The following is a 144,179-nucleotide window of genomic DNA, read 5'->3' as shown; positions in this document are numbered from 1 at the left end:
TAGTAAAAATTCCTGGGTGCAGGTGTGCAGCAATAAAGTAAAAGGGCAAAGCCTATTTTCCACCACTGCTTTTCCACTACGGCAAACCAACCGTCACTTTCACCAGTAACCATGACTCACACAACACTCTCAGACAACACTGTAACTTTTCAGTGTTGAGCCACAGAAACAGGTGTCACAGTAGCCGATGACAAATGCCGTATGTCATTCCGATCAGTAACCACAACCTCCTTGATTTGACAATATAATAGTAGTTCATGGCAAGATATCCAGGCCGTATGCCCACCAAACCCTTGATTGTCATTTATGAAGAAAAACATTTTTTCCACACAGAAAAACTGTTGCTAACACGCCCAACTGGTTTCATAGACTTCATGGTTTATAGAGAAGCTTAAAATGAACTAAACAAATCAAATTGCTTTTTGAACTAAATTAACTTAAACTGTTGGTGTTGCATTTAGCCTGGGTAGGAATTGGCAAGTACTGCCATAGAGCGCCAGTAGCCATGTTTTGATTACGGAAACGTTGATAGTTGTTGTAGGCACGCTGTTTGGAGCAACAGGCGCCAAGTAATTGTAACATGCATTTTCAATAAAAGCTGCTTTTGTGCTTCTGATTTCTCACAATCTATATTTGTATAAGCGTTTTTAGCTCTCTAAGACAACCCGATAAGACAACCGCTGGATTTCCCAGCACTGATAAAGCATTACAGGCCTAATCGTGACTCTTAGTAGCTTGCTAATGAAGGAATTTCAAAGCTCATTGCTGGTGTTGTAATTACAATCACCCTCTTGTTGAAAACCCTTGTGTATACACATTTCATTGTGACGCCTTGAGCTTTTTGTAAGCACTCTTTGATGGATACCAAAAGTCTTCCTCACTCTCTACTTCCGAACAAAAACATTTGTGGTGCCATTTGATGAAAAGACGTGCTAATTTGGTCAACAAAGTGCACGGAAGTAGGCTAATGTCATGTACAAAATCACTGTTACCAAAAACTGCACCTAAAGGGTGCGTATTAGTACCTTAAGGATAAATATTAGTACATAGGGTGCATATTACTATCTCAAGGATACATATTAGTACCTTATAAGTACCTTTAAGGTACTAGCATGCACTTTTAGGGGTAGATAATGTACACTGCCCCAGTGACATGATTGTGTTCCACATTAGGTTACAATTTGTGCACATATTTTCAAACAGTATACAAGTAGTTGTCATCTACATCTTTTACTTGGGCTTTAGAGAAGACTGTCAAAAAAAAGGGGCACCCTTTTATACCTTATCTACTCCTAAAGGGTGCATATTAGTACCTTAACAATACATATTAGTACCTAACATGTACAACTAAGGTATTAATATACACCTCTTAGGGGTACAATGATGTCATTTTGGGGGTACTGCCCCAGTGACATTATGGTCTTTCTCGTACAGGTAAATTTTTTTCAGATTGTGTACTAGTAGTTATCCTCTGCATTTTTTAATTGAGAGCTCAAGGAAGGGGGAAAAAAAGTAAATATGTTTTCCTGATTGGGGCAGTACCCTCAGAAGTACCCTTGCATACCTTATCTACTCCTAAAGTGTGCATATTAGTGCCTAGGTTGCATATTAGTACCTTAAAGATATACTGTATATTAGTATCTTATATGTACCATTAAGGTAATAACATGCACATTTTAGGGGTAGATAAGGTACAGTTATGCCGTTTTGAGGGTATTGCCCTAGTGACATTATAGTATTTCCCACACAAGTACATTTTTTTTTGTAAAAATATTTGGATGGTATACTAGTAGTTACGCTTTTTGCTTAGGGGTTCGAAAGAAGACCAGATTTAGCAAGCAAGTCATGAGCAATGAAAGGTCTTGTGCAACACTAACCCTGACTGATTTGTCATTTGTAAGCCTTTAAAAAATCCCTTCGCATTACTCAGTTCCCAGTTTACCAGGAAACTTCTACCAACTATCTCATCCGAGCTCTGCCGCATTGACGCTAAGCAAGTCTGCTTATATAGTCTCTCCCAAAATATCCGCGCCCTCATTGGTGGAAAAAAAGGTTCTCACTGAATCACTTTGGGCCAATTAGAGAGTAGCACTTCCTGTTCTGCAAAAGATGTTTCCTGTTGATAGCCAGGCGCCGAGGGACAAGACATTGCAAAGCTGGCCATGTTTTGCCGACCTTTGTGCGGTCTGTAGAAACACTGCTGGTGATAGCAGTGTGCCGTGTGCAGGAACACATGGCCCCGTCAGCTGCGTGAGAGCCAATGTTTTGGTCCGAATGTAAACACACGCGCTGATGAGGTGCCTTGACTGTAAGCACATGTGTCTACGCTGGCTTCCCGGTGACTCGCTATGACACTAATGATACATCAAGGTCTTTTCTATTTGAGCTAGTAATGCATTAGCAAAGGATTACAAGGACTAAACAGCGTGTGGTTGTATACAATGGAGAGTTTGATTGAATTATTTGTTTTCAACAGCGTTGGATCTTGATTCTAAAACTTGCTCAATATTTCCAAAGAGTCTCCCATTAAGGTTTGCCAATGCAAGGCTATAACCATAAATGCTGATGCTTTCATTCGTGATGTTTATGTAAAGTTGGTGCGTTAACATCCTCCATTTATTACCAAGAAATTAAAAAGTGTTTAAAAGCTTAGGGTTGATGATCACAAGGGTCTTCAAAAAGCATCGACTTAGAAATGGGTTCTCCATTCTGAGAGCACCTTTGGGTAGCGATCTACACTCAGCTGTTTTGTTTAAAGTTTAAATCCGAGAGCTGTTCAAAGTCACCCAGAGCCAAGCACAAGACGTCCAGGATTCAGGAAACAGCGTTGTATCCTGAGACCAATCTCTCGGGCAAAGGCCTGAGCTGTCCGTTATGAAAACATTGCATTTCCTTGTTCTTAAAACAGACAAAATGAATGGCTAAAGCAACAATGCAACTTTCACAGCACTTTTAAGGGGAACTGCCACTTACAAAGTGCACTTCACACATACTTAAATGCACAGTGAATTGTGTAGTGCTGTTCTCTGGATGTATTACATAAGTTAGTGGATTTATAGGCCTGCGTTGAACTGGTTATTAATATTGGTAAACATTACAATGGTAAATGTCAACAAGCTGTTGATTTCATTTTCATATTTTTTTTTTTAAAGAAACGTTTAAATAGCATTTTTGTTTTCAGGGGAAAACATGTCAATTTCAGCATCTGTTAACTGTTAAAAGATGATTATTTTTGGTATTTTGGCATTGCATATACCGAAATGTACACTACGTCCTAATACTTGGAATTGAATACCTGTGTTTATACCATGACATTGTTTAGTTCTTGATCTTGACTGACTGAGAAACACTGAAAGTTCACATTATTGTTCCATTTTTTTTCTAAAGTGGACTTTATTAGGATGGACCACACACATAATTCATTTTCAATGATTCATCGGTATGTCATCAGTTATTCCTTACAGAGAAGTTATAGAAACAACCACATTTGTTTATCCTGGCTACAATGGCAACAAAAATGACTTTATTAATGTTAGTAATTCATTTATTTGTGGGGCATTTCAGGTTTGAGAGTTTTTTTCTGTTTCCAAAAGTTCACACTGACACACATATACAGTACGTACCTAGTTGTGCACACAACCATCACTTATATCCTAAGCATGCGTGCAATGTGCTTGCGGCTTCAACTATGACTACATGAATGCATAATAATTATGTAGCATTTTGTGTGTTGCAAAATTAAAACTATGTTGAGTTTTTATTCTTCATACGCGATTGTTATTTTTGTATTTTTTTTATACATTTTAGATTGTGACTATAATGTCTTTTTTCTTTTAAATTTTAAAATGTTTAATCACTTTTTTGCAGTAGAGTATTTGATGCATGCATAGGACAATGAACTTGTTCCATGCTACTTTATGGTTAGTTTACCTGCAAATGGGGCGAATATGAATTAAATGGTCTCCTTTTTATTTCCACGCCGCAGGTTAACATGGGATTGCGTGAAGCGATGACGTCCTTTCTTTGTGTGCCAAGAACTGTTCTGATATGAAGCCAAACTAGCGTTAGTCATTGAAGAAGGCAGAGTATTCACGAAAATGTTACAGTAAGCACAATGGGCCTTCCTTTTTTTTATCATGTTCACAGGAATCACACACAGAGGCATTTTCTTTTTTCCACAAACAATGGCTGATTACTACCAGGGCCTTGGCTTGACGTTCTCGCATTGTGTCGATGTTTGAGTGTGTATTGAACTCTGGCGGTGAGGTAATATCCTCAGCACAGCAGCACGTTTGATGTTTGTTGCACTGAAACCGAGACTGAACATTGACATCATGGCTAACTTTGGCTTGTGGTACAATACTTCTTGGTTTTCTAGAGAGCTTACGTGGTGGAATATCAGATAACTGGCAGCAACAGTGGCATCCCTGTGCAAATTAACCTTTGATGGCACTAGTAACTGACTGTACATAAACCCACACCGCTACTAAACGTGACAGATGGTAAGTGAAGTATCAAATAGGCTTTTGAGAGGGAAGGATTGCTATATTGTAAACATAGCTGTACTGTTGACTCACACTACATAAAGGCTCTTTGGGCGAGTATAGGTGCCATAAAAGAGTCCTTTGTGTCGAAAACAAAAGCTTCAGAGCTTTTCTTGCACCTTTACCTAGCTTTACAGTTATTTGTTAACATTAATCACAGTAGAAGTAAAGGTTTGTCTTTACCCTAGTTGTGTCCTGCTAAATGGCTAAAAAAAGTTTGGGGTAGGGGGTTAGTGAGGTTTTTTTTTTATTGTTTCTAAAAGAAGTCTCTTATGCTTACCAAGGCTACATTTATTTGATCAAACATAATATTGTAAAATATTATTACCATTTAAAATAACTGTATTTTGATATATTTTGAATCCTTCCAAAATCATTCTAATGTGCTTATTTGGTGCTCAAGAAAAATGTTGTACTATTTTCAATGTTGGAAACAGTTGTGCTGCTTAATATTTTTGTGGAAACCATGACACATTTGTGATGAAATAGAAAGAAAGGGGAAAAAAACATTTATATGAAATAGAAATCTTTTGTAACACAAATGTCTTTGCTGTCCCTAATGCATCCTTGCTCAATAAAAGTAATAATTTCTTTAAAAAAAAGAAAAAAAAATTTTTTTTGCAGCATTTTGCAGCAGTGTCAGTCCACTTATCCTGTATATCATCTGTCTTGCATCTTTAGACCTCAAATAACCTAACCTAAATAAGACATACTGTACATTAAGACCGGTTTGGTGAATGCAGTTCCAGGCATTCCAGGTAATCACAGAGTACAGGATCACAATGTATCAGTTATTTTGTGTATGTATATTCTCAAATGGAATTTTGGAGCATTCCATTTGGGAGCTGTCCCAAACTCTTACCATTGGTTTCTCCACTTTCTCTATTATGCTGAGAAAAAACATGCATCTTTCAACCTTAAATAACCTGAAGACATACTGTACTGCACACACTGCACATTACAACATGTTTGAAGAATGCATTTTTAGGGATTCCAGGTAATCACAGAGTACAGAATCACAATGTATCTGTGTCTTGGCCAATCTAGGTTACACTAAGCTAAGACCATCTTGTAGGACACTTATTTTGCAGACATTTTTTCTTAAAATGTTGATGTTTTTGGAGCATTGTCAGTCCAACAGATTGTACTGTCCCAAACTCATGCCATTGGTTTTTCCACTTCCATCAGTCTTTTTCCATTGTGCAGTAAAATCCAGCTTAAAATTAATATGGTTTTCTGGTCTTAGCTTTTGCCTAAAACGCCTTCTAAAACTAGCAAAAGAGACCAGAATGCAACCATAGGTTTTAAGATACTTTTTAAAGGTCCCGTTTTTCGTGGTTTTTTGAAGCTTTGATTGTGTTTATAGTGTGCAATATAACATGTGTTCATGTTTCGTGTGTAAAAAAACACAGTATTTTTCACATAATTTACTTATCTATATACCGCAGTTTCCACTGTCATAAAAACGGGCTGATGACTTCCTTGTTCTATGAAGTCCCTCCTTCAGAAATACGTAACGAGTTCTGATTGTGCCAGCGGTTTCTGTGTTGTGATTCGACAGCAGCTTAGCGAACCTTGCCCGGAAAGGTCACGCCTCTTACCATAACGTGGAGATGCACGCGCTCAGTGTTACTGTAAACATGTCTTTAATTTTACCCTATCAATTTGAGCCGGAATCAGACCCGGTGATTGGACTGCGGGATGAAAATAACAGCGTTTCGACGACATGGCGACAAACACACTCTACAAACGCAACTCTTGTGTATTCCTGTGGGCGGAGGTTAGTCAAAAAACTGTTTTAGTGACGTCATTAAAGAAGGAAGTAGAGGGATGTAGTCCAAACTGGCCGTTCGATGTAGGCGACTTCTGTTAAATAAAATATCTCGCTTGGCATTGAACTTTGAGCTTTAAAATTTTACAGATTTTATTTATACTCTAACAACAACAATACACACTAACTAAAGTTTGAAACATGGGATCACAAAGAACGGGAACTTTTAAACTTTATTCATAAAAAAACACTTTGCAATTTGCAATGTTGTTAGTATATTTAGCCTGTGAACATCTTGCGTCTTTAGACCTCAGATAACCTAACCTGATTAACATACTGCATTCTACATTAGGGCCAGTTTAGTGAATGCAGTTCCAGGCATTCCAGGTAATCACAGAGTACAGGATAAGAAGGTATCAATTATTTTGTGACTGTTTGTTTTTAGAATTTTTACATTTTTGATGCATTGTAATTCCAACAGATTGTCCCAAACCCTTGCCACTGGTTTCTCCACTTCCTCCAATGTCTGTCCATTATCGTGAAAAAAAAAAAAAAAAAAAAGGCTTAAACCAGTCTAAGATGGCTTTCTGGCTTTTTACAACCAGCAACCTAGACCAGATAGCAAGATCAACTAGACCAGAAAACTGATCTTAGGTGGTTTTAAGATACCTTTTGGATCTTTATTTTCAAAAACGTTGACATTTTGCAGCATTGTCATTCCGTTTTGCTCAACGTTGTGTGATTTATCCTCCGTCTTTCAACCTTAAATAACCTGAAGACATACTGTACTGCACACACTGCACATTACGACATGTTTGAAGAATGCATTTTTAGGGATTCCAGGTAATCACAGAGTACAGAATCACAATGTATCTGAGCCTTGGCCAATCTAGGTTACGCTAAGCTAAGACCATCTTGTAGGACACTTATTTTGCAGACATTTATTCTTAAAATGTTGATGTTTTTGGAGCATTGTCAGTCCAACAGGTTGTACTGTCCCAAACTCATGCCATTGGTTTTTCCACTTCCATCAGTCTTTTTCCATTGTTCAGTAAAATCCAGCTTAAAATTAATATGGTTTTCTGGTCTTAGCTTTTGCCTAAAACGCCTTCTAAAACTAGCAAAAGAGACCAGAATGCAACCATAGGTTTTAAGCTACTTTTTAAACTTTATTCATAAAAAAACACGGACAATTTGCAATGTTGTCAGTATATTTAGCCTGTGAACATCTTGCGTCTTTAGACCTCAGATAACCTAACCTGATTAACATACTGCATTCTACATTAGGGCCAGTTTAGTGAATGCAGTTCCGGGCATTCCAGGTAATCACAGAGTACAGGATAAGAAGGTATCAATTATTTTGTGACTGTTTGTTTTTAGAATTTTTACATTTTTGAAGCATTGTAATTCCAACAGATTGTCCCAAACCATTGCCGCTGGTTTCTCCACTTCCTCCAATGTTTGTCCATTATGGTGAAAAAAAAAGGCTTAAAGGATTAGTCCACTTTTAAATACACTTTTCCTGATAAATTTACTCACCCCCATGTCATCCAAGATGTTCATGTCTTTCTTTCGTCAGTCGAAAAGAAATGAAGGTTTTTGAGGAAAACATTCCAGGATTATTCTCCTTACAGTGGATTTCAATGGCTACCAACAGGTTGAAGGTCAAAATTACAGTTTCAGTGCAGCTTCAAGGGCTTTAAACGATACCAGTTGAGGAATAAGGGTCTTATCTAGCGAATCGATCGGTCATTTTCGAAAAAAATACAACCGTTTATGCTTTATAAACAAAATATCGCATTGAACGTACTTTCCGCTTCCGCATTCTTCACAATGCTTACGCTGAATGTCCTACGCCTTCCCTGTTCAAGTTACGGAAAAAAACGAAACTGGCGCCACGTTCGTTCCGTAAGTAGAATACGGAAGGCGTTGAACATTCAGCGTAAGTGTTATGAAGAATGCGGAAGCGGAAAGTACGTTCAATGCGATATTTTGTTTATAAAGCATAAATGGTTGTATTTTTTTCGAAAATGACCGATCGATTCGCTACATAAGACCCTTATTCCTCATCTGGTATCGTTTAAAGCCCTTGAAGCTGCACTGAAACTGTAATTTTGACCTTCAATCTGTTGGTAGCCATTGAAATCCACTGTAAGGAGAAAAATCCTGGAATGTTTTCCTCAAAAACCTTCATTTCTTTTCAACTGACGAAAGAAAGACATGAACATCTTGGATGACATGGGGGTGAGTAAATTTATCAGGAAAAGTGTATTTAAAAGTGGACTAATCCTTTAAACCAGTCTAAGATGGCTTTCTGGCTTTTTACAACCAGCAACCTAGACCAGATAGCAAGATCAACTAGACCAGAAAACTGATCTTAGGTGGTTTTAAGATACCTTTTGGATCTTTATTTTCAAAAACGTTGACATTTTGCAGCATTGTCATTCCGTTTTGCTCAACGTTGTGTGATTTATCCTCCGTCTTTCAACCTTAAATAACCTGAAGACATACTGTACTGCACACACTGCACATTACGACATGTATGAAGAATGCATTTTTAGGGATTCCAGGTAATCACAGAGTACAGAATCACAATGTATCTGAGCCTTGGCCAATCTAGGTTACACTAAGCTAAGACCATCTTGTAGGACACTTATTTTGCAGACATTTATTCTTAAAATGTTGATGTTTTTGGAGCATTGTCAGTCCAACAGATTGTACTGTCCCAAACTCATGCCATTGGTTTTTCCACTTCCATCAGTCTTTTTCCATTGTGCAGTAAAATCCAGCTTAAAATTAATATGGTTTTCTGGTCTTAGCTTTTGCCTAAAACGCCTTCTAAAACTAGCAAAAGAGACTAGAATGCAACCATAGGTTTTAAGCTACTTTTTAATCTTTATTCATAAAAAAACACTTTGCAATTTGCAATGTTGTCAGTATATTTAGCCTGTGAACATCTTGCGTCTTTAGACCTCAGATAACCTAACCTAATTAAGACATACTGCATTCTACATTAGGGCCAGTTTAGTGAATGCAGTTCCGGGCATTCCAGGTAATCACAGAGTACAGGATAAGAAGGTATCAATTATTTTGTGACTGTTTGTTTTTAGAATTTTTAAATTTTTGAAGCATTGTAATTCCAACAGATTGTCCCAAACCCTTGCCACTGGTTTCTCCACTTCCTCCAATGTTTGTCCATTATGGTGAAAAAAAAAGAAGGCTTAAATCAGTCTACGATGGCTTTCTGGCTTTTTACAACCAGCAACCTAGACCAGATAGCAAGATCAACTAGACCAGAAAACTGATCTTAGGTGGTTTTAAGATACCTTTTGGATCTTTATTTTCAAAAACGTTGACATTTTGCAGCATTGTCATTCCGTTTTGCTCAACGTTGTGTGATTTATCCTCCGTCTCTCAACCTTAAATAACCTGAAGACATACTGTACTGCACACACTGCACATTACGACATGTTTGAAGAATGCATTTTTAGGGATTCCAGGTCATCACAGAGTACAGGATCACAATGTATCTGAGCCTTGGCCAATATATGTTATTCCATGCTAAGAAGACCATCTTGTAGGACAATTATTTTGTGGATGTTTATTCTTAAAAATGTCCTCCAATATTTGTCCATTATGTTGAGAAGTAAACCAAACCAGAACAAACTGCAAGATCAACTAAGACCAGAAATCCTTTGTACACTCTTAAGGTTCTGAAAGGGGATACAATAGAATAACCTTTTATGTCAAAAATATTGACATTTTGCAGGATTGCCAGTCTGTTTAGCCTGAGCACTTTGGGTAATAACCTAATTAAGACTCACTCTACTGTACATTGGGACCAGTTTGGTGAATGCAGTTCCAGCCTAAGATGGTATTCTGGTGTTAGATTTTGCCAAAACCCCATCTAAAACCAGCAAACTAGACCAGACTGCAAGATCAACTAAGACCAGAAATTCATCTTTAGTGGTTTTTTGGACCTTTATTTTCAAAAACATTGACATTTCGCAGCATTGTCAGTCTGTCTAGCTTGTGCACATTGTCTATCTTGCGTCTTTAGATCTCAAATAACCTAACCTAGATAAGACATACTGTACTGTACATTATGACAGGTTTGGTGAATGCAGTTCCAAGAAATCTAGGCCATGTCTGCGTTAACAGAATGTATCCGTGCTTTGAACTGTTTGTTCTAACAACGTGTAATTGGCTGATCTGTATTGTGCGCCTGGGGCGCTTGCTGCTGCTTCTGCATGTGAAGATACTTCGAGTTCCTTGACGAAAGAATGATGAAGTAAACATTATACCATTCACAACAGAGGCATTTGAGTTAACCTGAACTTGAATGAGTTTGTAAAATGTTATGGTCATGTATTAGTCCTGCGCGACTACAGTATGACCTGAACATGATTAAAGACCACGTCAGTCAATAAAACGATCAAAACTCAATCAATGCTGCCAAAGCCATATCAGGTTTTTAATATCTAACTTGTTGCATGGCAACCATGTGTTTGTTTGGGTTTTGATCTGAAGCACAATCAATAAGGAAAAAAAGGAGCGATGGACTGTGAGCTTGGAAATGTATTTCACCATCCCTGCTGCATTCCTTCAGATCGTTTGATGAGAACCACTCACTGGGAGAAAAAAAGGGCTCTTACTTGCAAGTGTTTGCTGAATGAGTCATTTGCGGTGTGGGTACATATTTGTAAAAGGTCTCATAATGACAAAAGCGCGAGTGACAGGCTGAACAGGAAGCCCAGCAGGAACCTTTGCACATAGGGAGTTCTGGCACAAACAGAGCAGCAGTTTATTATATGCTGACCTGATGGTGGGAGGAAGTAAACAGTTTTTGAAAAATGTTCATTTTTAAGTTATGATGTAACTTAAAATGCATATGAAATATTCAAGAATTTGCTCTATTTTTTAGGTCACTTTGAAATTTGCGATTAGATGTAAATTATATATTTTTGTTAATTGATCCACTTCATTTAAATGTTCCAAATGTATAAATTGGAATTAGAAATACTTTTAAGTTGCATTGCTTTGTGGTACAGCTTTGTAATATGGCATTTCTCAATGTTCTGTAAATGGATATAATTTGTGGATATAAATGCATGAATAAAATAATATTTCTTTAATTAACTGAAAGATAAAATTAGCATTTTTGTTCAATTGTCCATAGAGGTACAGAACTGCCATATGACAATGTTTGCCTAAATTTTAATTCATTCATTCATTCATTTAAAAATCTACGCTCTTAAAAATAAAGGTTCTTTATTGGCATTGATGGTTTCATAAAGAACCTTTACTCTCCATAGAACCTTTCCATTGTACACAAGGTTCTTTATAATGAAAAACGTTTTTTAGATTTTTAAAATGATGTTCATACTAAGAAAAAATGGTTGTTTTAAGAGCTGTTCACTGAAGGTTCTTTAGGGAACCTAAAATGGTTCTTCTATGGCATTGCTGCAAAGTGAAAAACAACATTCCTTGCTGTCAGATATCCTGGGATTCATTTTCACAAGTTATGTGCTTTGGAAATGGGGTTTGGGGTCTTTTGTGTTTAACAGAGAGTGTCTTTGGTTCCGTTCAAACAGGTCTAAGGAGCCGGCGGATGCGTTAAGGTCACTATGAGGGTAGGAGCCTGATGGGCTGCACGTGTTTACCTACTCATCAACAACAAAAGGCAACCATTGCAAGCTTAACCGTGCATGCTAGTTTAATGGAGTATGCAAAGGATACACTTTTGTCTGGCTACAGCCGTCATCAACTGTAAACGCTGTTTTTGCCTTAAATTACAGTGTTATCCCTGTGCCAAGTCAACAATTTTCGAGACCGTCGCTACGCAAAGCCTTTGAGGTATAGTTATAGGCCATAAAACGTAAGACGCAGCTAGGTTTATTGTGTTGGAGCCGAAACACTTATTCCTTTTGCACATAAACATGGACCGAGGGTGTGTTCCGACTGAATTTTTTCCTCTAGTGAAAGATTTGTCTTTGTTTATCTGATTTTTTTCACCCCCATCTCACGACTGTTTTCGTAGGTGGTTATATTTATAAGCACCCGGGGAAAGCCTTCTAAAAGCACTAATGGAATGATCGTGTTTACGTTGTCATAATACATCAGTAAATGGGCCATTCATGTCTGCAGTGCCCACATGTCAAGTGTGAGTTACCTGTTTTGACTCAAGTTGGGCACAGATAAAGTGATAGTAGATCAACTGAATGGATGACGTAGGAGGTCTTATCACCTAGACTAACGTCTGGAGCACATAGTAGTTGAATATTTATGGAAGAAGCCTCCTCGACCTGTCTTTGAGTGTCTCCGGAGTGCAACCCCACAGTTAATCTTTGTTTAAATCCCTCCCCCCCAAATGAGTTTCAACCATCTACTTATAAAAACCAACTTTTGCCCACAGTTTATTAGTGCTTTTGGGAGCTGTGGAAAATCTGTGATGTACCTGTAAATTTGATAGCCCACAGGATGAAAAGAAATTATTGGAAATTAGCCTAAAGTTACAGTTAATTTTACCATAAAAAACTACTGTTAAGCATTTTATGGGTTTGCGCTGTAAAATATGGCTCTCGGTTCGTCCAGGAGTTTGAATTCAAAGAACGTTGTTCACTTGTATTTGCTGTGTAAATAATTTAATGCTCTGTGAAACATTTTTAGATCCCCGAATGAGTGATTGAGCTGGAAGTGGATTACGGTGTTGATATACGATACGACGATGCAGTTGCAATGGCGTCTAACAAGGTTTGCATGGTGTGTAAGTCCAAAAGGAAAGTCTAAATGTTCATGTAATGCTTCACGTTGAAACCCATTTGATTTCGAGTTCCTCGCGCCAATGCTTTCAGATACTTTAGACCACCAGGACTTTACTAGATTCCCCCCTCAGACGCATATGACAAGTCTTCAAATTCTGGTAAACCCCTTTGCTTTAATCATCCTACTACGCTTAACCGCACTTAAGGGTTTAACGTTCTGTAGAAAATCTCAAGTGTAGCCTTGGATGTTGCATTTGGTGTTTTGATCTCAAGTATTGCTTCATAAGAGGAAACGCAGAAACTTGTGAAACTCTTGATCTGCTTGTTCTGACAATCTCATAGAGTTTCGTTAATAGCACCTTTTTCACACTCTGTCCATCGAGCGGCCAAGGTAGAGTAAATGTATAAATGTGTCAGAGGCCGTGTGTGTAAATAAGATCATTCAAATGTCAAAAAGAGATCCAACACCCTGTTAGATAGTGAGCTCTGTTTGTTTACCCTCCTTTGTTTGCCTTGGTCATTTAAGAAAGATATTGCATCGGGCAAACACGGCTCACCTAATTACAGTTTCACGACCACTTGATGAAAACTGTGTCAAGAAAAGTTCACTGCATTGCATGACTTTTAGTGCTTAGCAAAACATGAAAACTCATTTCATTCCAAACCTGTATGACTTACTTTCTTGTGTGGAGCAGAAAAGAAGATATTGTGAAGAATGTTCTGACTGCTCTTTTCCATGCAATTACAATGAATGGAGGCCGAGGCTTTAAAGCTCCAAGCATGCAAAAACATCATAAAAGTACTATAAAATTGTCCACAATTATGGTACTTTTATACATACAATAAAGTACTAAAGCCAAACAATTACTTTGCGTAAAAAACAGACTGAAATTTAAGATGTTGTCACTGAAAATCTGTATGACCAATTCTTAAACGAATCATTCATGATTTGTTTATCTTTCAAACTAATCTGGTTCTCAAGTTCAGCTCACTGAATCAATGATCTGTTGTGGTGTAAAATAGCGACTCACAAATGAATCGTTCTTTTGGTCTTGAGTCTTTTGAATCTTTTCAATGTGTCAGTTTGATAGATTCAGTTCACAAAATGAACTAAATGATTCAGTTGATTTAGTTGCAGCAATTTAGTGGAGGAAAGATTATCAGAGAATAATGACTAAAATTGGGTCTGTTTCTCACACAAATCTATTCTATGACTTCAGAAGATTTGCAATATGGATCACTTTTATGCTGCTTTTTCATCATTTTTGATGCTTTTTGAAACTTTTTTAGTTTTTATTTAATTCCATTAAAAAGAGCAACTAGTACAATTCTTAATAGTATCTTCGTTTTTTTCACAAAAGTAAGTCATGCAGGTTTGGTACGACATGAGAGTGAGTAAATGATGACAGAATTTTAATTTTGGGTGAACTATCCTTTTAAAATGAACTAAAACAACAATCAACCCAAGTCAAAAGAAGTGCGAAGTGAGCTATAGGTATTTGTTGACTTTTCATTTTCTCATCAGAGGTAATGCTTGTCATTCTGTTGTTTTCAGACCTTCCTTTTCACATTGTTGAACCTCTAATTTGTGAAGGTAAAGTTCAAAAGATCACCTAGTGCATAATTACGACTGTTATGTCTAACTCGAAGATGTTTTGTTCTCCAAACTGAGCGCTGAGCAAACATTTCCATTCAATTGATCTGTTGCGGTAAATTCTGTCAGTTCAACTTGTTGCTTTCAGCCACAACTTTGGTGGGCTCTTGAAGCACACGCACGCATGCAAACACACACACACACACACGCACACACACCGTCCACCGTTTCTCTTTCAAGTCAGGTGTAGACACATAATTATGTGCTTCATTCAGGCCTTTAATACAGGCCCAATTTTCAGAGTTGAAATGGACATTCAGAAGCTGTTAGTGCTTTTACCGTTTGCATCTGCAAGTGGGTTGAAAAAGCGACTTGACCCGGGGTAAAACAGACTGTGAAATGACAGTCATCTGACACGAACAAAGAGCAAGTAGACAATATGCCATGATTGGATGACTTCTGACAAATATTGCAGCCTACATGAATAGTGTGCAATCTTTCATCAAATTTAGTGTGCAATCTTTCATCAAACCACAAAAAGATGCAGAAATTCAGAAAAGTACAGGTGCAAATCCATCAGTCATCGTTGTCTTTAGATAACATGTCTCTCATGGAGCGCTCTTAAAGGGATAGTTCACCCAAAAATGAAAACTACCCCATAATTTACTTACCCTCAATGTGTATATGACTTTCTTCTTACAGACGAATACAATCAGAGTTATATTAAATAATGTCCTGGCTCTCCAAAGAATTATAATGGCAGTGAATAGAGGATGAGATTTTGAAGCCCAATAAAGTGCAACCATCCATCATAAAAGATATCCACATGACTCCAAAGGGTTAATAAAGGCCTTCTGAAGTGAAGCTATGCATTTGTATAAGAAAAATATCCATATTTAAAACTATAAAAAACTTAAATAACTGGCTTCCGGCAGACAGCTGTATATACGTCGACTTGCGGCAGAAGAGTAACCCCTGACGCGATGTAGGAGTATCGTAAGCTTTGACGCCTCTCGCTATTCAAACAAAAGGCTGGGTAACAATCTCAAGCTCCTCTTCTCTTATATCAAAATGATATTACAAATTCTTGTTTTAGACTTCTAATTTGTGATCAGTGTTTTGTTTTGCTCTCTTCTCTGTGCCTCTGCGTTCGTCATTGCGTCATGCGTCAGGTCAGACTTCACTCTTTCGCCGTAAATCGATGCGTACGGCCGTCTGTCAGAAGCTAGTTATGTTAGTTTTTAAAGTTTTAAAGTTTCTTACACAAAAACATTGCTTCACTTCAGAAGGCCTTTATTAAGCCCTAGAGCCATATGGATATCTTTTATGATGGATGGTTGCACTTTTTTGGGCTTCAAAATCTCATCCTACTTTCATTATAAAGCTTGGAAGATCCAGGACATTATTTAATATAACTCTGATTGTATTCATCTGAAAGAATAAAGTCATGTACACATAGGATGGCTTGAGGGTAAATCATGGTGTAATTTTCATTTTTGGGTGAACTAACCCAAAAAATTTTACACAATATTAATGATATTATTTTAATACAGGTTGGATTTCATGAAGATAATGTATTCAGTCATACATATGGTATGTGCCTTAACTGAAAGCATTTGTCGTATTTCTCAGCATTTGAAACTATTCTGTCTTATAATGTAGTTTCTAAATCTCCTGCTAATAATATGCTTTCAAACTTTGGTATTCATTCATGAACCTGGTATTTTGATGATTTGGGTGAATAAATGTCAGTCTTCAATATTTTCTGACAAACATACTGTGAAAAAAAGCATGTACTTCAAAAAACTGCACTTTAAAGGATTGCTAAGAAACATGAAAAACACATTGTTTTTCCTTGAATCAACCTGCCTTGATTTTATTTGTTTCTCAGCCATTCTTCCTTAAGAGTGCAAGACCTATGACTAATAAGTTTTTTGTTAGGGAGTTTTTCTGCTCATGTAGCAGTAAAAGAAAACTCCAGTATTATGAATATGACAGAAACACCACTGAAAGGAGTTGAGTTTCATGGGAATGAGGACAACTAAGGTTCCTGACCCAGTGCACAATATCTATGCAACATCTTAGTCATTTTGTTTTAATAGTTTGGTTTAACCAGATTATTGTGGGTTTATAAAAATGACATGCCTTTAAATGCATGCTCCCAACGTCAGGATCTGTCAACATTCTTCTAATAATCCTGCATTTAAAACGAAAGTAAAAAAAAAAAAAGATAATATATGACAGCCTGTTATGTTGCTAATAACTTGTTCTTTCACTGTGTTGAACGCCTGCCCAGATGCAGAGATCCTGTAATAATCATATTGACTGAAAGTTGACCCTGAGGGGAAGTTTAGTTGCATGGGAACACAGTGATCCCATGCACAATGTCTCTGGTTTTGTCTCAAATGAACTTCGAAAGAAAGTACACCGGAGTTGTTAAGAATAAAAAACAAACACAAGGTGTACTAGGTTAAAGCAATTAGCAATTACCATTGGGGAAACGGGCACCAAAAGTACATGCAGAGGCACCAAAGACGTCTCAGGAATAGTGCAAAGTTCAAACACCTGTCTTCGAGCATTTGTGCAAGGGTGTACATGTAGTAAAATATCGTAATTATGACTATTATCATTTGTAATTGCACATAAAAGAGCATTGGTTTTGAGATATTAGTAGAGCAGGGCAGAAGGTGCTAAAACTACAAGTCAGAGTTTCCTTTTCATGTGGTCAGTCGTGGTTGTTTTACCTTTCGAGAGCCTTGCTAACTGTGGGAACAGGTTTCAAGAGAGAAAATGATGTTAGCTAGCGTCTGAGAACCTCCTTTCCTTGCCAGCCCCCAAAATCTGTGCCAATTATATTTGCATATACATGAGCAACTTCATTTAGCATAGCATCCGGGTCTCATGATCGATCATACAGCCACCCCATTTGCTCCGCAATGTGGTTATTATTACAAGATCAGCGACAGCACCTGGGGGTCGGTATCTACCTTGGAGTCTCTCCTGATGCCCACCTGCACTCACAAGGCAATGTTTTGCTGATGGGGAAGAAAAATTCCCCAAGCTTCTCCATTTCTGCCCCTGTAGATCTTGGCCCGTCGGCGGCTAGGGTGAGCAGGATTTGAATGCTAATGCTAAGGCCTGGGGAGAACAGAGAGGGAGATGGGTTATTGTTGCATGTTCAGGTTAAGACAATAAACTGAAGAAAGACGAGAGAGCAGGCAGCGCATTCCTGCTGCTGTAAGCTCCGGCAGTTTCCCACAGGCTCCCACTGAAAACCTGCGGAGGGGAAAATATTTAGCTTGGAGGTTCACACGGCAGCGAAGGCAGGCCAAGCTAAACCGCACGTATGATGACTACGGTTGGGAAGGTGGAGGCGGAGACGCCGACAGACGGTTGCTACGGTACGCGAGAGGGTCTGGAGCCTGACCTGGCATTCCGGCCGCACTGTCAGCATGCCGACTGGAGTAACTTAATAAGGCACGGTGAAATTCTAGTAAGCCGGTTTTCCACACAAAAATGGCCAGAAAGTTGACCAGAACTGAGTTGTTACAGGAATATGAAGGCCAGGAGGGTGATCAGGAGTTTTGGTATTCCCACACAATTTCCCTGTACACTTTGACAGCTGTTTCACAAGGTTTAGCTACTGTACAAAAAATGTGCAAACATTGTACCTTTTTAGGGTACAGCAGCTTGTCACTGGGGCAGTACGCTTAAAAACATATCTTTGTATCTTATTTACCCCTAAAGAATTCATAGTAGTACCCTGAGTATTCATATTTGTACTCTAAGGTAAAACTCTTTTAGGGCCCAACAGTTTGTCACTGGGGCAGTAAAGAAACATCTTTTTTACTTTTTTTTACCACTAGAAGTGTCATAGTAGTACCTTAAAGGTACATATGATTACTCTAAGGTACTAATATAGTATAGTATATGTAATAATAAGGTACAACAGCTTTTCACTGGGGCAGTAACCTTAAAAGGGTACCTTATTTAGCCCAAAGAGATATATTGTACCTTAAGGGTATACGTATTACTACTCTAAGGTACTGATATGCACTATATAGGGGTAGATAAGGTATAAAGGTATCCTTTTAAAGGGTGCTGCCTCATAGACAAGCTGTTGTACTCCTAAAGGCATAATTTTTGTTGAGAGTGTAAGGGCCAAAAGTAGGTCAATTGGATGTTCTTTTATAGAGTCAACCGGTTCAGTTCTCGAGCATCGTATTTCAAGAACACCAGCTACTGGTTTGTCTTCTAGTACATGGAGCAACCGTTTCTCATCAGTCCTCCTGAGATTTGGAGAAGAAAAGGTTTGCAAGTGAGCTGGAAAACATTGTGAAAGCTTGTTGACGGTCAGGTGCGGGGTCACCGGAGTCTACGATCCATGACTCCCCCTTAACCTCGGCACATAAATTAGGTTTATGTGGATCCAGGGTTCTTCAAAGAATCCTAATGGAGATTAGCAAGCAAGAGTTTGACCTGGTTAATTACCCCTGTGACTACTGCAGGTACAAATGCAACCCCCCTTTCCTTTTTGTCCACCCCCGACACATTGATAACATCTCCCTCCACCATGGACCCTCAGACTGCCTCAGAGCTTTAACATTGTGCTGCTTCCCTGAAGAAGGCATTCAGACATGCTGGAGACAGCGCTCACTAAAAATGCCTCTGTTGAGCTGAAGCCTTCTTTTATTAAGCTAATTAGACCTTGTGGAATAAGGAGGCTGGTGGAAAGTGCACCCAGCTGCTAATAAAATCAGCGCCCTGACATCTTTAAACACCCAAATGCTATGTGTTTATCCCTTTTCTTTAATTAATATGCTACAAGAAGTGATACAAAAAGGAGTTAGCATTAAAAAATAAGCCAAAAAGTGTGTTGATATCAAAATGTTGCTCTGTTTGGTTGTCGCGACCAGTCTAAAAGAGCAACACTACACTTCTAAAAATAAAGGTTCCAAAAGAGGGTTTTTGAAGTGATGTCATAGAAGAGCCATTTTTGGTTCCCCAAAGAACCTTTTACTTAACGGTTCTTTAAAGAACCAGTGTGAAGAACATTTTTATAATCTAAAGAACCTTTTGTCAAATGGAAAGGTTATATGGATGTAAAAGGTTCTTCATGGAACCATTGATGCCAATAAAGAAGCATTATTTTTAAGAGTGTAGGTTTGTCCAACCAAAGGCAGAAATGAAAAAAAATCCCCCTAATTTCGAAAACCTATTGTTTTTGATGATCCCAGTAGTGCAATAATGACACACTTATTTATTTAAATGTGTATTGATGTGTAGTAGACTGATATATTGGTCAGAAAACTACATTTGTACAGTATTCAGGTATGTTGAGGTTGATCATATTTTCAATTACTCAGTATTAACACAATATTTGGCCATTTTGAGATTGCATTGGTCAAACGCTAACATCCACTGATGAATTATTTCAAATAAGGCCAGGAATGTGTTTTGAGAAAGTAAATGGAGACCAATTTGATTTCACTTAATGTTGGTAATCCAGATTATCAGCACTAAAAGATAACAATTCTTTTTGATATCCCCTCCAGCTTATATATTTCACTGACCATTCTCTGCTTTCCCAACCCCCGTTCCATTCTTTAGATTCACTCTTCCAAGCAGAAGAATTGCTGAGAGTGCAAGGTCTTTATTCTTTATCATCCTTCTTATTTTCCCCTCTCAAAATTAAGGAAAAACATTTGGGAATGTTTGAGACTGTCCGTTTAAGAGTGTAACTGAGGACTCTTCTTAAATCTGTCAGCGTCTAATTTCAGCCATGAGACCCCAATTAAACTGTGTGCCAAAACATTTACTGCATACGGTACAAGCACCTGCTGATTATTAATATGTCCAGTTGTATATCAGAGGAAGAGTGTCTGAGGAATTCTTTCCCTGTGGACCTCAGGAGCAGACAGGTGCTTCACAGCTGCAACAATGGAATTCCAACGGCTCTGACAAAAGAACTTATTTAGATCACAGACGAATGGAATCGCTTCTTTTAGTTCTGACCTACTCAGCTTAAAATTTACACCCCATGATTCCCATGTTTCCCATGTAGCTCTAAAGGAATCCCATTGTTTTCTGCCGTAAGTGATTTGAATAGACCTTTCTTTGGGACCAAGCTCTTGGCTGTTTTCCAAACCCATTGTTGTGTGTTTTATATTTAATGTTTGTTCATGTCATCTTGGATTTCAATTTGAAGAAGTCACGTTGAAGAAAAAAATCATAGCATTTGACTTTGAAATAAATTAAATATTCCATTAATTTCAATAAACCTCCAGTGATGGGACCTGAAACAGCATCCAGAGCTCAAGTGTGGCTGAACGGTGACGGGTGTGAGGCCCGAATCCATTACGACAACTTTCCTGCTGTTGACGCTTGTTTGCTGGCAGTCTACACTGAAGTGTTTTGGCAGTCTGATGGTCTCAGGTTGCACTTATTTTCTGTGTGAGGTCTACAGATGGTTTTGAAACGCTGCCCGAATCCTCCCCCATTGAATAGCAGCAATATTATTTTGGCAAAGGACAATTCATCTCATTCCTTACGTCTGGAGATGTTGCATCAGTGTGTCTTGGGGATTGACTATAGCTTTACAAACCTCGTTGCAAAAGATTTAATGAGGAAGATTTAGTTAACCTCAAGCGATGGAGTTGAATTTTCCTATATTGTTTATGGAAAACAATTTTCTTCACATGTTTGTGTCATCCATGTGATGTACACAGGATTGTATTATTGTTTCATGAGGTGTTACACAAGTAGAGTAATGTGATGAATTTATTTGAGCATAGTTGTGGTTTAAAAGTTTAATGTGTGAGTCATGCGAGATATTTGTCATATGTAAACAAGATTATGTTTTACTGAGTGCGGCTATTCTTTTAGTCCAAGTGCCTTTGTTAAACTGTATAGCATTTGATGCATCATGTATAGATCTTGTTGAAGTTTTCAACTCTATACCCCGCAGATGCTTTGCATGTATGCTAGTAATTATTTTCTTTGGAGATCAGGCAGGTAGCATTATAAGAGCAAAGATGATCTTGTTTTGATGTAACAGATGTTGTGTAAATAAAATATTAAATTATACAAATTAAATAAAACATTAAAATTAAATTTAATTATTATTATGGTATTATATTATTATTTTTAATTGAAAATTTATTTGTGAGCCAGATTTGAAGGATTAGTTCATTTCTGAATTAATATTTCCTGATAATTTACTCACCCCCATGTCATCCAAAATGTTTTTCTTTTTTTCTTCAGTTGAAAAGAAATTAAGGTTTTTGAGGAAAACATTCCAGGATTTTTCTCCATATAGTGGACTTCACTGGGGTGCAATGGGTTGAAGGTCCAAATTGCAGTTTCAGCGCAGCTTCAAAGGTCTCTACTCGATCCCAGCCGAGGAATAAGGGTCTTATCTAGAGAAATGATTGGTCATTTTCTAAAAAAAAAAAAAAAGTATATACTTTTTAACCATTGCTCTGCGATCCGCACACATGACGTAATCACGTTACAAAGGTCATGTGTGACGTAGGCGGAAGTACCAATCCAGTGTCTACAAAGCGAACTTGCAAAGACTAAGCCAAACGTCCTTTACCAAAAAAAAAAGAGGTAAAACAACGATATTGGACGATTTTGAAGTTGGAGGAGAAAATTAGATTAAAATTTTTCGCCCTACCGTGGTATTTCCACCTATGTCACGCATGACGTTTCAGTGTAATAAGTGGCACATCGCAGAGCAGTGCAAGACGAGCATTTGTGATTAAAAAGTATATCCATTTTTATTTTTTATTTTTTTTCTAAAAAAGACCAATAGTTTGCTAGATGCTCTTATTCCTCGGCTGGGTTCATGTAGAGCCCTTTGAAGCTGTACTGAAACTGCAATTTAAATCTGCCATTTAAGCTGTATTGTGTTGTATAATATGTATATTATGCCATCCTTAAAGGCAGGGTAGGCAAAAAAATGTATAAAAAACTTTTTTTCAAAATTTGTTTAAACTTTATTTATATATCAATACATAATTAAAATGTAAGTACTCTGAAAAAGAAAGTATAAAAATCGAGTGTCTGTAGACCTCTCACGACTGTTTTAAAGACAGCTCATTATTTCCATTCACTCCACCCCCTCCCTTCTGGGCTCCTTCCAAAGCCACGCCCCAAAACGCATGAACGTGTGACTCCGACCACTGAGCTGGAAGACGCATTATTTACCTGAGACGAGCGGAGAGGAAGGAGCACAGTGCATGTAGTGACATCATGTCAGAATCACATGTAATAAAAATAACTTTAAAATTATGAAGATAAACAAACAAGATGTATTTTAGTACTCACTATCAAGCTAGCATATTGATATTGGTAAAGTTTAAAATATATATTTTTTGATTCGCTAACGAGCTAGTTATCTATAAGGCAAAGCTAAAAACAGGTTGCATGATACACGTTTTTCCATTACCATCATTTACACTGTGATGAAGATGAATTTCGTGTAAGATTCATAACATATACGTTGTTCTACAGATCAACAGAGTAACATACACTCAAATATCAACTCACAACTGCATTGCAGACACAAAATAATAACACACACATACAACAAAGTGTGTACGACACACACAGATACAAGATAAAGACATCAGTAAACATAGGTAGAGAATATAAAAACAAAACAAAGGCGAAAAAAACGTGCAGGTAAACTTGCAGGTGAACATGGTAAAAGACTTAGACAGAGGGTAAAATTATGCACAATTCAACACTATAGCTATCATTATTTATCGTCTCTACTACGGCTCGCTAAGTAATGTTATGTTAGCTATATTACGCAGCTACGTGTGCTAATGACACATGCTTCATGAAAAAATAAACAAAAAATATGTATGATCAAAATACAAAAAGAAAGATTTACCTGTCCAGCAGAAATAAAGCCATCAAGGAGTCACTTTTCAGCCCCTTGAGTTCCCTCAGTTCTCGCCATCGCTGGAAAGCCACGCCGATATTAACTCGCGTTTTATTTCTTTGTTTATCCAAAGACTTTTTGTTCATTGCCTTTTCTTGTACTGTTACTGTCTTCCTTTTTTTGCCTGGTTTGCCTTCACTAACTGCATAGGCCGATACTGTGAATTTAGCTTGCTGTTTCTCTGCCATTGTTTTGGTATTCCTAGGATCCGTGCCTCTTGGATTCCCCAAATCAAACGTGCGCGCGCAAGTGGGCAGGTCATGTGTGGCAAAAGGGTGGTTGCCATGGTTGCGAGAGAGTGACAGCCGCCTAAGCCAATCCTATGTTTCGTCCCGGATGGAAATAATGAGCTGTGTTTAATACAGATTAAACGGTCTAGAGTCACTCGATTTTTATACTCTTTTTACCAGAGTTCTTACATTTTAATTATGCATGTATATATATAGAAAGTTTAAACAAATTTGGAACAAAATTTCTTACCTACCCTGCCTTTAACTTTATTGTTTATATTTCACACTGTGTATTCGAACAACGTTTTTAGCATAGAGTAATTCACCCTAACAAATTCCTTACATGGCTGATAAATTTCAATGTCAACTTCAAGTTCTTTACAGATTTCGTTTAGTTTCCCACAGCTGTAGGATGGTGTGTCTAGTCCTGAGTCATCTCTTGATGAGACTCTGATTTCCTGGCTATCATGGCCTACAGGAACTTTGGTCTCTGCTCAGTCCATAGTAAGTGGCTGCCATTTCCTCCCGTCTACTGCCTGGCCTCGGGTCTTGGAGAGCGACTGGGCCGTCAACACAGGATATGTGTAATCAGCTGATAGGGGAACCATCAGGTCTGGGCATGGAGGGTAGATGGCACTGTCTGTCCCTGGCAAGCTCAAACCCAAACAAATGTCACTGGAAATGAACACTGATGACTGTCAGTGAGTTGGATCATGCAAAGGGAAAATGAAAGCTTTACAGCAGCTCATCTAGCAGTAAGCTGAGTTATTTTTATCTACCTTTCCAAGTTAAAAAGCAATATTCTGGGTTAAGATTAAAGGTGCCGTAGAATGTGTTTTTAAAAGATGTAATATAAGTCTAAGGTGTCCCCTGAATGTGTCTGTGAAGTTTCAGCTCAAAATACCCCATAGATTTTTTTTAATTCATTTTTTTAACTGCCTATTTTGGGGCATCATTAAATATGCACCGATTCAGGCTGCGGCCCCTTTAATTCTCGTGCTCTCCGCCCCCGGAGCTCGCGCTTGCCTTAAACAGCATAAACAAAGTTCACACAGCTAATATAACCCTCAAAATGGATCTTTACAAAGTGTTCGTCATGCAGCATGTCTAATCGCGTAAGTATAGTATTTATTTGGATGTTTACATTTGATTCTGAATGAGTTTGATAGTGCTCCGTGGCTAAAGCTAACATTACACACTGTTGGAGAGATTTATAAAGAATGAAGTTGTGTTTATGAATTATACAGACTGCAAGTGTTAAAAGAGTCTTGTCTCCGTGAATACAGTAAGAAACGATGGTAACTTTAACCACATTTAACAGTACATTAGCAACATGCTAATGAAACATTTAGAAAGATAATTTACAAATATCACAAAAAATATCATGTTATCATGGATCATGTCAGTTATTATCGCTCCATCTGCCATTTTTCGCTGTTGTCCTTGCTTGCTTACCTAGTCTGTTGATTCAGCTGTGCACAGATCCAGACGTTAATACTGGCTGCCCTTGTCTAATGCCTTGAACATGAGCTGGCATATGCAAATATTGGGGGCGTACATATTAATGATGTTATGTTGAGATTTGCCTGTTCTTCAGAGGTCTTTTAAACAAATGAGATTTACACAAGGAGGAAACAATGGAGTTTGAGACTCACTGTATGTCATTTCCATGTACTGAACTCTTGTTATTCAACTATGCCAAGATAAATTCAATTTTTAATTCTAGGGCACCTTTAAAATAAAAAAAAATAAAATTAAACATTAAAATACTCACTGATTCAATAATTTAGTCACAAGATGTAAACAATATGAGTGTTAAAATTATTTTATTTTTAAAAAAATTACTTGTGATTTTTGAGTGAAAATTGTTTCAATGTAAGTCCTACCTACACCAATTTTTTTTCTGTGAACGTGCTATTAATTACTATCAGGAAACATATAGAACACATTTCCCTTTAGCTCCTCTCTTATAATCTCGGGTGCTTCAGTCGGATGGGAAAACAAGCTTGTTTCATGGTTGCCACGGAGAGAGGGGCCCAAACAGAGGAGATGTGATTCGATACACGTTTATTTTCTCCAGCTCGCATCTCCCTCCTCAACAGGGGCGCGCTTTCGAGCGGACGTCTTGCGAAGGACAGGCGTGTCCGTGACTCTCTTCCAGGGTATTTTCCAGCCGCCATGTTAACTTGGCCTGACGACAGCAGAGTCGACAGCAAATGAATTTAGAGCTTGTTATGGGCCAGCAATAATCACTGGCATGTTCGGATTTCTGTCTCCCGAACCGCAGAGAAAACACTCCGGCTGATCAAGAAAGAAAACAGGGAGAGGATTCCCGCCTGACGGACGTCAGCGATGGCGTAACCTTGGCACGCGTCTTTATGCATGTGGAGTGTCGTCAAGATGACTGAGGCTCATTTGGAGACACTCCAGGCCTGGCACAGAGCTCCAAACTGGTGTACAAGTTGGTGGAGAACGCGGGAATGTGTTTGGATGGCCACCACACTAGAGGGTTGCCAAAGTCCACCTGCAGGTTGCCCTTGTGGTCTTTAGGGCGCAGCGGGACTGTAGGCCACCCCCCGTTAGCAAGAAACCGCCGATCTAGTCCAATGGGGGTCACCACAGTCAGCCGAATGCTGTAATGAAGCCCATATGTGGACGCCACAAGCATCTTGATCAAATTGGCAGCTATCCCTATATTCTTTCTCTCTGGCTTTCTCTTCTTTCCCCTTTCTGTCAGGCTGCTGAGAGCAATTATCTTTACCTCACCTCTCTAATGCAGCAAGAGTCCTCTCAGAAAAGACATCACTTCCTGTCTCATCTCACAGAGGTCTTAGGGACCATTTACACAACTAAAAACGTTTACGTTTTGGCCATTCATTTACATGACTGTGGTGTTTTGGAGGCCTGAAAATGCAAACTTTTGAAATTGTGTTTCAAAGTGCAAGTTTTTGAAAACGAAACCATTATCATATCCATGTAAACTACAAAAATGTAATTTTTTCATCATGCGCATTCGTATACGTGTTCAGTCTATTGACGCGTAGTGTTTTTTTTTACAAAGGGACATCGGCGATTACTGGCCTGGCAGCATACTACAGCATTTTTAGTCATTCTTGCGGATCCTTGTGAAGGGGGATGGTTTTGACAATGGTGTCATCTGTACGCGAAAGACGCAAAGGAAAAACATTTTCATTTTTAGTACATCGATGTCCTGTAAACATACCCTTAAAGAGACAAGAGTCAAAGACAAATAAGTGTTCATGATAAAGAAAAGGAAAAGTCTAGTTTAAAAAGCATGTCACAGGTTTTTAAGTCATTTTAAGTCAAATTTCTAAGTCATTTTTCAGAAAAGTTTAATTTTAAAAATGTCATGTGGTGTAACCAAGTAAAAAGGAATACCATTTTCCATACACCTTGAATTCATTGTACATTGTTCAAGGTAAAAAGTATATATATATATATATATATATATATATATATATATATCATTAATTATTAATTAATGTTTGGGGAGGTGCACCACATGACATTTTACAACCGGAACTTTGTCATAAAAAAGGTCAAATTGAGACTTTTTGACATTGAAACACAGCCATGAGGGTCTGCAGGGGTCCTATGATGTCACATTTCGCTTTGTTTTTTTTCCTGTATGTTTCTGCACGCTGGTTGCATCACATGACTTTGATTTGCTGAACTTTGATCAGAGAGAGAGAGAAATTTGGACACAAATCTATTTTTAAAAAATAAAACATATATATAAAAATAGACTTAAAGAAGTAAAGTTGTCATGTTATTGCCCCACCATCCCGAAACGTACGATGGGAACTGCAATTGTATGTCATTATTTCTATCCTAACTTAGCAGATTTCCGCAGCCTTCCGTAGCCAATCCAAACTCAACTCAAGTCGTGAAGACTGAACTCTGTGAACAGAACCCATGTGCCTGTATAAAACTGTCCAAAAGTCAACAATGAAAATCATTGTGAATGTTTCTCCAACTCCACGTACAACCAACCTTGCAGAGTAAGTCGGCATAACAAGTTTGGTCTGTAATTGACGTTAACTAGCCTCGTCTCTTACCAGGCTCTCTTCCAGGAATACAATCATAAGTCCTGCCGGAGGAATCGCTCCTTTTCTTTCTCTGGAATGTATCGTTCCTGAATATGGGTCCTGGGGGAGTAATGGAAAAATATGGGCATATTTCAATAAACAATTGCAGCAGATGCCGAGCACTGGCCAATTTTATTCCAGCCCCTTGTTTCATGGATGACGTGAGACATTAATAAAAGACAGAAAGACTTGACGAGCCACCATTCAGAATTGTTTTCAGGTGGTCTGTTTGGGCACTTAACCTTTAAATGTTATTGTACTGTTCTGTCCGTTGCTCGGCAATTGCTATCGCTATACAAGACAGCAAAATCCCCTCACTAGATCCGTGGCAATAAAACTTCCTACGACTTAAGTGACGTGATGCGCTTGATATTGTTTTAGAGGCCATCGTTAAAATCCTGTCATTTTAGTGCGCGAGAGTATCATTTCAACCGGACTCCTAAAAGTAATTCATAACCTTTTTTTTTCCATGTCTAACAAGAGCTTTGCATCTTCGAAAAAGTGTGGCTTGCCAAAAATTGGAATATATTTCTTAATACCCCCTTTAATATAATCCCTGTTGGCTGCCTGTTTGCTTTAGTTGGATTACAGTAAATGAGCTTCAGGCTGCTATCAGGTAATAACAAGCTTTAACATCTAATAAGCACCTTATGGAGAGCCTTGGCTCACTGTTCATGCTGTTCTTGTGGGCCAATTATTAATGATTTCATATCACAACAACTATTATTACATTTCAGAGAGGTCATAATGCTAATGCCATGATCTAAGAGGTCATGCTAAAAATGCTCATTTTAAAATGGTTGGTTAAAGGATTAGTTCACTTTCAAATACAATTTTCCTGATAATTTACTCACCCCCATGTCATCCAAGATGTTCATGTCTTTCTTTCTTCAGTCGAAAAGAAATTAAGGTTTTTGATGAAAACATTCCAGGATTATTCTCCATATAGTGGACTTCAGTGGTCTCCAAACGGTTGAAGGTCAATATTACAGTTTCAGTGCAGCTTCAAAGGGCTTTAAACGATACCAGATGAGGAATAAGGGTCTTATCTAGCAAAACGATCGGTCATTTTCTAAAAAAATACAACTGTATATGCTTTATAAACACAAATGTTTGCACCTTGCATGTGCTTCCACTTTCTGTATTCTTCAAAACGCTTTTGCTGTATGTCCTACGCCTTCTCTATTCAACTTACAGAACGAACGCATTGCCAGTTCTGTTTTTTTACGTAATAAGAATACGGAAAGCAGAAGCACGTGCAAGGCGATCATTTGTGCTTATAAAGCATATATAGTTTTCGAAAATGGCTGATCGTTTCGCTAGATAAGACAGTGGAGTCCATTGAAGTCCATTATAAGGAGAATAATCCTGGAATGTTTTCATCAAAAACCTTAATTTCTTTTCGACTGAAGAAAGAAGGACATGGACATCTTGGATGACATGGGGGTGAGTCAATTATCAGGAAAATTTTATTTGAAAGTGGACTAATCCTTTAATGGGACACCATCTTTTTTTCATCTTTTTCATCTTTAAATTACTTCTTTATAAAAAATAATTATTTAAGAATGTATATTTCTTAAATATATTTCTGTTTATTTTTACTTTATTTTTTCACAAATATTAAAGGTGCTCTAAGTGATGTCACGCGTTTTTAGGCCAAAACATTTTTTGTCACAAACAGCAAACTGTCACGGGTGCACAAGAACAAGATGTAACAGATCCAAGTGCAGCATAAGTATTTATTGGGGAGTCCAGAAACGTAATCCAAGGCAGGCAAGAGGTCAAAATCCAGGTAATCAGTCCACAAAACAACAAGCCAGAGATATAAACAGTGCACGTAACAAATACAACGAACCACAACCAGGGACAGACACAACTGAGATTAAATAGACAAACACTAATTAACAAACACAAAACAGCTGGGTGCAATGATGAATGGTAATTAGTCCAGGGAGTGTATATGGGAAATGTAGTTCATGAAATGAGTGAAACAATGAGTCCGGGAAGGAGTGCCCTCTAGAGGCTGAAGGCACTCTCACAGGTGATCGTGACATTACCCCCTCAAAGGAGCGGCTACCAGACGCTCCACCAGACAAAAAACAAAAACACAAAAAAAAAAAAAAACTCAGGAGGGAGGGGGACAGGAGGAGGATCAGGGGGAGGGATGGTGGGCCAGATCCAGGGTCCCCAACTGATAGCCAGGGTGGTGCTGGAGGAACTGACCAGGCTGGTTCCAGCGGTTCTAGAGTCCTGGCTGGGTGCCAGGGTGGTGCTGGAGGAACTGACCAGGCTGGTGCCAGCGCCTCTGGAATCCTGGCTGAGTGCCAGGGCGGTGCTGGCGGAACTGACCAGGCGGGTTCCAACGGTTCCAACGGCCGGGGCAGTGGCAGCAGGGCAGGAAGCCTGGACGACGGTGGCAGGACAGACGGCTTGGTTGACGGCGGCAGGACAGAAGATCTGGGCGGTGGCGGCAGAGCAGAAGGCTTGGACGGCGGCAGGCAGTAGGCCAAGGGTGCTTCATGGCCATATCAGGGAGAGCGGACAGCTCGGTGACGGCCTCCGTGGCCGTATCAGAGAGAGCGGACAGCTCGGTGACGGCCTCCGTGGCCGTATCAAGGGGAGCGAACAGCTCGGTAACGGTCTCCGTGGCCGTATCAGGGAGAGCGGAGGACTCAGGGACGGCAGCGGGCTCAGACTGGGGCTGCTCTGGGACGGCAGCGTGCCCAGGCTGGGGCTGCTCTGGGACGGCAGCGTGCTCAGGCTGGGGCTGCTCTGGGACGGCAGCGTGCTCAAGCTGGGGCTGCTCTGGGACGGCAGCGTGCTCTGTAGTAGACTCACTGGCTGGAGCGGGCTCTGTAGTAGACTCACTGGCTGGAGCGGGCTCTGTAGTAGACTCACTGGCTGGAGCGGGCTCTGTAGTGGACTCACTGGCTGGAGCGGGCTCTGGAGTGGACTCACTGGCTGGAGCGGGCTCTGTAGTGGACTCACTGGCTGGAGCGGGCTCAGTAGTAGAGCCACTGGCTGGAGCGGGCTCAGTAGTAGAGCCACTGGCTGGAGCGGGCTCAGTAGTAGAGCCACTGGCTGGAGCGGACTCACTGGCTGGAGCGGACTCACTGGCTGGAGCGGACTCACTGGCTGGAGCGGGCTCTGGAGTGGACTCACTGACTGGAGCGGGCTCTGGAGTGGACTCACTGACTGGAGCGGGCTCTGGAGTGGACTCACTGGCTGGAGCGGACTCACTGGCTGGAGCGGGCTCTGGAGTGGACTCACTGGCTGGAGCGGACTCACTGACTGAAGCGGGCTCTGGAATGGACTCACTGACTGAAGCGGGCGCTGGAGTGGACTCACTGGCTGGAGTGGACTCACTGGCTGGAGTGGACTCACTGGCTGGAGTGGACTCACTGGCTGGAGTGGACTCACTGGCTGGAGTGGACTCACTGGCTGGAGTGGACTCACTGGCTGGAGTGGACTCACTGGCTGGAGTGGACTCACTGGCTGGAGTGGACTCACTGGCTGGAGTGGACTCACTGGCTGGAGTGGACTCACTGGCTGGAGTGGACTCACTGGCTGGAGTGGACTCACTGGCTGGAGTGGACTCACTGGCTGGAGTGGACTCACTGGCTGGAGTGGACTCACTGGCTGGAGTGGACTCACTGGCTGGAGTGGACTCACTGGCTGGAGTGGACTCACTGGCTGGAGTGGACTCACTGGCTGGAGTGGACTCACTGGCTGGAGTGGACTCACTGGCTGGAGTGGACTCACTGGCTGGAGTGGACTCACTGGCTGGAGTGGACTCACTGGCTGGAGTGGACTCACTGGCTGGAGTGGACTCACTGGCTGGAGTGGACTCACTGGCTGGAGTGGACTCACTGGCTGGAGTGGACTCACTGGCTGGAGTGGACTCACTGGCTGGAGTGGACTCACTGGCTGGAGTGGACTCACTGGCTGGAGTGGACTCACTGGCTGGAGTGGACTCACTGGCTGGAGTGGACTCACTGGCTGGAGTGGACTCACTGGCTGGAGTGGACTCACTGGCTGGAGTGGACTCACTGGCTGGAGTGGACTCACTGGCTGGAGTGGACTCACTGGCTGAAGCGGGCTCGGGCTGTTCTGAGTGCATCCTCCAGGCACGCAAGACAGCCAAAATATAAAAAGTGAAGACAGCCCTCCTGGCCATCACGGGACTGACAGGGAGAGCATGCGAGACTGGAGTGGACTCACTGGCTGGAGCGGGCTCTGGAGTGGACTCACTGGCTGGAGCGGGCTCTGGAGTGGACTCACTGGCTGGAGCGGGCTCTGGAGTGGACTCACTGGCTGGAGCGGGCTCTGGAGTGGACTCACTGGCTGGAGCGGGCTCTGGAGTGGACTCACTGGCTGGAGCGGGCTCTGGAGTGGACTCACTGGCTGGAGCGGGCTCTGGAGTGGACTCACTGGCTGGAGCGGGCTCTGGAGTGGACTCACTGGCTGGAGCGGGCTCTGGAGTGGACTCACTGGCTGGAGCGGGCTCTGGAGTGGACTCACTGGCTGGAGCGGGCTCTGGAGTGGACTCACTGGCTGGAACGGGCTCTGGAGTGGACTCACTGGCTGGAGCGGGCTCTGGAGTGGACTCACTGGCTGGAGCGGGCACACGGGCTGGAGCGGGTGCTGGAGGTAGTCGAAGCGGCCCATTCCCACGCAGATGCAGGTAATTGGAGAAATTCCAAAAGTTTAACCCCCTTACCAGCTCCATCTCCCACTGCGGCAGAGGTCTATCCAGACAGTTATTAATAGTGTCTTTGAGGACCGTATCAGAGAGACCATACCCCTCCGCCCGTGACCAGAACTTCTGGACGAATGCCCGCACTCCCATTCTCCTCTGGCGGAGAGTCGCCAAAAGGGCCTGAGCCTCCTCAGCCCCACTGATGACCGGAGTCTCCTGCTGCTGGATCCTTGCATAGTGGTGGTTCGTTCTGTCACGGGTGCACAAGAACAAGATGTAACAGATCCAAGTGCAGCATAAGTATTTATTGGGGAGTCCAGAAACGTAATCCAAGGCAGGCAAGAGGTCAAAATCCAGGTAATCAGTCCACAAAACAACAAGCCAGAGATATAAACAGTGCACGTAACAAATACAACGAACCACAACCAGGGACAGACACAACTGAGATTAAATAGACAAACACTAATTAACAAACACAAAACAGCTGGGTGCAATGATGAATGGTAATTAGTCCAGGGAGTGTATATGGGAAATGTAGTTCATGAAATGAGTGAAACAATGAGTCCGGGAAGGAGTGCCCTCTAGAGGCTGAAGGCACTCTCACAGGTGATCGTGACACAAACATCTCCTCACTATCCGCTAGCTGCATGTCCCCTGAACACACTGTAAAAAAACGCGGCCTCTGTAGTCGCCACAAGCTCCAAAAAAGGCAACAAAAACAAACTGGTGCAGCCTGGACCACGAATCATAATAAACATGCTCCAGCCAATAACCGACAAGAATGATTTTAAATGCGCGTTCATGACTGTTTCAGGAAGCACGGAGGGGAGGGGGAGGAGGAGGAGGAGGAGGGAGGGTCTAGCTAGCCTCTGTTTTGTTTGACAACACTTCGAACGTCAACAGGAAGTTACTCCGCCCAGGATCACTTAGAGCACCTTTAAGTTACGTATAAAATGTGATTTGAGAAATATATACACTACGGTTCAAAGGTTTGGCTTCTGTAAGATTTTTTTTTTTAATGGTTTTAAGTCTGAGGCTCACCAAGGCTACTTTTTTGGATCAAAAATAACGTAAAACAGCAGTATTGTAAAATATTCAGAGATGCAAATCTATCCATCCATCCTTTTATCTATCTATCCATCCATCTACCCATCAACCCGTTCGCCATCTATCCATCCATCCACATAGTCATTTGTCCATCCATCCATCCATCCATCCATCCATCCATCCATCCATCCACCAACTCATCCATCCATCCATCCATCCATCCACTCATCCATTTGTCCGTCCATCTATCCACATACTCATTCATCCATCCATTTACCTACTCATCCATATATCCATCCATCCATCCATCCATCCATCCACTCATCTATTTGTCCATCCATCCATCCATCCACTCATCCATTTGTCCGTCCATCTATCCACATACTCATTCATCCATCCATTTACCTACTCATCCATATATCCATCCATCCATCCATCCATCCATCCATCCATCCACTCATCTATTTGTCCGTCCATCCATCCATCCATCCATCCATCCATCCACTTACTCATCCATCCATCCATCCATCCACCTACTCATCTATTTGTCCGTCCATCCATCCATCCATCCATTCACCTACTCATCCATCCATCCATCCATCCATCTACTCATCCATCCATCCATCCATCCATCCATCCATCCACTCATCTATTTGTCCATCCATCCATCCATCCATCCATCCATCCATCCATCCATCCACATACTCATTCATCCATCCATTTACCTGCTCATCCATCCATCCATCCATCCATCCATTCACCTACTCATCCATCCATCCATCCATCTACTCATCCATCCATCCATCCACCCACTCATCCATCCATCCATCCATCCATCCACTCATCTATTTGTCCATCCATCCATCCATCCATCCATCCATCCATCCACATACTCATTCTTCCATCCATTTACCTGCTCATCCATCCATCCATCCATCCATCCATCCATCCATTTACCTACTCATCCATCCATCCATCCATCCATCCATCCATCCATCCAATTCTACATTTTTATCGGATAAGCCTAAAAGTCATAAAAAGCTAAATTAAACTGTACTAACTACAATATATTACAATAAACAGTTAAATTTAGTTGAATTAAACTTTAACTTATTAATATACATACACACACACACACACACACACATATATATATATATATATATATATATATATATATATATATATAAAAATGTGTATTCATAATGCACGTGTGTGATGTGATTTGCATCTGTGATGTGTGTTTTAGAAGCCACAAGATGCTAATAAGGTGTGGCAGTGGTTCAGGATGTGGGCTTACAACTCAAAGATCCTAGATTCAAACCCAGGTAGAAATGACTCATAAACAAGAGAACTACCGAGATTTAACAGGTTTTTTAGTTATTTATCTACATGTGCTCCGCTGAGACTCGCCTTGCTCATTCGCGTGGCGCTAAGCTAATGTAGTACTATGCAAGCATAAGAAACAAATATTGGGTAAAACGATCTGTCTTAAATACACTAGCTACTTTATCACTACCAATTCATTATAGAATAAAATACGTTTATTTACAGTCAACATTTCTCATCTTCCAGTTTGTTCCAGAGAGTGTTGTAGTGTAATCTGTGGGTTTTCTTCTCCACAAAGTATATATGTGAAGCTGCCTTGAAATTTGGCCAAAATCATGTAACTTTTAAGCATAATTAATTTGCCTTCAAGCATATAACTAGGTTTTACATTTGTTTGACTAGCTGTTTGTTATTTAACCGTCTTTAACTGCTACCACACTTTCTGCAATTAAGTCTTGATGTCCTGGCACACATACTGTATATCAGAATATTTCAAATGATGCAATAAACTCCATAATGATCTTTGGTAGCACTTTATTTTACAGTATCCTTGTTACACATGTTGCATAGTTACTAGAGTAATAACTATAAATTATGCATAATTACATGCAACTAACCCTAAACCAAACCCTTATCCTAACCCTATAGTAAGTAGATGCAGTTAATTAATATTACTCAGTACTTAAATATGTAATTACACTGTAACAATGACACCTTAAAATAAAGTGAAACCTGATTTAACCTGATACAGACCCAGCAACTTTCTTGTTGGATCCAAGGCTCCATATTTCAAAGTTAATCTAATTTCCATGGCAACATCACAAAGCATCTTAAAATGAGGTACAACAGGATAGGCATATGCACTCCATTTTAAAGTTTACCACAAAATAAACAGACAGCAATCTTCATTGTACAGGCTAGCAGGTGTGACGGCATTTGTTGTTAATGTGTCTCAATGCATGTAAGCCTGACGCTATATAGCGAATGCAGTGAGAACGTTTAGCGTGACAGCTGCCTGTTTCACTCTAACAGTTCAATATGTTAGCGGCTGTATGATCTTTAGCATGGTATTATGATGAATACATATCCTCTTTGTGCATTTTAGCAAACAGATGTGAGACAGGACCTGCTTGGAGGAGTGCAGTGCATTTACAGCTCTGAGAGAAGAATGTTGCCAAAATCTGCATTCGGCATGAGGTTCTTGTGAGTCTTTGCGTGCAAGTGCTTTGCATAGCTGAAGTTTATTCTGTTTTAGTCCTTTTTTAAGTCAGGCACGAATGTATCTCAAATGTACTTTGTTCTGACACACTGATTTGATTTTCATTGCCTGTAAGTTTTTGAGCATGCGAGCCATGCTGAAAATAAAATTCAACTGAGAAAGCAGATGGAAACAGAATTTCATCTAAGTTTAATCTATATTTAAAAAAAAAAAAAAATAGCGTGAAATCGAGGCAAAATCATTGTAATGCACAACGTGGAGTGGCTTGTTGCTTTTATAAAATAACGACAGGATAACAATAAAGCCAGGAAATATTTTCGAAAGTTTGCCCACCTTCATTTTTGGGCAGTAATTATATTTTAAGAGCTTTGTTTTGCTTTGTTGAAATTGACTAAATTGAAGTTTAATCAAAGTCCCTTTAAGACAAGTCATTTCACTCGGCGGCCATCTTTGAAACACCTCTCGGGCATCCAAGTGCAGCTCCTATCTCTTTGAATGGGGAAACATCAAATTCTCCAAAGCTGTGTGCCAAGCTTTCGATTAAATTTCATATTTGAAATCACTAATGAAATCTGACAACAACAATCTCATACATTTTGTTTCTAAATGCTCAAAAATGACAAAAAAAAAATTTACTTTCCAGGCTGGATCAAGCTAATGCTCATGTGCAGTCCTAAATTAGTCCCTTGTGTCTCATTTCTGAGGCAGGCGTCTGATTGTTTCTAGGAACCGGAGCTTCTAACGGCTGGTGCTGTGACACGATGACTTTAGTAATCGCCGATTGGCTCTTATTTAGAAGGCGGGACTTATTCCATGTGTGGCACTTTCTTCCATTCATAATAATCAGAGTGACACATCTTGTGTTATTCTATAGTCTTTGGTTTAATCCAAACAAATATAACTAGTAAGCATATTTTAATTAGTACAGTTTAATGTAGCATTTTATGGTTTTTAGGCTTACCCAATAAAAATGATGGATGGATGGATGGATGGATGGATGGATGGATGGATGGATGGATGGATGGATGGATGGATGGATGGATGGATGAATGAATGGATGGATGGATAGATGGATGGATAAACAGAAGATGGATGCATAAACGGATGGATGGATGCATAAACGGATGGATGGTAGATAAACGGATAGATGGATGGATAAATGGATGGATGGATAAACGTATGGATGGATAAACATATGTATGTATGGATGGATAAATGGATGTATGGATGGATGGATAAACAGATGGATGGATGGATGGATAAACGTACGGATGGATAGATAAACGGATGGATGGATGGATAAATTGGTGGATGGATGGATGGATGGATAAACAGATGATGGATGGATAAATGAATGGATGGATAAAAGTATGGATGGATGGATGGATGGATAAATAAACGGAAGATGGATGGATAAACGGATGGATGGATGGATGGATGGATGGATGGACGGACGGATAAACAGATGATGGATGGATAAACAAGGATGGATAAATGGATGGAGGAATGGATAAACAGATGGATAGATGGATAGATGGATGGATGGATGGATGGATGGATGGATGAATAAACGGAAGATGGATGGATAAACGTATGGATGGATGCATAAAGGGATAAACAGATGATGGATGGATAAACAGATGATGGATGGATAAACGTATGGATGGATGGATGGATGGATGGATGGATGGATAAACAGATGGATGATGGATGGATGGATGGATGGATGAATAAACGGAAGATGGATGGATAAACGGATGGATGGATGGATGGATGGATGGACGGACGGATAAACAGATGATGGATGGATAAACAAGGATGGATAAATGGATGGAGGAATGGATAAACAGATGGATGGATGGATGGATGAATAAACGGAAGATGGATGGATAAACGGATGGATGAATGGATGGATGGATAAACGTATGGATGGATGGATGGATGGATAAACAGATGATGGATGGATAAACGTATGGATGGATGGATGGGTGGATGGATGATAGATGGATAGATGGATAAACGGATGGATGATGGATGGATAACAAATGGATGGATGGATGGATAAACGGATGGATGGATGGATGGATAAACAGATGATGGATGGATAACAAATGGATGGATGGATGGATGGATGGATAAACGGATGGATGGATGGATAAACAGATGATGGATGGATAAACAGATGGATGGATGGATAAACAGATGATGGATGGATAAACAGATGGACGGATGGATGGATGGATGGATGGATGATGGATAGATGGATGGATAAACGGATGGATGGATGGATGGATGGATAAACAGATGATGGATGGATAAACAGATGGATGGATGGATAAACGGATGGATGATGGATGGATGGATAGATGATGGATGGATAAACAGATGATGGATGGATAAACAGATGGACGGATGGATGGATGGATGGATGATGGATAGATGGATGGATAAACAGATGGATGATGGATGGATAAACAGATGGATGGATGGATAGATAAATGGATGGATGGATGGACGGATAAACAGATGATGGATGGATAAATGGGTGGATAGATAGATAGATAGATAGATAGATAGATAGATAGATAGATAGATAGATAGATAGATAGATAGATAGATAGATAGATAGATAGATAGATAGATAGATAGATAGATAGATAGATAGATAGATAGATTAACAGATGATGGATGGATAAATGTATGGATGGATGGATGGATGGATGGATGGATGGGTGGATGGATGATAGATGGATAAATGGATAAACGGATGGATGATGGATGGATAACAAATGGATGGATGGATGGATAAACGGATGGATGGATGGATGGATGGATAAACAGATTATGGATGGATAAACAGATGGATGGATGGATAAACGGATGGATGGATGGATGGATGGATAAACAGATGATGGATGGATAAACAGATGATGGATGGATAAACAGATGGACGGATGGATGGATGGATGGATGATGGATAGATGGATGGATAAACGGATGGATGGATGGATGGATGGATGGATGGATAAACAGATGATGGATGGATAAACAGATGATGGATGGATAAACAGATGGATGGATGGATAAACGGATGGATGGATGGATGGATGGATAGATGATGGATGGATAAACAGATGATGGATGGATAAACAGATGGACGGATGGATGGATGGATGGATGGATGGATGGATGGATGGATGGATGATGGATAGATAGATGGATGGATGGATGGATGGATGATGGATGGATAAACAGATGGATGGATGGATAAACGGATGGATGGATGGACGGATAAACAGATGATGGATGGATAAATGGGTGGATGGATAAACGGATAGATAGATAGATAGATAGATAGATAGATAGATAGATACATGGATGGATGGATGGATGGACAGATAGATAGATAGATAGATAGATAGATAAACAGATGATGGATGGATAAACGGATGGATGGATAAATGTATGGATGGAAAAACGAATGGATGGATGGATAAAATGATGGATAGATAAGCAGACAGACAGATAGACAGACAGATAAATAGATAGATAGATGATGAATAGATGCCATCTGTCAGGGTGTGAAGATGTGATGTTGACAGGAGGTATTGTTATTTACACGCTCGAGTTGCATAAAAGCTCCGCAGGCGCTGTATTTTAAATATCACATTATTACCACTCAATTAAACCACTGACAAGAGATGCAAGAGATGATTCAAAGTCGTACAAATGAACACAAACCTTTCGATCCTACGCCAAACCACCAAAGAGATGAAAGATGAATGTTTATTTCTGAATTCATCCATCTAAGCACTTGCTGAAAGGTGAGCGCGTCTCTTCCAGCGATCTGTCACAGTTGTCACAGATTTTCTCACGGTAACCAAGCGGAGCGCTATTGTTGATGAAGAGCCAGCTTTTATTCCACTGAGTCACAGACAGATGGACCCACAGCTACTAATACAACAAACCTGTTGCTCTATTGATCCCTACACACACACACATCTCTGCTACTGCCAGCAACAGGGGGCCGCCAAGGTGTATTCAGGTGCGTCTGGGTCCTACTGAAGATAATACAAAGTAAAAGACATGTGGGACGAATGATTAGGACTCCCACAATCCCCCTGCAGAGCGCCTGTCTCAGGTGTGTGTTTGGGGATAAACAAACACACTCTTTGTTTCCCAGCAAATGTTTATCTGGCTAAATCAAAGTCTGTACTTGCATGACAATGCTAGTATTGGTAGAGCGCTCATATTCTTGGCTGCAACAAAAGCCAGACAAATCGAATAATAACATGACTTTTGAATAGATCTCAAAATGTTTTTCACTGCAATCAATTTAAATATCCTCATTGAAGTTTATTTGGGATCTTTGAATAGTCCACCTTAGTCATTTTTATTTTCATCCCATTTTCAATGTATTACTAAATTGTTTCCCCCCCTTTTTTAAATTAGGTTTGTACAATAACGCTGGAAACTAGAACAAATCTGCTGTTATTTTATTTATTTTTTAATTAGTTTGTTGTTGAAAAGTCTGAATAAATTTTTTTTCTTCATTTTTATTAACGTTTATTTATATGTATATATATTTGAATGTAAAGCCTCTGTTCTTAAAGTGCTGTCTGAATTTATTTCATTTATTAAATTAAAGGGTTAGTTCACCCAAAAATGAAAATTGTCATTTATTACTCACCCTCATGTCGTTCTACAACCATAAGACCTTCGTTCATCTTCAGAACACAAATTAAGATATTTTTGATGAAATACAATACTTTTCAACAATATGGGCGATTTCAAAACACTGCTTCATGAAGCTTCGAAGCTTTACAAATCTTTTGTTTCGAATCAGTGGTTCAGAGCGCCAAAGTCACGTGATTTCAGTTTGATACGCGATCCGAACCACTGATTCATAACAAAAGATTCGTAAAGCTCTGAAGCAGTGTTTTGAAATCGCCCATCACTAGATATTGTTGAATAAAGTCATTATTTTGTTTTTTTGGTGCACAAAAAGTATTCACGTTGCTTAATCACATGAACTGATTTAAATACGTCTTTAGTACCTTTCTGGGCATCTGAAAGTGTTCATTATTTTGCTGTCAATGCAGGCCTCACTGGGCCATCGGATTTCATCAAAAATATCTTAATTTGTGTTCTGAAGATGAGTGAAGGTCTTACGGGGGTGGAACGACATGGGGGTGAATTTTCATTTTTGGGTGAACTAAACAGACTGTCCTCCAAAAAAAAAAACCGACCCTATAAGTCATTTTTCAAGCACCTTGTTATGACCTATATTAACATTTTAAAGTCATGCGCCCTCTAGCTGGCATAAAAATAATGACAGTATCGTGTTACGTCTGTCATCATGAAATGACGTATGACTGTCATTACCAATTAAAATGCGTGTTCTTTTAAATGCCAGGTGTGGACTTTTTACACCATTTGTCCTATTTCCATTTAGCAAAACTCATTTTTTTTATTTACGACTACACCAATCCCACCCCTAAACCTACCCTTAGTGATTTATAGTGCATATACACTTAATGAGCACATGCGTTCCCTGGGATCGAACCCATGATCGCATGATCACATGATTTCATATTGTTATATATTGCAATGCTCTGCCAACTGAGCTAGGCGAAACCCGAAATAGGACACAGTTAAAAGGGAACAATGCATTAAAATGAAAGCGTCCTGTTGTCGATAGGGGCGCAACTTTAGCAAAAGCTCCTATGGGTCGTATTTCAGGGAAGTGACAAACGACCTATATAGGCCTATTGGTTGGAGAACATGTTGGAACTAACCCTGTAAAGTTATTTTATGTTGAAAAGTATATTGCATTATTTTTTTTTTTTTTATAAAGTCCCCCTGTAGTCAATAATGTTATCCCTTAAAACTCATCTTTGATCACAAAAATGACATATTTAAACATTTTTTCCTGTGAAAAAAACTTATTCATGCCTTATAATAGCTTGACTGTAACTCTACACCCTTGCCTCGTTCAGTATACGCGGATCAATTAATATGCAAGTTAGCCCCGCCTCCGCTCGCTCCCGCCAGCTCAGAGATCCACTCGGTCAACTTACTGAGGTAAACGCTGCACAATGGTATCACTCTTTAAAACACTGGACACATTACAGTATTTAATATGATTAGCCTTTTGCTGGACTCTGTTATTAAACAGCTAATAATGTGATGCTAATGTTACACAAACCATGTTCCAGTTCGCCATGTCAGAGTCAGACAGCTGCCTTCTAACAATATAAACGCTTTATTATCTTAGTGGAGAAAGGCATATAGTTCACCATAACATCGTAATATACATCATACACCGACCATATTGCTAAATCTCACATTTCAACAGAAAAATATACAGAGATAACCTGGCTTCTCTTGAGATTCCTCTGCTAGTTCGCTGTTAATGATATGCTAAAGACCACCATGATTGGTTACAAGGTTTGTGACGTCAAAGACACCAGCGATTTCAAACCGCGGGTTCGAGACTGTCTTTTTTCACTGCAGAAAATACTCAGCAAGCGTGTTGACATGAATTTGCACATGGTTTGTCTTAAAGTGTATTAAAAACACCACATAGACATATTTCACCACAGGGGGACTTTAAGATTTTTGTTGTGATTGACAACCCTCTTTTATAAGTTTTAAATGCTGAAAAGTCTCAATTATTTTTTATTAATATTTTTTATCTTTTAGTGTAATCCAGAAATCTTTTTCTCTAAAGCAGTCACTCAATCTGTTATTTTGTTTATTCATTTTGTTTTGTTTTTTCTGTTTCTAACATTTATTCAATGTTTTATTTGTGTGTGTAACCGAGAAGCTTCTTACTCCAAAAGCAATTGCTGAATCTCTGCGATGACTGAAAATAACCCAAGACACCTTTGATTAAATCGTTTGGACCACCATCGTTTCAGATTTATCTCCAGAGTCATCCGCTGGCCTATAAATCTCCCCGAACCCCTTCATATGTTCCCGATGTATTAAGCAGTTACTGTTAACCTTTGCGAAATGGATGGTTTTACTGTTTCATTGTGATTTACTCCTTTGTGATGCAATGTTTTGCAATTGTGAAAGGTTAAAAACTTCGCAAATCATGTACAAGGTAACTGCTCATCAGGGACCGGCTCGTCCTAATAAAATACTGGTGTGATAAAGATGGTTGGCAAGGCAAGGTGAGTTATATCGGCATTTATCCTGCACAAATGTTGCGCAAAGCTCACGTTTAGAAGGAACGGCGTGCTGTTTCTTGGCTCTGAGGGGTTTAAAGTACTGCTCGATCTCCAAATAAGATCGAAAGACTTCACCTAACATTTGTAAAACGGACACATGAAGAATTACCCTAAGTTAAACAGCCAGCCTTTTCATCTCCGCTCCTGACCTGCTTTAAACCCATCTTTTTTAAGAGCATTTTTTCAAAGCCCCAACGCAGGCCAAGCTTTTCATTTCTTGCCTCACGACGGCCCTCAACTCGCGCCTGTGACGTCAGCTAGCCTTTTCATTTTAGCCTAGCGCAGCACAGCCTAAATGCACCGACAGCAGCGATCGTATGTGATTTTCCTTCAAATTGCAGACTCCGTCAACTCTTCAATGGCGAGTTACTAACCTAAAATGACATGCTTGTCTCAAATAGTGTAATTAGATGATTGGGGGGTTTGCGTGTGTTGTTTAATGTGTGGCCTATGAGTGTGACAGGATAGAGGGGGATGCTAGGGGGTTGTGGTCGGCTGATGTTGACATGTGGCGCTCCAGCGTAGAGAGCGACCATCTGCCGTGGCCTGCCGGAGCGAGAGCGCTCGTGTCAAAGCTCTGATTCACTCCCACGTGTCTTGCTCAACAGTGACCTTAAGCCGGCTGGGATGAGTCACTCTGGAAGGAATGCAGGTACGGCACCTTCGTCTAGACGCTAGGTTCTGCTGATCCCACGTCTGCTGCTTTCCCAGATCTCCTGCAAGGCTTCCATTCCCGGGTCAGCTCTATCCTCCGAGGGCTCACAGACAGGTGTAGCTTATTACAGCCTATAGCTAAGATTGGGACCCACTAGCAGGCCTCAAGTGGGGCGCAAAATATCTTTAAAATAATTTAAAAGAATGTTAAACTGAATTTCTTCATTTTTTATTGTTTAGTATTGAATATATTTTATATTCATTTATTTTAAATTTAAATGTACTGATTAAAACTTGCATTGTATTTCTTACACTAGAACTTTACTAATAGGCCACAATGGCTTTAAAATTATATAGCCTTAAGCCCAAAGTATAGTTCACTTTTTACGTGTACGCGTAAAAAGGGTCAACATACAGTGCATGTGACGCAAATTTCATCATCAGAAGAGTATGTGCGTACTGTACACTCAATACCGGATTTTTGTAACTGAGCGTACTTGTACAGGTACATTTTTTTTTTTGCAGTAATTAGTTTATCCACGAAGTGGCAACCGTGCCCTGGGGGTGTCGATTCACAAGGTAGTTGAAGAAAAACTGCATAAACAGAACAGACCGGAACGCATGCAAGCTACAGGGACAATGGGTACATAGACGAGAGATTGTGCTTAGAGGTTAGAAAGTACCCTCATTTGTACAACTCTAGCACGAAAGAATACAAAGGTGTTTACATGGGTTGTGACTTGTGGCGAGAGATTGCTCAAAACTGCACATGCGTCAAATGCCTGTGTACGCTCACAAGTCAAATGAAGTATACTTTCCAAGGTTGTGCATTCGACTGTGTGCGTACATGTAAAAAAAAAATGAAGTATACCCAGGGCTTTACTCTGGAACTTTACTAGGAGGCTGCAATAGCTTTAAAATTGTTAAAAATTCATTCATATTTAATTTCATTCATTTATATATTTATTTAAATTAAAATGTATTTTTAAATTATTTTACATTTTTAAATAATTAAAAAAAAAACTTAATTTAATAAATAAAAAGATTTATTTTATAGAGGGCTGCAAAGGCTTTAAAAATTATGTAAAAATTAATTTAATTATTTTATATTTATTTTAAATTAAAATTTTAACATGCGGCATATGTCGTACTCTGGAACTTTAATAGGGGCAACAAAATGCCTTTAAAATGATATGAAACAAAACTTATTTATTCATTATATATTATATGTTACAGTTGCTGGTTAGGAGCATAAACACGCACGACAAGGAGTATAGAAGTATAACTTTCTTTAATCCACAAGGAGAGTAATCCATGAACAGGTACAACGGGGAGACAACCAAACACCACATGAACGATACCGGACAATACTAAATAGGAAACACAGGGCTTATATACACAGGAACACAAGAGGGTGATTGGACACAGCTGAATGTGATGATTGAGGTGATCAGTAACCATGGTGATTGACTAGTGGCGGGAAATGGAACAACAAGTAGTCCAAAACGAGTCCAAAACAGAGTGCACATGTAACATATCGCCCCCTCCCAGAAAGGCGCGTCCTCGCGCCGTGAGATGGAAGGAGGAGATTAAGGAGGGCGAAATTCCGGGAGAGGATTGGAGTATGGTGAAGTCCAGGTGGTAGCCTTGAGCAGAGGAGTCCAGATGTTGCTCCAGGCCACAGCCAGGACGGCGACCCATGGCGGCGTTGCTGGAGGGAGGAGCCGAGGTGGTGAAACGCTCCAAACAACCTTGGGGAGGCATGGAAGCAGCGCAGCCGATGTAGATGGATCCTTGTGCGAAGACAGAGAGCCGAAGGAGCAGAGTGATGCCGATGGTCTCGGAGTCCGCGACGGCCCCCCGAGGCGGCAGCAGGGTACCGGATGGCTGAGGTGGAGCTGGAACGACTGAGGGCCGAGGCGGAACCTGAGGGAAGGCAGAGCCAATTGGAGCCATAGGGGTGGAGGGTCAGAGAATCTCGAACGACCCTTAGGTCCGTGGCGATGTCTGACCCAGGAGGAGTTGAAGGACCAAGGGAGTCCAGTGGAGCCGAACGCTCGATGGTCTCTGCTGTAGACGAGGGTGGAAGGAGCAGTGGCGGAGGAGTCAGGACGATGAGCCGAGGTGTTACGACGTGACCTGAGGCCGGAGGTGGAGCCGCAGGATCCTCATCGCCTGAAGCTGGCTCACAGCAGGCCCCAGGTGTAGCCACACCACTGACAGCAAGGGCTGGGTAGCAGGCAAGGTTAAGGGCTGGAGAACAGGCTGAATAGCAGAGGGACTGAAACAATCAAAGTCATTATCAGGGGTTTGGAGAGGAGGTGGGAGAGGGAGGCTGGGTAGGACCAGTTCATCTAGAATAGGGCAGACAGTCTTAGGAATTAACAGAGGTAGAGAATCCTCTCCAAACTCAAACGAACAGTCATTGGTGCTTGCCTGGAACTCACTCTCAGTGGCAGGAGTGTGGGCAGGGCTCCATTCCAAACCCTCGTCTTACTCACTGACTCCCTCGGCGATGGGAGTAGCAGCAAACTCAAACACCTGTTCAGACACGCTGGGCTTCGGCTCCGCGGCGATGTTATGCTCAGTCGTTTCACTCATCACTGGATCTTGCATCGCGGTGGAGGCGGGCTTTCTGTCTTCGGTGGCATTGCGCTGACTTTCCACGCCGTCTGGAGGTTCCTGGCTGGGCACTGGAGTGGGAGTGGGGCTGGCATCATTGTCGCAGAAATCCACGGTCATCGATGATCCACATGAACTGCGAACTGCGAGTCTGAACTGCGTAATACGGCGTCACACCGGACACGAGTGGCGCGACGCAACAAAAGACAATAGAACCCATTATAATCAGTGATGTTGTCTACATTGGATGCGACGCGGCACGACAAATCCCAACAGTAAACTGATGCCTTGTTCTATTTATGACGTACTCCAAGCACTCGCGATACTTAAATGGATTTGCAGTGTAGACAGCTTCTAGTGTCCGGTGTAGACACGGTGTAACACGGTTCACGCACACACCATGTCGTAATTACGAGATTTCAACTTGTCAAAAGCATTCACGTCCTTGTAAAACTCGTAATTACAACTTGTAAACTGGGAATTTTCAGAGTACCATGTGACCGCTGTACCACCTGACCATTACAGATTTGTTGAGTGTTGCCATGAAAACGCATAAATTCCAAGTCTGAAAACATGAACAGCTCTAAGTGGAACGTCACGTGTTGTCATCTCGAAATTATGGTAATTACTGCATGGCATGAACGCAGCAAAAATGGACACGTTAGCTGCTATCCAATGGGTTAGTACTATATTTAATTTTACGGTAGAACCACAAAGCACTGAAGTTTGGTACTTTCATGACGTAAATTCTGCATATAGTTTCATTTTCAAATTGGAAACTGGGTTCTGGGTTGTTGCACTTCACTGAAAGCTGATATCTGCTACACACTTGATTCAAGGCATTTGTGTAAAAATACTTTATGGATCATGTGATAATTTGTGATAAGCTAACATGCCTGGAGGAATTCCAGAGCAGGTGTCTGACGTACTGAGGTGTTCTGTAGGCTAATAGCGTGACAAAAGTCAACAGGATGATAAAACAAGCAAAATGGTATGAATATTTGTAAGTGTATGTTTTGGTCGGTGGCCCATGTGATTAATGTAGACTTTCACTGGAAGAACCAGAACAAGAACAAACAAACGTAACAGTTTCTCGTGGGAATCTTCAACACGGCGGCAGTAATTTCTGGTCTGTTCTCTCAGTTGAAAATTGTACTAATACAGTCATTGGTTTGTGCTGAGGGAATAATATTAGTTTTTTGGCTCAATAAAAATCAGTTTGTTATTTCAGTGATGTAAGGTGAGGTCTTTTCAGTAAGATTATGTCCCGTTCATCGTAGAGCGTTCCTTTGAAGCCTGAGGGAAAATCAAACGCACGGAATGCTCCTCGCCGGGCAGTGTTATTTTTTCGATCTTCTTAGCGAGAGCTCATGTGTAGATCAAACTGGAGCTAATTCACAGCTTCAGATCATAGCAGAATTTGAAAAAACAAACAGAACGTATTCAGGCCCCCTCATACCTACTGTTATATTCCTGGTAGCAGGTCAAATGCCCACTGAGAGCCGCTGGATGTTGAGGGCTTTGTGTTGTTGCTGTAACTGTAGAAGTAACAGGCCTCTGACATACAGGTGCAAGATGTGTCCATCTTCAACATCCATTTATTTTCGGCAGCTTGCACCCAGTCGCTCTGGTTTCTGGTGAGAAACAAAGGCAGATCGCAGCTATTACAGGAAAGACGGAAAACACGCTAACTGGATTACTCAATGTCAACATGATTTTATCTTTTTTGAAGTCTGAGATTGATTATGGTGCATAAAAAGAAGACGGCATTCCAAGTTGACGCGAAGACATCTGGTAAACAAAACATGCAAAACTAATCCGAGACAAAGCTCCACGGGAAACATCAATTTGCAATATTTGAGAGTTTGCCTTTCTCTGATTTTGCAAAGCCAGCTGTGTGTATGAACTTAATTATTAACCGAGTTACCAACCACAAAAACATGATTTTTCATATGGGCCTTCGTTCTTGCTCACGCTACTACTGATGTGTGGGGTTTTTTTTTTATATCATTGATATAGTTTTTAGTCATATTTTGAATTAGTTTTTAATTTTATATTTTCTGATTTCATTTTAATTTTAGTTAAAGTTTTAGTAATTTTGTTGTAGACATTTAGTAGTTTTGAATATATATAGTTTTAGTTATTTTTCATCAAGTTAAACTAAAATAAAATAAGAAATAGCCACTAGCTTTTTGTATTTTTCTATATTTTTATTTTATTGTATATTTTATTTTATTTCAGCTAATTTTATTTCAAGTAAAAATTTTATGGTTTTGCTTTTAGTTAACTATAAAAATATATATTATTTGTACTTAATAATTGACATTAATATTATATATTTTTACTAAATAATAATATTAATATTATTGATGAATATGAAATTAAATGTGTAAATGTATACACACATATATACTATATATATATTTATATATATACACACACACACACACACACACACACACACACACACACACGCACGCACACACACGTAGGCTATTATGCTTGTATCTTTATTTCTAATAGATTAAGTATTAAATATATTATTAATATACTTTAAATATTAAATATATAATTTAGAATGTTTATGTAAAACAAAGCATATTTAAAATATGTGTATGTGCATTTATTAATATTACATTTATATTATATAAATGTGTATATTTATGCAAAATATATATAATTTACTTTTTTTTCTGTTTTACTACACCGCAAAAAAACCTGAAAACATTAATGCACCACTTAAGATTTGTCAGAAACACTGTTAAAAAATTTTTGCATTTTCTGCTCATTTTTAAGATTCGTCATTCCCAGACAACAGTGAACCGTGAGAGTTTTGTCGTATGAATTCAGGCTGATATTGTTTTGTGCACCTTACAGCTTTGACAGCTGCTCGCCCAGAGGGAGGGAAAGACCTGCTTTCATCCATGGATGTTCACCTGACCCTTTTCGTAATGTAATAAAGCCCCGTAATGTTTACAGTATTGGTTTTGCTTCAGAGAATCCTAGAAATTTGTCTTCCAAGCAGGAGGTTGTACTTTTGACCTCATATAAGGTAATATGCCATGATTAGTTTCACATGTGCTCTTTTTTTCTTTCTCCCTTTCTTTTTGGGAACAGAATAATTGAAGAACTTTGGAGATTTTTAATCCAGAAACTATTAAAAACAGTCTGTTTGAGGCTGTATTTTCTAACAGGTGTTTTTTGTACCAATAAGTCTGATGCTATTTATAATGGTATAACTATCTGGTTTATTTGTCATTTCTGAGTTATACAGCACCAGAGGTTTTCCTAAATGCTGTGCAAGCAAAACATATGGACCACAAGGGCAAACTTAACAGTGAACACTGGTTTGGCTCTTAAACCCGTGGTGTGTGTTAAATAGCTGAGGAGACCCATTTCTCCCATTCTCATGATATTTTGGAACAGACGTTCCCTTAACGTTATCAGGATGTTTGACACAGCATGTTTGGATTAAAACAAGCCTTAGTTCTAATCTGTTTTGGTCGAGAGTCGGCCTACGTCACAGTTTATCACGTCCAATCTCAAACTCTTATTCAAATTGGGGCTTTAAATCAAATTGGGCCTGAGGGAAGATGCTCTTGTTCTCAACTGTCCCAGTTTAGTGGGAAAACAGTGTGAAAACGCAAGCCGTTAATCCTTGCCAAGGGCTTATTTGTAGCAGTTCCTGATCTAGTTGATATCTGGAATCCAGCTACAAACGAAATACAAACCTATTGAAGACTGTTTTCACCTTAAAGTAAAACATAAATAAGAAGAGATAACGTTTAAAATAAGATAAAAGGTCAAACTGTGTAAAATAAAGTTGAATTTTACGAGATATAAAGTCGCAAATATTACAAGTAAAAGTTTACATGTGTAAATATAAATTTACATAGGTAAATATGCCTTTACATCTCACGGTGAGAGATGTAAAGTTGCAATTACTAGATACAAAGTCAAAATGTAAGATTATGAATTAATCCTTTTGTCCATTTTGGACAAAAGCTGCTGGAACAACTTTAAAATATCTCCTTTTGTTTCCCACAGAATAAAGAATGTCATTAGGGGTTTGGAACCACATGAAGGTTAGTAAATAATGACACAATTTTAATTTTTGTGTGAACTAATCCTTTAACAGCCGAAGTCTGCTTTCAGCTACTATAAGGGAAGACGACTGTTTGTCCAAGCTGGACAATGTGTCCACTCTATTGTGGATCATTGAAAAGCTGCACCTTCAATGAACTGCACATTTTGTCTTTTGATTTTTCCCAGACTCTTAAAACTTGTTTGACGAGAGCCTGAGTTAAGATTAGAACAGGAATTGGCACACAGCCGCTGCGATTACCTGTCTCAGGTAAGAACTGTCTGTACACAAATTCCACAATGCCCTGCGGCATCCGTGGCACTGCCTCGCATGATCTCTGCTTAAAACATCAACCGCATGGAACAGGATGTGCCTGCCTTCTTTAGGCCAATTACATGAATGAACATGTCAGACGTTATGCGAACAAGTTCATCTAGTTTTGTCCTGATCTTTTGTAGTGTGCATATTTTGGAGTTTGTATGCCAAACGTCCAGTTCTACTTTGCTCCTTTATGCATTTGTACATTTTTAAAAGACAATATACTTATTAAATGTGTGTAGTGGTTTAACAAACAAACTTTCTGTGACTTGAAGATGCCGGAACATCATTCCGGATTATTCTGGCCAAATTTAACCCCTGGCCATATGTCAGTACACAACATTTTTGAGAGGTTATGTTTACACACCATTTGTTGAATGGTAATCACATTTATTGTAGTGCATCAGATGGGAAACAGTGTCTTCCCTTAGAATCCCATAAAGATTAATCTTTAGTAGTTAGGTAGAAGCCACTATCACTGTGTTGTCTTAAATATTATCTCTAAATCCCGTAGTTGGCGTATAGCTTAAAGATAAGGCATGTTCCCTCCTTAGTCCAAGGATATTGATTAAACACTTAGTTTCTTTATTTGAACACTGAGTCACCCATGGCCAAGATAAATGTTTAAAGCAACAATGTCTATATGCACTGCAACATTTGACTTGAACATGAGATAGCAGTGTTTTGAAAGATGAATCGATTAGCAATCCCTAATGGCATTTTATAGAATCCTATCATAATTGGTGCTTGCTAATGCGCTAATAGTGTTGTTGACACTTAGAGTGCTAAACTTTGTTGTGTGATTGTTGTGCAGTCAGACTTACGATTTTCATGTGGGGGATGATAAAACGGGTGAAAAAATCCCCTTGCACTGGAGTAAGCAATCACTTAGAACACTCTAGCAAATATAAAGAATGGCCTTAGTATAATATTGTGCTAAAACACTCAGAACTTATTAGAAACCACCTAGCAATCACCTTTGGTAAACTAGCAAACAACAGATGACACTTAGCATAGCAACATGCTAAAAACCACACAGAATATTCTAGAGCAATCACCCAGAACACTATATAGCAAATATCAAGAATGCCTTTGGCATAATAATGGGCTAAAAACAATCTGAATTTATCAACCACCCTCAGAACATGCTAGCAAAACTATATCAGAAATGTGTAAAAACACTCAGAACCCCTTAGCAATCACCTAGCAATTGCTCAGAACACGCTAACAACACTCTAGCACACCCTTAGCATAGCAACATGCTAAAAAACACTCAAGGTGCATCCCAATTTGCTAACTTATGCACTATCTTCTGCGTTTTAGTAGTATAAACAGCGCGACTGGAAATTCCAACCAGAAAAAGTGCACTTCATTAACCAAAAAACAAAGTGTGGAATGTTGGACACTTCATGCACGTTCTTTATGAGGGGCTATCATACTATTTTGTTGGATGACAAACTAGATACACTAGATGGTTGAGTACATAGTGCATAGTATATAGTGCGTCATTTGGGATACATACAACGCACTAGCATTCAGAACGCACTAGCATTTTGGTGGTGAATTTTGCACAGGCAAGCACCACTTATTTTTTTCTGAAAATGTAAATACATTTTTTTATATTTAGTGTGTGTGGGGGGGTGTATTTTAAAATTTTAATTATAGTTATATTCTATATTGTGTGTGATATTTATAGAGACGCAGAGAGGGTGCGTTTCAATTAGCATGTCATTTCAATCTTTTGACAGAAGTTAAACATATGTATGCCTTCCATCTGATGTGCTATACCATTGGTTTATATACACTATTTTGGGCTATCTTCATGTGGCATATGTTATATTTAACTTTTCTTTCATTGAAAAAAAAAAAAAAGCCTCTGCCCCCCCCCATTCACTCATCTCGGGCCCTTTCTTGTGTCGACCGTACCCTCTTATTTAAAGGGAATAATCTGTAAATTGCATGCTGGTTTAGACTTAATCATAACAACTCAAAGTAAATAGGTCACAATGAGTGCTTCTTTCTTTCTTTACCCCCCCCACCCCCCCTTTACCTCCTCCTTTGAGTCAAATGGAAAGCACATGTGTCTCCAGGGTTTATTTTTACTCCCCTTTAAAGCAGTTAGAAGGCCTAGAAACCACTTCATGGCTTTAAAGGAGAGTGGTCGCTACGCAGAGGGGACGAAATTATGGACGGCGCGCACATGTCACCCTGGCGGTTTTCCTGCATTCCACCGAGGGGAGTATTAAAGAAGGCAGATGGGGACGTGGAGCTGCATAAGCATGAGGGTTACCATTAGCATTAGCGACATCCTCCAGGTGTGCACCTGGACTGTGACCTTTTACCTGAGCCAAGCTATTTGAAATGCAGTCACAAAGAACACAGCTAGAAATCTTTGTGGCTGCTTGGGAATAGACAATAAAGATTGGCTTCACTAAACATTCCTAAAATGCAATGACATTCATCTATTTGTGCAAAATACTGCTTGCTGTCATACCTTTTCATGTCTCAAAATAAACCCATTTAGCTGTTAACAGAACAGCAGTTGCTGTAGGGCATTGTACATTTTCTGATTACACAACATCAAGTGATAATTGATATTCCTCATAATGATGCTGATCTCCCGCACATGAAACACATTTCCAAAACTTTAAGGCTCAATTGAATGTACCTTTGTTTAAAGGACACCATGTTTACCAGCTATTAAAAGCAGGCTGTACAAGCTGTAATTGCTTTTAACTTCTCGTTTGATAAAAATTATAGTATTTCTCAGACATAAACCTAGGAGACATACTTAATTCATATGTGCTATTACTTTGATCTGGTATAATAAACCTCGAAAAGTATTCAAGAAGCCAGTAGAATTAGTTTTTTGGCATGTTACAATTCTATGGGTGTTTGTGTTTGCTAGTGTGTAACTGCTAAGTGGTTGATGAGTTTTGAGTGTTTTTTAGCATGTTGTTGTCCTAAAGGGTGTTCTTGGTGTTTGCTAGTGTATTCTGGGTGATCGCTAGGTGGTTACTAGCATAGATATATACACATAGGTTCCTTATTAGCAGCTGTTTCTATAGGCCGCTACAAATAAGCTGTCCGCCATATTGGAACAGTCTGAACACTCGAGAGCAAGTTGACTCTGCATCTGCAACCATAGTTGGACCAAGTGTGTCACACGAGTCCTGATAAGTGAAGCTAAAGCATCTCGATCGCCCCCAGGTGGCTGGATGCAGTATAGGTCATTAACCCCGCCCTCTCCATGTAATGAAATGGGGCGTGAGACAAACTAAACAATCATATTACACCTCAGATTTTTCCATCAGGCTGATGTTAGTTCAAGTGTCCATTCTTTAAAAATGTTTGGTTTTAGTTAGTTATTTAATGCTATAAATACGCGGGTTTTGACGTCATGACTGACAGCTGAGATTGACAGCTTCTCTGAGTGAAGTAGTCACTGAGGCACCAATGGAATTTTTTTCTGGATCTTTAGGAGGAGATTGGAACTTTAATTTCTACATTTTCCAGAACTGTTTGTTTCACGCCGACAATGAGTTGTTCTGCAGTAAACTGTATTAACCGATTCTGCGGGAGTGTGGGCGGGACCTTGATATCGCGGCTCCACTTCGCGCTCACTCGAGACTCAAGATGTCAGCGCCATATTGGCACACTGGCGGCTTCACTTACTACAATGGAGGAGAGTGAATGTGCGTCGTACATCTTTTTTTACAGTCTATGCGTTAGAGGCATGTGAATATATATCTGCAATAGACTTCAGCAGATGATTTTCATAGGATTTAGTATATCATTACCACAATACAACAAGACGCAATCTTGGAAAACTCATTGATTTTTACTGTGAGAGACGACAGATCTGAAATGTTCCAAGATGGCGGATGTGTCAACGTGTCTGGAGTGGTCAAATGTGACATCTACTGTATATCTATGGTTGCTAGAGTAGCCTATTCCAAAGGACTATGCTAAGGGTGTTCTTGATGTTTGCTAGAACATTGCCTGAGCATTGTGGGTGATCAAGTGGTTTCTAGTGCTTTTTAGCATGTGGCTGTGCTAAAGGTGCTATATTTGCTTCAAGCTGTTGCCTTAATTTGTTGACTTAATCATGCCCCAAACACTGACAAGGCAGAGCATAAATTTGTCAATGACAGATAAAATCAAGCTTGTGTAGCTAGAAGCGTTTGTATTCACATATTTGCATACAAGACCTAAATTGCACTTTGGAGCACATGTTAAAATTAATTGTTTTAATATTTAAATAACATTATTTAATTCTATTTGTTTACTGATACTCTTCAAGTGTTTCCTTGTCACAGGTGCACATCTGTTGCAATCATCCGAGGTGAAAAGGTCAATGACTGATGGCATAACTTGACTGTGTCTGACAATGCGTCATTAGTCCTGCGACGCGTAGAATACAGGTTATGATCACATCATCTCACTGTCATGATACCTGCAAGTGAACGTGTAACAAACCCAAGGGCACAGCAAGCTTGGGACGTGCACAGATATTTCTCAGCAATGAGCTTGAGGCTAAAGTCCTACTTCAGACTGAATTATGAGCAAAGTCTCTAGCCTTTTCCTTTACAGTACATTGTAGAGTTACAAACACATGTCATGGATGAGGTATTCATATAGGATCTGTTTAAAATCTTTTCACCAACCCTACACTCCATAAACTAAAGCCTCTCTGCTTATTACTTATATATGTTTGTGGCTGGCATCCAACAGTCCCACATCACTCAATACCACTGTGCCGCTCTCGCCGAGGAATGACTGCCTGCTCACGTCACAAAACCAGGTGTGCTCACACACGCAAGGATTTCCCTAAAAAAAAACTGGTTGCTAGGCGACAACGTCAGAGAATAATAAACAACAGAACTCCCAAGCATGCAACACACCTATAGAGGGCCGAGAGGTACTCGATGTCCTGTGCAACTCAATACGTTAGTAATTATGTCACGTCAAAAGCAAATACAAGGACACGAGAAATACCAGCACATTCGTAATTGGTATTTTATTACTTTTTTGGGTTTCTAAAACAGACTGGTGTTTTCTATAGGGCAGGGTTACATCAGCTAGCCCAAATTATATGCTAACAAAAACAATGAAAGCTGATAACTGCAAAAATTGTTGCTTTTGTACGATTACCTCAAAGGTAAAGAAACAAAAAGGATACTGTAATAAAATGGACATAAAAACATTTTTATGGCGATTATAACCATCTCATTGTAAACAGCCAATCTAGCATCTAGCTCAAGGCCTAATGTAATGCTAACATGCTAGTAATATAATATTACAAATGTTATGCTTGGCTTACTAAGCTAAGTGTGCTGCAATGCAATATAAATTAAGAAATAAGCAGACTGCTTTAGCTTCTCCTTAGCTTTTGTGCTAATCTCATTTGTTTGGGCTACACTAGGAAAGCCGTGATTTAGGCCAGAGTGTTTAGTGTTTTCAGTCATTTCATTCACATAAACATTGTTCTTGGGGTCTAATGTGCCTTTTCTTAAAAGGCTAATCTTGCTGCTAGTTGCTTGTCTCTCAGCAACCAGAATTGGAGGGAGATTTCAAGTAGCGTGTGGGGAACAGTGACCTCTACAGGATAGTTTTGGCTATGGCATGTTATTCCAAAGACTTCTTTTGCAGTTTGTCTTCTCAGATATTGTACATAAAGTGCACAAACCCTAACCTTTCAATGCTAAAGTAAGGCTACCGCTTTGTTTACGACCCAAAACGACAAGACGCAATGCCATTGTCTTATGTGTGGGCAACTTGGAGTTGGGAAACTAAACGTGTCTCACAGTAATCCTCTCATTACTCCAAAGTATCAGACAAGGCGTTTACCGAAATCTCCTCATCCTGTCTTTCTTGTGAAGAAACACAGCTATCTGTGCATGTGCGCTACAGCTGCATCGACCACAAGCACCTAACATACCGAAGTGAGCCGCTGAGATTAGATAACCACACAATACTTGGGGGAAACGTCTGCTTGACAAAGTTCTACTCAAACAATCATAATACCAGTATCAGACAGGCAAACACTGGGTCCTGACTTCTGAGATTTCTTCAGTTCTGCTCCTTGGGGAATATTTTCACAAGTTCAAAGCGTCAAGCGCAACTTCGGCTGCTAGTTCAGCCAAAAATGGATTATGGATTTTAGTTTATCAGTAACTCTCAATATTGATCGATTATGTAATTGCATAATAATTTCCTGTTTTCACATTTAAATTGGAGCTAATGCTAACTTAAGGTATACATCAAAATGAATATCCAATTTCATACTGTATGTTATAATGTTGTGATGGCTAATTCACTTGTAGCATGTAAAACGTGCAGCATTTGAAATCAAGTTGTTAGCGTTTCATTTTTATTTATTTAGGTTTTGGAATGAATACATAAAATTAATAAATAATATAAATAAATGTATATTTATATTGCATACATTTATATTATTAAACATTTTTAGAATTTATCAGTATCTGTCAATATTAAATATTTAATTGCATAATCATTTTCTATGTTTTACATTTAGATTAACTAAGCCATCATCTATTAAATAAATACATTTTGATGTTGAAATGTATCGGCTATTGACCAGAATATGCTATATTTGGTGTTTTCTCTCATTTTTGATGCTTCACAACTGTCATGGAAAATAGCTCTGTGCTATATCTATAGCTTTCTTTCTTTCTTTCTTTCTTTCTTTCTTTCTTTCTTTCTTTCTTTCACAGAAAACAGCATGTGTTTTGGAATGACATGAAGGTGGGTAAATTGTTAGTAAATCGTAAGTATAATGTCATTTTCAGTGTACTGTTCCTCTTGGAAATTGTCAAAAAATTATACAATATTATAGTAGAAGGAAGTTTCATTTGTTCGCAAATTCACACAGAAACCGGCTCATTTCAAGCCCTTTGTGTCTGGACAGTAGAACTGTCCATTCACTGTGTCCTGCATGTCCTTATTTTGTGTCCGAGAAGAGCCTGGTAGACAGTAGCTTTAAACCGCTTCCTCAACCACATTCCAGCGCTCTTAAATACACCACTTCAGAGCGCAGGAGGTGACATCAACTGAATGCGGCCTGCTGACCTCAGCTCCTGAAATAGCCTTCCATGGTTAGCTGGAAGGAAAGGCGCTTGTAGGCATTTTCCCCCAATTCATCCTTGCATATTTCAGTTTGGATTCTCTTACTTTGGACTAAAGCAAACCAACTTACGGATCCTTACCAGCTTACAGGTGCTATCCTTTAGCTGATTTGCCTATACAGAAAATATTTTTATTGGGGGAAAAAATGTGCTTAATCATAATCAACAGATTAACTCGCTTATGATTACTTTATGATCTTGGCGACATCTTGCATAGAACCTCCAAGGCTGGCTAGCTAATGCTTTTGGATGCAATGTAAATTGCAGTGGAAGGGTAGATTAGGGAGAATCAGAATGTTATTTTGGATCCAAAACATATGTAAATAAGAAATTAGCGTGTACAGCACCTCCTCAGAGCCCAAAGCAACAATCAATCTCTCAGCAATCAAGCCAAGATGAAACAAGGCCCAGATGGTGTTTAGCACAGGGTATTCATCATAGTTAAAATCCAAACTTGTCATTAACAGAGACAATAGCTGGAAGCATCAAAACAACTTGAACAGCTTTAAAATAATGCATTTTGTGTAAAATAAAACATTTTGTGGTGCATGGTAATTAGTTAGGATATGAAATTTATATGAATTTTGAATAGCTTTAAACAAAGGAAGTTAGAAGATCTTCTGCCAAGTTGGTCAGGCTTGTCTAGTTCAATGGTTGTAAAGGGATTTTTAGGCACTTTTTTTTTTATTATTGTTTACTTATTTTAGGCCAACCAACCTAACAGCAGCTAGCTAAACTAGCTAAGAACATTAAACTACCTTTGTCTACCTGAAGTCTTTTTTCAGGTTTTTTTTGTTTGTTTTGTTTTTTTTTGTTTTGTTTTTTATAGCAGAACCCCAATCCAAAACCTCTTTGCAAAATGTTGCTTACTTGGTTACCCATTTTAACCTTTAGGAAACATTTTAGGCAACATAGGCTGGTGCCTCTACCTATACATTTTTGCACAACTCAAAAAACGACCAACAACTTTTATTCCTTTTAAACCTTTTTATGAATAAATAGACTGATTTTCACGTTGTTTCTGGTCACTTTTACCATAATGCATGATTTGTAAATGATTACATTTTGATGTAGCATCACATTGGGCTGCATGATAACGGTTAAACTGATAATCACAATTATTTTGCTCAAAAATTATAATCTCAAAATTTGAGAAATTACAGAAGAGAATATAAGCATAATTATCAAATGGGATAATGTAATAGGCTGTTTCACATCTTGCGTGTTCATTACCTTGCAACCTCCACTTTACCTAATTGGCCTGTACAGTTGTGTCCTAATGGTTAGAGAGTCGGACTTGGCGGGTTCGAGTCTCAGTACCGGCAGGAAATGTAGGTGGGGGGAGTGAATGAACAGCTCTCTTCCACTCTCATTACCCACAACTGAGGTGCCCTTGAGCAAGGTACCAAACCCCCAATCACTCCCCGGGTGCCGCGGCAAAAAAAAATGGCATACCTGAGTTTGGGACATTATACTTGGTTACACATCACATCACTTTCGCTTTGGTTGCATATGGTGGAGATCCATGTTTGGATTTATTACTGTAGGTTTGATGGCAGATTTAGTCGCACAAACAGCACAAGCAGCTTGTGAAGAAACACATACTGTATGACACTTTCATTTGAGCAGAATTTCCCAGTGGAGATCACTAAACTCAAACATACACGTTTGTCTGTGTTTTCAGATCATGAGTGCTTTTTCCGCAGTGTAGAGAGCATGTGCGCATGGTTGCAGGATTCTCATGTTTGCTTTTGTTTTTTTGGCTTTTATATGAATATGTTAGCCTTACTGTTATCTATGAGCAAGTGTGCTTCAAAACAATGACAAAATTCATGTTTAGAAGATGTAAGCATTCAAAACTTCCAGTCTCTCGCTTCTGCCAATATATTTTGATGACATCACTGTGCACTTCTGTCCAATCAAACGCTTTATATAAATACAATATAGGTAGGTCTAAATCTGGGTGATCACTTATATCAATGTTATATATAGCATCCAGTCCTAAAACTTGTATCTTTTTTGTCAGTGTTTATTTAGGAACACCCAATTATGCAGAATACAAGATGGTAAGTTTTTAATTGATGAGTTGTAAATACAATATATAGGGTAGGATTTTACCCCAAAATTCAACATATTGAAAAAATGATAACTGCAAATCATTTCGCTGCCTGGAGTCCAATTGTATTGTTCTGTTAATTGCAGCGATCTATTTACTTATCTTTGATATGTCCCACCCTGTCTTCCTGTTTCAGTGGAAATTACTTCAACACATTGGCCCTGTCTCAAATGGCACACTTCATATGCACTTTCAGTCTTGTGGATTTACAGTGGCTGCCTCGTGTGTGTGTCCACTAAGTCCATGAGACTGTAGAGTGCCCCCTTTGTCATTTTAAAGGTGCTAAAGAGGATCTTTTCGTCGACTGAGAAACCAAAGACCGTTAGTGAGTTTGCACGAGTATTGGAACACGAGTGTTTACCACCGGCATTCGCTGTGTCGTGTTAGTGGATTCATTATGTCGGACTCACCGCAGGTAACTCATAATCTGCAGTTGTTACTCCTGTCTCCTGACAAAAACATTGCATGAGGCGCCTGTGGAGTGTGGAAAGTTACTGGAGCGCGCAGCCGCGCTCGTCTCTCACAAGGAACGTCATGGCAGTGATTGACAAGCCATGATCGATGATCGCGTAAACGATTGGCTGATGTTTTTAAGGCCCTACCTCGTGCACAGATGATGTATATTAATATTATTCCTTTCAGTGCACCTAATAAATAGTCTTTTATCAGTTAGTAAAGACAGTTTCAAGTAATATTGCAAAAATTTATAAAACAAAACATCCTCTTTAGCACCTTTAAGTTTCAGAAGGGTACTCATGAGTGCCCCCTTTCTGGTCGATATGCACCCTCGATGCACACTTTTGCCGAGCCCTTGCTGAAGCGAGCTCCACAGCAGATTTCTTCCTGACAGGTGCCATTTGGGACAGGGCCATTGAATAATGCTGCGGTTTCGAGGCACTTCAGTGGGCCTTTAATCTTTTAGTGCCACACTCACCAGACTTTCGCGACACATACAAGAACCAAGTGTCGCCAGATTCACGTTCATCTGTTTCGGATAAAACTGACATTTCACTCTGAAAGTATTGCGAAATATGAAAGAAGCAACATAATATCAATTTGCATAAAAGCGCCTGGGTAGGTTTTAGGATACATATTACTTTCCGTTTTTCAATGGTAGCGTATCCAGCTATCTGCATTCTCAATAATGTTCACTAGCAGGCCAATTAGTCTAGTTTGGCCTTGTTTACACTAGTGTGTTTTGGAACCTTGAAAACAGAGACTTTTGAAAACGCTGCAGACCCCGTTTTAATTTGAAATGCGAGGGTTGCATTTCAGTATAAACGGACCAAAGCGGAAACTTTTGAAAACGATTCCCTGGATGACTCTCGCTCTGCGTATCCTTGATGACCATGTAAACAATAACATGGAGACTGAACTGCAATCATTGCTGGCTTTGTTGTCATTTTTAGCATTTTTTTAAATACTGCAGCTACCTACATGAGCAAGAGGCAACTGTTTATACTTGTACGCACATGCCCAGTGTGCATGAATGGTCACGTGACATTCGGTCATGTAGTATAGACGGAGATAATTTCTGAAACGCTGTGGAAACGCCAGTGTAGGCGAGGATCTAGTGCACTAGTGTAAACGATGAACAGGAGTGTCCAAACTCGGTCCTGGAGGGCCACTGTCTTTCAGAGTTTAGCTCCAACTTGCCTCAACACACCTGCATGGAAGTTTCTAGTATGCCTAGCAAGACCTTGATTAGCTGGTTCAGGTGTGTTTAATTGGGCTTGGAGCTAAACTTTGCAGGACAGTGGCCTTCCAGCAGCAGGATTGGACACCCCTGCCATAGAAGAACCATTTTGTTTTCACAAAGAACCTTTCAGTGAACAGTTCTTAAAAGGAACCTTTTTTTTTCTTGCATGGTGAGAAGAACATTTTAATAATCCTAAGAACCTTGTTCCACTATAAAGAACCTTTTGTACAATGGAAAGGTGCCATGGATGTTAAAATGTTAAAGGAACCATCAATGCCAATAAAAAACCTTCATTTTTAAGAGCATAGGCTTACAGTATCCACATATTACGCTAAGTTTTCTTATCTAAACTTATCTGGCTAACAACATAAACCATGTCTGGAGATTTTTCAAAGACTGCTTTTGTTTTGTATCATCTTGTAATCATACTTGAGGACATGTTAGCAATATCTGCTCGTAAGAGCTTGGAAGGAACAGCTGTATTGAGTTTCAGGCTTTACGTTCGAGCCAAGTCGTTAGCTCTATCTGCACTGGGATCTGGAGACCAGCGGTGGAGGTGAACCTCATGTCCGGCCCAGGCTCAAACAATGGGCCGCGTGCGCGTGTTTCCAGTTGGATTTGTCACAGCGAGAACAAACCAGCTGTTGGAAGAGACCATATGTGGAAGGTTATACTTCAAGAATGTGACGATTTCTGTTTAACAATAACAACGAAAGGTTGCCATTAGGTTTTATTAGCGTTGTAGTGTGGAGGATTATGTGTTGACAGTTAGCCATTCCCTTATAGGCTCAAGGATAACCGGCTCTCGTTTGCTTTCAAAACGTGTTCCAGAACAATTAAGGGCATATGTGTATACTAATGCAATGGAGATTTTAAAAACAGCTTCATTTTATACTCATAAATTCATCAAGTTCGTAGATTTACATCAGTGATTGTGTACAAAAAGGATTGATTTTAAACTAGGCATTTCTCCTCATTTATGTCTAGACAATGGGTCTAAATTGCTGTTTCCTCTTTCCCAAAGGATCCTCTGAAATGACTGTCTGCTGAGCCATCAGACAATCCAGCTTCCTGGAGGGGTTGCGAGACAAGAACATTAAAAAGGCTGAAACAGGATGGTTTAGCGTTCAGGGGGTTTGTAGCTGTAATTGGTAGGTAGAGTTTAGCAGCCTCAACTAGATGATGGAGGAAGGTTTGTAATTTGGCCCAGGACCACAACCCTCCCCTCAACCTATTACAAAGCTTTTATGGGGAAAATGAGAGATGGGTCAGAAAATGCACATGCAGATGATGATATTTTGGTCCAGATCTATGCATGCTGCGTTTTTATTATACGTAAAATAATTTGGGAATTTATTAGGTGTTATAAAGTTGGGTATCATTGGCGTAAATACAATGTCTAAGGGGGTGGTTGCATAAAAATTTAAATTCTGTCATTATTTACTTATCCTCATGTCGTTCCACACTCATAAGACCTTCGTTCATCTTCAGAAGATAAATTAAGATATTTTTTATAAAATCCAATGTCTCAGTGAGGCCTGCATCGCCAGCAAGATAATTAACACTTTCAGATGCCCAGAAAGCTACTAAAGACGTATTTAAAACAGTTCATGTGAGTACAGTGATTCAACCTTAATGTCGGATGTCGTGCGCGCGCTCAAGGCAGTTGGACATAGCGGTGTATTCGAGGTAAAAAATGATATAAATACTGTTTGGTTTCTCGCACAAACCGATCGTTTTGTGTCTTAGGACATCAACGTGTCGTCACGAGCCGCAGGGTTTAATTTGGATTTGTCTGTGCATGTTTTTTTTACTCTCATAGATTTTGTTACCATTGCCGTGCATTATACGACTGACAGACTGCAACGGTTGGAGTTAAAAATCATCATTTGTGTTCTACAGAAGAAACAAAGTCATCTACATCTTGGATGCCCTGGGGGTGAGCAGATAAACATCAAATTTTCATTTTTGGGTGAACTATCCCTTTAAATCAAGTTCTGTCCTCCTCTAGCTCCTCTAGGTCTGCAAAAGATTTGAGAACATATGGCAGTTGTCCTCATTTTCATTTAGTGCTGATATAGTAAATTAAAAACAATTTGAGCCACAAGCTGTTGTTTGATTGTTGCATGTTGAAGTATTTGCCATAAATCGAAGAACGTTAACTTTAATAGCTTTGCTTTGCGTTTATGCCAGAACAGAACTTTTCAGTGAGTGTCTTGCTCATATGAGCATTATGATATCACAATTTCAGCAACCTCGAGGCATGAATCTGTAACAACAACATCTAGCCGTGTGTTTAGAGTCCCACAGGGCAGCGTAACGTTCGTCATCAATGACCCTTAAGTTGTAAAGTTCAGTACTATTGGCAGACAGCTCCGTCTGCGCGAGGGGCTGGCAATATCACGCCCTTATTCCCCCTGAGCTTTCTGTGTTTTCTCCCTATTGTTTTCTTCGCTTAATAGTTATTGCAAGAGATAACATCAACGTCTGCTTTTCTAGTGTTTTCGTTCTCTCCATTAATTTGGTCAGTTCAATACAGTCCTGACCCCTTGCTCGATGTCACAGGGTTAACGTCGACTCCGGTTATGAATTATGTCCGTAACTCACCGGGACTTCCCTCTCCGGTCACTTAAATCAACTTTTATCAAGGTTGGACATTGACAGGAATTCCATTGGGATTATTTTGTCAGGGGAAAAAAAGAGAAATAACAAGCTGCGCAGCAGTCTGTCTTATGTGCTGTTCATGTAGCATAATTGAAATAGAAGTTAAAATGTCTGTGTATTAAAGTTTTACATTTTTTATTTTATTATAAAAAAATTAATTTATAATAAAATGCACTTATTATTGTATGTATTGATATTTTAATAATTGATTATTTATCAGTAAATAATACATTTATAACTAAATGTATTTCATTAACAACATTTTACTATTTTTAATTATTTATTACTTTATTTTTTATAAGAAATAAAATAATTTATATTTATCATTAAGTAAACAATAAATGTAATCAAAATTATTTATACATTTTATCTTTAACAAAATAATTCATGCATTTTTAATTAATTTAGTTTCATAATAAATAAACATTGATTATTTATCAATAAATAATAAATTAATAAATAAATGTTTTTTATAATTTTTATATTTAAATAAACATTTATTTATCAATAAATAATACATTTTAAATGTATATAATATATATAAATAAATGTTTTTAAAATTTTTGTCTTTAACAAATAACACATTTTGAATAATTCTTTATTACTTTATTTTATAATACATTATATTATTAAATGCACTGATTTAATAAATAATAATAATAAATTTATAAATCAATGTATTTATACATTTCTTATTTATAACAAAATAGCAAGTATTATTTTTAATACATGTATATAACTTTATTTTTATTATAATAGATTTATTTACTTTTATTTCTGCTTTTATTTGTTAATGTTTTTTGTTTGTTTGAGTTGTCCTGCTGTGTACCACCATAAATCTTAGGTCACCCCAGTCAAAAAAAAAAAAAAAAAGTATAATCTACTACATACTACAATATTTATTTTCAGATTTGTTTAAACTTCTAGTATACAACTTTCACCAGTTGAGAATGCATCAAAATGGCTTTGCATACGGAGCACTCTGGGAGCAGTATATTGTTTAAACTATCCTAAAATCAGACTGCGGCACCCTGACTCAGATGTGGATCCTGCTCTGGAGCCCTTCTGTTTTTCATTGAGGCTCGTATCTCAGTTCCAGCACTTTCATTATGTCTGTGGGTTGCAGCTCTGCGTTTAGCCCATGTGGCCCGTGCAGGCAGTGCGCTCATGATTAGAGACCATCTCGGGTGATGAGTTTTGTGGGTTCATCAGGGGTTAAGATTAATCCTTGTATGGCAACAGTTGGACAGAACAAGTACTCCCTTCAACCCAAACAGAATAGTACACTAAAAATGTCAGCAATACTTAATGTATAACAGCATTTTTATTGGTTTTCACAGCAGTTGTGAAGGTAACAAACAGCTTGGGGTTGTACAAACATTTTTGCTTTAGAAAGCATATATATATATATATATATATATATATATACAGTACAGTCCAAAAGTTTGGAACCACTAAGATTTTTAATGTTTTTAAAAGAAGTTTTGTCTGCTCACCAAGGCTACATTTATTTAATTAAAAATACAGTAAAAAACAGTAATATTGTGAAATATTATTACAATTTAAAATAACTGTGTACTATTTAAATATATTTGACAAAGTAATTTATTCCTGTGATGCAAAGCTGAATTTTCAGCATCATTACTCCAGTCTTCAGTGTCACATGATCCTTCAGAAATCATTCTAATATGCTGATTTGCTGCTCAATAAACATTTATGATTATTTTCAATGTTGAAAACAGTTTTTTCAGGATTCCTTGATGAATAGAAAGTTCAAAAGAACAGCATTTATCTGAAATACAAAGCTTCTGTAGCATTATACACTACCGTTCAAAAGTTTGGGGTCAGTAAGAATTTTTATTTTTATTTTTTTGAAAAGAAATTAAAGGAATGAATACTTTTATTCAGCAAGGATGCATTAAATCAATCAAAAGTGGCAGTAAAGACATTTATAATGTTACAAAAGATTAGATTTCAGATAAACACTGTTCTTTTGAACTTTCTATTCATCAAATAAACCTGAAAAAAAATATTGTACACAAATATTTTGTACAATTGTACACATTAAATGTTTCTTGAGCAGCAGATCAGCATAATAGAATGATTTCTGAAGGATCATGTGACACTGAAGACTGGAGTAATGATGCTGAAAATTCAGCTTTGCATCACAGGAATAAATTACTTTGTCAAATATATTCAAATAGAAAACAGTTATTTTAAATTGTAATAATATTTCACAATATTACTGTTTTTTACTGTATTTTTAATTAAATAAATGTAGCCTTGGTGAGCAGACGAAACTTCTTTTAAAAACATTAAAAATCTTAGTGGTTCCAAACTTTTGGACTGTACTGTGTATATATATATATATATATATATATATATATATATATATATATATTCCCTTCTTCCCTCTATTTTTTAACTGCAGTCTCGCTAACTTGCTAAAATTAAAACTGCCAGTTTCAAATGGGAATTTCCATTTTGATGTAGACAATATGACTTGAGTAGATTGCATAATTTAGTAATAAGTGAAATAAGCCCTCCCAAGCTTCCTTCAGATCTTTGAAGTATTTAATTGAATTGAAAATTAAAACACCACAAATTGTACTAGCTAAAAGGTATTAAATCTTAAAGATAAGATGAGTATAGGACTACAGCATCAGCATACATCAGCATAGCAATTGAACCTTGTCAGATTCTAGATAACATCAAAATTTTACATTCTCATCAGAACCATATGTGACATCATTCCCGTGTCCCATACACAAAGAATCCTAAATTTATGACTAGCGTCTAATTAAGGTGCAGCGTCTGGGGTTTTGTGAATATTGGCTCAGGGGAAATTTAGTGCATGAAAAAGCTTAAATAAAACTCAAATAAAGCATCGCAAATTATGTAATTGATATATGTATATACAGTAATTTATGACAAGCATCTAATTAAGGTGTAGCGTCTGAGGTTTTGTATTGACTCAAGAAAGGGAAATGTAGTGTGTGTGTGTGTGTGTGTATGTGTACAGTGCTGCTTGAAAGTTTGTGAACCCTTTGCAGAATCTGCAAAATGTTAATTATTTTAACAAAATAAGAGATCATACAAAATGCATGTTAATTTTTATTTAGTACATTAAGATCCGGGGGTGTAGACTTTTTGAATTTGAAGATCAACGAAAAATGTACTTAATTTGTCTTCTGGGAGCATGTAAATATCTTCTGTTGCTTCCGAAGGGCAGTACTAAATGAAAAAATATGATATTTAAACAAGATAAAAATTTACACATCTTCATCCTGTTCAAAAGTTTACACCCCCTGGATCTTAATGCATCATGTTTCCTTCTGAAGCATCAGTGAACGTTTGAACCTTTTTTAATAGTTGTGTTTGAGTCCCTCAGTTATCCTCAGTGTGAAAAGATGAATCTCAAAATCATTCAGTCACTGCTGGAAAGGGTTCAAATATGCAAAAGATGCTGCAAAATCAAAGAATTTATGGGACCTGGAGGATTTTTCTGAGGAACATTGGGCAGTTTAACTGTTCAGAATAAACAAGCGACTCATGAACAACCATCACAAAACAAATAAACAGTTGTAGATCATCCAGGTAATGACACACAGTATTAAGAATCAAGGGTATGTAAACTTTTGAATGGGGTCATTTTTATAAATTCAGCTATTTTTTTGTCTTGTGGACTATAGCCATGTAAACATCTTTTATGTAAAATATCTTACTCAGGACAGTAAAAAATAACATGAATTTTGCATGATCCCTCTTATTTTGTTAAAATATTTAACATTTTGCAGATTATTCACAAGTGGAAAACAACATTCAAGACAGTTGCCAATCTTCCCAGGAGTGGACGTCCCCAGCAAATTCACCCCAAGGTCAGAGCTTCAATGATTCAATGCTCAGAGAAACTGCAAAACACCCATGAACTTGATCTCAGACTCTACAGGCCTCAGTTAACATATTAAATGATAAAGTTCAAGCAGTAAAATTAGAATAAGACTGAGCAAGCATTGCTTCTTCTCTCTAAAAAGAACATGGCAGCACAACTTAAGTTTGCAAAGCTGCATCTGAACAAACCACAAAGACTTCTGGAACAATGTCCCTTGGACAAGACCATGTTTGGCCATAATGAACAGCACGAAAACAAGCACACCAGCAAATCTACAACAAAATGGCTGAAAAAGAAAAAAATCAAGGTTTTCAATGGCCCACTCAAAGTCCAGACCTCAGCCTGAATGAAAATATAATATATATATATATATATATATATATATATATATATATATATATATATATATATATATATATATATAATTATATAATATATTAATGTAGTAAGCACATGACATAATATATGCTCATATATATATATATATATATATATATATATATATATACATACATATACAGTAGTAGTATATATACAACTATAATGATATTATTTACTATTTTATATATTAATACTATTTGAAAAAAATGAGATAGAACGTAAATTCTCTCTCTCTCTCTCTCTCTCTCTCTCTCTCTCTCTCTATATATATATATATATATATATATATATATATATATATATATATATATATACATACAGTACAGTCCAAAAGTTTGGAACCACTAAGATTTTTAATGTTTTTAAAAGAAGTTTCGTCTGCTCAACAAGGCTACATTTATTTAATTAAAAATACAGTAAAAAACATTAATATTGTGAAATATTATTACAATTTAAAATAACTGTGTACTATTTAAATATATTTGACAAAGTAATTTATTCCTGTGATGCAAAGCTGAATTTTCAGCATCGTTACTCCAGTCTTCAGTGTCACATGATCCTTCAGAAATCATTCTAATATGCTGATTTGCTGCTCAATAAACATTTATGATTATTTTCAATGTTGAAAACAGTTGTGTACTTTTTTTTTCAGGATTCCTTGATGAATAGAAAGTTCAAAAGAACAGCATTTATCTGAAATACAAAGCTTCTGTAGCATTATACACTACCGTTCAAAAGTTTGGGGTCAGTAAGAATTTTTATTTTTATTTTTTTGAAAAGAAATTAAAGAAATGAATACTTTTATTCAGCAAGGATGCATTAAATCAATCAAAAGTGGCAGTAAAGACATTTATAATGTTACAAAAGATTAGATTTCAGATAAACACTGTTCTTTTGAACTTTCTATTCATCAAATAATCCTGAAAAAAAATATTGTACACAAATATTTTGTACAATTGTACACATTAAATGTTTCTTGAGCAGCAGATCAGCATATTAGAATGATTTCTGAAGGATCATGTGACACTGAAGACTGGAGTAACGATGCTGAAAATTCAGCTTTGCATCACAGGAATAAATTACTTTGTGAAATATATTCAAATAGAAAACAGTTATTTTAAATTGTAATAATATTTCACAATATTACTGTTTTTTACTGTATTTTTAATTAAATAAATGTAGCCTTGGTGAGCAGACGAAACTTCTTTTAAAAACATTAAAAATCTTAGTGGTTCCAAACTTTTGGACTGTACTGTATACTCATTTAAATATATATATATATATATATATATATATATATATATATATATATATATATATATATATATATTATTCCATTTTCCATTTTTGGAAAATGATTACAGTTGCCATGGTAATAGTGACACTTCTTTTTCTAAAATTTTCCAGTGATCAAGGATTTGTCTACATGCCATTTCTTTTAGTTTCTAGTAAACTTGATCTGACGTAATATCTAATATATTTATTCACAATTCGGGCTAAAAAAGATAAAAAATAAAACTATACTCCCTCGTCCATTAGGTGTCATATACAGGGAATGAAACCTCATGTCACAACGATCTTCTTACCAGGCATATGCTTTAAAGGCACACTATGTACATTTTTGCCACTAGAGGTCACCTATAAACAAAGGCGAAGCTTGATGATGCCGAGATTGAGGGTGGAATCATAGGAGATGTCCTCTTCATCTCACAGCCAGTGGAAAAGAATCGGGACGGGACTCGGGCAGAAATCATGTTCATGGATGAGATTATTAGTATGAAGCAGAGCAGGAGAGATTGCTAATGAGAAAAAAACACGACACGCCTCGTGAGCAGCGGAACTTTTATTATGCCACAGTCGCCGCTTTCGCTTCTTCCGGTCAAGCGTATGTGAGGTAACACAGCACTGTTTATCATATTAGATACATTTGAGTGTGTTGAAAATGATGTTATAACGCTACTCTGAGCGTTCGCTCGGCGGCTGCTGTGAGACACTTGTTGCACGCTGCAGTAAACTAGATCAATATTAGAATATAATATTATTAAATGCTGGATGGCTTGTTTTCATAAAGGGCATGCAATTAATTTTAAAACATGTATGACAAAGAAATTGCTCTATTACTGTTACTATAAAAATGAGGCTGCATCTGATTATGCTATGTTAGGCACTTGACAAAATAGTGTTTTTCTCTGATGCATGGTAAAAACATGCAGTCGTGGAAAATCAAGAAAATGAGATTTAAACAATAAGACTAAATGTGATGAGATATATCACAATAATTAGTTTTCTATAAATGTAACCAAACAGTTGTTCCTTTGTTTAATAAAACATGTAATATATTAAAGCATCTTTGGTGTTTCCATGGTTTCTACAAAATAAAACCAGAAATCGAGGGTAACGAAGGTATGACGTCACTAAAAGGTGGCACATGTTCCGTGTCCTGGTTAAAATTGCTTATTTCTCTGGATTTAAACATTCTTGAAACATCTGGGATAACGTAAGTACACAAATCAACAAAATATATAACACTGTTCTAGTGGTTTTTGGATATTTTAAAGCCAAAAATCTTACATATTGTGCCTTTAATTACAGGGGTCAGGCCACTTGTGCGCGTGCACATGTACTCTGAACACACGGGATGAACAAACATAAAACATGGAAAACCACATAATCGCCTTGTTAATTACAGCCTCATAAACTGAGTATCAAAGCTGCATCACAGGGTATAATCACAGATCAGCGTGACGTGTCCAAAGCATCAAACAAATATTTAACTAACATGAATGGGAGTTATTTTGCAATGTGGCAGATTATTTAGCCGCTTATGATACATTAAAGAGTCATTAAACAGCAGTAACCTGTGCTGAGTAGACATGCAAGACAAATATTTGACAGGCTGAGTATCTAAAATCATCAAAATGTCAAGCTTACTAATAGGTTAAACAATAATTACAATACATAATGTGAGGCTCTATCAAGCTTTTTGTGTGTCAACTTTTGTGTGTTAATTTATGATTTAGCCTACCTGCTCGACTGGCTGAGATGGGCTACTGGACTGGCTAGCAACGCCAAGGTCAAGGTTCGATTCCTTTGGAACGCATATACAAAAAAAAAGTTTATAATATGAACATACTTAAGTTGCTCTGAATAAAGATCATATCCATATGCCACATATTTTATAACACTTTATATTTTATTCATATAAAATAAAATTTAGATTTCACAAGTCTCACCTTTTCCTGCCACATGAAGACACTTTTGAAATGTCAGTACGTGATAGTGATTTTTTTGTTTGTTCAGTCACAACTAAACCAAGAGCGCCTTCTGCTGGAAGTGGTCTGTATTGCAACGTGGCCCAAAAGCCATGTAACAAACAGCATTTGATTTTCTGTGCCATTATACTTTGATTGTACATCAAATTAAATTATAATTATTACAAAAACATTTATGAAATTAAATAACAGCAACAACAATATAAATACTACAGATAAAGATCTTTGTGTCAGGTTAGACGCCATATTGACGCGGATTTAACACAGATGAAAATGAGGCTGAGTGATAGACGTACAGTCTTTACAATGGCACGCAAGTAGCATTTATAAATGTGCCTTAGAAAAAAAAAACATTACTTGTGTGCATCTTGAGACAAAACAATGGCACTTACATATTTTAAGAGTCAGTGCAAGTTGCCTACAGTTGAAACAGCTCAAACATGCATTTTAGTCTGGACTAGGCTTAAAGGGTTAGTTCACCCAAAAATGAAAATTCTGTCATTTATTACTCACCCTCATGTCGTTCCACACCCGTAAGGCCTTCGTTAATCTTCGGAACGCAAATTGAGATATTTTAGTTGAAATCCGATGGCTCTGTGAGGCCTTCATAGGGAGCAATCACATTTTCTCTCTCAGGATCCATAAAGGTACTAAAAACATATTTAAATCGGTTCATGTGAGTACAGTGGTTCAATATTAATATTATAAAGCAATGAGAATATTTTTGGTGCGCCAAAAAACCCCAAAATAACGGCTTATATAGTGATGGCCAATTTCAAAACAATGCTTCAGGAAGCTTCGGAACATAATGAATCAGCGTCTCGTATCAGCAGTTCGGAGCGCCAAAGTCACGTGATTTCAGCAGTTTGGCGGTTTGACATGCAATCCGAATCATGATTTGATACGCTGATTCATTGTGCTCCGATGCTTCATGAAGCAGTGTTTTGAAATCGGCCATCACTATACAAGACATTATTTTGGGTTTTTTTGGCACACCAAAAATATTCTCGTCACTTTATAATATTAATATTGAACCACTGTACTCACATGAACTGATTTAAATATGTTTTTAGTACATTAATGGATCTTGAGAGAGGAAATGTCATTGCTCCCTATGGAGGCCTCACGGAGCCATCGGATTTCAACTAAAATATCTTGTGTTCCGAAGATTAACGAAGGTCTTACGGGTGTGGAACGGCATGAGGGTGAGTAATAAATGACAGAATTTTCATTTTTGGGTGAACTAACCCTTTAAGCCTTGTCTGTGAAACTGGGGGATAGTGTATATGAGCTCAAGTTGCACTTTTGTCAATACTGTCTTCATTTACAGGCAAGTTAGACTTGGGCTCAGGATGTAGGCTTCATTAAACTAATAGTCTTTATTTGAAATTATTACACAACTCTGATTGGCCAATTTGAGAAATTTAATGAGTACAGAATGTCTTATGAAAAAAAAAAAATGTCATCCACAAGTATGAGTCATAAAAAAAGTTGAAGCTGTCCATATACAATGTAAAACAAGTAATATTGTAAAATCCACTGATCTCAGCTGAGTAACTCCTAAACCAACAACTATCACTAATCATAGCATGCAATTGATGCAAAATAACATCCTGTACTTATATGCTAGATAAAGAGTTTTTTTTTTAAATAGTTTAACCAAAAGTTACAAAATATAATGATCACTGCAGGCAGACATATGGACCTTACTACATAAAGGTAGGCGTGAAATCAAACTTTCAAAATACAGTGGTCTGAAAATTGAACTTAAAGAAAAATCCAAAGAGTATAACAGCAACACATTAAAAATCGCTCGATTTTTTTGCAGTACTTGTTAGAAAGAAAATGCATCACGGCAGATGATTCTCTGAAAGCATCTAGCTGAAAAAACATCAACATTTATTTAGTCCAGCTGACTTTGGGAATGTCGTAATGCTCTGTCAATGAGTCCAGGTGTCTGTTGAAATCCTGTAACACAACAACAAAAAAACGTATTAATAAAAACTAACACATAGGTTACTTAAAATATGAATATCAACATAATTGAGGCTTACCTCAACTCTTCTCTTGTGCGTTTTAGAGGCCTTCTTCAAAATTCTTTCCATTTGCTAATAACAAATGTGATAAAGAAAGAATGAACAGACCCATCATGTTACAATCCAATAAAGGCAATATAAATTTAATTCAGTCAAATTGACATTTTATTACATAGCATTCAAAATATTTTGATACATAATAATCAGTATATGGCACTAAAATAATCGATGACAGATATAAAATGTTATAAATACCCTTTTTTCTTGTATTTTGTCGAATGAAATCTGTGCTGGTGTCCTTTTGTCAACAAAAGCTTTCTTAGTTCCTTTTTCATTTTGAGTGGTCATAACCTGCTCCTCTAAATGCTTCCTTTCCTTGTCCTTCTTCTTTTTCCTATAGAAACAAAGCAACAAAAAAGTTATAATGCAAACTAATAACATTTATATGATATACTGAAAGGACATCAACACAAAGCTAGCATAACAGCTAACGGCTGTCGCGACAGGCAACGCCAGCATTTTCCCACAACAAATATGAGCTAAAAATGTTTTGACATTTAGAAAAGCATGAAAATACACCAATACATACTTTTTACTTGCTATAGAGACTCCTTTTAGTTTTAAAGTGCCTTTCTGGACAGACTTGTACTCCGACATGTTGGCTTGCTTCTGTATCAGACCAGCTTTCGTAAACAGATGACGGTCGGTGGTGTTTATAAATTTTCCTCGGTTTTACTGCCGTCTACAGGACAGGAGTGAAAGGTTTAGATTAATAATCTGGTTTTAATATCAATTATTTTATATTTGCACCTTCGTCGTTTATGTTATGTTACACCGCATGTTAATTATACTGTTTGGAAGAGAGCTATTTAGAAACAGTGAAGTTTCTAGACTAGACCGTACACAAGCGCGCATGCGTGTTGCAGATGCATCCGGAAGTACGTCACACGTATATGTACACTTCAGACAGCATGGTGGAAGATCCGAGGAGGCATAATGGCGCATATTATACTACATTCTTTGAAGAGGATAGACTTGCCTGTTCTGAATGCTTATAACGAGCTTATTGTGAACACTATTTTGATTCAATCCCGTAGTTATGCTAAGAAACCAGGTAAGGTACCCTCCATACATGTCAGCATTAGCTAACTTCTGACCTTGGAGGACCAATTTTCATGTGTCTTTCATATAATATTATCATGTTTATATTAAATTTTATTTATATTTGTATTTATATATATTTTTTTTTTTCTTAATTAAATATTATTTTTGTCTCTTGTAGTAATGAAAGGAAAAGGTAAAGGAATGGTAAAGGAAGTTATAAAGGGTCCAGAAGTCTGCAAGGATCCAGTGAAACTTTGCACGCATGCAGTTGGAGTCAACATCTTCAAACAGGGCGAGGACCCTCTTATTAAACCCAAGGAGGAGTATCCAGAATGGTATGAGTTGTATTTTACTTTGTGCTTTATAATACATTTATTGCATCACCAATTAGCTAGAAAAATAACATGCTTGTAACTCAAGTTGCAATTTGTTCCCATCCCTTCAGGCTATTTCAGTTGGACCTCGGCCCACCCAAGAAACTCAACGAACTGGAACCAGACAGTTGGGAATACTGTAAGCTTTTAAGGAAGGAGCATATTTGGAGACATAATAAACTGCATAAAGGCAAAAAGATGTAGAGGTTATGGACAGAATCATGCATCTTTGAGAGCAAGGCCTGGATGAACCTTTGCTTTCCCAGCAGGCACAGCGGACATTGCCAGTTTTGCTGGTGTGTTGGTTCTCCTGTTTCTGAGGATCAAGTGGTTGAATTTTTGTTAGTTTTGTTGTCATTCTGTGTATAACTATTGTTGTTGTTGTGTAATTGATCTCATTTCAGTTACATGAAAAAATAAAATTATTGCGCCATCAATGCGCAATGTCAAAAAGTGTCTTTTTCAACCAAATTTTGGAAATGTTTAATTATACAAAATTATTTTCTATAATATATTTTTTAGTTATAGTCTGCATCTATCTATCTATCTATCTATCTATCTATCTATCTATCTATCTAGGTTATGTGAGTTTATATCTGAGGGTTGCACCTCTTCTTCAGCAGGAGTGACTTTGATGCATTGCTGCAATAGGTCGAGAGAAGGTGAAAGTAAAAAGCTCTTGCTGCGCGTGGTGGGGGTGTGCATGCAAATACATGTTAGAAAGAGGAACTACTAACTGAAAAAGACAGAACTGGTGCGGATGTTTACCATACTGATTTGCGGATTCTGATTAGTCGCAGTAAATTAGATTCAAAGTAAGTTAAACGGATAGTTAGAGTCCGATTGAGTGTTTATTGGTAAATCAGAGTGAAATACAGTGATTAATTAGTATTTGTGCTGCGGTCACTTGATAACCTACGTTTTACGAAGCCGGGATAAACTCACTTCCTGGAGTCTAAATTACCGTATAACAGGTAAATGTACTTTTCTTTGCCTGTTAAGATTAAATATTTAAGAGCCTTTCATTTTTACATATTTCTTTTTCTAATGAAATGAAATCGAACATTATATTACTATATGCTGAAAGCAATCATAAATATCGAGTTTTTTCTGATCATGCATTGCAATGATATTGCGATCTAAAGGTTTTAATTAATTACTTTCACGATTGGTTATTTTAAACTTAAATTTCTTGGAGCACTGCCAACTGTAGTAAATCGAAAAATATTCGGTTCCGCATTTCTATATATTGGTTGGTTTTCAGTGTTTTATTTAGGCTACGTACATGAATACAGTTTAGATAAAAGGCGTATTGAGATTTCTTGTGTTTATTGAGATTACTCTGTTAATTAGATTTTTTTTTAAATTAAATATTTGGAATAATAATAAATAAGGATTTCTGAGATGATAAAAAAGAGAAGTTGCTCACAAATCTAGATTAAAACACGTGTGCCAAATTGCAGAAATGTAATCTTTATATTCATGTTGGATTTAATCATTTTTAAAAGCGTTTATAGTATTGTCTACAAAATTTGTATTTAATTACTTTAAGAATGTCAAGCAACGTAACCTCAAATAGCTAAAAAGATTTTAACTTGTTTCAAGGTTATTATTATTATTGGTTATATCATTCCAATTTAACTTGGCGGTTAAAAAGTTAGTAATATAAATATAAATCTGAGTAATATTTTAAAACATAATTACTCAATTCAAAATGAAATAGGCTACGCACTTAGAATTTTTTGGATATTAAGCCCCCCAAAAACTAACAGTATGGAGTAAGTTTTTTCATTTGGTTTTGATATTTGTTATGTGGGTTGAAAGGATAGACATTCTTCAACTCGTCCCCTTTTGTGGTAGGGTTTGGGTGTAACAGGAACAGGAAATTCATTCACTGGGACAAAGTTCTGTAAAGATTTTGTTTGGAAAGTATATATATATATATATATATATATATATATATATATATATATATATATATATTGAATTATGAAAGATCAACCCACTGATACCTAAAAATGATATTCATGCCCCTATTTTATTGAATAACTGATAACTGAATCTAGAAATACGTTCCTCTCCGATAATAAATTTAAATAAACCTCTTGTCATTTACTTCCCAGATAATCATTTATCAAATTATGGAGGACAAGCATTTGGGTGTAGAAACCCTGAGTGAGGCATCGCTAAACAGACTTGGTTACATGCTAGACAATCTAGAGTGCGGTTGGAAACAGCTGGCAAAGGCAGTGGCTGAGCAGCCACAATTTTGCTATAGGTAAGTCTGTCATAGGCTTATTTGTGTGTAATAACTAGCTCACTCTAAAAAACGCTGGGTTGTTTCAACCCAAATTTGGGTCAAATATGGACAAACCCAACCGTTGGTTTAGAAATGTAATTTAAACAATTAACCCAACGGTTGGGTTTGTCCATATTTGACCCAAATTTGGGTAGAAAAAAACCCAGCATTTTTAGAGTGCTGTTATTGGGCATGTTTTTGACCAATTCACAATTACAGAATCTACTTTTTTGCAGTGACAAAGAGCTGACTGACTGCTCACTCAAAGTGCTAAGTCCACATGGCAGTCCTGGTCGATACCTGCTTGCCCTCCTTGCAGACAGAGGGTGTACTTTGGCTTTCCTGCTTCAGTGCCTGAAGAAAATTGAGCATAGAGAGGCTGTTGGATTTCTTACTACACATGGTAGCTAAATATACACAGAAAAACATGATGGTCTAATCTAATTTGAGGTAGTAACCCGAAGGGGTGGGTCATATCACCCAGGTGTTATTTGTGTTTTTGGGTAGTGATTGAGCAGATTGGCATTACTCTGCAACCACATAGTCAGCGGGTACCAGAGGGGAGTCCTGTGGTTCTGAGCTGCAGAGCAGTTGGACCTGTGGAGCTCACCTACCAGTGGTTCAAGGGCAAAGATGAGGTCTGCTGCACTACATTTTGTAACTAAACCTACTGATATGAAATGTCATCCTTAGTCTTATTCTTTGCGTTTTTGGTAGGTGCCAGGAGGCAGTGGCCCAGAGCTGGTGCTAAATCCTGTAAGTCCAGCTCAACAGGGCCACTACATCTGCCGTGTAAGTTCTGGGGACAAGTATATCTTCTCCAACTGGGCCCATGTACGTCTACTGAGGTCTGGAAGCTCAAGTGCAGGCATGTGAAAATTTTCAGCTTAAAACTTACTTTAGACTTGAAGGATCCTTCAACACTGATAAACTGCATCATTTGCAGGTCCCAGTGGTAGCTACTTCCCTTCTTCAACTAGTGGGTTGAATATAACTCAGCAACCCATTCCTCAAGTGTTGATGGAGGGAGACACTCTCTATCTTGAATGTGTTGCTCAGGGCAACCCACCTCCACAGTTCCAGTGGTATCTAAACAAACAGCCAATGCCAAAGTGTACTAGGAGCTTCTTAAAGGTACTCATCAAGTTGAATGTGTAGAATAATTCATTAGAAAATGCAAAGGGTTATGCCAAAATTTGGTGCTACTTAATATTTCATAACTGTACAGTGTACTTAATTGGGCATCTACATGGGCTTTTCCACAGATTCCATGCATAACCACAGCGGACAGAGGTACATATACTTGCAGGGTTTACAACCTCTATCATGAAATGTGGAGTGATCAGGTCCAAGTAAACATCGGTAAGGTGCTTGAGACAACATGATCCATAATCATTCAATTAAATATAAATGAAATAAATCGACCAAAGATTTTTCTTTATAGCATGGCCTATTTTCACTCAGGTCCTGGTTCTTTTTCTGATGTCTCTTGGGAAACATCTGAAGTGGGTAAGAATCTTTAAATTGGATGATTTTAACACATCCACTGATGCTTTCTTGTCACTCACATGCACCTTATGTTTTACAGGTACTCCTGATGCGGGTCCAAGGCAAATGGGTGATTGTTGCGGTAAGTGATAAGGAGATTACTCTTGATATTTCTCGTATTCATAGGATCTACTATGTCAATCTTGTCGCTTCATGAATTTATAGCCACTGACAAGGTAGCACTGCTTATGGGGAATATGAACTACCTGCATCACCGGCAGCTGAGAGCTCCCATGGCAGATGTGCATGAGTTGACAAACCTTCTACGGCAGTTAGACTTTAAAGTCGTCTCTCTGCTGGACCTCAACTGGCAGGAGATGCATAGCGCTGTTACTGAGTTCCTGCTTCTGTTGGATCGAGGTGTTTATGGTTAGTTCCTTGTTGCATCAGTTGAATTTCTGTAGCTCTAGAATGTTACACCAATTTCCAATTTACAAAGTCTTAAACATCCTGATGGTTTGTTTATTAAATATGTTTGAATCATCTGATCTCTCTTTTCCATGTCTGCCATTTCAAGGGCTGTTGTACTTTGCTGGTCATGGCTATGAGAACTATGGGAACAGTTTCATGGTACCCATAGATGCTCCAGCCTCTTATACCTTCAAGCACTGTCTCTGGGTGCAGGACGTGTTGCAGCGCATGCAAGAGCGCCAGACGGGACTTAACGTCTTTCTATTGGACATGTGTCGGAAACGGTGTGATTTGATTCATTGGTGATTCATTAGTTCTAAATTATTGTACTTAACCTTGACTGCAGTTGTGTTGTTCACACAGAAACCCAAACGATGAGAGCATCCCACAACCTGGCCCCTTGAGAGTGACTGCAAACATAGTGTTTGGCTATGCAACGTGAGTCCAATGCAATGACAAGTAATTTTAATGATGTCCAGAAATTGCAAGTTGTGCTCACTGCAGAGTCAAATGACGTTCAGCTCCACCTCTCTGGATGTAATGGGGCGATCTTTACCTAGTCCAGCTCCCCCTCTGTGTATCTAATGGGTGGAGGGATAGAGTTATGGGTGTGGTTGGACCTTCTAGCTCCACCCATTACACGCATATTACATTTGGGGAGTAGGGGTGGGTGGGGGGATTCACGTTCCACCCATGGCTCTGCAGTGAGCAGCCTCTCAGAAATTGTGATTACAATCTTTGCATTCTGGATCCAGGTGTGTTGATGCCGAAGCATTTGAAGTAAATAAAGACGATCTCTCTAATGGAATCTTCATGCGCTTCCTTAAGAAGAGACTGATGGAGCCAGAGAAGGTCACGGTCATACTTGACAAAGTAGCAGAAGGTTTGGGGTTAAAGATGTTCCCTAGTTATCCACAATTCATGGTCGGTTTTGTTGGAACTACTTTTCAGACGAGAAAATGTTTTTAAGGCACATCTATGTCATAAACTTCTCCCAAATTGATAATTTTGGTAATTTTTGAAAATGCTTACATTTGAACTGCTCTGGCTAGCAGATTATAGAATTACTACATGCAATTCTTGAATGTCAAGTGTGACCGCACAGTTGTACAGAGTCTGTGTCCATTGCAGACATGGGAAGGTGTGAAATCACTCGTGGCCGGCAAGCTCTGGAGCTGCGCAGTAATCTCTCGGAGCGACGTGCCCTGACGGACAGTATTAAGGCCCCAGCTTGCCAAGTCACAGCGTCAACGCGGAACTTACAGTGGGCCATTGCGCATGGTGGGACCTGTTCATAAAACCTCATTAGTTTATATCTTTTTGCAAAGTACAATGGCTGTAGATAAAATGCAGGAAATGTAGAAACATAATGATTTTGTGTAAATGGTTCCAGTCATCCCAGAGAGCCGCTGTCTTCAGTTTGATTGTGGTGTCAAGGTACAGCTCGGTTTCGCTGCAGAGTTCTCCAATATCATGATAATCTACACTCGGATACTGGAGACTCCTAAAGACATTTTGTCATGCTCTGCTCAGCTCTCTGACTTTACAGAGGTAAAGTGACGTTCTTATTGATCTGCAAATAATTTATGGAGTTAGTCCTGAGAAAATATAACATAAAGATGTTTCGCTAATTGCTTGCTTGTGAATAAGATTCATTACCTTTTCATGTCCCACTTTAACTTGTGTATTTTAGCTAGATTGTCAGAAACATAGCCCAAGATGCATTGTTTTGTATTCAGTTTCGACTGATATCATTTCAGGGCCCCGAAGTCGACCTGAAGCACAGCAATCAGGAGAGTCTCCGCGAGGCTGGCAGCTTACTACTGACCCTGGATGATCTACAGCCTTTGGAACAACCTCGGCTCTTTACTCGTATTAGTGCCCTGCAAAGGCTGAAGGTATAGTGACTCATGTTTGTGCAATATGTGCACAGTATAATATAGCCTATCTAATGTATTATTATTTATATGGAGTATGTATATTATAAGCATATCTTACTTGCTTTTCTCCTCACAGAAAGAGCTCTCATTTACTGTCTGTCTACACTACAAGTACGCTAATCTGGATGAAGAGCTCTTGGAAGAGCAAAGGGTCACTGTAGGCAAACCTCTAGTGTCAAAACTCAACCTTCACGAGCCACGACTCTCCCCCGCTTCCTCCACTGACCTACAAATGTCCAGTATGATGGAATCTTCATCCTTCAGTGAAAGCTTCAGAACTAACCTGTCTGACTCAAACCTTTCTTCCATTGGATCTGCATCTACATCCTGGTCCTACTATCAGGGACCCAGGGAATCACCCACATGCACTGGCTTAAAGAATGAACCTGAGGAAACCATAAGTCCAGAGTTTCTTGAGTCTGAAGAACCTCCCGCCATCAAGAGTTTGCCTAGTGCTTCTTCTGAGGAACTCCCATTTAAATTTAGCAACTTACCAAATTCTATTTAGCAGGAAAGTGTTCAATGCTGTGTGTCTGATACATTACAAACTATGGTTATGTTACAGTGTAATTTCCCCACTCTACCTGCCATATGTTACAAAAGCCTAAGAATGTAATATAACCGAGAAAGTTGATGTACTGTTACAGCTTATAAATCTACCAGTGCATTAAATGATTTTATCATGGATTTGTTTGGTTTTTCATTAAAGTACACCACAAATGATTCTGTCTGTGTTAATAATTATAATGTATCTATCGCTTGAATTTCAACATGGTAAAAACATACATTTCTAAGAATAAAATACAAATGACTAATATAATGTTTTTTTTTTTTTTTTTACCCACTATAACTTTTATTTTTGGAATACAAGTTAAAATTATTAGCCTCCCGCACTCCTGTCACAGTGTCCCTAAATAATACTGCATGTGTGATTGTAATCTATCACATCTGCAAATTATAAATTACTAGTCCATTAAATAGGCTATTTTAAAACAATTCTCAGCTGTTCCAAAACCGATAGTGCACCAATAATATATATATATATATATATATATATATATATATATATATATATATATATATATACACAAATAATATATATACTCCCACCTGGAATGTACTTTATCCGCTAAAACATTTTTTACATATTCTCACGTTCCCGCGCTGGCGCCCTGCTATGATAACGTCTATGCGCATGCGCCAAAAACTCAAGGTAGACGCATGCGCTGGGCACTAGTGGACTGCGCCATTTTGCTTCGAGTGAGAAACGCTGTTTATCGTGCTCAATCTAAAATCCAGTGAGCGCGCGCGGGATAAATAAAAATACTCATTGGTCTATTTCCACGATAACATTCACAACCTGAAAACATGTCAGACTCTTCGACAGCAGATCTTGGCCCTGTGGAGGCGGGGGTTCGTAAATTATCGGAGCTGAGAGTGATCGATTTGAAGGCCGAGCTGAAGCGCCGAAATCTCGACATCAGCGGCAATAAGAGCCTGCTTTCAGAGAGACTCAAAAAGGCAAGTGGACCCCTAGATATATCCATATTCTTATAATTTTGCAACTACTCGATACTACATAGGAACACACATGATTTGCATCGTCTTAAGTTACTGAGGTGGATTCTTACTGCAGTACATGTGCGGTTATATTCGAACTCCGCTTTTATTGTTATGATGTTTTGGATTATTACTGTTAATTTGTTATGCAAGCCCTATAAGTTCATGTATATCACGCATTTTGTAATGCACGAATTTCTGACCGTTTCAGACGTCAAACGGGCTTTGCAAGATGTTTTGAATTCAAGGCTTACGTAATATGCAGCGAAGTGTAGGTTGTCTGTGTGAATAAAAAATGGTTGTGACGCTGTAAACAACAGGTAATGGATGACAATCATTATTGTATTTGACTGTATCATACTTTCGTTTTCAGGCAATTGAAGAAGAGGGCGGAAATCCAGATGAGATTGTTGTACACCTTGAGATAACGCCTAAGAAAACACCTCGACGAACTCCAAAAGGTAACAGAGAGATGTATTCACGTTGATATACTGATATTTGTGTTTTAATGTTTTTCAGTTATATTAAAGGTGTAACAATGAATTGTACACAATACTGATCTCATGATACTTCAAAGCCAAAATAAAGTTAAACTGGTACATTTCTGAATGAACAGCGCTCTCTTCCACTCTCATTACCTCCAACTGAGGTGCCCTTGAACAAGGCACCTAACCCCCAATCGCTCCCCGGGTGCCGTAGCAAAAATGGCAGCCCACTGCTCCGTGTGTCACTACTCACTGAGTGCGTGTAAAGGCGGGACCACACCAAGCTGACGGTCGGCCATCGGGTAGCTTTTGTTCGTCGGCCGACTAAGTTTTTCCACACCATCGGCTGAAGTTGATCCTCGTCTGCTTTTTTCAGCCAATTCGACATGTTGAATCAGCGTCAGAGCTTGTCGGTCCATTCTGATTGGTTGTTCAGCTACTGCAACCTGCTGGTCCAGAATGGCATTTCATCTTAAGCAGGTGCAGAATGGACTTGGCCGCCGAGAGTCGATTGGGTGTGTCAGGGCAACTTTGGACCCAGACGCTGCCGACGTAAGCCAACCTGGCAGTCTGCTTTCGTCACTACTAGTTTGTCGGCTTGGTGTGTTCCTGCCTAAATGCTGAGTGCAAATTCCAAGTATGGGACACCATACTTGGCCTCATGTCACTTTCACTTTCATTGTCTGATTCAGTGTGTGTATACCTATTTGTTGAAGGCTTTTTATTTATTTCAAACAGTTAACAAAAAGTACTGTTCACTAAAATGCTAAATTTGGGATAGCATCAGGTCTTTCTCCCCTATATTCAGGGCAATGATGACACCAGAATCGAATTCTGCTTGGCTAAAAACAGAATTATGTTAGACACATGCGTGCACCTGCCTATTTACATTTAAAAAGCCTTAAATTATGTATTTTATTTTTTCTTTTATTAATAGTAATTATTAAACATGGAAGTTCAAATGTGTGTCCTTCTGGGTTCAACATATTTAATGCTAAATTAAACTTCTCTAAAATTTAATTTTGGGTGATCTGTACTCAATACATATGGTCACCATCCAGATATTTTGATGAAAGATTAAGAGGGCACATGAATTATAAAAAATATTTTGATGTGCACCGATTAATCATTTATAATAAATTCTGCAGCATTCCATAAAAAACAAGAATTGTCAGTTTTGATTTCATGGTGATTTTAAGTTGGTTTGAAATCAGTGGTGTTTATTTGTTTCTGTCTGTAGGAAAGAGCAAAGATGAACCTGATGAGCCTGAAGATTGCACCCTTGAGGAGGACTCTGTTGATGGCCAGGTGCTCTGTAATATAAAGTTGTTGAAGTATATGATCTGAACTGGGTTGAGTTATTTTGCATAGGATTATCAAAACTAACAGCATTCTTTACCTCCTTCAGGATGACCCAGATGCTATCCCAGATAACCTTCATGAGATGGATATCATGGACATGAATGTTCTGGATGAAGCCGATATGGGTAATGGAGATGGGCCTGATGGAGATGAATATGACGAGGAGGTCCTAGACACTTTGTCAAACGAAGAGAACACAGGCAGCCTGAGGGAGGATGCCGCAAATAACCACGATGAGGAGGATGTTGATGATGCCGTCATGAGTAAATCTGAGGTGGAGGAGGTGAGGTTTTAAATTTGGCCATTGATACTAATTCTCTGTTCTTATCAGTGTTGTTTCTAGTTTCATTAATATTTTGAACTTTATTAATATTTTGAGCTTTTGTTTTTTGTTAATTTTAGTTTAATTCATAGTAATTTTGTTATGTGCTTTTGTCTTTTTTCTTCTCGTTTTTTTTGCTGTTTAAGTTCAATTTATTTATATTTCAGTTTTAGTTTAGGTTTAGTTATTTATTTCCTGTTAATAATGTTAGTGCTTTGACTTAAACATCTCAGTTTATTGCAAGGCAACTTTACTCATTTTTTTAGTTTAAGTTTCCCATGTAATTTGTATTTTATGTGTATATTAGTTTTAGTTAACAAAAATAACCCTAGTTCTTATTGCACACTGAGTGATGCTTTCTTTGGCTTTCAGGAAATAAAGGCTAATGATGCAGACATGGATGAAAACCAGGAAGCGCCCTGTCAGGTATTCAAGGAAGTTAACATTTTGGGGATGGAGCAGGTTTGTTCCATTGGGTTCAATGTAGGGATGCTAACAATGAATCAACAATTGATTAATTGTTGTTAATAATTTAATTAATAAAACTTATCAGTGGTCATTTAAATGGTTAGTTCACCCAAAAATTCTGTCATTAATTACTCACCCTCATGTCGTTCCACACCTGTAAGACCTTCGTTCATCTTCAGAACACAAATTAAGATATTTTTGATGAAATCCGATGGCCTGCATTGCAAGCAAGACAATTAACACTTTCAATGTTAGCTACTAAAGATGTATTTAAAACAGTTCATGTGACCTCAGTGGTTCAACCTTAATGTTATAAAGCGACGAGAATGCTTTTTGTATGCCAAAAAAAAAAACACTGCTTCATGAAGCTTCAAAGCTTTATGAATCTTTTTTCAAATCAGTGGTGAACCATTGAAATTTTGAAACGCTTATGATGTAACGAAGCCTCGTTTACTGAAAAAGCATGACTTTGGCAGTTTGATACGCGCTCCAAACCACTGATTCGAAACTAGATTTGTAAAGCTTCGAGGCTACGTTACACAAACTATGTTCCCGTTGGCCATCTCAATCTGCCTTCTAAAAATCTGTGTCCTTTGAAATGCTTTGAGCAATTTAAAACATCAGGTGAGAAGGGCATATAGTTCATCATTACATCGTAATATGCTAACATACATAATTCACCCACTATATTGCTAAATGTACCAAATTTTTTATATCAACAGGAAAATATACCGGGAGAACCTGGCTTCTCTTGAGACTCCCCTGCTTTGCCTCATAGTTAATGATATGTTAAAGCCTGCCAGCACGTTGACGTGATTGGTTACATTGTAGTTTGTGACATAGAGAACACCGGCGATTTCAAACCACGCTTTTGTCTTTTCTTTTTCACTGCAGTTTAAGGAGAAAGTACTCATCAGTGGGGTTGTTGACTTATGAATTTGCACATGGCTTGTCTTAAAGCATATTAAAAACACCAAACAGACATTTAAACAATAAAAACTAGATTTTTTTTGCTACAGGGGGTCTTTACATTTTTTTTGACAATATATGGACTCAAGTCTTTCTCTGATGTACGATTATTTTATAGATCACACTTTCATGTAAAGCAGTCATTTTTTTCTTGCTATGAGAATAGAGCAAAAACCAAAAATGCTTTTTAGGGGTTGAAGCACGTAGCTCTGAAACCCTATTGTAATTGTTAAATTTTCCAAAGATCAGTATTCTCCCCTAAGTGATTGGGCAGACCAAACTGTACGTTGTAGAGACTTGAAACTTTGAGACCTAGTAGTACTCCTACCGCCTACAACGTCACCAAGGCTCGCCCCGATCGGTCTGAAGGGGCGCTACAGTGGTCAAAAGTACGAAATGGCTCATAACTCCTGAACCGTCAGGCCTAGGCTCAAGTGTCTTATATTATTGGAATCCTCAAAGTGGACAAGATGCATGCCTCGGATTCACTCGTCGCCCTGGCAAAATGTCCGGGTATTTTGGACTAGTCCTAGGTTTTTGACCCGATCAGAACCAAACCAGTGCAGTGAGATTCTCTGGAGTCTGATTGTCAATAGTTATCAAAAAAAGTTGAAATTCCGATTCACGGTCCCTAAGGGCCGCCAAAACGTTCGAGGTGGGTGGAGCCACTTTTACTAAAACGGCTATAACTCGTGAAAGGTAATGAGATATTTTCACCAAACTCAGCACACCTCGTGTGAAAAAGGACACGGTGACTGGCCACTTGGTGGCGCTATAACAGGAAAAAACATAAACAGCTATAATTACTTCACCGTTAGTCCGAGCGACTTGAAAATTGCCGTGCAGCATCTTCGTCCGAGGGGCCTCTACTGTCTATGAGGACATTGAGGCATCTTGAAAAACATGCCATCGACCACTGAAGATTGAGCAGCTATCAGACAAGGTTAATGGAGACTAATCAGAAAGAACCTCACTGGGCCTGTTTGACTCACGGCCCTAGAGGCCTGTGAGAAATTCTAAAGAAACCAGCCACCGGGAGTGCCATCGTGTTTTTCATGTGCATAAAGCATCGTGTCTCGCACGATTATTCGCGTACATTCATATCACATGATAGAACTCCTCACACTGAGCAACTTTGCCTCTAGGACCGCCGCTATCCATCGAATCATTTGTTAAATATTGGAGATTTCAAAAACCAACTTTCGTGAACTAGTCTAAGGTTTTTGGCTGAACCTCAAGAACTTTTAAAAAGCTTTAAAAACCATATATTTTCAATGATAAATTGCTAGTATTGGCTGTAAATGGTCTTTTCCTTTATAATTTAAGTGGTTTCATGCTTACTAAATAAAATGTAAAATTTTTGCACAAGTGCTTAAAGGCCTTAAAATGCTTGAACCTTGATAATTGCTGCTTGCAGCTATATTTTTTAAAATTATTTTAAACAAGCTTTTACAATTGTGTTAATATTAGACTTTTTGATGTAATGTAGTAATTTTAATGATACTGAATCTAAAAAAGCCAGCAGTAACAGTAAAATTGGACAGAAGATGTTTATATTAAATTTTATACAAAATCAAATTTAACAGATTTATATTTTGACCAATTATCCAAATAATATGTAGTCCTACAAAGCTATTATTATTAGAGCATGGGAGCGAATCAGTGAACGAAAGGTTAGCGTCATTTTACCAGCATTGCCCATTACGTCTGTACCCCACCACACAGCACAGTAGGGCTATTGCAAACAGAAACAAGTATACTACATATAAATTTCACGTCGGCACGTTATTTTAGAAGACTTTGCTTTTCCGATGTGCATAAGCGGCACATGAGTGAAGCATTCACATGGGCCGTGAGCAACTGAGCATGTGCGTAGAGTGGAATATTGAGCGGTACGTCACAAAAGTGAAACCTGAGTGCTGAACACTGAGGCGGCATATATTTTCGTTTTTCTCTTTCGGCCAAAAAGCTGGGGATTGCTGGTTACAATAAAAATGTACAATTATATTAATGCACTAATAATAATAATACAGTGTCCAGAAATCAATTCCAGTATTACAGTGAGTTTAATTTATTGACATAGAACTTCGTGATGGGGACAATATCGACCCTGGCAAAAAGTGGTGGGGACATGTCCGGCCCACAAATTATGCCTATGGTTGGGTTTGTTTTGCTCATCTTCACTCATTTTCTATCTTTAGCAGGAGGATGATGGAGAGCATGGATGCGAGGATACAAAAAGCGAAAAAGGTACTGTATGGGGCTCTGGGATTGCTGTTAAAGTCAGGGTGAAGCCTTAAGGTCCTTTAGTGTAAATGTATCAGGTTACTCAGGAAAAAGAGACTGGAAATCCAAAGTTGATTACTGGCTTTCTGCATTGCTGACAATAGGCATTTAGCCTTTATATTAGTTTAGAAACACATTATAGTCACTCACATGCTTCTTTAATTTTTTTTTAATTTTTTTTTTTTTTTGTAAGGCGCAGAAATGCAGAGAGCCAGTAACCTGTTTCAGTTAGTACATTGGTTGGTTTAAATGGTTGTTGCAGATGCAATTTAGTGTTTCTAGGTTGCTTAAAGAAGACAACAAAGAGAAGACAAGAAGACCTGGATCATGCTGAAGCAAAATCACTGTAGGACTCAAAGTTTGTTAATTGGAGATTTCACTAATGGACCATTTGCTTGTTTGAAAAGAAACCCATTTCCTGTAAAGACAGCACAAGCTGCTTCTTCCTTATCATGGACACTTCAAGTACTAAAGTCGACGATGGACACTCGGATGTGGTGCAGGTCTTGTGGCTTTCCCTAGTCAACAGTGCGCCCTCTGCTTCGGGGTGCAGGTGAACTGAAAAGAAATGGCCTGTTGTCTGGAAGCTTGTTGCTTGTTCTCGCTTTGGTTTTTCCAGTCTCTTCTTAGGGTAGCTTGCCTTTGCTTGTGTATGAGAAAGCAGAGGGCCACGTCCTATTCCAGTTCCACGATAACATTGCAATGTCTCAGAAGTGATTAAACTCTGTGCCATTCTATTCCTGTTAAATCCGTAGAAAGTGAGAAAGTAGCCGGGTCTTGTATATCAGAGCCGCTTAAGGAAGACTTCACTGAAGAGCCGACTGAAGACGAGAAATCTTCAGTCTGGGATTCTCACAAAGAGGAAGACAATGTGCACGACCTCGCTAACACAGAGGAGGCCGCCAATTTGGAAGCAGAATCGTCAGCCTGCGAAGTGGACGTTGACGCATCAAAGCAAAGTGAAGTCGATTCAACAAGCAAGGACCAAGAAAATGTTCAGGACAATTTGGTGGACTCTGAGAGCACTTCTACTCAGGCCGCTAATGCTAGCGAAACATGTCTGCGCGATATCGAAAGCGCAGTTGATTCGGAAATGGCGTCTAAAGGAGAAGCAGATGAGGAATGCAAGAAGACTGAACCTGCTGAGTCTTCAGAAGTCAAAGAGTCCTCTGTACAGGGTGGTGGTGATGATCAGAAAAAGAGGTTTGTTGTTTTCTGTCTACTAGAACAATGGCTTTCTCTGTTTCATTGGCTCCTTTGTTAACAAGTATGGGTGCTCTTGGGAGGTGTAAACGACTGCGCATTTCGTCTACCATTTTGTCTTTTTTTTTTTTTTTTTTTTTTCCTACCTTCAAAAAGTAATGTACCAGAAATTTGGTTTGCCATTTTAGTCCAAGGTATGTTTAACGTAATTGGGCTTCACATGACTATTCAAGTTGTAATATCCAAATCTTTGTTCATTGACTGAGGTTGTGTGTTTTCACTAGGTGGGTATTTGTTAATCAACACTGGTGATCCCATTCAAAATTCCCATTCAATTTCTCATAATCCCATTTTTCTTTTTCTCTAGCGGTGATGAGGATGCATCAACCAAGCCTGAGTCGAAAGATGATAAAGGTGGGTGTGCGATGAACTACTACTTTTGACCAAGAAATTGTTTCTGGACTTTGTAAATTGATCTTGTGCCCCATCAGGTAGTGCTGCTGCTAGCGGAAGGAACCTGTGGGTCAGTGGACTCTCTTCAACCACTAGAGCGACAGATCTAAAGAATCTGTTCAGCAAATATGGCAAGGTCTGCATGTTAAAGAAAACTGCACATTGGAAATGAAGTTGTTCTTAGGTTGGACAGTGTCTTGATCCATGTTTGCTACTACTTGCAGGTTGTTGGCGCGAAAGTAGTAACAAACGCCCGAAGCCCAGGCGCTCGCTGCTATGGGTTTGTAACTATGTGCTCTACTGAGGAGGCCACAAAGTGCATCAGCCATCTGCACAGAACCGAACTGCATGGCCGAATGATTTCAGTGGAAAGGGTATGTGATTTTGTTATTAGGGAGTTTGACAGAGATCATTGCGAGTGTCCATTGCTTTTGGAGATCCTATTCATTTTATTTCAAATGCTTTGTCTATTTTGCAAATTAGCTTTTTTCTAAACTCTTTTGCATCAGAATTAGGTGGCTGACATTATTGATGTGAGTTGTGGATTCAAAGCTAATTGATTGGTTTTTTTTCTGTATTTAGGCCAAGAACGAGCCTGCTGGAAAGAAGCCTGCTGACAAAAGCGATACCAAAAAGTCTGGCAGTGAGAGAAGACACTCCTCTGACTCTAAGACCGAGAAGTAAGTTGTAGATCATTGGTATTTACAGACATCTCTGCATGCCAAACAACTGTAACGGTCTCATCACACGCTTTTATCCTTGCAGATCTGAGAACAAGGATGAGAAGATCGAAAGCTCTGATGGAAAAGGTAATAGCTTGCATTCACATTTGTTACTTCCTTAAGTAATATGCAAAGGTATCCAGATGTTAATGCTTCAATCTTGCCATGACAGAGCAAGGAGGAGAGAGGACTGTCGTGATGGACAAGTCAAAAGGAGAGCCAGTCATCAGCGTGAAGACAAAAAGCAAAGAGCGAGTATGTTTTGTGGTTGTAACCTTTATTATTCTGACTGCCTTGTATTGTTTTGCAAGTGTTCAAATGATACTATAATCTTTGTTTCAGAGCACTAAGAGTCGTGATCGTAAATCCTCCAGCAAGGATAGGAAGGACATTTTGTCTTTTGACCAAATTAAGGAGCAGAGAGAGAGAGAGCGGCAGAGGCAGAGGGAACGAGAGATTAGAGAGGTGGAGAGACGCAGGCACTCTGGGTAAATTTGATGCTTCTGTCCTTAGGCTCTGGTCTATTCTTGATCTAAAATCAATCTAGCAATTTTCCAACTGGTGTTTATTTACAACGCAGCGAGCGAGATCGTGACAGCCGTTCGGAGCGCGAGCGCATCCGCCTCTTTCGGGAGCGGGAGGAGAGGGAGAGACTGTTGAGGAAGCGCAACTGGCTGGAGGTGGAGAAACAGCGTCTGGATGCCGACCGCAGGGAGCGCGAGTTCCTGGAGCGTGAACGTCTCAGAATAGAGTATGAGCGGCGGCGTGAGCAGGAACGTATTCATCGGGAGAGGGAGGAGCTGAGACGACAACAGGATCAGCTACGCTTTGAACAGGACCGGCGTCCCATCAAGAGGCCTTACGACATGGATGGCAGGTATGCATAAAGTAGGGTTGCCGAAGTCCCAGTAACAGTTTTGCCAAACCAGTAAAAGCACCCACTTGCAACTCTACTTGACTCATTGGGTAAGTCCACTAAGCTGGAGCATCTTGATTTGTCAGCTTTGACTGTGGTAGGGCTGCACCATATTGAAGGGATATGCAATAACTCGTTAACTATGTTAACGAGTTATGTGATATTCGCTATGCGATACAATAATGCTTAAAGTGTACAATACATTTTAATTATATTGAAATATATTGAAAAACTGAATGATATAACCAACGTACATGTTTCACATTCTATTTTTTAAGAGAAGAAAGCATCCCTAAAACTTCTGAAAGCATTAGCTACATTAAAAAGTGTCATTTTAACATCAGTTCAAAGGAGGTTTAGGGTTTGTAGGCCTACATTAGGTTTATTCAACAACAGAAATTGAATAATCAAATGTAAAAGTAAAACACTGCTTAGTCTTCACTATATGATTTAAAGGTGCTAAAGATGATGTTTTGTTTTATACATTTTTGCAATATTACTTGAAACTGTCTTTACTAACTGATAAAAGACTATTTATTAGGTGCACTGAAAGTAATAATATTAATATACATCATCTGTGCACGAGGTAGGGCCTTAAAAACATCAGCCCTCTGGCTTGTCAATCACTGCCATGACGATCCATGTGAGAGACGAGCGCGGCTGCGCGCTCCAGTGACTTTCCACACTCCACAGGCGCTGCATGCAATGTTTTTGTCAGGAGACAGGAGTAACAACTGCAGATTATGAGTCACCAGCGGTGAGTCCGACATAATGAATCCACGGCTTTAAGTCGCGCACACACTTAACGATTGTAAGGCCGATTATGAATGTAAATTGATACTTATGACTGATCGCGCTCAAACACGTCCAGTCAGAGCCAGTTGCTTTCAGTCTGCGATTACAGTTGTTCAAATTCCATGTGAAAGTATATAAATCTGCTTCAGGAGCAGGAAACAATCGCTGTATGTTGAGCATAGTTAGAATGTTTTAGCTAGTCGTTAAATGTGTGCCCGGCTTAATAACACAGCGAATGCCGGTGGTAAACACTCGTGTTCCGATACTCGTGCACGAGTTTTGGGAGGCGTTCCCTCTAAATGAACTGTGAAGGAGGGGGTTTGTTCTTACCCATGCGCTCATTTCAAAAACTCCGTCGACAAAAAGAACCTCTTTAGCACCTTTAAATATACACTGATTCTTACAAAATTAATAAAAGCTAGAGCTGCATGGATCTAATATTGTCACATGCTTACTTTTTTTCTCAACTGTTTACTCTACTGAAGACTTTACTGTTTATGGGAATACATGCAAAGATGGGCATTTTGACATAATTATGTGTGTATTTGCCCATATAAGCTGCAGAAGAGAACTGAAATCATGATTACGTGCTGTCCGAGAGGCAGCTTCCTGTGTGTGCACGCGTGTATTTCACTTACTGCACCTAATACCTTTCACTTACTGTACCTAATACCATTTAAAGGGTTAGTTCACCCGCAAATGAAAATTCTGTCATTAATTACTTACTCATGTCGTTCAACACTCGCAAGACCTTCGTTCAACTTTCGGAACACAAATTAAGATATATTTGAGAAATTTGAGAGCTCTCTGACCTGGCCACGTCATAACCAATTTCAAGGCCCAGAAAGGTAGCAAGACAAAAAAAGAACCCAGAAGCACTGCACTCTGTTTACTACATCAACAGCGTAGGAGAAATTGTTGAATAAAGTAATTATTTTTTTGTTTTTGCGCACAAAAAGTATTCTCGTCGCTCCATAGCATTAAGGTTGAACCACTGTAGTCACAGGGACTCATAATCTTTCAGAATCTATTAAAGTTTTAAAATTATTCCATTAGCGTAAGCAATTGCAATATGCATATCACAATATGTACATTTGCGATATTTCGATATATTGTGCAGCCCTAGATTGTGGGATGCAAAATGTCTGTATTCCATTTTTTTTTTTTTTTTTTTTTTTTCTCTCAAATATACAGAAAAGATGATTGGCAGATGAAGAGAATGACAATGGATGATCGCTATGGACGGTCAGATTTTGGACGCCAAGACCGCTACCAAGACTTTGACCACAGAGATCGCAGCCGCTATCAGGATGATATGATGATGGACAGGTAATGCCAGTTCTGTCTAACCATCTAGATATTTGTCTATAGATTTTGCTACTATATCGTACTGATCTATATTCCTTTTATGAACAGGAGAGACAACCGAGGTGGTTTGTCAGGGGACCGAGACAACCAGGTAAGAAAAGCCCTTCACAGAAAAGCCCTTCATTAGATTTGATCCCTTGGAAAGCGTCTCATCCTCCTTTCTCAATTTACAGCACTTTTCAGATCGGGACAGACATGGCAGGGACAGTCGTGACAACTGGGGTGGTAGCTTCGACAAGCGTGGAATAAATCCTATGAGGCCGGTGCCAGGCAGGTAAGTCATTTAGTCTCCTTTAGTCAGATGTGCCGCTGCTTTAAATGGTCGCAAATTCTCTTCACTCATTTGTTTTGCTTTGCTTGTTTAAAGTCGTGACAACAGGGACTGGGAGCCTGGACGTAAAATGGACGGGGACAGAAACTGGCAAGGTTTGTATGAATATTTTTTTTTTTTTTTTTTTTTTTTTTTCTTTCTGTCAATTTCAAAAGAAGTTGCATGTTATCCTCCCATCTTACTTACTACCTTTCTTTTTAGGAGCAGATCGAGGTGTCCCGGGACAGGGTCACATGGCACGAGGTGGAATGGCAAGGTATCGAGATTTAGCCTTTTGTTTGTCATGGCTAGATTTAACTTTATAAATTAAGTATCATGGGAAAATGATGCTAGTTTTCTTTTGTTGCACATGAAACTAATATTTGTCTACTCCATAGCCGAGGTGGATACATGCCGACAGGGACATCCCAGTCACTCTCTGGAGCCTTAAATCGACCGAATCAGATGATGCAGGGTAGTGGAATACAGGGTGGCGGAGCCTTTGGTCGACGCTATTAACTTAAAACCTCTTCCCTTGTGTATCTGTTATGTGAAAAGAAACTTTGCAGCTTGTACATTGCCAGTCTTGCTTTGTAATTGTATTTTTTAAGTCCACTTTTATTTTCATGGTGTAAAGACAAACAGATAATTGGTTACATTGTGTAAAGATTGACATTTTTATTTGGATTCCCCCTCCCCCCTCCATTCCACGTCCTTAGATTTTAGGCTTTTCTGTTTTTCACTTGTTGAATGCTCAGGAATGTTTTGCTAAAATGAAACCTGTCTTTGAAACCATGAACATGTTGTTCAATTGTTTTTGATGTTTCAATAAAATTGTGGAGTTTTCTTTACATAAAGGAGATACTTTCGTTTTCTTATAATGCACACGCTAGTACTGTTGCCACTAGGTGGCGCTCTTAGTCTAAGCAATATTGGTGGAATTGAAGAATGCTGGCAGAGCTGTAAAAGATTTTTTTCATTTTTTTTTGAGGAAACCATGCTGGTATGTTTCATATCCAATCTAAACAGGTTAATTTAGTACTTGGGGATAATTTGGAAATAGTGATTGTTGCCTTAGCAAACGTGGATAATAATTATGTGGCATCTCTGTAGTCTTGGTTACAGGTTGAAATGTTATATTGGCATATTGAAACTGAATTAATAGATGGCATTACCATCATGACCACCAGCCAATTGCTCAATACATCTTATTCAGAGCTTGACTTCCATGTCGTAGGAGGACTGGCTTTTCATCTAATAAACTGTTATAAATAAATGAACTTTTTACATGATTTTAAATGTCATGTTAGAAGATCAAGGGGTCATATTGTGCAAGTCCATTCACTGCAGTATTAGATCACTAATGTGTCTAATAATAACCCTTAAGTTACCATGTGTCACTAAACCTTATGGCCAAGAGAAAACCGTTTCCTGATTTTTTTTTTTTTTTTTTTTTTTTATTTTGGTATAGTTCCTTATAATTCAAATGTTCTCAGAATTTAATTTATAAGTCAGGGGGTGGTGTTGTCCCAAAATTGAGGCTCTGCATTCAGTTCTGAATCTGTTTTCAGTTAATCATCATGACAACAAACTGACTCCACAGGAGATATTGTGCATTGCTAGCTTGAAATTAGCCATGGTAATGTGGGGTGTCGTTTCACTCTTCGGTACAAACCACTTTTAGTTGGGGGTGGGAATGATTAACTGTTTTAGAGTAATTAGCAACAAAGATCAATTATAAAGTTCAAAGGAACTGAGGAGAACCTTTGTTTTGACTCCAGTGACTTGTAGCAGATGACGTCCTGCGAGGTGAAGTTGGTGTATGGTGTTTCAGTTCCACAATGTCCTAAAGTAACCTCTGTCTAAACTGATGCCTTCTGGGGAGGCATCTCGAATGATGTCACTAACTTAGATCAGGTCGTGCATCGGTGGCCAAATACATCCTGGCTGGAGGTTTTGGAGGTGGAGCCAGACACAGATTTTCATTCCTAGAAAAGCCTGGAGGCCATAAAACTTTCATTATATATCATACTGCTTAAATGCGCCAAGAAATTCTTCATAAATGTGTGTTCTCTTCAATGCTGAACTAGTATCCAAGAACTGCTGGTTGTCCTCAGTCCAAAATAATATTGCCCATTGTTTCAAGTCTGAACAATGTTTGAACTGGCAACGGTTTCCTTCTGCAAATACGTTGACGTGTGGACCAAGCCATTTGGAGCAGAACCTGAGCAGAGCTGGAAATTCAATTACTGTACCACACACCCATGAGAATTTCTGTTCTCCCCTGCAGTCAACTATACAATGATTTCTGGACGTTTCCCAAAAGAAAAAAAAATCCTTTTAAAAGCTTTGGAAGAACATGAATGTGGGGGCCCAACATGTCATTGTGTTTCCCATGTTTTAGAAGCAAACCTCATTAAAGATTCCCACTTTTGAAACTGAATTCAAATTGTGGTCCTCCTTCAAAACAGATAAACAAGTCTGAATATGCCTAGTTAGTCTAGTTCAGGCATGTGAAACTAGAAACATTCCTAGGTTTCAAGCATCTAGTGAGCTAAGAAGACATGGTGGCCACACTTTTGAGTGCTTCCCAGATTTGTCTGCTTATTTGTATTTTATCTAGAGGACATTTTATAGGTAAGATATCTCTTTATGCTTTGTGTGCAGGTGGTGGGCTTATATGGGGTCAACGTAAGGACATTTGTCTAGATTACTCTTTTTTTTTTTTTTTTTTTTTGGCCTCTGTCATTGTAGTTTGCCTCAACTTGTCTGCATCAAAATAAGATGTTCTTTCTTTTTCTTACAAAATAAGATGTTCTTTCAGCTGTAAGAAAACAAATCATATTGGTCTTAAAGTAAGCAACACTATTGTTGTTCATACTTAGGTTTAGAGATTTGAACAGACCCCATAGTATTACTTTGGCACATAACTTGAGCTGCACCATTTGTGCTACGGCTTGTGGTGGTGAGGTATGCTATTACTCTTCTGTCACAATCTGTTATAAAGATTTTAGTCCAAAGTATATTATCAAGACAGGTAAGTTCTTTTAACTCGAGCCACTCAAAACACTATAGCATTATGTGAGCATTAGGAGCTGTTCACACAGAATGCGTTCTTGCGTTTAAAATATGAAAAAAGTGCAGCACAGAACAGGGGTGTCTCTTATGTAATGTGCTCAAAAAAAAAAAAAAACTGAATAGCAGAAATGGCTGACAAACTGAGAGTTCCTAAAAAACAAACAACAAATGCTTAAAGGTGCCCTCGAATAAAAATTGAATTTATCTTGGCATAGTTAAATAACAAGAGTTCAGTACATGGAAATGACATACAGTGAGTCTCAAACTCCATTGTTTCCTCCTTTTTATATAAATCTCATTTGTTTAAAAGACCTCCGAAGAACAGGCGAATCTCAACATAACACCGACTGTTACGTAACAGTCGGGGTGTACGCCCCCAATATTTGCATATGCCAGCCCACGTTTCCAACATTATAAAAGGCATTAGGCAAGGGCAGCCAGTATTAACGTCTGGATGTGCACAACCAAATCATCAGACTAGGTAAGCAAGCAAGAACCATAAGAAAGAAAATGGCAGATGGAGCAATAATAACTGTCATGATCCATGATAACATGATATTTTTAGTGATATTTGTAAACTGTCTTTCTAATTGTTTCGTTAGCATGTTGCTAATGTACTGTTAAATGTGGTTAAAGTTACCATCGGTTATTACTGTATTCACGGAGACAAGAGCCGTCGCTGTTTTCATTTTTAAACACTTGCAGTCTGTATAATGCATAAACACAACTTCATTCTTTATAAATCTCTCCAACAGAGTAGCATTAGCCGTTAGCCACAGAGCACTATCAAACTCATTCAAAATCAGAAGTAAACAATATAACAGTATATAATACTCACATAATCCGACACATGCATGCCGCATGCATGACGAACACTTTGTAAAGATCCATTTTGAGGGTTATATTAGCTGTGTAAACTTTGTTAAGGCACTGTTCAAGGCAAGCGCGAGCTCTGTGGGCGTGGACCACGGGATTTAAAGGGGCCGCAGCATAAAATCGGCGCGTTTATAATGATGCCCCAAAATAGGCAGTTAAAAAAATTAATAAAAAAAAATCTATGGGGTATTTTGATCTGAAACTTCACAGACACATTCAGGGGACACCTTAGACTTATATTACATCTTTTAAAAACATAATCTAGGGCACCTTTAAACAAGCCTAAGCTGTTTTGCTGGTCTCCCAGGCTGCCCCAGGTGGTATTTAGCTGGGGGTGAGCATGGTCTCCCACCTTGACCAGCTGAAAAGTGCCCAAAACCTCTCTAAAACCAGTCAACACACCAGCAAATCTATTTTAGGTTAGATTTTAAAACGCGCTTGTGATGCTTGCCCCGCCCCCAACTTCTTCTGATTGGCCCACTGTTTTGACATTGGGGAGCTTTTAGGAACTTTTAACTTGACATTTTAATATTTTAATATATAATACATGCTATTCATTCTTTTAAAGCTTGTGTTGTATTATTTCAGCCTCCCTTAATGTTTGAATTTTTTGATTGTTTCTTTTATATTGATTTTTTTTCTGTCTTATGCATAAGAATGTACACTGAACAGATAATGGCTGCATTTGAAATCGCATACTTTCCTAATATATATACTAGTAGGTGAAAAACAGTATGTGATAAAAGAAGTATGTCTGAATTCACAGTATACTTATAAAAGAGTAGGCAAAATGTACCCGGATGACCTATGTCAGAGATTGTAGATGAGAGGGTCCGTATCTCTTACCACTGGAGAAAGCATAACGGCTAACTTAATCACATGGCAGTGACATCAGTGCCGACATTCAAAACTCCTTCCCGGTGTACCGCCACAGCCGGAGCCTTAGCATTAGTGCTTTTTTGGCTAAAGGTTGCAGGTTTGCCTTCCAGTGGCTTTGACACAACATCTATTGTTCTATCTGTTAAACAGTAATGCGGCACATTTGCTGTTGGTAATGCCGTAAATGAGTCCTACCTGACGCAACATTCACAAGTCTGCCATCTCTTAAAAAAAAATACATTTTTATCAAGCTAAATTCTACATATAGTTCCCAACAAAAGTATTGTTTAGTGTAAAACATGTTGAAGATGAGCGAACAGGCTGTCGATTAATTAAATGATTAGCTATTTCCCCACAAAAGCTGTTTAATCAGCATAGTGAAGCCTCTCATCCATTGACATCCATTCAGAAAACGGCCTCTGGTCTCCTTCCCTGCGTACCGCCAAAGGCGGAGCGTTAGCATTAGCTGTTATGCTTTTTTGGCTAAAGGTTTCAGGGTTGCAGGCTTGCCTTCCAGTGGCTTTGACAGCAGCACACCGGTCAAAGACGCCTGTCTAGTCTATAGAATGTTATTTACATTGAAAAACAGTGCGGTTGAAACGCAAAAAACACGTGTATTTTGATTTACTCAATATATTATCAATATATTCAGTGATTTACTCAGTATAATACAAAACTACATTGGGGTTTAGATGTCTGTAGTTTTGTGGTAAATAAATAAATTGGTCTCAAACTGAACCCACTATTTCTTGTTCCAAATATTTCAGAAGCTTTACAAGACATTAGCAAGTACATAAAACACTATGAAGGCCTGTCTTATGACCGAGAGATCTTAAAACAACAACACCAGCGTATCAGACGCGAGACACATCTAAACAATCAAGAGCTTCATCTAGACTTCAACGCCTTTCAAAGGTACCTATGTCTTTTTAGACGTCAAGACCTCTGCAGTATCCCACCATACTTGAATATGCACTAACAAACTTTTATTAAGCACTGACTTCTTTTTAGGGCATTCCACCTCCGTCTCAAGCCAAATGTAAATGGCTTCACTGAAGATTTCAAGGTCCAGTCAGAAGATGAATCTCAGATGGTGGATCTCTCTCACATATTCTCAGGAGTACTAGAAGGTAGGACTTCTTGTTTTGACAGCCGCACAGCTTGTTATCTATAATTAATGTTACTAAAATAAAACTGTCTCAAAGATGACAGTGAATCCTCATGTCAAGGTTCTGTTGTTGAGGGTCAGTTTGAAGGCTCCATCACAACAGCCAATGGCACGTTTTACATCGAGCCCACTGACAGATACTCCACCTCCAACACTGACCACCATTCCATCATTTATCATGAGGATGATGTGGGTAAGTGATTATAAAACTTATTTCTTTCTTCACTTAGTTTAAGCAATTTGCCTTTGAACTTAATTCAATGCAATGTTACTAGATAAACTATCATATTCATTTACAAAGTTAGTTTTAAAAGTGAGACTTTTGTTTCATGTGCTGTTGTTGTTATTGTATTTGATTTCTCTTTGTGCAAACATGAATTCAGTGAACTGCGAGGGGTATTTTACTGCAGTTCAATGCCCTGTTATATGCACAGTTTTGCACATGGGAGATGCACGTGTTGCACATTTTATTGATTCTTCAGAAAATATATAATATATTTATTGATTCTTCAAAAAATAAATCTCACAAATTAGTATATTTATATCGAAACTACCATGATAAATGTATTAGAGAAGGTTGTTAATAACCTTAATGTATTTATTGTTCAGCCAAGCCATTTTTAAATCCTAGTAGTCTTCTTTCTCTGCCAACTGACATGGAAATGATTGTTTTAAGTAGCAAGCCTGGAGAGCAGAACCAGTTTACAAGGATTAAGAATATCTGTCATATACTGTAAAGTGGACTGACATTTACTCAATGTGTCAGTCTGAGACCACATTAAAAATATTACACCCCCCCCCCCTTTTTTTTTTTCAAAATCTTTTGTACAAAATGTCAGATTTGCTTAAATGTCAGAAGCTCAATATGCTCAATATAAAATTTTACAGTAACTGAATAGGTGCATTTTCATTAGTGGTCCCAGACTTTTATACCCTGAACTGTTTTTGATGTAATTTCTGGGATTTACATTTCTGTCTGTGTACTTCCTTTGCTGGGGTGGTAAAAAAAAAAAAAAAAAAATGTGTTCCTGTCTTTGTATAGCAGGAGGTAAACATTGGCAGAGAGACAAGTGAATGTATAGTCTGTGGATATTGGTGGTCATGTGATCTCGTGGTTGAAGTCACACCATGCCCATGTGGTTTCAAGGTTACAAGGTTTCAAGGTTTCCCATGGGTCCGGGGGCTAGTTTTTCATATTTTTAAAGCTTTGGATATGTTTTTAAAAGTGCACCATATAACTTGTCGCCTTTTTTTAGAAACCATATAGTATGCCAGGAACGCCACAATGTATAAGAAATATGAACATATTTGGCATAAGATGAATCAGATACAAAAATTTAACTAAAAAAATGTAAAACAATACTACATTAAAAAAGCTGTTTATTTGTTTAACATAGCGAAATACATTTTTATTAAATTGGATATTGAATTGAATAATTTTTACTGTTAAATACTGTTAACCCTCTGGTCCTCTTCGGTCAAAAATCACAGAAAACTTTTACGTTTTGAATTTTAAAATTTTTTTGCTTTATCAGAATGGGATGAAACCTGGTGACTTTTGACGCATTAGCTATGTGAACACACACACAAACAAAAAAAAATCAAGGACATGATTCGAATACTGAAGGGTTGTAAAAAAAAAATAGTCACACTTGGCTTCTTCGCGGTCAAAAATGACCGCCATAGGAAATGAATGGGAAATATGAAAAAATACCAAAACTCAGAGAAACTTTTAGTGGTACAAACTACAAATCAGCCACTGTGCAGAAAAAGGTGCACAGCAATGAAGGGGGGACACTCTAAAATGTCAAGAGTGCAAAATAGACACATTTTTGTTAAATTTTTATTGAATTTTACTGTTATGTGTAACAAAATGTCCACCTCTGTGTTAAGGTTTGACTGTAGAAAAATTAATGCAAAAACTGACGCTTAAAATCAACATTTCAAAAAAACTAAACCTTGATAAAAAGTAGTCTTCTGAGAAGTAAAAATCCAAATCCACAACTCAGTAAAAGTAAATAATTATGTCTAAAAACACTAGATAATTTATAAGCCACTTAATATAGAACTATATAGGAATCTAGTGGTTGCACCATGGCATTTTTCTTTTTTTACTCCCACCAGATGGCACTAATCTACCTTCAATTGGATTTTAAATGCCATGTCTCCATTTTAAAATGGAATACTGCTTTAATTGAAAAATAATTTTAAAAAATATTAGAAAAAATTGTGTATTATTTTCAATGGGGAAAAATAGCTAATAAAAAATGTATAAATATTGCATAGTATCATAAAATACCCTCAAAATTCTAAATAATAATCACAAAATATTATTGAACAAAAATATATTACATTGGTTTTCGTGGGGGGGGGGGATCATTTTTGACCGCAAAGAAGCCAAGTGTGACTCCTAAACGAAGAGGACCAGAGGGTTAGAGTCCTTTTAAGTCAAGTCAGTTCACTCGGCGACCATCTTTGAAACGCCTCTCAGGCAGTTTCAGTCAAGTGCAAGTGCTGCTCCTATCACTTTGAATGGGGAAACATCAAATTCTCCAAAGCTGTTCCAAGCTTTAACCAAGATTAAATTTCATATTTGAAATCACCAATGAAGTCTGTCTTATAAATTTTGTTTCTGAATGCTCCAATCATGATCAAAATTGGACCAGCCAACACACATGTGCAGTCCTAAGCGTGAGTCCCAGAACACTGACTGTTTCTATAGCAACCGGAGCTTCTAAAAACAGTTGCAGTGACACAATGACTTTACCAATTGGCGATTGGCTCTTTTATTTAGAAGGCGGGACTTGTTCCGCAATATTGTGCATTGCAGTTTCTCCCATTCATAGTAATTTGAATATCTATAAGTCTTTTACATATAATTATTGTGAAAATCTAACAAAACTATGTATTTTTACAGTACAAAATTAAAATACTTAAAAACATAATCCTCCTCATAATTTACAGTAAAGCAGTAAAAAAAAACAGTAAAATAATGTGCTAGAAAATTTTCAAATATATGCACCATTGCAAATTCATTGCAAAAATATATTTGCCATTGCAAATTCAGAAAATGTGACCATGTTTTATAAAGGGTTTTTTAAACAGTGTACTAATTTGCACTGTAATTTGCAGCAGTTTTATGTGACGGATTTCCTGTTTGAGCCACTTGATGACTGAAGCTGATTGTACAGATCTGTTATTTATATACTGATTCATCTCATTTTTGGACAATGGCGTGGTTTGTCTGCCATCTGGAAGTTAAAACTAACAGGAAGAGGAGCAGCTTTGATTAGGTTTCACTGCAGCTGGCTAAATAAAGGAAACAACCGATCAGAACCAATGCATGAGAAACATAGATATAAACATAATTAGGAAGGTTTCCCAGTTGAATTTCACTATCAATTTATTTGTCAAATCTTAAGACATCCTAATTTTGGCAACACCAACATCTTGGGTTTAATTCCCTGGGAACTTGCATGCTAATAAATTGCAATAACGTAATGTAAATGTAATTTAATATATTGTACTCTGGTTGGAGTTACCAAAAAATAAATAAATAAATAAATAAATAAATAAATAAATCTGATCTCCAGATTAGCTTTTGATTCTGTAAGTGTTCTTGGATAAACATTCATTTTAATTTCCGCTCCCTTCTGGTGTGGACTGTTTCTCAATAAATTCAGGCATATTTTCCCCAAACAACTCCTGAAACCTTTCTGCCCTGTTCTCCACATGCACAACTACTTGAAAGAGAGGCACGCAGGATGAAGCCAAAATCTGGAAGTAATTCCATCAATGGGTCAATGTCCGACATTTACCCTTCCTTCTCACATGCTCCATTTTTCTCTACCCAAACTCACTGATCCAGGAATGACTTTACTAACCTTATTGTTTATAGAAACTATGATCATGTTCCAAAGTGTGAACTGGCTGTCCACCTCATACATTAAAGAATTCCTATTGGTTGATTCTTGCACACCAGGATGGTGTGATCCAATCACTTTGCTTCTCTAGTTAGAGTCAAGGTACATCCTGTCATTTACTCCCAGCTAAACTCCCAGTCATTTTACGCTGTAGGTAAAACTTAACCAGGCTGTTGTGGATGTCAACCACCTGACTTTGCAGGAGCTTTTTTCTTTTCTTTTTTTCTTTTGGTTCTCGACTCATTTTAAATTAATGTTTAATCTGATTTGTGTTATTCTTGGGACCGTCCTGTATTCACAATGTAAAACCTTTTTATTGAAGTCTGAAAGTCAGTTACCTAGAGTTTTAAGGTCATAACACTATTGTTGTCTGGTTGGGGTCACAATGCACCGCTATCACAAACAATCAGTGCAGCCTAACCCTAACCCGGTGCAGTGAAGTTTCCGTGTGAATGTTTTTAAGTTATTAAGTATATACCGCGTTCCAAATTATTATGTAAGTGACATATCAGTAAGATTTCAGTAGAATAAACATTCAGATTTTAGTTTTTCTAAGAAAATGTTTGTTTGTTTATTTATCCATGTCTTTTTAGATAACTGGTATCAATCTCAGACAAAATAATTTGCCAGGTCTATGGAAACCCTACTTAGAGGTTGTTCCACATTATTAAGCAAGTCACAGTTCTCATGCAATATGGGGAGGAAGAAAGATCTTTCTGAAGATGAAAAGCATGAAATGGTGCAATGTTGTGCAAAAGGCATGAAAACAACTAATATTGTGTGAAAACTAAATGGAGATTATCAAATTATCATAAGATTTGTGAGTGATTTAGAGCACAGCAGAACTCAGTCAGATAAAGGCTTATTAATGAAAGTTCCTGTCAAAAAAATTAATTGTATTAAAAGGGCAGCTATAAAAAAAAATCCAGTGTTGAGCAGCAAACAGGTATTTGAAGCTGCTGGTAACTCTGGAGTCTCAAGAAGCTCTCCATGCAGGCTGGCAGTTGTGCGTAAAGATGCATTTCAGGCACTCCAAACCAAACCTCACAAAGAGAAACATTTCATAAGCCTTTATCTGACCGAGTTCTGCTGTGCTCTAAATTACTCGCAAATCTTACGATAATTTGATAATCCACTCCAGCCTCCATGGCCGCCCACGGCCTCTGACCCGCCATGGCCGCCTGAGACTCCTGACCCGCCATGGCTGTCCATGGTTCCTGACCCGTCACGGCTGCCCGAGACTCCTGACCCACCGTGATGGCCCGAGGTCCTAAACCCGTCCTGGAGACCTCCGCACCCATCTGCACCCCCCGCACCTGCCTGTAGGTCTCCAGGGCGCCCACCCCCCCTCCTCGTTGTATCATCTGAGGCGCGAGGATGCGCCTACTGGGGAGGGGGAGGTAATGTTACATCCACGCCTGTCCCGAACTCCGTTTCCCAGAATCCTCCTGTTCCGCACACCTGTCTGCACTTCCCTCATCAGTCTTTCCGCCATCCCTGGATTCCCTGCACCTGTCTATTGTCATCAGCACTCCCTTTAAGTTGGACTCACTCTCTGCACTCCTTGTCAGTTTTCTTGTTTGTATAACCGTGTTATGTTGTATCTCTGTTCCCGGATTGTAAATAAACCCTCTATTACTGTGGATCTCCGTACTCGCCTCATCTTTGCAGCACAGCACGATAACAATATGTCACTTGCATAATAATTTGGAAAGCGATATAATAATATAACAGCATTATCAATGTTTTTTTCTCTGAAGGCTTTGTTGCAGACTTTCAAGTGAAATATTTTTAACAACAACAATGTAAATTTGAAGAAGGTTCGATTTTCAGTGTCAGAATTTATAAACATCAAATATAATGGAATATTACTGTTTTGTTTTGTTTGTACATTTGGGGCTGAGCACTTTTGAGTTGGGCCTGTTAGAGAGAGACCCACCCAGAACACCCTTGCAACCAATCATGCGCTAAAACCACCAGAACACCTTAGCAGCATCCTAGCAACCACCCACAACACTTTTGCATGGTCCAGCCAACACCACTCATGTTTTCTTCAGTAATTGTACAAATCCTGTTCTTCCTTGCACATTTTTTACTTTTTCTTTTATTAGGATAGCGTCACATCTACCAAAGTTTAGTACAGTTAGTAATTATGTCACAATGAGGGTTTTCGACAGAGGTCAGAAAAGATACAATCGCTCAAGTCTCTCTTGAGCAAGCATGTTGGTTTTGCAATGAATTAATTATTTCAAGACTGTACAAGTGGGTCCAAGATTTTTGCAATCGTTGTCAGAATGTCTGTGTATCATCTGCATTTCTTAGGACACCAATACAAAATATACTGGGCCTCATGTGCAAACTGTCCATTAAACCATTTTTACTTAAATGTTGTGTTTAATGAGGACATTTCTAACATTTCACAAGCAATTTACACATTTGTTGTTTTCATGAATGTTATTTTTGAAAATGTATTATATTTATTATCTGAGAAGAATCTCTAAAAGAAAATGAAAGGCATTGTGGATAAACATTCACAGCCATGATAGGCAGAACACCACTCAAAGATATAGAAGAAAATGAATAAAAACATTTTGGATCAATAAACCTTAAAATATATTTATAAATAACTGCAGAAAGGCCACACTGCAGATAGATATGCATTTCATGTCGGCAAATCAAATTAAATTGGCTAAATTGCCTGTGCGAGCAAACTTTAACTATTCTACAGCGCAACATCGATGCACCAAAAAACTAAAATTAAAATTAAAGCTGCAGTCCACAACTTTTTTGTGTTAAAGATTTACAAAAATTATATAATGAGAATATACAACATGAATCCATTTTCCAAACCGTGTTTTTGTCTTATCCTGAATCATTATGGTACACTTATAATAATGCTGCGTTCCAGGCAGGTTTTTGAGCCCGTAAGTCACGACTTCACATCACGACTCACGACTTTGTAGCGTTCCAAGAAAGTCACGCTAAACTGCGTAAAAGTATAAATAAAACAACATGGCGGACCGTACGAGGCTTATGCTCAATAACAATTATTTATAACGCCAAAGGTACTTACTCCTTGCTTATTTGAGGGAAACAGAGGAGGAAAATGGCGCATAAGGCAAGAGAAGCTATTATACCTTTTATTTTACCATGCACTTGCATAAACACCGCATCCGTAGGGGCTGCCATTGTTGTTTCGCGGGCTATGTGACGTCAGAGCCCGTAACTGGGAGTACATCGATCGATCTAGTACGAGTTCACGGGTGGGAAGTCCAGTGCACTTTCACGGGTAGAAGGTTGGAAAAACACGGTTACGGGTTGCCTGGAACACGGCATAAGTGTTTATATTCGGACTATTTCAGACCGGACTGGTAGGACTCGCCGCAGAGTATCACAGTAACTGCGTGACTCGCCATAGACATGCACGGAGAAAAGTAGCTCCGGCTACAATGGTTTTCCGCAAGACTCGTGCAGTTCTGTTTATTAACCGCTAGAGGGCCAAAAATCGCGGACAGCAGCTTTAATTTAATAAAAAAAAGGTAATAATTTTTTAATCAAACATTAATTTACAGAATTGAATTAGAACAAAATATATCGTTCTAATAAATAAAAATAGCCTAATTACAACTGCAAAATGCCTGAAGTGCAGGGGAACATATATTCAAAACACAAGCCACAAATAGTTAAATTAGATAACCCAGAGTGATCAATAAATAAATTAAAATTAAAGAAATTATTAGAATAATGAAAGCAGCCTATAGCCAGAATTGTCAACTTTGTCTTTTTAACTGCAGAGACAATAAACGTTAAACTGGAGTGGCAGTCTTTTTAGCTAAACATTCACAGCATCCAAAAATCAAATTACAACTGGCTGAAATGTTTTGAAGTCACTTTTCCCCTACCTGATTGAGAGACAAAAATCCAGTCTTTCACGCGATCTGCCTGTGTCCGTTTGAGTCTTTTCATATAGTGCGCTAGTCAGCTAACATTAGTCAGCTCGTTAACGTTGGCCGGCAGAAGCGCCGCAGTGTTTGTTGTTGAGTTGTATAGAGGGTATGCATGTGACGTCACCGTCGATCGTTATGACTGCGGTTACGCCCACTGAGTGGCACAAACACTGAGCGGCAGCATTGGTTTTCAGCGTGAATGCCGCAAAAAACACACAAAACACTTCCAAAACGGAAAAGAGCTTTGTGATTGACTGTACAGATAGCTTTGACACAAAACCTGAGGTATGTATTTAAAGACTGCTGAAAAAAAGAAGCAAATGGATTGCTGCAATTCACAGAAACAACTCCAGGCAGAGAAACATGGATTTGCAGTTATCATTTTGTGTCAAATTGTTGGATTTTGAGGTAAAATCATACCGTATATATTGTATTATTATATATTATGTTGACAAATCATCAATTAAATATTTCCATCTTATATTCTGCATAATTATGTGTTTTAAAATAAACACTGACAAAACTATACTTTAAAACTATACAAGTTTTAGGGCTGGACAATATGACGATATAACATTGATATAAGTGATTACGTGGATTTAAACCTACCTATAGTTATATAAAATATTCACAGGCAGATTTGCTTTTTGTATTTCCCCGGCGTCGAAATCGGGCACATATAAATGTCAGGAAACACGACTCCTGGCTGTATGTCAATATCCATGGATTAGGTTTATTTGACAAGTTGCAAGAAACACTTTCGAGCCCAACCTTTAGTGTAATTCGTTAGTTTTACTCGCATTTTCGCAGTTTTCCCTATTAAATCCAGTCATGCAGCAGGTCCTTTTGCCACTCAGTCCAGCTGAGGGAGCGCGCTTTCGGCGGGAAAGTGACGTCGATGCATTTACCCTCTATGTAAAATCAGATATTGAGTGCAGCGCACCCATATCTCTTCTCGAAGATTCGACTGTGAGATTGATAGTCGAATCAGGCTCCTCCGATCGAAGCATAGAATCATCAACTATTCAGGGTCACCCCTTATTAATATTTTGAGTTAGCTTTTATTTTTGCATTTTCAGTTTTCTATTTAATTTTAATTGAACTTTTAGTATTTTGTTTTGTGCTTTTGTTATTAGTAGTTCAAGTGCATAGCGCTGAAACCTTTTTGTAATTGTTAAAATTTCCAAGGATTAACATACTCCCCTAAAAGTGATCTGGCAGACCAAACCGTAGTCAAAGTCTTAGCTTTGAGGGATGGTTGTACTCAGTCTACAATGTCACCAAGGCTCGCCCCGATCGGCCTGACGGGGGCGCTACAGCAGTCAAAAGTATGAAATCGCTCATAACTCCTAAACCACTAGGTGTATGCTCACGTCTTATATTGTTGGAATCCTTGGCTCAAGACGGACAAAATCCATGCCCCCGATTCGATTGTCAAAATATAAGTACTATAACCAAAGTGGGCCCGTTTTTGCATAAAGTATCACATGATTTTTCACACACGCCCATTCAACATTCATATCACATGGTAGAACTCCTCATTCTGAGCAACTTTGCCTCTAGGACTGCCTCTGTCCATCAAATCGTTTGTTAAATATTGGGGATTATTTTATAAAACAACTTTGGCGAACCAGTCCGACTCAACCTCGATAAAACCACTGCAGATCAATTCTCGGGACTCAATAATTATCAAAAAAATTTTGAACTTTGGCCAGTTTTTCATCATCTACATGTTTTATCTTATTTTAATTAAAGAAAATAATTTTTAATAGTTTTAGTTTTAGTTAACATTAACAACACTGTTAATTACAGCATTTTTATACAATTTTTATCCTTTTTTTAACCTGACTAATTATCCCCTTAGTGGTCGCCTCCCATATTGTAACCCTTTAATGTGATTTTTCTTTTTTTCCACAGACAGCACTCCCTTGAGAGGCGGTCATTTGGCTTCTGTGGTGCCGAGCGGCTGCAGCATCTTGTCCAAAACCACCAAGAGGTCAGACATGACCTCACCTCATTTCCAGTTCAGCCCTGTACAGTGTGTCCGTACATTCCCAAATAATTTCTTTAAGGGGTACACCAAGTCTGGAAATAATTCTGAAATCAGATGTTCAGAGCTTTCTGAGAAGATCGCTAGTAGAAATTGGCCGACATTACATCAACGGTTCATAATGTCACTCAATGATTGTTTCGCCCTACCACCTTGTCCTGTTTTTAAGAGGCAACCCAAGCTACTGCTTGGAAAAGAATATTATCTGTCCGATCTATCTATTGTTAAAGGTCCTGGTTGGGTTAAAGCCATGTTGTTATTTACCCAAAATGGGTGCAAGGACAACCTGCCGTGTTTTTTAAATCAGATAACATGCTTCTGTTATATTTTAAGCTCATATTTACTACAACACATCATTTCCACTTGTTCGGTGGCAGAATTGAAAAACCAGATGTGAACCTTCACTTTACATTCCGCCTTCATGCCTTTCTCAAAGTTCTCCATCTTGTGACCCACAACAGGTACCACTCTCCAGGTCAAAACGGAAGGTCGACCAGTCCAAAACCAGCTGTCTTCTGCACCTCCACGCAGACCACCGCTTTTACAAACGCTTTGGAAGTGTTGAGGCTGTTGTGGCTCAGGTGAGTTCGCAGAGTGCTCAAAAGATTCATTCAACCTTGATTCAATGTCTACAGGGTGATAAGCACGATATTTTTCCTGTTGACTCTAAAGTTTTGCCCCTGTTTGGTACACAATCTCCCTGAAGTGGGATTCACAGCATGTTCCTTCCTCGATCCCACTGGAGACTTCTGAGAAATTGTGGTGTTGTGTGTCACCAATGGACCAAAGCCAAGTTCTTTACTATGGCTGTGAAAAACAAAGGTCTTGAATGTGTTTTGGTAGAACTTAATGTTATGTAACTTTTGTACACTGAAGATAGAAGACAGGATTTCCACAAGTTAAAGTAGCCATTTGTTATCTTTTATCTGACGAGTTTTCCAGATTGTTGTGTTTGGGGGCCTGGGATGCCTGCTTTATGCCTGAGATCACTGAGCATTTACTTTGGGGGTAGTTCCCATTGTCTGCATATTATTTTTGAAGGTTACGCAATGTTTTTGTTTTACTGTCCACAGCTGCTGATTTTTATTGTTTTACCAAATCACTGCATGTACAATATTCCTGAAAAGCAATGTTTCTGCCAAAAGAATAACTGGGAAACACCCTTTAATTGAAAATGCATATTTGTTATGATTTGCTGGTTTGTGAGCTGGACAAAACTGTTACATGTGTTCCATATGTTCCATATGTTTGTGCACAGCAAGAATGATCAGTGTTTAGCAGAAAGAAAAAAGAAAAAAAAACCTTTCAAAAGTTTGGGGTCGGTATGATTTTAAAAATGTTTTTGAAAGAAGTTTCTTCTGGTCTGCATTTATTTGATCAAAATACAGTAGACAGTAATATTTTGAAATATTATTACAATTTAATCAGCTGTTTTTAAAAAAAAAAAATTTTTTTTATATATATATTTACATTTAGTTTATTTATGTGATGGCAAAACCAAATTTTCAGCATCATTACTCCACTCCACATGATCCTTCAGAAATCATTCTAATATGCTGATTTGCTGCTCAACAAATCAATGTTGATTTCAATAGACATTTATAATTGTTGATTGTAAATGTCTTTACTGTCACTTTTGATCAATTTAATGTGTTGTTGCTGAATAAAATGATTAATTTCCTTAAAATAAACTAAAATAAACTGACTAAATTAGTTTAATAGTAATTTAAGTCAACTCAAGTCACCTTTATTTATTTGGTGCTTTTTACAAAACAGATTGTTTCAAAGCAGTTTTACAGTCATAACAGGAAAATTATGCAATAAAACAAAGTTTGTTTTGGCTGTACAGCAGCTCTAGAAGAAAATAGTGTCGTTGTCCAGCTTAAGTAAGTTCAGTGTTGATTCATTTCCATTGTAAAAATCATTAGATATTCATTTAGTTTAATTATCTATACAGCAGCTCTGGAGAAAACAGGGATGTCATCGTCCAGCTAAGTTCAATTCTCATACAACAGTCAATGCAGTCTAATCAATAATAGTGTTGAATATTTAAAAGTATATTGTAACAATATACACTATATTGAAAAGTATTGGGATACCCCTCCAAATCATTGAATTCAGGTGTTCCAATCACTTCCATGGCCACAGGCGTATAAAATCAAGCACCTAGGCATGCAGACTGCTTCTGCAAACATTTGTGAAAGAATGGGTCGCTCTCTGAGGCTCAGTGAATTCAAGCATGGTACCATGATAGGTTGCCACCTGTGCAATAAGTCCATTCATGAAATTTCCTCACTACTAAATATTCCACGGTCAACTGTTAGTGGTATCATAACAAAGTGGAAGCAATTGGAAACAACAGCAACTCAGCCACGAAGTGGTAGGCCAAGTAAAATCACAGAGCGGGGTCAGCGAATGCTGAGGCGCACAGTGCGAAGAAGTCGCCAACTTTCTGTAGAATCAATAGCTACAAAGCTCCAAACTTCATGTGGCCTTCAGATTAGCTCAAGAACAGTGCATAGAGAGCTTCATGGAATGGGTTTCCATGGCCGAGCAGCTGCATCCAAGCCTTACATCACCAAGTGCAATGCAAAGCGTTGGATGCAGTGGCATAAAGCACGCCGCCACTGGACTCTAGAGCAGCGGAGACGTGTTCTCTGGAGTGAGTCGAGTGACAAATCACGCGTCTCTGTCTGGCAATCCGATGGACGAGTCTGGGTTTGACAGTTGCCAGGAGGTTTTTTAAGGGGTTGGGTTTGGCCCCTTAGTTCCAGTGAAAGGAACTCTTAATGCTTCAGCATACCAAGACATTTTGGACAATTTCATGCTCCCAACTTTGTGGGAACAGTTTGGGGATGGCCCCTTCCTGTTCCAACATGACTGCGCACCAGCGCACAAAGCAAGGTCCATAAAGACATGGATGAGCGAGTTTGGTGTGGAGGAACTTGACTGGCCTGCACAGAGTCCTGACCTCAACCCGATAGAACACCTTTGGGATGAATCAGAGCGGAGACTGCGAGCCAGGCCTTCTTGTCCAACATCACTGCCTGACCTCACCAATGTGCTTCTAGAAGAATGGTCAAAAATTCCCAAATCACACTCCTAAACCTTGTGGAAAGCCTTTCCAGAAGAGCTGAGGCTGTAATAGCTGCAAAGGGTGGGCCAACTCATTTTAAACCCTACGGATTAAGAATGGGATGTCATTAAAGTTCATGTGCACGTAAAGGCAGATGTCCCAAAACTTTTTGCAATATAGTGTACTTTTAAATATTAAACATAATACATATTAAAATGTAAATATGAAATTATAATAAAATTCCAGAAGTATAATCATAACATTACATTTATATACATTTAGATAAACTGTAATATCTTGAGTTGTGATTGTTTTTTATAACAGATTCAGAAGTGTTTGTGTAAATGGGTGTAGGTACTCCGGCTGTGTGCCATGTCGCAGTGTTCTTCCACATTACCGTGTTCACCCAGTGCTGTGTGCTAATATGTTGATCTTGGCCTGCTCATTGTAAGGCACAGCGGCCAGATTGTCACTTATATTCCTTACCAGACACTTTGCCCTAGAGTGGTTTCATTCCCTCAGAGGTGAAATGTGCCTCATTCCACTGAGAGTGACTGGGGCAAGAGACTGTCTGGAGAATTCACTGTTGCAACTGAAGCTCTTAAGAACAGTGTCTCAACTGATCAAATAATTTGATAAGATTGCTGCATGTGGCAAAATAATCTGTCCGTCATTCTGTCTATTGGCCTGTTGCTATTTCTTTCTAAAAAGGTGTCAAGAGTAGATGATGAAATCAGTTAATCATAAGCTTAATGCAACATGTTTTGCAGGTTGCCTCCTACATGAAAGCAGTAAATGACATTTATGACAAAGCTGACTTTGATGGCATAGAGCTGGTCAACTTCAAAGTGAAATTCCTTACCGTAAGCTTCTTGTTTTGCCCTTTTTCACACATCATTTCAGCCATAAAGAGTTATTTTCACCATCCTCATGACTTAATGCTTCATCCATGTCAAAGATTTAAAGTCTGGATCAGTGTTGCCAGATTTGATGACAAATGTAAAGTGCCGACATTAGGCAGAATGCAAATACAATTCAAAGATGTCACGAATATACTAAGTGATGCAAAGTCTTTAGTCGGGAATGAAAACAATGCTGTGAGGGACAGAATACAGTGTGTTCAGTACGTTGCACTGTTGATTGTTCAGCTGATGAAACGTCTTTCAGTTCACGAGTTCACACTTGCAAATAAGTCAGATAAATAAATAGGATGCGTATTTGGCATGCTGTCCGAGGAGAGGGCTCCGAGCTCGGTATTTGGCCTGAACCCAGAGTACTCCCCCCGTATTCTGGTTAAGGAAATAACCAGGCGCGTGTGAGATTTGGTTAGGAAGATAACTATGCGAGAGTGAGGAGATGGGGTGGTGGAGGGATGCTGAAGAACTGTCGAGGAACATGGGTGAGTCGACTGTGTATTTATAATGGTCTCCACTTATGCTGATTGGGTAGACTTGTTGATTACTGATTGCTGACAGCTGGTCAGAATGACATGATGATTGAAAGGATCATTTGAAAGTGCTCCTCCCGAATTTGTTAATGAAACATCATAAAAAAAATGTTTAGTAGACAAAAACTTTGTAAAAATTACATGATCTAGGACCTTTATACAGGACCTTTATACAGTACCATTGTAAAGACTATCCCTCACAATTGTTTTCATCCACTTTAAAGGGTTAGTTCACCCAAAAATGAAGTGTCTGTCATTAATTACACACCCTCATGTCATTCCAAACTCGTAAGACCTTCGTTCATCTTCGGAACACAATATTTTTGATGAAATCCAAGGTTTTTTTTTATCCCCCATAGAAGCAGTGTTATTACCACATTCAAGGTCCAGAAAAGTAATAAAACTCCTGCAGGTTCTAAGTCAGAAGGCCGACTTAGTATTGGCCGACGCTGCTCACATGAGCAGGACGATGTACGCCTGTGATGTTGACGTAGGAGTCGGCCAATACAATAGGACAATAGGAGAACAATAGGAGTCACAGACATATCTGATGAACGCGAGAACACAATGGTCAATCAGAGGTGTTTATGAATCCGCTCAACACACTCATAGCATCACATTTATAAAATTTCAATTCCGACTTGGTACCGAAGTTGGTACTTTTGACAACTCTAGTAAACAGCATAGGAGAATGACAGTGGAGAGACTAAATTGTTGAATAAAGTTGTTATTAGGGCCCGAGCACTGATGGTGTGAGGACCCTATTGTAATTGCTTGGCCAATTATTCTTCTTCTCCGAAATGAATCACATTTTTGAGGGCCTAAACATGCTTGAAAACTCATGAAAGTTTGCACATGCGTCAGAAGTGGTAAAAATTTACGTCTGATATGGATTTCAGATTTAGGTGTGGCAAAATGGCTCGATAGCACCACCTACAAAATTTCAGTGCCCCTGATGCTATGTTTCACGTACAGGTATGAAATTCGGTACACACATCTAACAGCTCAATAACTACAAAAAAGTCTGGTGCGAAATCTGAAAACCATCAGGAAGAAATTTTCTTTGCAAAATTCGTTGGAAGGATGTGTCCCTGGCGGCCTGACAAATTTCGATGTTTCGCCATAAAACAGGAAGTTGTTGTAACTACGGTATACAATGTCCGATCTGCCGCAAACTTCACGTTTGAAAAGAGTCCTGGCCTGAAGACATCTACATGCCAATATTCAGTTAGTCATAGCGTCACCTAGGGGCAACAGGAAATGGCATGCTTTACATGCTTTCCCAGAAACACATTTCAATATGCCACGAATTACCAAACATACTAGAAAGACGTTAAATCATGAAACACTTGGCCAAGCACTAATGTGTGTGATAAACACCACGAAACAGGAAGTTGTCGCAACTCAGGCATACAATGTCCGATCTGCCCCAAAATTCACATGTTTGATAAAAGTCCTGGCCTGAACACATCTACATGGCAATATTCAGTTAGTGTCAAAGCGGCACCTGCTGGCAGCAGGAAGTTTGGCATTATGAAATGACTTTGCCATAATTCTCCTGTATTTACTCGCTTGCATGCATGTCACCCACTGTTCACTGTTTTCCTAAGGCCACCGGGTAGCGGTGAGCCTGGGTGCGATAGGGCCCTTTCATCGCTGCTTGCAGCTTTAATTTCTGTTTTGTTTTTGTGCACAAAAAGTATTCTCGTCACTCCATAACATTAAGGTTTAACCACTGTAGTCACGTTGACTATTTTAACGATGTCTTTACTACTTTTCTGGATCTTGAATGTGCTAATTACATTGCTTCTATGGGGGATAAAAAAACCTCTTGGATTTCATCAAAAATATATTAATTTGTGTTCTGAGGATGAACGAAGTCTTACGGGTGTGTAGTTAATGACAGAAATTTCATTTTTGGGTGAACTAACCCTTTAAATTCGATATGGCATCTAACCTGTCTAAGGTCTATGGCTTTATCTAGCAACATTCAAGCAGGCTTTAGCTACTTTCCATTGAAAATAGTTGGCAACAGTGGTCTGGATTGACATAAAACAGGTTGATAATTTCAGGTGATCACAGAGGAAGATCCCAACAGTCCTTTGGACAAGACTCACATTGGGCCTGAGAAGCTGTTGAGTCTGTTTTCCGAGATGAACTGGAACGACTACTGCCTGTCTTATCTCTTGACCAACAGAGACTTCAGCGGGGTTCTTGGCCTGGCCTGGGAAGGAAAAGAAGGTAATATTTCAGCCCATCCACTCTAGACAGTTCCGGTAACACAATTGTGTTGCCTCATTGACGCCTACAACAAATGTCACGTGAAGGAATATTATTATACTCAATGGTGGCCAACTGGGCTTGAATGCCATTTATGCCATTGGTATGTGACCTCTATCCACAGTTGTCCTTGACGCGACGTGATATTGAAGAGAAGTTTTCTGATAACATCACTCAAACCCTAGACACCCTATTGAAAAATTGCAGTGGGGATGGTGGGGGTCAGGGTGGGGAGTGGTGGTCTTTGTCAAGTACTTCTAGGAAAGAATGTACTCTCATGTAAAATTCAGAGAAACAACCTTCCTGGGAGTTTTTACGTAATTGCATGTGCAGTTTTGAGAATTTTATGAGAAACAGGTGGAAAGATTTACTAATAAGAAACTTAAAGACTCCCTGGTCAAGGATTTGTTTTCAGTGACACTCATAATTGTAGACACAATACAAGCAGACCAACATACAGTATAATGCAAGGAAGTAAAAAAAACAAAAAACACCTTACACTATATCAGTTGAATCCCTTTTAACCAAAGCAATAACCGTGTTGTTGGTTCATTGTTTGTAGCACTGCTAAACTGACCTTGTAATTAACATTCTTCTCCACAACACAATCAATGCTGCATTCATTCTACATTAGCAACTTCCTCTGCATGACAGGACTTGACCTTAGCTGCCGCTCCCATGGACATCAACAATATCCTGAATTTCATAAATGGGACATTTTCTATCTTCAGTGATAAATTCATTCATCTACCTTGCTGAAAAGAACAGCATGAATTTCCATAGTTCATACTGGTCTAGCTGTTGAACTAGCATAACCATTCAGTCAAGCAGCATGGTCCAGCTTGACCATGGAACTCTTGCTGGTTAGTTAAGAAGCTTGCTGGAGACACCAGGGGCCAGTTGCACCAGCTAAGAGACATCTTAGCATAATTGTGTGACAGCAGTTACAACTTACATGATACTAAATGTTTATGCATTACACCATTGAACTTTTCCACTGGACTTGTATCCTCTTTAAACAAAATTATTACAAAAGCTGTATGATATATATTTTTCTGTTTGATTTCTTTCCTTCTTTCCTTCTTTACACATTTTTCCATTTGTTTACTTATTGCCTTGTATACATATTTATTTATTTGTTTATTTGTATTTCTATGTTTTCCTGTTAATTTTTTAGTGTTAATTTAATTACCTCATAATTTTAGTGATTGTTATATATAATTTTTTTTATTGCTTCTTAATTCTACATAATTTCATATTTTTATTTATTTTTACCAGTTTTAGTATCTATTTATTTTTCTGTTTTATAGTATTTATATATTGCCTTTTAATTTTGATAATTTATATACTACTAATTAATGATATACTGCTAATTTTATTTCATGATTATTTACGTATCATATTTAATTGAAAATGTTTTTTGTCCGAAAAATTTGAAATATCAACCATAACAGGATAAACCTGAAATTTGCAGCTTTTTAACAAAACTTTTGTTTACAAATTTGTGTGCATGTTATTTCCCAGTTTAAGTAAGACCTAACAAAGGTCTGTTGTAACCCAACCGAGCAAACGATCATCCCACTGGTCCAGCGTTGGTCTTTTCAGCAAGGTATTCACTCATATTCCAATACATTCCTTACATTTTGACCCTCAATGGCTCTCAGATCTCTCTGAGCGGATGCTTTCACAGAGGTAGTGCTTTGTAAATGTATACTGGCCCCAACTGGGTGCAGTATCTGAATGCCACTGGGATCTCATATGGCCAGCAATCTGAGTAGTCATTGTTTTGATTATTATTGTTGTGGTTGGAGGTGCAGGCCACCAGCTGAGATCCTAGAATGTTGCCATGGGATTAACCACAGCGCCCTCTGTGATTGGCTGAGAAAGGGGGTGTGAGTCCACGGTAATGGTGACATGTGACCAGAGAGCTATGTGCACTAGACCTCTGCCCCTGCCGCAAAAACTAGGCTAACCACATTCCTTTTACCACATGTGCCTCCATGGCAAAGCCCTCACGTGAGGAGATTTCATTAGACATGCATATTAGCATCTAAACACCATGCAAATCCAATATCAAGTTGCATTCAATTCCATATGGGATGGGCCTCATGTGTAAACTTGTTAATTCAGGCTTTTTTGGACAAACTTCACAGCGGTGATGACTTTGATGTTACTTTCTAGTGCTTTAGCATCCAAACATGTTAGGAAACATGATGGATGCCAATTCTCAGATCTGTAAAATTTAACCAAGACATCTGCAAGTCCTACAGCAGTCTTTTGGCCTTGTTTTGACTAGGCTTGTTGTCACAAATTAACTCCATGTTAGGCTGTAGGCTGCAGGGGTTGCAATCATACTTACCCAACAAAGGTGCATTACTCTACTATAGCAGCTTGGGATGTTGTAGAGTCAATGTTTTTGATGGATGGGTGGTTCTTGTATTTTAATGCATAATGACATGGACCTTGGACTTGGATCTACTTTAATCCAAGTCTACTTTTAACAAATGTAGAATTGTTTGTTGTATAGAGTGCTGCTGGTATTACATATTTTTGTAGGCCAAAACGCAGAAATGAGTTTTTAGCCAAAAAGGACATTTTAGCCCAAGTCAATGTTTTTTTGTTTGTTTTTTTTTTTTTTTATGGGTTTTTGCCTAAATTCCTGAAATAAGGTGTGTGGTTAACACAAGCTCAAGATATTTTCATGTTTTATTCTACAACATAAAATACATCAGTAATACCTCATTGTGATTGGTTTTTAAAGTCTTTACTTGTCTTGGAAAAGGCAGTTGCTAACAAGTGGCTAAATGGGACTACAGAAGTTTTCAGGGACATTAAACTTCTGAACAGGTAAACCCATCTACTCTCTAGTGTGCTTCCACAGCCTGTTGTTAATCATCACTCTTGCAAACTATTCTAACTCAAAGTTTCAGGGAAAATGTTTTTTTTTTAAATAAAGTCTGAAAGAGTTTAATAGCTTAAGGTGATGTTGTAGTCATGCAACCGTGGTGTAGTTCATTCATAGTCTACATTAGCTTTTATTACTGGTGATTGTATTTAGGTTTAAAGTTTCATAAAAGTTTTATTCATTTGTGAAGATTATGATGAACAAAATGTTTAATGGTGTGGTCACATTAGCAAAACTTAGTAGACAAAGTAGGTCCATTGTCAATAGTGCTGCGAATGCTTACACAAAGGTCAGTTCTAAAACAAACAGCTTTATATAGATGCATAATCGGGCTTTAAGAGTTAAACAATCTTAGGTCCGATGTGAAATCCGCTTGGAAATTTTCACCTCACACGAAATTGCAGATTGTGTGGATTCCTTTAAAGATGACTGCATTTCGCCCACGGAATTTCACCGTAAAAAGGTAAATGTGACCGTACCTTAACCTTTTTTTTGGCCAAGGGAGATTATTTTCTGCAATAATCCTAAAGCCAAAGGAAAAATCCCATTGGGTTTTTGTCAATGGAACCATGGTGATGCTAACTTCTGGCCTTCAAAAATACATCATCACTGCAGCACACGGTTGGCCTGGTACAATAAACAACAGAGATATAAATATTCCCATAGTCCTCTGGTATCAAGTCCTACTTTTGCAACTTTTAAATACTATCTTGTAGTTGGTTTGGGCTTTTTACTGATTGTTTCGCTTGGTATAACCCTAGATCATGATGGCTTCTCTCAAGTGACTGCGTTGTGGTGCCAATCAACAGCCTTGTGTCCTAAAAACCTTGTGACAAAAATGGCTCCTTGCAAGTCCAGTGGAAAAAGAGCCTGATATAGCAACTGTGAAAGGCAGCAATGACCCTGAGGCACCATCCTGGTCACCTTACATGTTGTTGAATGAGTTCTGTAAAGATGCCTGTGAACTAGAGTACAGTTCACCTTCATTTCATTTGGCCCTGTTCTTAGTCAGTTGGGATGAGTAAGCTCTGCAACCATGCACTGCATTCATATTCCATTACCTAATTGAATATAGCCCACATAGTTGGTTTAATGTGTTTATCAGGACCACACCATCCTTCTTCTAATAGCACTATTGCTGGTTAGACATGGTCTGCGGACCTTAAAATTTCAAAGCGTAGATTATTTCTTATAGTAATAACATATAAAGTTTAATAATCCAGACATACATAAATAATAATGATATATAATAAACTATTATATAATAATACATCCTATTCTGAGTCAGTCGATTTAGCTGCCATTAGGAAATTTTAGACAAGTTTTATTTGAAAACATTTTAAAATTCCTGTGTTTCTCTAAATTAGAACCAGTGACAAATGACTCAGCAATTTAAATGAAGACCTATTCCTCATGTGAGAATTGTGGCGTACATGAGATACAGATGACGACCATAAAACCTCTATAAACCCACAGTTCACATAAGTTTTATGTTTAGCCAGTTTATCCACCCACAATGTATGGTCCTTGTAAATCCCCGCCCGACAGGCGCAAAAAAAAAAAAAAACTCCAGCAGCCTGGTTGTGAACACAAATCTAACAACATCTGAAGTCATAAGCTTGACCTTTGATTTTGCCAGACTAAAAGTTCACAGTCTGGATTAAAACAAGCCAGGACTTGGGACTTTGATGGACCAGCTGATCTTGACCAACTACAAGCCTAACCCACCAGCAGACTTGAGTCAGTGATCATGTAATTGGTTAGTGCTGTGCGAAAAAGACCAGCTGTTTGTGATCAGCAGTATAACTGTCTGTTGGCATTGTATAAGCTCGAAACACAGGGGAGCTCATATAAGAAAAGCAACTCTGCAAGGGGTTTTTTCTCATTCTCTACAGTATGTAAATCATGACAGAAGATATTAAGCCAACCTAAACTCCACCGACACATTGATTTCCAAGAAACACGTGAACTTAGAGTTTGCGGTGCTAAAACACAAATTCAAACTCAAGAAAAATGTCTTGCATCAATCTAATATTTGCTTTAACATAGGGGTGTCCAAATTTGGTCCTGGAGGGCCACTGTCCTTCAGAGTTTACCTCTAATATGCCTCAACACACCTGCCTGGAAGTTTCTAGTATGCCTAGTTAGACCTTGATTAGCTGGTTCCAGTGTGTTTAATTGGGGTTGGAGCTAAACTTGCAGGATTGGACACCCCTGCTTTAACACATGTGCCTGAAGTTAGCATATTCATTATTGTGGATTGATTTTTTGTTAAAAAAGTTTAAATTTTACTTTCTCTGATTCTCAGATGACTGGGGAGGAATCTGCTCTGAGATGATCATGAAGGATGGTCGCAATTCCAGCCATAACACTGGTTTAATCACCCTTCAGAACTATGGCTCCTACCTTTCTCCCAAACTCGTGCACCTGACCTTTGCCCATGAGCTGGGCCATAGTCTTGGAGCCCCTGTGAGTATGTCTGCCTTTGCTGTCACCACCAGCTGGTTGATATCACAGACAAACCTCTGTCAGTTTAATTAATAGTTAAAATCAGTGTAGGAATGATTAACACCAGATTTGCACATCAAATATGGCTGCACTCTTCATTGGCTTTGTTTGTTTTGTTTTGAAATTGCATACTGCTACGCTGTTGCCAAATGCTGGCTGGCTTTAGCATAGCATGTCACACTAAAGAACATTATCGCTATGCTGCATATCTAAATGCCTTTTAATGATTGGTGAACTTTTCCACCTGTAGCAGCCGTGTACTTCACACTTCCTAGGACTCTATGGAAGATTAGTTCTGTCCATGTTCCCTTTATATGTTAAGTCACGTTTGACAGCAGAGGGCTGACAAGCATGGCTCGTTGTTTCCAGGCTGATTTTGGGATGCAGTGCAGATCAGAGAATCCACATCACCTGTGATTTATGGGAGGCCTGGGAAAGGGGCCAATGCCCTTTGGCCCAGCTATCTCATTTCATTCTTGGAGCCACAGAGCTTGTGTGAATGAAAAGCTTAATTTGTATACCTGGAAGTAGTTGTATAACTACTTCATAGCCATGGAAAGATATTATCAACAGCAATCAAGTAAAAATAAAATTAATATTACACATAATAATATTTTATATTATTTAAAAAATTACTGCTACAACTACTGCTACTAATAATAATAAATATAAAATAAAATGACAAGTAACACAACACTATAGTGTGTGCTTAATTTGTATACCTGTAACTACTTTATAGTCATGGTAAAAAATAATATGAATATTATATATAGTCATATTTTATACATTTACATTGTTTAAAATCATCAATAATAAGTATCCTTTTATGTATATATTAAAAAAAAAAAAAAAAAAAAAGGCTTATTAATGAAACTCATGTAAATGCTCAATTTTAGGCTAGTTAATAAGTATTGTCTGCAGTCAAATATGTATAAAAAATATATGGGCCAATAACTATATAGTATTAAAAAAATAATGCTTGTACATCTGTTGTTGCAACTGTTCAACTGTTCTCCAATGGAGAATGGCAACTAACTAGTAGGTTATTTGATCCTGATCTAGAATGTTTTAGTGATGCACTAATTCTGATTACCGCTATACGCAAAGCAGCACTATGATTATAAACACTACTTTATACGGAGGAAAGAGGAAAAGAAAATGTAATTGAAACTTTTCTGAAGACATTTTCCTTAAGAGATACATTCATATAAATCCCCACCCTCAATTCAATGTTTGTATTTTTCTTCCTATATTTCAAGCATTGCAAACAGTGTGCTTACAGTGCCTTGCTCTGCTGGCGCATCTGTGTTCTCTTCTTTGTGTCCGTCTTTAGCGTGTCACATCTCTAGCCTCTGTTAAAGTCCTGTTTACCAACTTCATAATATTCCACATAAATGACATTTTAGGAAATGATTGCAATGCAGTTTGTGTGCAAGTCCGGAACAGAGATTGGCCAAAATAAAACTAAAAACCATTTATGGCCGGTCAGCCGGTGCATCTATAATGTTTACATTTTACTTTGTGTTTTGTCTGTGGCAGCACGATGAGGGTTCTAAATGTGGAAGCCTGGAGATCACTGGTGGCAAAGGAAGGTTCTTGATGTTCCCTCAAGCCACCAACAAGATTGAGGAGAACAGCGACAAGTTCTCCCCTTGCAGCCTGCAGCACATGAGTCACATTCTGAATGAAAAGAAGGACAGATGCTTTGTAGGTAAGACGCGTGACTAAAGTCTGGGATGGGATGGATATGCTAAAGAACATTGGCTTGTCTCAGTCCTAAATCATTCCTACAGTGGGGCTTATCTCCATGGCTTCATGGCGTGAGGTTAACCTAACTGACTGGAGATGTACCGGTTTTGTCCTTTCAGATAGTGAGCAGCCCATTTGTGGGAACCGCATCGTAGAAGAGGGTGAGGAGTGCGACGTGGGCCACAATGAAAGTGACCCATGCTGCTACAGCTCGAAGGAACCTTCAGGCATTGAATGTCGACTGAAGCCTGAAAAACAATGCAGGTTTGCATCAGTCCATTTTGTATCAGGAGGATGACCTGTGGACTTTTTTTAGACAAATTAAATTTCTTTACTTTAAGGTCCAAAAATAGCAACCCTTAGTCAACCCTTGCAGTCCACAAGACCCTGCCTTGGTGATGTAAAGTCACATCGACTGTTGGATAACAGACCACTGTCACAGAGAGGGCTTTCCAAAAGTATGTATCAATGGTGCTGGGGTGATATTAAGCTCCCTTTTGATAAAATGACAAATGGGAGACCTTACACCAGGAGTGTCTGGTCCTGCTCCTGGAGTTGCCACCTTCCTGGAAAGTTTAGCTCCAATCTTAATTTTACCGCTGAACCGGCTAATCGAGGTCTTCCAGATAATTTGGAACTAATTTCAGACACCCTGCCATAGGGCAAGGGTGTCTAGTCATACTTTTGGAGGACTATCTTCTTGTAAAGTTTAGCTCCAACACTTGTTAAACATACCTGAACAACCAAATCAAGGTCTTCAGGATTACTTGAAATGTCTTGAAGTGTTGGAGCTAAACTCTTCAGGAAGGTGGCCCTCCAGGATTTGGGTTGGACACCCCTTCCGTAGGGTCTTGTGGACTACATGAAAACATGCAAATAAAGGCTATATCAACAGCACCATTTGGAATAGGTTCTAAGAATGTCTGAACTTATCATAGTTTTTCAGGTCCACCAAACCTACCTCCTTGAAGTCGATCATTGGTAAATATTTACCTTACAGTTATAACTATCTCAGTCCTAGCCAGGGTCTGTGCTGCAGCTCCCATTGTGCCTTCAAGGAAGCTGGGCTGATGTGTGAACGCCACTCTGAGTGTCGCAACCAAAGTGTATGCTCCGGTTCCTCTGCTGTTTGTCCAGAACCTCCCGCCAAGCCAAACATGACAACATGCAGTGATGGCACACGTATCTGTTTCAGTGGGGTACAATCTTATATTCTTATATCTTATATTCTTTTTGGCTGTGTTCACACTATACTAATCCGATTTGGATTTCAAATACAATCTGGATTTCTACTTGCTGTCCGCATTTTGCAAGTAATGAAATCTTGTCTGTTTCAATTCAGTTAAGTCCATAATCAGGGTATCTGCATATTTACATTGATATCTGATCAGACCATTCAGACTGAAACACATCCAGATTTTAATCCAGTTTCAAACCACATATGGGTGTAGTTTGGATCACGTTTGTTAGCATCAGATTTCATCCATTTTTTTAGCTATTCAGAATACAAAAAACAATGTATTTGAGTTGGATACTCCACAAAATCTGTATGTCTTGAGGACATACAGTATGTGATACACATTTGTGATTTTATTGAAAACAGCCCCTTTTCTTGGGCCAAAGTCATTAAAAACATCATATTGTCATAAATGATATCTGTTTGCATGAAGAACATTGGGTAGGCATTAGGGAATAAAAAGACAAGAGAAATCTAAATGATTGTTTTTTTGTCTTCTGATCAAAGTTTGTGGTTGCAAGCTGAACATGGAAACATTTTGGCTTAATGTGCATAGTAATGATGCAAATTGGGTGTATTTTTGTGTATTATCCTATTAAACAATGTGACATCCTCTATAACCAATGTCTTGTGGCTTGATGTTGCAGGAATGTGGCGTGTCTCTCTGCGCATTGTACAACATGGTGCAATGTGACTGTCCGGGAGAGAACAAGACAGAGAAATGCCACATGTGCTGCCAGCAGAGAGGTAACCACAATGTCCCGCCACAAGAGAACGTGTTTACTGCTCCAAATAAATTAGATGCATAAACAGCTGTTTGCGCTGACATTACTGCTTTATAAAAACGTAAATTAAGCACATATGTTCTTGTATCCGACTTTTATTTTCCTTCTTTGGCATTATTCTTTTTCTTCTCCATAGACAAACCTAATACCTGCGCAAGCACCACTTCTTCGGTTCTTTTGGACTACTTTGGTGGGAAACGTGTGGCTTTGGTTCCTGGATCGCCCTGCTCTGGAAACAGAGGCTACTGCGACAAGTTTAAATTCTGCAGAATTCTAGATGCTGACGGCCCAATTGCAAGGCTCAAAAATTCTTTCCTCAAATTGGATGAGTTTGATGACCTGGCCAGTTGGATGAAGGTTTGTTGTTAGCATTTGAAACAGTCTAATGTAGCATGCTAGCATTGGCTGTTTTTTGTATTTCCTTATGAGACGACCTTGCCAGTCTGGTGTAAAATAGTATGTAATAGCTTTAATATTTTTCAAATTGGGCACTAATACAAAATAGGCTACTAGTACTACTTAAAATAACTGTTTTAAGTTGTTTACGGACCTTTCATCCACAATACTGTGAGTTGACAGTGGTACCTCAAATCATATGGCATATTGAGGAGAGTCGTGTTGGAGGTATGGGTGGGCTCTTTTGACTTGGACCAATAAGGAACCAACTAGCAACTAAAACACTCAGAACACATTAGCAACTATATAACACTATTCAAGCATCCACATGATCCTAGCATCGGGGTTGTAATTTTCTTCAAAAAATCTGTTTTTTTGTTTTTTACTTCACTCAGTTTACTTTATACCATTTAAAACTTCTCTCTTATCTTTCCTAGGCACATTGGTGGGCAATTCTTCTGGCTATTCTCACCATTTCAGCAGTAATGGCTGGGGTTATCTGTGTTTTTGGACAGTCCCTTGAGATTGATGACGACAGGTAAATATCTCTCCACTCGGGGCCTTCCAACTGGCAAGAAACCCCTGCAAGCAAGAAAATGTTCAAAACACATAGACAGATACACAGCTGAGAGTCATGCACAGCATCTGTCCAAACATGATTTGCCTCTTTCACTCATATGTCTCACACCATTGGTCTTTACAAAGTTATTTTATCTCCAGTGCTGTTTTGAGGATTGAATACTGTCCAACTTTTAACTATAAATCATTGATCTCATTAACTTTGTACACAATGTCACCTACATTTATCTCAGAGAAATCCAAGAACATGACATTCTGAGAATTTTGAGAAAGCCAAATAATCTCAACATACACAACAGATGGCTGTAGTTTCATGGAAAGCTAGAATAAACAACAGGTTTTTGGGAATGCTACAATAAAATACAATATGTGTCAACCTGCAAATGGCTTACTTTTGGTTGTCTCTGCATATTTGGTTCCTCCGGAAATCACCGGTTCAAAACTATATCAGCAAGTTCAAAATTTCGTGTTTTGCAATCTTTTGGCTATCGCGACACCAGTTTGTTTGAGTTGCTGGATTTGCTTTCATGATTTTATCTCTTTGTGTCATCCTTGGGGTGGTTACCAAGATAAGCATAGAGAACTAAGTGACATTTAAGCTTGAATGGGGTAAAAAAAGGTCAAGAACTATTTAATAGGAAATTGTAGTTTTTTTGCATGTTCAACTAATATGAAAGTGTAAATAATTAAAATAGTGAGGCTAATTCGTATGAGTAGTATGTGCTCCAAGAATTTAACAAAAAATACATATGCAAAATTAATGTATAAAACATTTCAAGTTCAGACATTAAAAAAAGGCATACATTTAGCTCAAAGATAGAATTTTTTTTTAATAGTTTTTCACAGTGTACAGTTCATTTTATTGATGTACATCATTTTTCATGAAAAAAATGTATAAAATGTTGTAGCATTTTGTATGATGTAGTATACAGAGTAAATGTCAGTTCCAGTATTTTTATGGAATATTTTTCCTGCTTATGAATGTCGATTACCTATATAAAGTGCAAAAGAGGAAAAAAAAGAAACTTGTACCAATAATAAAACATATTCAACACAATAGATTTTCATTTATGTTTTCATTTCCTTATGACTTTTTAGATTAACTTACTGGAGTTGACTTAAATGTGTTTTCTGGATGTAATTGTTGCTTTTGCTCAAATTGTTGCTCATGCTAAACATTCAATATTTCAAGTGGTGATATTAATGTAGGCTATTTGTTTAAATTTTCCTCAGTGAAACGTACCATCAAAAAGTTGTCTTATAAGGTGCAGTCACATTAGTGACAATTTTGCAGGTGAAAAGATTTGTTTATTGTCAAAAGTATAACGATGTATGAAGCACAGAGCACAGAAGTCACTATCAAACCAATCATCTTTCTTTTGTTGGTGTGGAAATCTGCCGCCCCACACAATATTCCTAATCGCATTGATTCCTACTGAAATGACTGGATTTCGCCCGCGAAAATTCGCCCAACAACGGTAAACGTGACCGCACCTTTAACATGAAACTTCTAGAGTATAATTTATTACAAAAAAAGTTTAACACAGAACAGACAGATAAGTAATGTAGTACAATGTTTTCTTGGACAGTGTTTGTAGCCAAAAGAATCAGCATCACTTATAATGATAAACTGAATTAATGACCTAATTCAAACAAAAAAACTATTCAATGAAATCAGTCACATTTCATGGCTTTTTAAGCCTATTCCATATGATAGTACAAAAGTCCACAATCCATCTGCATGAATCACATTCATAGCAATACATTATTCAATACAGTACAGTCTCAGTGCAGTTGCAACCTTAATAAATAACATCTGTATAAATACATTTGTTGAAGTGCTTCATCAAAATCTCTTGCAAATCATTTCATTGGCTCTTCAATTTAGGCCTGCGTTGGAACAAAGAAAATTTTATATATTAACTATTTTAGAATAAATGTGAAGATTTTAATTATAGTACGCTATTGTCACCTTTTAGATAAAGACCTCCATGGTTCCCTGCATTTCACGAATATAACTTCCTGAACCGAACTTCCTGTTTGGGGATCTTTCAAACACAACACAATCCTAAAAAAAAACGAAGAAGGAAAGTTGTTAGATACTTAAAAATCTGTGAATATCACTGTGTTAGATAAAACATTACATCAGGTGGCATTTAATGTAAAGAAAGCAAACTTTTCAAACAAAGCATTTTGCAAAATTGAACTTTGTTAGGTTTGAAATGATAAAACAGTAGATAAGTTCAAAATGAAGACACATTGTGACATTTTCTGGTTGCGAAGTGTTTCATAGTTAATGTGATGAATTACACCTGGAGTTACTCTGTTAGAACACCTGTTTGAACCGAGGAAAACTGACTTCCTTGAGACCAATTCATTCAAGTCATTGAGCAAAAGTGGCTCAGAAATGTTTTAGGTTCATTATATCTAGAAAGTAGAAAGTAGGAACATACTTTTTTTGTGTCTCCCCAGCTCTGACTCTGACTTTATGGATCTGTACGTCAGAATTTGTGGAATCTCCATACCACCACGAGGAGAATAAAGTGAGTAAAGAGGAACTGGACTCCTCCCATTTAAACTTCAGCATCAGAATATCTCCAATGTCCTTCTCGGTTACCACAAGGAATGAATGAGTCTTATTGGCAGTGATCTTCTCCTGTCTGCTTGTTGAAATAATTTAAAGATAGTAAGCAATGACATTTGATTTGGTGTGAACACTATATAGTTGTCTTTAGAAGATATAAGATTGATTACTCACACATTCAACTTGAGATCTTCTGCTTCACCATTGGTACCGTAAAGTGAGACTGTCAGGGCTGGTTCCGTCTCTAATTGATTTATTTTTCCAAGGAAGTTGATTTTCAGCTGATAGTGAAAAACTATGAAAATAAAAAAATGACCAAATATTGTAGCACCCACAACCAGGGTTATTGTCGTTAACTAAAGTGCCCCTAATATGCTATTTTAAAGGATCCTTATTTTGTCTTAGAGGTCTCCTACAATAGGTTTACGTGCGTCAAAGGTCAAAAATCACTTTAATTTTCTCATAATATACATTGCAGCATAACCTCACAGTGTCTAAAACGGTTCGATAAAGGTCTTAGGGGTCTCTCTAAACCCCTCCTTTCCGAGAGCCTACTCTGCTCTGATTGGTCAGATGGCTCAGTCTGTTGTGACTGGTTTACTGCTTACAGCGCATGTAGGAAACAAAATGCCTATTACCATATCTGAATTTCAGCACAGAATCTTCCTTAGCACTTATACAGTGATAAGAAATGTTACGATTGCTGTGATTTTACTGTATCAATTCGAGCCGAGTCCTCATCCTTTGGAAATGAATGCAAAGTGGATTTGCATTCGTGAAGGAGAAAATCATGACTTCTTGATGTGTCGACAACATGAACTAGCATATTCCAGGCCTCAGCTGAGGGCAGGGCAAAGTAGACATTGCTCGAAGAGCAGCCAATGAAGCCCAAAGGCTGGCATTATGCAAATGTGTTACAAACCCTAACATTGTGTTACAAATATTTGCAATGTTACAGATTTGTAACGCATCCTGATACAAACCTACATAGTTTTGTGACACATTTGCAGGGTTACAAGTTTGTAACTTATATCCTGTAACAAACCTATGAAGGTTTGTAACATTTGCAGTGTTACAAGTTTGTAACACATCCTGATACAAATCTATGTAGGTTTGTAACACATTTGCAGGGTTACAAGTTTGTAACTTACATCCTGTAACAAACCTAAGTAGGTTTTTTACACATTTGCAGCGTTACAGGTTTGTAACTCACATCCTGTTACAAACATTTTTGGATGTGAGACTGAAATTACCATTTATGTTTTTTACCGTTAAATTATGACTCATTTCTGGAAATTCAGAATTGGTTCTTTCTGTAATTTTTGATATACACTTTGATTTTTTAAAATTTTTTTGTAGACCTTTTATATTTACAAATGGCTTTATTACACGAAAGATAATATCCGAAAAAGCATAATTGGGGCACTTTAAATAAAACCATAAAAAACATTCATTACTTGAAAAAAAACATTTACTAAACATTTAATAAAATGAAATATATATAAAAATGTAAACTTATTTTTCATTTCAGCTAGTTGCCATCACAACATTTCTCAATTTTACTTAAAGTTGAAGCACTAAAATAACTAAAAAAACTAAACTAAACTTTTACCCCCCCCCCCCCCCAAAAAAAAAGAAAGAAAAAAAAAACCCTAAAATGTAAAAATAAAATAGAAAACATAAAAGTAAAATCTAAAATAAAAACTGGACACTCACCTCTGAACGGCATGGAGCCTCGTGTCTTGGTGAACATCTTGACACTTCGTGCCTTCCGGACTTTGCTGACTTTGTAGCCCATGGTGTTGCAGCGGTTTTTGCGACATTGGAGGCACATGCCGCGGTCGAACATGTCTTTGCTCCCGCAGCTGTACGCCCTGCTAGCTTCCTCCTCGTTCAGCAGGGAATCGATGAACAGATGGATGGACCTCTCATGCTCACATCTGATGGCATTATTCATGGCTAAGAGTATTAATGAAACATAAATGATAAGATTTTAAACTTTATAGTCACACAAGTACATATCTTGGTTCTTAGCAGAGATGAATGATTCCATTGTCAAAAGGTTGCATCACTTGTAGCAAAGGTTTGTAAGTTGCCAAATCAAATTAGAAAGCCAGATTATGAAAAATGTGATTATGAAATGCTGTCACAACCTCCTGATACATAACTAATCTCTTTCCATTACAAATAACAAACATTTCTAGAAAATGAGTGTCATGGCTAAAAATGCAAAAAAAAAAAAAAAAAAAACATTTTATTTGGAAAAAAATAGCATTGGTACAATAAATCAGCATTTATTATTAATTAAAATGAACTGAATTCATAATAAATAAAAAGTCATTTATTTTACATTTTTATAATTTCTATTAAATTGTAGTCTTTTTATATATAATTTGTGTGTGTGAATATTTTACAAAATAATATTTTATTTTGTGTTATTAGGATTTATGGTCAGCATAAATTGTTGATTTAAAACAAAAAAAAAATACATTATTTTAAATAAATTATACATTTTATTAAAATCTCAACATGTAATATATACAAATATTTTAATAATATTGGTTTTAGGATTTATGATAAATCAGTATTTAGAATGTATTATAAAAATAAGAAAATTTATTATATTTATTGTCATATTTAAGTATTTTATATTAAAAAATGTTTAATATTTAATATATAAATAGTAATCTTTTTAAATAAATATATTTTTATATGTCAAATTGCTACGATGCTACAAACTTTTCAACAATTCAAGAACCAACTGCCCCATGTGCATGTATGCTTACTCATACTATATATTTTCAATCAATTTTGGTGAAATATTTAGGTAAATGGTTATCAAACATTTAAATATCCCAGATTGGGGTCTTTACCAAGTATTCCATAACTGGCAATTTTCTCCAGAGCTCCTCTCAAATTGCAGCCAGGCTGGAAGTTTCCTCCATTAGGGTATATATCTACATGGCCGACCGGCTGCTCGATACCGATACTGAGACCCAGAGAACCTCGGGCGAATGTGTGAAGGACATCTACAAAATGGGCATCATCTGGGGACAGCCGTCTGTGGGCGTGAACCCCTTCAAAGTCCGGCCCAGCAGGGTCTAGACCTGCAAAAAACCCAAATCGTTGTCCCATATACGGAGCATTTAAGACTTGTCATAAGATTTATTTCCAAAAGAAAGCCAGTGAACCTACCTGTGATTCTACCAACTTTATTCGTTGCATGACTTCCCGCAAAACCCGCAACGTGGGCCCCAAGACTGTAGCCAATGAGGTGCAACTTCTCCAGAGGAATGTTGGCAGTCTCCTTATGAATTATGTATGAACACAATAATACAAATTAGCAATCTACAAGAACAATATGCGCAACGTGAGTATGATTATGATAATTTGCCTGATTTGATTTGCTAACACAAACCTCTAGCCAGTCTATGAAGAGTCCAATCTCTTGTCCCACCATCTTTGTGTTTTGTGCTGCCACCACATAATGGTTCTGCGCCATGTCCAACCAGTCCACGACAATGACATTAGCGTTTTTCTCCCGGTCATAAAGTGCAGCAACCAGTTTCTCAACCCAGCTCTCAAACAATCCACTTACCTAAAGGAAAAGAGCTAAATTAACACTAACATACATGGGACGACTTGAAAAAAATCAGATGAATTTATTCAATGTGTGTAAAAGCGTTGATTTACCGTCCACCCGTGAATGACTAGAAAGGTTTTTGAAGTGTTGTTGAAGTCGCAGCTGTTGAGAGTCTCTGGTTTGCCAAGTACAATGTAACACACATCATCATCTGGTTGGGACGGGTTTCTCAGAGAAAACTTGACATTGGCTTTGTTGGCATCTGACAGGCCCCTTAGATCCTCCAGGAAATTACCTATGTAAAGGTAATAGCCATTGACAAAATATATATAACCAAATTAAAAATGTAATATAATGCAATAAAATAGTGAAATATAACAGTTCAAAAGACAAATTAAAATGTAATATTAAATAAAAAATGTTAGTTTATATAATTATAAAGTGTTATGAAAAATCTATATTATAATTATAAAATAAAAGATAATTCTATATAAAAAATGAAAATAAAAACCAATTATACTCCAAACTGTAATATATATATATATATATGTATATATATATATGTATATATATATATATATATATATATATATATATATATATATATATATATATATATATATATATATATATATATATATATATATATATATATATATATATATAGAAGGCATTAGCAATTGGCAATGTCATTAAAATTGTATTTTACATTTAAAAAAGTACATTTATGTAATAAAACATGAAATAAAAATAATATTAAATATTTATGCTTCAGATGTAACATGCATGTTTTATGAAACAGGTTACAAGAGGACAGTAAATATTTCCATAGTTCAACTCAGCTGACATACAAAGTGGGTGGAGCCATAGTATATTTACACTATTATCACAGCTTTAATCGATCCTCTAATTAAAACATCAACTAACATCTGGTTGACTCGAAGACATGTCAAGTAAATGGACCGACTTCTTCTACATGTTAATTCATGGATTTAAAACCTCAGACAGATGCCGGATATTAAAGATTTGGCATGAAAACGCGGGATTTGCGGTAGGAGTTAAAAACGCAGACATTAAAAATTAAACCGCGTCCAAATAAAATAACGCCTCAGGTTTTCCGAATTTCTTTCTCATGGAGCATCAACAAACATCTTACCAAAGACTTCGTTCGAGAAGTTTACTTCCTCCAGAGCAGCGACGAACAGACCAGTGAAGCTTAATATGAGCCACGAAACGCATTGGAATGAGAAAATGTTCATATCTTTTCTGCGTAAACTTTGTGCACTTGTGACCTTCGCCAATTCCTATCGCGCGCGCAGGCTGATATAAACTGAGAAAATAAAATATTCCCAAACTCCTGGTGCTGTTTGAAAACCTGGCAAATGAAATCTGAGCCTCAGACTTCAGTTAAGTTCCTAAATAGCACTACTAATAGCACCATTGGTCTCAGCCCACAGGCGGGGTAATACGGTCACACATTTGTTGCTAGTCAGGAGCTGTCGATGTCGAAGTTTTACCATAATAAAACATGCAGTTGTCACCTTGAATTAACTTTTCTTTATTTCTTTCTTTCTTTCTTTCTTTCTTTCTTTCTTTCTTTCTTTCTTTCTTTCTTAATACAAATACATTTAAAAATGTTTCACAATATTTCCATTTTTACTGTATTTTTAATCAAATAAATGCAGCCTTGGCTAGCATTAGTCTTCTTTCATAAACAAAAAAAACTTAATTATTCAAAACTTTTAAACAGTAGTGTGTATATGGGAATGGGGCCCTGAAACTGCACAGATAGTAGTTTGTATCTAAGCTTAGGTTGTAAAACTAAATGGGTCAGATAACATGTTATGTCAATATTCATGCAAAATATTATAGAGAAGAGTGAATTAAAAAAAAAAAAAACTCATACATTTTACTTAAAATTTTCTCTTTCCTTGTCATTTGAGATGATGAAGATTTATAACTCATTATGCGCCAGTACCCTAAATGCTCTTTGCACACATTGTGTCAATCACATCATAACACTTGGACCCTGCCAAAACTCTCAGTGACAACTGCGCTGTGGTCATTCCTTCCATTTGTTATAACGTAAAAGGACCAGGCACTAGAGTTGCTGCTATCATCCAAAATGTTCTTCAAGAACAAAAACAAAACTAATGACCTGTCACATGCTCTTTAGCAGATGGAGTTCTAGAAATCATTCTCCACCATACATGAACTCAGAGGAGGTCGAATTTGATTTCCCAGAAGAATTTGAGTGTGATAAGCCAAAATCACATTTAAATCTCCATATGTAACATTTTTATCTCTATTTGTGAAATGTTGCCAGAAGTACCAAAAATTAAACGCTGAAAATTTCACAACAGTCTCCTTGCAGAAGGTTCTGACTAATGAAAGTATCGGAATGTTATATTTTCATTCCAAGAACTCCATTCCATGAAAAGGGGGTGGGTATCTTGAAAAACAAGCTCCTTGTGTTTTGATTCGAGGTTACTACACGTGAGTCGCTCTCTCACTAAACAATGTGAGTCATTTGAGTGTTTTACACACACATTTTGTTATTTGAATGGATGACTCACATAATATCTTAGATGAATAGAGCTAATGAAAACAAAACAATGACAGGAAGTAGTCATTTTAATGGCTTTTTGTTAGATTAGATTAATTTAAATGAAATTTCATTTTATTAGATTATATACAGTACCACTTGCAGAATCTGTGAAAATGTGAATAAAATGTGAACAAAATAAGAGAGATCATACAAAATGCATTTGATTTTTTATTTAGTTCTGCCCTGAGTAAGATATTTTACATAAAAGATGTTTACATAGTTGATAAGAAAAAAAATAGCTGAATTTATTAAAAAGTTTGTGAACCATTGGTTCTTAATACTGTGTGTGGTTACTTGGCTGATCTACGACTGTTTTTTTGTTTTTTGTGATGGTTGTTCATGAGTTCCTTGTTTGTTCTGAGCAGTTAAACTGAGCTCTGTTCTTCAGAAAAATCCCTCAGGTCCTGCAGATTCTTCAGTTTTCATGGATTTTTTTGCATATTTGAACCCTTTCCAGCAGTGACTGAATGATTTTGAGATCCATCTTTTCACACTGAGGACAACTGAGGGACTCAAACACAACTATTAAAAAAGGTTCAAACATTCACTGATGCTCCAGAAGGAAACACGATGCATTAAGTATAACAAAATAATCTTATTTTGTTAAAATTATTCACATTTTCACAGATTCTGCAAGTGGTTCACATACTTTTTCTTGCAACTGTATATTTAAATATCTATAGAAATTAAGGCCTTGCTTAAAAAGTCAAGCTTTCCCAGATTTCTGTTGATGCTGTGAAATTACCAGCCAATTTCAAAATAGTTTTAATTAGTTTACAGTTATTTAAAATGAGTGTCACTATTAAAGCATTTTGGTGAATTTTAAAGCGTTAGTTCACCCAAAAATGAAAATTCTGTCATTATTTATTCACCCTCATTTCGTTCCAAACCCGTGAGACTTTTGTTCATCTTCAGAACACAAATGGAGATCTTTTTGATGAAATCTGAGAGCTTGTCCCTCCATTGACAGCCTACGCAACTACCACTTTCAAGCCCTAGAAAGGTAGTAAAGACATCATAAAAGTAATTCATGTGACCACAGTGGTTTAACCTCAATTTAATGAAGCGACGCAAGTGCTTTGTTTGTGCAAAAAACATCATTTACCACATTATTTACAAAATATTATATCTCATGCAACAACGTCTGCTCTTTGATCAACATTTTATAAAATTGAGTTAAACCACTGGAGTCACATGGATTACTTTTATGATGTCTTTCCTACTTTTCTGAGGCATGAGGGTGAGTAATTAATGACAGAATTGTCATTTATGAGTGAACTAACCCTTTAATTCAGTCATGGCATTTGCACATAAAATAAAGAAGGTGAAGTTTTAAATTAAAAATCTTAAGTGCTCATACATAGCGTGACGTAATGTTTATTAAAATGACATCATACAGTGCACGGCTTATAGATTCATATGATCACAACAGGCGACCAAATACTGATCAGTTCCAGTAACTTCATCCAGTCAATGTTTGTTTATAAAAATAGAGAGTCTACATGACTCAAAAGAGCTCTCCAGAAACATGTAATACATATATTATGTGCTTAATATACAAATATATACATTCATTAAATAGGGAAAGGGTACATTTTTGATTTATTTGTGGCTTTTATGTGGAACAGTCAACCCTGTCAGGTTTGGAAAACTGTGACCGTTATTTTTTTAGATGAAATGCTTGTTTTACTTCTTGGCTGTGTGAACGAAAGTAGTTTCATGCCTCATTACTTTTAACAAAATCTATATGAAAACAACCTTTGAGGTGCTTTGAAAGGGGTGATGAGAAGCAAAACAAAAGTGGCAGAATTGTTTGTTGATTTTGCTCGTTTTACCAAACAAAACTGAATCAAATGGAGGCAAAGCCTTTAAAGTGACCTGTGCCAGACCCAATAACCCAAGAAATGAAAGGTAGACATTTGAAGAGCTGTTTGTAAGTATATATAATGACAATTACAAATATTTACAGTAATCATTTCATCTTCATTCAGTAGAGAGAGGTTCTGGTCCCATTTTTTTGCTAAAGCATTTCATTGAGACGGACTGCAGGCTGCAACAAAGGCAAATCTGAAAGTTTTGCTTTCAGAACTGAGGCAAAGAGGATTAGCATAGCTAGGAAACCGCTTTGGTATAACCTAATTCACAGTACAACCAAACAAACCTAGATGTTTAGTCTCTAAGTGGAATTTCAAGAGTAATACTGATAAACCAAACAAATAGTAACATGTTTCGAATGGAATCTTTCTCCAGAAAGGAAAGTCTCTTTGGTAGACAACTAGCAAACCCTGTTAACTAAGTGCAAGTCCTTTCAGACTAAAACTGATTACTTGTATAAATATATTGCATAGAGACATGATTATCATTTTATGGATTAAATGATTTCATTAAAGATTGTCTCACAAGACCTGCAATGTGTCTTGAGCAGTATTCGAAGTGATTTTTTTGTTTTAAAACTGCACAGCAGTAACATTTTCAAGATGCAGTTTCTTGCAGGAAGTGTTTCTGGATTTGGGTCGGGTGAAGTTCGGGTCAGTTTCTACCATTCCAGTTTCCCTGGCAGATTCCGTGCCAGATCCCATCAGAGGTGGATTTCGACGTGTGCCTTTACTCTGTGTTCTGTTTGAACAAACTTCCGTGCATCTTCAACTTGTGCAATCTGCCAGAGTAAAGTGCGGAGGGTTTAGTCAAACAAACCCACCACAACAAATAAAACAAGAACATAACAACTGAACGGGGAAGGTCATTTTATGGAGCTGTATCAATAGATCGGGTGGACGGCGGATGGAAATTTACCTCTGGTTTTTGCGACTCGACTGGGCTTCTTTGTCTTTCACGAAGATGGCGGCCTCACCTCCACGGGAAAGGTAGGAAAATTCACCTTCTTTTGCACTGAAGATGACCCTGGATCAAAAAAGACATGAATTTTACATTTTGAGGTAATCTTAACTATTAAAAGGTATGAAATAAAAATAAATGCAATAAAATGTACAATAGTAATATAATAGAAATGTCTCTCTGCTTACTTAGATTGTGTCTCTCCTGATTTGATGCGTAATTTGCGAATGTGAAAGGTGTCAGGGTTCCACCAGGGCCAGCTGATGAGGGAGTCTTTCTCCCAGAGAAGTTTTACCATCAGCAGCTCTCCGATGTCTGTATCCGTGGTCAAAAGGAAGGACACGGTGGAGTTTGTGTTTAAAGCAGGCCTGTGGAATCAAAAACCATCTGTAACATCATGACCTTTTTTTTTTTTTGGTACTTAAGGTCACTGAAATCAAGGAAGAATCTCTGGATCTTAGTAAACATCTTAACATTGCATTTTTAGACTTTTGGTAGTTCATTCAGAATCTGTCCAGACATATCTATCAGGAAATGCTGTTAACTTACATAACGTAAGGGATATTCTCCTTCTCGCCGTGGATTCCATACAGTGAGATCTTCATGGGCTGGTCGGTGTAACTTATTGTGCTCTTGCTGAAGAAGTGGAGCTTCACTTGATAATGGAAAACTGTGGGAAGATGGTTATATTAAGAAAGGATATATATATATATATATATATATATATATATATATATATATATATATATATATATATATAGTAAATAAATAAACCCTCAACTTTGGTGCTCCTTACCTTTATATGGCATCATGTCTCTGGTCTTCATATACATTCTGCTGCTCCTGCGTGTGCGTATTTTGTTCACACCGTATCCCACCTTGTTGCAGCGATTCTTGCGGCAGCTGAGGCACATGCCTTTGTTGAAGCTGTCTTTGGAGCTGCAGCGGTATGCCAAGCTTTGTTGCTCCTGGTTCACCAGTGAGTCGATGAACAGGTGAATGGCACGCTCATGGGAGCACTTCACGATCTGATCCATGTCTACAGAGAACAGAGAAAAAAATAATGTAAGCTTTGTGATTTTGAATTCTAAAAACATCCGAGGAGGACAATGGAGGACAAACGCACTTCTTAAACCAGTAGTGGCCACCATCAACACAGTGTTCTGGAGGTCACAGCCAGGTTGGAAGGTTCCACCATTGGGGTAGATGTCTATGTGGCCCACCGGCCTCTGAATCCCAATACTGCGATCCGGAGAGCCACGAGTGTTGGTGTGAAGAACATCCACGAAAAGGGCATCATCTGGGGAAAGAGTGCTTTGGGCATCTGCGTACTCAAAGCTAGGGCCAGCAGGATCCATGCCTGAAAATCCAAGAAGATTGACACATTTTAATTTTAATGCATTTTTAAGGGTTTGAATGTTAAAATCGAAACTTGACACCCTGAAGTCCCCAATATACAGTACTTCAAGCAAAATTGAAGAACAAACTGGTGTCATTTCAAACTAAATCCGGCCAAAAAGAAGTTTGTTTGGAGTTTGTTTCAAGAGTTTTTGACAGATTGCAAAAGCAAACTTTCCAGGAAGAGTTTACTCCGGGTGGTAAACAGACATAGAGTTTGTTTTCTGCAGTAAACTTTATCTTATACCTCTGAACTACCACTGGTCCATAGCGATTACGAAATTGGTAGGCGTGGCTCTGAGACTTTGCTTTCTTTGACGTGGAAATCTTCTCTGGTTCATTTCTTCCATTAGGTCCATCAAGAACAGATGCGAGTAAAAAAATAATCACACCGCAGAGCTACTTTATAGCAGAAAATTATATTGTACTTCTAATTGAAAGTGACACTGACACAAATTGTTCATGTTTAATACCTCCAAACTGCTTGATTTTAAGCAATCTATTGTAGAAAGTATATAAATAAATGTGACCTGACTGGAGAGCTGAATTGCAGAGCTGGTGCAAACATATTTATGACGCTATGATCTGTAATTTCTTTAAGGAAAGCGTGCAGCACACATTTACATATTCTTCTAAACGCTTTTCTCAGCAGTGTGGGCGACATCAGGATGTTCACTAACAGTATACCGCTGCTCACGTATTTTAAACTTCTGCTTACCCCTAAGCAAAGAACGAAATAGAACTTCGCCGCAAGTATATTGGTGCCTTAAGAAACAAAATCAAGTTACCTGTGATTCTGTTAACCTTATGTTTGGTGAGAAGGCCAGCGATTCCCGCTACATGAGCGCCAAGACTGAAGCCCAACAGATGCACTTTCTCCCAAGGATAGTCAATCTCAGCCTGGATGAAGAAACGAGACATGCAAGATAAAGTTTACTGCAGAAAACAAACTCTATGTCTTCATCAAATGCTCTTTCTTGTCACCTTGACAGAGCACAAAACATCTCAGAGTGTTTAACATACCTGTAACCAATTGACAAACATGGCCACATCCTTGCCCACTAGTTTGGTGTAGGCGGCTGACGTTGGGTAATGTTGTTGCGCACGGGACAACCAGTCCACCACAATCACATTGGCTGTTGGCTCTCGTTCATACAGGGCTGTTACCAGTTTGGGAACCCAGCTCTCAAACATACCGGTGACCTGAGTTGAAATCATTCACGTCATGCTTTGCACGTTCATTTAATGTCTTCAACAAAGTGTAGCAGAAGCACTTACCGACCATCCATGAATTACTATGAAAGTCTTGGAGTCTGGATTGAAGTTACACTCTTTGATTGTTTGGGGTTGACCTGGAACTATGTAGCAAAGATCTTCTTCGGGCTCTTCGCTAGTCCTAAAGGAAAACTTGGACTCAATGTCGGTGAGGTCCATCATCCATTCTGTGGCATTTTCCATTAAGTTATCTGTCCAAAACCAGATCAACAATAAGTTTTCCAGCCAGCAATATACAACACAGTGCTGCTTATATTAAATGCTTTTACTTGTAAGCTGCTTATAATTATTTGAAATTAACATTTTAAAGAAGCTTATCTTGCATGTGCTTATGCTTTTTCCCTTATTTTGTATGAGGAATTATTTCCAAATGGCAAGCTTGGATCTTTTCCCAGTGCTTGACTGACTATACATAAAAAATGCTTTGCTATAATGTCCTTCAGTATGTTTCCATAACTTAAATACATGTAAACAAAGCCCCAAACAACCATTTGACCTACCTTTAACAGATAATTACTATCCATATCGTTAAAAGTCAACAAATTCTACTTGTTTTTAAGATATAAAGTTTTATAAATTGTTTTGTAAATGGTAATTTAAATGTTTAATAAATATATTAATAATAAATGAATAATAACTAAATAATAAAACTTAAAAATACAAAAGATGAATAAAAACAAGGGAAAAAAAAAAAAAAAAAAAAAAAAAATATATATATATATATATATATATATATATATATATATATATATATATAATAATCTGTGTAAATATAAAGGTATACATTTATACAAAGAAAAAAAACTCATGCAGGAGAAATAAACATGCCTCCTGCGGACACAGATCCAATAAGATCGCTTTCCGTTTTTTGTGCATATTGATATTTATTATGCGACTGCCTCATCAAAAATATTCAGTCAGCTAGGCGCCGGAAAAGTGAACTTTTAACACTTTTTAAACTTTATGAACACAACTTTCATTCTATGATTTTATGAAACAAATAAGCTTTATACTTACTAAAAGCGGTAGAATCAATCGTTGGCTCAATTGTGGTTTCAAAACCCAAGCAAATGTAGGCGAAATACATCCATGATATAAAACACGCGCTGCTTACTCTCCCCATTTTAACAGAATTATAATGATCACGGATGCAATAACTTATTATTTTGTATTAGAAGCCGTTGAGATTCGGGTATTTACAATGTTACAGCAGATTAATATTCCAGTTGGGGGTAGCAGCTGCTTTGGATGTGTTATGTCCAGAGTTTCTCTCAAGAGTTTAAATCAGTACCGCTTCAAGCGTGTCTTTATTCTGTACTGAGGGACCGTATGCAAATCAGCGAAATTCTATTGGTCGAAAGAGGCAGGGTAAGGCCAGATTTGACCAATAAAAGACCAGGAACCCCTACACTGACTCATCACTTACAATTACAAATCCGTAAAGTTGTGAGGCCCCTGAGAGTCTACAAGCAAATCAATTTCTCAAGGTCTTTCTTTCAGTTCCTTTCCTATTTGGGGGTCAAAATCATGACGCCCTTAACATGCAAATGCAAAAAACGCAATACACATAGTATGATGAATAATTATTAAAAATAAATATAATTGTAATTCATTAAATTACAGTTTTATTTTTTTACCTTTAAATGCAATTAAGTCATTTTTAAATAAAAGTCATGTCTAAGTGGTGTAAGATTCTTAAAAAAACATTTAAAAGCTTGAAATAAATATAAAAAAA

At 38.2% G+C, this 144,179-nt stretch overlaps 7 protein-coding genes and 1 long non-coding RNA gene across 12 annotated transcripts; 5 read left to right on the top strand and 3 right to left on the bottom strand.

The window, feature by feature from the left end:
* Window positions 1-68,355: 68,355 nt before the first annotated feature.
* Window positions 68,356-70,868, top strand: LOC125251179. The gene is made up of 3 exons (XR_007180936.1): window positions 68,356-68,399; window positions 68,600-68,680; window positions 70,615-70,868. It is a non-coding gene; the product is annotated as an uncharacterized LOC125251179 (long non-coding RNA).
* Window positions 70,869-73,753: 2,885 nt separating this feature from the next.
* Window positions 73,754-75,244, bottom strand: fam32a (family with sequence similarity 32 member A). Its single transcript, XM_048164122.1, has 4 exons — window positions 74,973-75,244; window positions 74,639-74,777; window positions 74,402-74,455; window positions 73,754-74,315 (listed from the first exon to the last, which is right to left on the bottom strand). The coding sequence occupies exons 1-4, from the start codon at window positions 75,038-75,040 to the stop codon at window positions 74,247-74,249; spliced, it is 330 nt and encodes a 109-aa protein (XP_048020079.1). The 5' UTR covers window positions 75,041-75,244; the 3' UTR covers window positions 73,754-74,246.
* A 98-nt stretch (window positions 75,245-75,342) lies between these two features.
* Window positions 75,343-76,314, top strand: mrpl54 (mitochondrial ribosomal protein L54). The gene is made up of 3 exons (XM_048164113.1): window positions 75,343-75,497; window positions 75,666-75,822; window positions 75,933-76,314. Exons 1-3 carry the CDS (start codon window positions 75,380-75,382, stop codon window positions 76,063-76,065), a joined length of 408 nt encoding a protein of 135 aa, XP_048020070.1. The 5' UTR covers window positions 75,343-75,379; the 3' UTR covers window positions 76,066-76,314.
* Window positions 76,315-76,538: 224 nt separating this feature from the next.
* Window positions 76,539-82,782, top strand: malt2 (MALT paracaspase 2). 2 transcript variants are annotated; one of them, XM_048164106.1, is made up of 17 exons: window positions 76,539-76,676; window positions 77,985-78,139; window positions 78,397-78,563; window positions 78,668-78,798; window positions 78,878-79,028; window positions 79,107-79,294; window positions 79,426-79,522; window positions 79,625-79,669; window positions 79,749-79,790; window positions 79,874-80,077; window positions 80,226-80,403; window positions 80,483-80,557; window positions 80,875-81,002; window positions 81,251-81,400; window positions 81,513-81,670; window positions 81,880-82,017; window positions 82,136-82,782. In XM_048164106.1, exons 2-17 carry the CDS (start codon window positions 78,003-78,005, stop codon window positions 82,565-82,567), a joined length of 2,421 nt encoding a protein of 806 aa, XP_048020063.1. In that variant the 5' UTR covers window positions 76,539-76,676; window positions 77,985-78,002; the 3' UTR covers window positions 82,568-82,782. The 2 variants fall into 2 exon arrangements, with proteins under 2 accessions (XP_048020063.1, XP_048020057.1); XM_048164100.1 differs by having other exon boundaries at window positions 76,558-76,835.
* Window positions 82,783-83,257: 475 nt separating this feature from the next.
* safb (scaffold attachment factor B) lies at window positions 83,258-96,129 on the top strand. Of its 3 annotated transcripts, none has more exons than XM_048164040.1 (21): window positions 83,258-83,580; window positions 83,993-84,080; window positions 85,345-85,412; window positions 85,513-85,749; window positions 86,161-86,214; window positions 89,430-89,475; window positions 90,267-90,714; window positions 91,082-91,128; window positions 91,206-91,303; window positions 91,392-91,541; window positions 91,750-91,847; window positions 91,933-91,976; window positions 92,062-92,144; window positions 92,232-92,377; window positions 92,470-92,766; window positions 94,795-94,929; window positions 95,017-95,059; window positions 95,142-95,242; window positions 95,336-95,394; window positions 95,501-95,555; window positions 95,677-96,129. In XM_048164040.1, exons 1-21 carry the CDS (start codon window positions 83,428-83,430, stop codon window positions 95,795-95,797), a joined length of 2,571 nt encoding a protein of 856 aa, XP_048019997.1. In that variant the 5' UTR covers window positions 83,258-83,427; the 3' UTR covers window positions 95,798-96,129. The 3 variants fall into 3 exon arrangements, 2 of the variants coding, with proteins under 2 accessions (XP_048019997.1, XP_048019988.1); XM_048164031.1 differs by having other exon boundaries at window positions 83,259-83,580; window positions 89,427-89,475; XR_007180921.1 differs by lacking the exons at window positions 95,017-95,059; window positions 95,142-95,242; window positions 95,336-95,394; window positions 95,501-95,555; window positions 95,677-96,129 and having other exon boundaries at window positions 89,427-89,475; window positions 92,470-92,855; window positions 94,795-94,930.
* Window positions 96,130-97,764: 1,635 nt separating this feature from the next.
* On the top strand, window positions 97,765-129,218 carry si:ch1073-396h14.1 (disintegrin and metalloproteinase domain-containing protein 10). The gene is given in 16 exon segments (XM_048164056.1): window positions 97,765-97,915; window positions 100,879-101,026; window positions 101,123-101,241; window positions 101,317-101,472; window positions 111,067-111,090; window positions 111,093-111,145; window positions 111,661-111,780; window positions 115,046-115,138; window positions 117,795-117,963; window positions 123,216-123,376; window positions 124,955-125,126; window positions 125,284-125,428; window positions 126,180-126,363; window positions 127,049-127,148; window positions 127,323-127,543; window positions 128,020-129,218. Coding segments are annotated over 16 exon segments (2,043 nt in total). The 5' UTR covers window positions 97,765-97,842; the 3' UTR covers window positions 128,125-129,218.
* Window positions 128,972-135,797, bottom strand: LOC125251135 (lipoprotein lipase). 2 transcript variants are annotated; one of them, XM_048164077.1, is made up of 10 exons: window positions 135,485-135,797; window positions 134,439-134,623; window positions 134,164-134,343; window positions 133,941-134,052; window positions 133,619-133,852; window positions 132,462-132,704; window positions 130,920-131,040; window positions 130,615-130,824; window positions 130,134-130,229; window positions 128,972-130,051 (listed from the first exon to the last, which is right to left on the bottom strand). In XM_048164077.1, exons 1-10 carry the CDS (start codon window positions 135,585-135,587, stop codon window positions 130,030-130,032), a joined length of 1,506 nt encoding a protein of 501 aa, XP_048020034.1. In that variant the 5' UTR covers window positions 135,588-135,797; the 3' UTR covers window positions 128,972-130,029. The 2 variants fall into 2 exon arrangements, with proteins under 2 accessions (XP_048020034.1, XP_048020044.1); XM_048164087.1 differs by having other exon boundaries at window positions 130,615-130,821; window positions 135,485-135,795.
* Window positions 135,798-138,297: 2,500 nt separating this feature from the next.
* On the bottom strand, window positions 138,298-143,738 carry lpl (lipoprotein lipase). Its single transcript, XM_048164066.1, has 10 exons — window positions 143,462-143,738; window positions 142,448-142,635; window positions 142,193-142,372; window positions 141,958-142,069; window positions 140,898-141,131; window positions 140,568-140,810; window positions 140,321-140,441; window positions 139,960-140,139; window positions 139,730-139,837; window positions 138,298-139,592 (listed from the first exon to the last, which is right to left on the bottom strand). Exons 1-10 carry the CDS (start codon window positions 143,565-143,567, stop codon window positions 139,541-139,543), a joined length of 1,524 nt encoding a protein of 507 aa, XP_048020023.1. The 5' UTR covers window positions 143,568-143,738; the 3' UTR covers window positions 138,298-139,540.
* Between the last annotated feature and the right edge of the window lie 441 nt (window positions 143,739-144,179).

Source organism: Megalobrama amblycephala, linkage group LG2 (genome assembly GCF_018812025.1).
Source record: "Megalobrama amblycephala isolate DHTTF-2021 linkage group LG2, ASM1881202v1, whole genome shotgun sequence".
NCBI lineage: Eukaryota > Metazoa > Chordata > Actinopteri > Cypriniformes > Xenocyprididae > Megalobrama > Megalobrama amblycephala.
The sequence above is the reverse complement of the archived record's forward strand: the minus strand, read 5'-3'. Positions and strand labels throughout refer to the sequence as shown.

What these genes read in the sequence shown, in the direction of transcription:
- fam32a (XM_048164122.1), bottom strand. Translation starts at nt 75,040, where the DNA reads ATGTCGGAGTACAAGTCTGTCCAGAAAGGCACTTTAAAACTAAAAGGA. An exon ending in ACAAAATACAAGAAAAAAGG is followed by an intron (nt 74,456 to 74,638) that starts GTATTTATAACA and finishes ATTTGTTATTAG; the next exon opens with CAAATGGAAAGAATTTTGAA. An exon ending in CGCACAAGAGAAGAGTTGAG is followed by an intron (nt 74,316 to 74,401) that starts GTAAGCCTCAAT and finishes GTTGTGTTACAG; the next exon opens with GATTTCAACAGACACCTGGA.
- mrpl54 (XM_048164113.1), top strand. Translation starts at nt 75,380, where the DNA reads ATGGCGCATATTATACTACATTCTTTGAAGAGGATAGACTTGCCTGTT. An exon ending in TAGTTATGCTAAGAAACCAG is followed by an intron (nt 75,498 to 75,665) that starts GTAAGGTACCCT and finishes TGTCTCTTGTAG; the next exon opens with TAATGAAAGGAAAAGGTAAA. An exon ending in AAGGAGGAGTATCCAGAATG is followed by an intron (nt 75,823 to 75,932) that starts GTATGAGTTGTA and finishes CCATCCCTTCAG; the next exon opens with GCTATTTCAGTTGGACCTCG.
- malt2 (XM_048164106.1), top strand. Translation starts at nt 78,003, where the DNA reads ATGGAGGACAAGCATTTGGGTGTAGAAACCCTGAGTGAGGCATCGCTA. An exon ending in ACTTGACAAAGTAGCAGAAG is followed by an intron (nt 81,003 to 81,250) that starts GTTTGGGGTTAA and finishes TGTCCATTGCAG; the next exon opens with ACATGGGAAGGTGTGAAATC. An exon ending in ACAGTGGGCCATTGCGCATG is followed by an intron (nt 81,401 to 81,512) that starts GTGGGACCTGTT and finishes AAATGGTTCCAG; the next exon opens with TCATCCCAGAGAGCCGCTGT.
- safb (XM_048164031.1), top strand. Translation starts at nt 83,428, where the DNA reads ATGTCAGACTCTTCGACAGCAGATCTTGGCCCTGTGGAGGCGGGGGTT. An exon ending in CGAAAGCTCTGATGGAAAAG is followed by an intron (nt 91,977 to 92,061) that starts GTAATAGCTTGC and finishes TTGCCATGACAG; the next exon opens with AGCAAGGAGGAGAGAGGACT. An exon ending in AGACAAAAAGCAAAGAGCGA is followed by an intron (nt 92,145 to 92,231) that starts GTATGTTTTGTG and finishes TCTTTGTTTCAG; the next exon opens with AGCACTAAGAGTCGTGATCG.
- LOC125251135 (XM_048164077.1), bottom strand. Translation starts at nt 135,587, where the DNA reads ATGAACATTTTCTCATTCCAATGCGTTTCGTGGCTCATATTAAGCTTC. An exon ending in TAGTCATTCACGGGTGGACG is followed by an intron (nt 134,344 to 134,438) that starts GTAAATCAACGC and finishes CTTTTCCTTTAG; the next exon opens with GTAAGTGGATTGTTTGAGAG. An exon ending in AGGCTCCATGCCGTTCAGAG is followed by an intron (nt 131,041 to 132,461) that starts GTGAGTGTCCAG and finishes TTATTTTCATAG; the next exon opens with TTTTTCACTATCAGCTGAAA.
- lpl (XM_048164066.1), bottom strand. Translation starts at nt 143,567, where the DNA reads ATGGGGAGAGTAAGCAGCGCGTGTTTTATATCATGGATGTATTTCGCC. An exon ending in GATTGATTCTACCGCTTTTA is followed by an intron (nt 142,636 to 143,461) that starts GTAAGTATAAAG and finishes GGTTTTGGACAG; the next exon opens with ATAACTTAATGGAAAATGCC. An exon ending in GAGAATATCCCTTACGTTAT is followed by an intron (nt 140,140 to 140,320) that starts GTAAGTTAACAG and finishes TTGATTCCACAG; the next exon opens with GCCTGCTTTAAACACAAACT.